The 143,743-nt window shown below is 34.7% G+C and overlaps 9 protein-coding genes across 16 annotated transcripts; 4 read left to right on the forward strand and 5 right to left on the reverse strand.

Moving 5' to 3' along the window:
* The first annotated feature begins 629 nt into the window (after positions 1 to 629).
* On the forward strand, positions 630 to 10,886 carry LOC122720879 (calcium homeostasis endoplasmic reticulum protein). Of its 3 annotated transcripts, none has more exons than XM_043947928.1 (8): positions 630 to 733; positions 5,113 to 5,283; positions 5,889 to 6,552; positions 6,642 to 6,713; positions 6,916 to 7,312; positions 7,405 to 7,808; positions 7,891 to 8,256; positions 8,330 to 10,886. In XM_043947928.1, exons 2-8 carry the CDS (start codon positions 5,184 to 5,186, stop codon positions 8,622 to 8,624), a joined length of 2,298 nt encoding a protein of 765 aa, XP_043803863.1. In that variant the 5' UTR covers positions 630 to 733; positions 5,113 to 5,183; the 3' UTR covers positions 8,625 to 10,886. The 3 variants fall into 3 exon arrangements, with proteins under 3 accessions (XP_043803863.1, XP_043803861.1, XP_043803864.1); XM_043947926.1 differs by lacking the exon at positions 630 to 733 and adding an exon at positions 4,437 to 4,602; XM_043947929.1 differs by lacking the exon at positions 630 to 733 and having other exon boundaries at positions 5,188 to 5,283; positions 5,951 to 6,552.
* On the reverse strand, positions 2,638 to 4,388 carry LOC122720880 (eukaryotic translation initiation factor 3 subunit G). The gene is made up of 3 exons (XM_043947930.1): positions 4,260 to 4,388; positions 3,423 to 3,884; positions 2,638 to 3,333 (listed from the first exon to the last, which is right to left on the reverse strand). Exons 2-3 carry the CDS (start codon positions 3,865 to 3,867, stop codon positions 2,921 to 2,923), a joined length of 858 nt encoding a protein of 285 aa, XP_043803865.1. The 5' UTR covers positions 3,868 to 3,884; positions 4,260 to 4,388; the 3' UTR covers positions 2,638 to 2,920.
* Positions 10,887 to 17,353: 6,467 nt separating the features above from the next.
* Positions 17,354 to 50,922, forward strand: LOC122721095 (transcription factor cwo). 2 transcript variants are annotated; one of them, XM_043948367.1, is made up of 6 exons: positions 17,354 to 17,624; positions 17,868 to 18,505; positions 37,887 to 38,016; positions 48,490 to 48,673; positions 48,742 to 48,981; positions 49,089 to 50,922. In XM_043948367.1, the coding sequence occupies exons 2-6, from the start codon at positions 18,441 to 18,443 to the stop codon at positions 49,667 to 49,669; spliced, it is 1,200 nt and encodes a 399-aa protein (XP_043804302.1). In that variant the 5' UTR covers positions 17,354 to 17,624; positions 17,868 to 18,440; the 3' UTR covers positions 49,670 to 50,922. The 2 variants fall into 2 exon arrangements, with proteins under 2 accessions (XP_043804302.1, XP_043804303.1); XM_043948368.1 differs by lacking the exons at positions 17,354 to 17,624; positions 17,868 to 18,505; positions 37,887 to 38,016 and adding an exon at positions 47,111 to 48,001.
* Positions 50,923 to 51,250: 328 nt separating this feature from the next.
* Positions 51,251 to 58,494, reverse strand: LOC122721094 (elongation factor 1-alpha). 4 transcript variants are annotated; one of them, XM_043948363.1, is made up of 4 exons: positions 58,349 to 58,494; positions 54,206 to 55,045; positions 53,501 to 53,994; positions 51,251 to 52,501 (listed from the first exon to the last, which is right to left on the reverse strand). In XM_043948363.1, the coding sequence occupies exons 2-4, from the start codon at positions 55,026 to 55,028 to the stop codon at positions 52,433 to 52,435; spliced, it is 1,386 nt and encodes a 461-aa protein (XP_043804298.1). In that variant the 5' UTR covers positions 55,029 to 55,045; positions 58,349 to 58,494; the 3' UTR covers positions 51,251 to 52,432. The 4 variants fall into 4 exon arrangements, with proteins under 4 accessions (XP_043804298.1, XP_043804299.1, XP_043804300.1 ...); XM_043948364.1 differs by lacking the exon at positions 58,349 to 58,494 and adding an exon at positions 57,860 to 58,140; XM_043948365.1 differs by lacking the exon at positions 58,349 to 58,494 and adding an exon at positions 57,160 to 57,510.
* A 1,565-nt stretch (positions 58,495 to 60,059) lies between these two features.
* On the forward strand, positions 60,060 to 63,611 carry LOC122720975 (popeye domain-containing protein 3-like). The gene is made up of 7 exons (XM_043948134.1): positions 60,060 to 60,422; positions 60,534 to 60,668; positions 60,770 to 60,951; positions 61,287 to 61,526; positions 61,592 to 61,744; positions 61,858 to 61,996; positions 62,116 to 63,611. The coding sequence occupies exons 1-7, from the start codon at positions 60,368 to 60,370 to the stop codon at positions 62,286 to 62,288; spliced, it is 1,077 nt and encodes a 358-aa protein (XP_043804069.1). The 5' UTR covers positions 60,060 to 60,367; the 3' UTR covers positions 62,289 to 63,611.
* Positions 63,612 to 67,756: 4,145 nt separating this feature from the next.
* LOC122720897 (blood vessel epicardial substance-A-like) lies at positions 67,757 to 107,322 on the forward strand. Its single transcript, XM_043947970.1, has 7 exons — positions 67,757 to 68,074; positions 70,455 to 70,780; positions 100,978 to 101,319; positions 102,127 to 102,524; positions 102,802 to 103,223; positions 103,833 to 104,098; positions 106,147 to 107,322. Exons 3-7 carry the CDS (start codon positions 100,990 to 100,992, stop codon positions 106,168 to 106,170), a joined length of 1,440 nt encoding a protein of 479 aa, XP_043803905.1. The 5' UTR covers positions 67,757 to 68,074; positions 70,455 to 70,780; positions 100,978 to 100,989; the 3' UTR covers positions 106,171 to 107,322.
* Positions 107,323 to 114,626: 7,304 nt separating this feature from the next.
* On the reverse strand, positions 114,627 to 115,683 carry LOC122720934. Its single transcript, XM_043948054.1, has 4 exons — positions 115,666 to 115,683; positions 115,309 to 115,517; positions 114,828 to 115,041; positions 114,627 to 114,737 (listed from the first exon to the last, which is right to left on the reverse strand). The coding sequence occupies exons 1-4, from the start codon at positions 115,681 to 115,683 to the stop codon at positions 114,627 to 114,629; spliced, it is 552 nt and encodes a 183-aa protein (XP_043803989.1).
* Positions 115,684 to 117,939: 2,256 nt separating this feature from the next.
* Positions 117,940 to 123,025, reverse strand: LOC122720853. Its single transcript, XM_043947888.1, has 4 exons — positions 122,675 to 123,025; positions 122,382 to 122,560; positions 121,005 to 121,284; positions 117,940 to 120,385 (listed from the first exon to the last, which is right to left on the reverse strand). Exons 1-4 carry the CDS (start codon positions 122,693 to 122,695, stop codon positions 120,140 to 120,142), a joined length of 726 nt encoding a protein of 241 aa, XP_043803823.1. The 5' UTR covers positions 122,696 to 123,025; the 3' UTR covers positions 117,940 to 120,139.
* Positions 123,026 to 124,932: 1,907 nt separating this feature from the next.
* On the reverse strand, positions 124,933 to 141,272 carry LOC122721085 (neprilysin-2-like). Of its 2 annotated transcripts, none has more exons than XM_043948342.1 (10): positions 140,921 to 141,272; positions 129,885 to 130,033; positions 128,204 to 128,308; positions 127,878 to 128,123; positions 127,551 to 127,759; positions 127,008 to 127,184; positions 126,246 to 126,740; positions 125,834 to 126,125; positions 125,482 to 125,732; positions 124,933 to 125,359 (listed from the first exon to the last, which is right to left on the reverse strand). In XM_043948342.1, exons 1-10 carry the CDS (start codon positions 140,950 to 140,952, stop codon positions 125,021 to 125,023), a joined length of 2,295 nt encoding a protein of 764 aa, XP_043804277.1. In that variant the 5' UTR covers positions 140,953 to 141,272; the 3' UTR covers positions 124,933 to 125,020. The 2 variants fall into 2 exon arrangements, with proteins under 2 accessions (XP_043804277.1, XP_043804276.1); XM_043948341.1 differs by having other exon boundaries at positions 128,204 to 128,341.
* Positions 141,273 to 143,743: the final 2,471 nt, after the last annotated feature.

The following is a 143,743-nucleotide window of genomic DNA, read 5'->3' on the forward strand; positions in this document are numbered from 1 at the left end:
TTCTATTTTCATATATAAATTTTATTTATAATTTTCCTGTTGTTTAAATGAATAATAAATTTCATTACTTTGCTACGAAATGAATATTCGTAACTGACGTACATTTCATAATAATCATTGAAATAATAAATAAATAATTAATAAATATAAATTTTATATTATAATTCATACGAGAAACTTATTTGAAGTTCTTATTTGAAGATGCAAATTTAAAAATATCAAATTATAAATTTTCAATATGGCGTTCTCGATATATTAAAACATGATGCGTTAATCGTTAATAAATAATTAATAAAAATTAATTTTTCATTAAAATTGATACGAGAAATTTGTTTGAAGTTCTAGCTTCAAGATATGAGTTATAATATATAGTTATAAATTGCCTAAATTTTAAATAGAAAATGAATTATTGACGAATTTTTCAATCGATATTCTAGAATTGAATCGATGGAGATAGCTTATCTGTGAATACCTTCTTGCATATTCTGCTATGCTAATAAAAAAGAAGCTTTGATGATCCAAACGCGAGATGGCGCTGATTCCAGACATTTTCCGAATCTTGTATAACTTATAGGCGAAATACATTTTATTAAAAATTTTTCAATCCGAAACGAATAGTATACACGTTAATTATAATCTGGAAATTGTATGTAATGGGAATAGGAATAATGAACAGAACATATCCTCGTAGAAATAGATGTGATTGGAAAATGCTATTGTACATGTTATACGTGTAAGTAAATATATCGATACTATAATGTTTTTTTGATTAGGTTATGAACATACGATTAAAATTAATTTTCGATTATAAATAAATCTCACATAAATTTAGCAATAATTATTCATTTATTATTGAGAATCAATGCAATACAATTATGTCGATCATATGTAATTGTCGAAATCATAAACATAGGTACGCAAAAATTGAAAAATATTCTGTATCCTGAATCCTTACAATATATTTTTGAAGGTACGTCTAATTTTTAATTTATAATAAATTAATTTAAAAATATAAAAAGAAGAAATAATTAATTTATTTGAAAACATTGTATTCTGATAATAAACATTTTTAGGTTTTACTTGTTATAATATGACATAATGCATAAAACTAAGACAATAAGAATTTTTGATATGATGAATCATTGACTTTTTTTAGGTATCAAAAATAGAACTGACAATAAAAATGATTATATTTCATTTCAAAATCATAATGAATATGATAATTTTGTATTACATTTTACCGAATGAAATAACAAAAACAATAAGAAATAACAAGAAACTCATTCTGAGCAGCAGAAAAGATTCTAATATTTCTTTTTTGTATATATCTTAGATATATATATTTGCATTTTAACTGAGAATTTTTAGGTATTTTACTAAAATACTCAATTTAATAAAAAAATAAAAAATTCAAGAAGAAATGACATGTGAAATTTTTTCTGAAATTTAAAATTTTAAAATTTTTTGAAATTTTGGGATTTTGCATCAGGAGAATATGAAGTATAAAAAGATGGAAGAATTTTTCTACAATTTGTGAGAATAAAAATTTTTATTTGTATATTTTTTATTATAATATTAAAAATGATGATAATGATGCAAAATTTTTTTTTATATTTTCAGGCATAATGACGAACTTTATTTGTGTTAGTTTTGATAGATATCCAAATATTTCTATAATGACTTACGAATAATCATGTACTATCTTATAAGGAAATTGACAATTTCTAATCTTGACAATTTTGATTTTGATAAAAGTTTGTATATATAATGAATTATAGGTAAAGTATTCTCTTCTTTGAGAAATATGTTTGAGAGATAAAATCAGTTCTTAATATTTCAGCATTTTTATGTTTTTTTTTTTTAAATTTGCCTAAAAATTTTGTTTATAATAAGATGATGAACTTTTAAAAATTAAATAAATTAAGTAAATAAGTTTTTTTATATTAATAATATCGGGTAAGATACTCACTGTATAAGAAATATATACATATATAAAAAATATATATCAAAAAAAAAAAAAAAAAAGATTAAAAAATAAATTATTTTTTTTAATTATATAGCGCTATCTCTTCGAAAAATATTAAAACATATGGAATATCATTATTGTTGATGAGGTAAATTTTTTTAAAGTCTTTGATTAATACCGCCATCTCTTTGAAAAACGTTGAAACCTCTTTACTTTTAATTTTAATATTCTGAAAAAAGATGTCGCCTCTTATTAAGATCCATTGAAAAAAATTTACTCTACTATCGATAACATTTACGATATGTTTGAGTATTTTATAAAGAGATAGCGCTATTAGATAAGTTCTATATATAAATATATATATATATATATATATATATTATATTCTATATATAAAAATTGGTTTATATCTCTTTATATACATTACATGGGTAATACTTGAGTAATACTACAATATAATTTAAGATCAAATCATCAACTCTATGTATCATATTTTAATAAAATTTCAATTACTTTTGAAACAAAAAGAAAAGATCTAAGATATTTAGAATGGATATTATTATTATCTAATGAATAAATAAAAAATTTTATGATAATTTTATATTATTTATTTTTTATCACAAGAATATTAAAGAATAGAAATTACATTTTTACAGTAACGAATGCAAGAACTTGAATTAATAAAAATGGCAATGAATCGTGACATCAGGAAACAAAAAAATTATTCTAATTCAATGAAATATAATTTGATAAAAATTTTATTAATACTATCAATGGAAATTCTTATGAATATGTTTACTGTACTCATTCTTGATACATAATACATCAAAAATTGAAATAATGTACGCTATAATATACTGTTCCTGATGTAGAGATTAAATAATTGCGTATTTTCTATATTTTTACAGATGAAACCCAGATAACAAGAATTATTGAATTGAATATTTAACATTTTTAATTATTTTGCTGCTGTGGTTTTGACCAATCTACATTCAAAATAAGATGATCATAACCATAACCATTGAGTGTAGCAATAGCTTTTGCAGCTTCCATCCTATATTTGAAATGTACATATGCAAATCCTTTGCAAAGATTAGTTTGTTTGTCTTTAGCAAGATAAAACTTCAGTACAGATCCAAATGGCTTAACCAATTCATCCAAATCTGCATCAGTAGTGCTTTCCGACAAATTAGAAATACGAATAGCGGTAGTATCGTCACGTCTTTGCATTTGCATAGAATCTCCACGTTTGCTTCCTCCATCACGCATACCAGGTGGTATGTATTTACTACCTTGAGGTTTCAATTCTGTCATTGTTCCAGGAGCACCAGTATTAACAAGAGGTTTCTTATCATCTGGTACTTTACCTGCAAATTAATCCACATTTTCCATATATAAAATGGAAAAATTCTAAATAATTTTTTTACAAATAGTAATTCATAATGATAAAAAATACCTCCAGCAAGAACAGTATCTTTATAAGGACATTTGGATGTCCAATGATCTCCATTGCAATTACGACATTTAACTACACCTTTATCTCCCATATTCTTTAACTTTTCAAGAGTATCTTCTTCAACCTTATTTTCTTCTTCTTTACTGGAAATAAATTGCATGAAGACATCTTCACCGCCAACTGTAGTAGCAGGATTAGGTCCAGGTCTATCATCTGCAGAATCTCCAAATTTGGCCCAATTTTTACGAGCAGCTATAGTTTTTGAAACTACACGTCTTTCTATCTTGTATGTACGAACAACTTTGACTTTTTTGTTGTCTTGATTATATTTATATTCAGTAAGAATTTTAAAGCCATTTTCATAAGATTCTGAAGGTGGAGGTAATGCTCCTCCTTCTTCTTCAACCTCATCAGCCCAACTAGATTTTACTTCTGCCACAGGCATTCCAGAAATTTATTCAACTAAAATAAACAAAAATTAATATAAATAATATTTTTATATTCTTGTCTAATAATGAATGAAAAATTATATTGATTAAAAATTATTTTTAATAATGTGACAGACGCGACACAATAGGTTAGATAGTAAATTAGAATTGATAAATAAAACAAGAATATTGATGATATTGATTAAAAAGCTATTTAATCATAGTGTATAAAAAAATAATTAAAATTTAATAACTAAACAATAAATAAAAATAATATAATAAAAGAAATTTATTAATATTGTATGAATATAATAACAAAAAAATATGTTTAAGCTACAAGATCATAAAATTAATGTGCAAACAGAAATTTGGTGATCCATTTTAAATATATTTTACTGTAAATACTTACCGATCAAAATTATTGCACAGAGAATCGACGTGAATATGATATATATAAAAAATTAACAAGAAAGTAAATTCTATAGTGTAAATGAAAATGAGCCGAAATGGAGGAATTTCCGCATGTGATTGAATTGGTTTGTCAGCGGCTCTGGCGGTGATCTTTTGAAGCATGAATACTCCGAAATTAATGGCGACGTCTAGCGTTGTCGTATTCAGTGTAAAAAAATAATGTTTTCCGGATCCGTACAACGATCGTGTACGGAAAAGTATTAACAAAAGTAAATATAAACGTAATTGAATTCAGTGTGAAAGTAAAAGAGTAATCGCGATAATGGACCAGGCACCTGCAGGTAAGGAAAGAATGTTGTGATTTGGTGATTTGGCCAAGCGCGGTCTTGCACATTCCCACTCCGGGCGAGCATAACGTTCCATCTTTTTTATTAACCGTAATATCTATGATCTATCGTTCTAGCATTTTAGTTAGTCAGAATTGAGGATTTGTGAGTTTCCACGCAATGGAAATAATGAGATATGTTTAAAAAAGACAAAATGTAGATTCTAAATAGTAGGTTATGTAAACCTGTGCAACGTATTAGGCTACCATTAAAAAGCTATTCACTCGACGAGTTAAATTCTCCTCAAGCGAATCTTCGTAGATATATTTACAAAGTGATAAGTTACAAAACAGATTCAATATTTCAGGTTACGATGGGCTGATTTAGGACTGCATACTTTAAAAATAAGAGATCCTATTTCAGTACTGTATTTAAATATTGCCTTTTATATCGTAATAATTGTATAAATAACTCATTGTTGTTAGGGTATCATACTAATTCTTTTCATTTTGGTATAATACCCAGATACAGAGTTACGGAACATCATAGACAAACTGGCTCAGTTCGTGGCTCGCAATGGACCAGAGTTCGAGCAGATGACAAAAAACAAGCAGAAGGACAACCCAAAATTTGGTTTCCTGTTCGGTGGAGAGCACTTCAACTACTATCAATACAAAGTGACTACAGAGCAAGCCAGTAAGTGGGATACAGCCCCTTAACAGCTACAACAATTGAGAAGCATAATGGCCATGCTTTATTCGACGAACAAGGAATGACTTTGAAAAAGAGATACGGGTGAAAGGGTCTGAATTCGTCATAGTGAACATACAAAACTATTATTCATCGAATATGAGCACTTGATTTCAAGATTTTGGAATTACTATTTATTAAGCAGAATGCTTTAGCTAAAGACATATTCTATTTCTTGGCAATGGTGATTTTAAGAAGATGTAGTTTTAAGATTCTTACTGGAGCTTATCTAATATGGACTACATTATTGATATATTGCTTCAATCTATGTGGGAAGTATAACCCACTAATACCCTGTAATACCCTAGTACTGTAAAAAAAAAAAGTAAAAAATACATGTATATATATATATAAATATAATACAGGGAAAGATTATAGTGCTCCTAAAAGACTTACCGAATTTTCAATATAATTCTCTCATAAATGCCAAGAATTTTATTATGCACTGGTAGAAGATAAGACTCAACAGAAATTGGACTATTTGTATACTTTTTCAATATCCATTGAAGGAATCAAACATCTTACAATAATTCACCGTCATTCGTTTACAGTTTTAAAGCAAAAAGGAATAAATCCAATGCAAAATGCAGACCCACGTTTAAACGTTTCGCAGCAGCAGCAAACAGCCGTTACCGTCGCGCAGCCACTGAATAACGTCAATCTTGCACCTGGCCTAAATACTCAAAACAATGGATTAAACCCGGTTGTGGGAATTGGACCAGTGGGAAATCAAGGTGGTCCGGTTATACCTGGAGTACCAGGACAAATTGGAGGGCCAGGAAATGCAGGACCGCCAATTGGACCAGTTCCTGGTGCTATGGGAGGTGTGAATCCATCTATTGGTGGTGTGAATCAACCGGTTAACATTGGAGGACCTCCTGGATGGCTTCAAAATGAGTTAGCAAACCTACAGTCACAGCAGACCACGTTACAGGAACAAGTTAGACAATCAGAACAAAATTTGGCTGCGCAACATGCTGCATTGATGGCACAACAACAAGGAAGGGTTGAGGATGCTGTGAGACAAGCTCAAGAAACAGCTTTACAAAATAGTGCACAAAGCACAAATACAGATCTTACTGCATTTGATGCAGTATTACAGCCTATTATTGATAGCTGCACAAAGGATAGTATAAGTGCAGGAAAAGCCTGGATACTCCAAAATTCGGTTACTCCGCAAAGTAATCAAGTCGTTGCGGATCACTTGCTGAAAAAGTAAAAATTATATTCGATTTTAATAATATTAATATTAATATTAAAAAAATATATGTGTGTATATATTAATTTCTATTTATCTTTTTCAGAGTGATTCAGGCAACAAATTTTAGTCATAAACTTCACATCATCTATCTGGTCAACGATGTCTTACATCATTGGTAAGTATAATATTTATTTATAACTGCAAATTTTTTATTTTGCAATATTTGTAGAGATCAAATTTTTTAAATTAAAGTATATTTTACTATTGAATGCAAGATTTAATACTTCAATTTCAGTATAAATAATATTTGTAATTATAAAGTTTGATAATTTTTATGAAATTAGTCGTGCACGATATTTAATTTTAAACTTCTTTAGTGCAAGAAAAAAATCTATGGATCTTCGCAAGGCGATGGAAAGTGTTGTTGTTCCCATGTTCTGTAACACTTCACTAGCTGCATCAGAAGAACAACTTAATAAATTAAATAAACTATTAAGTTTGTGGGAGTCAAAAAATAATTACTTTGATGAAGGAATTATAGATAAATTGAAACAACCAAGTACATCTTGGTCTGAATATCAGGCTAACTTGGTTGCACAACATGCCAGCGCTATTACACCAATCACTACATCAACAAAACAAACTTTTGATAATTATCAAGCACAACATCAAGCATTTGTTACACATGCTTTAAGACAAATTCAAAATATCGAGCAACAAAAAATTGCAATTGATCAACAATTGAAAGCTCCTCCTCCACCACCACCACAATTGGTAAGTTAATTTTATCTCTTAAATATATATAATTTTATCTATTTTACATATATGTATACATAACATATAATATGAAATCTTCTATTTTACAGAATCAACAGAATATGTCTATGCCACCTAGTCATTCCGGTCCTCCAGCTCCAATAAGCACAGATGTAAATTTCAGTCAACCACCACCTGGATGGGGTGTACCACCTGGAAATGAACCTCCACCATTTTCAAATGTTCCATTACCAGACTTTTCAAAACCTCCACCTGGATTTGGTCCACCACCTGTTATACACGAGCCCTCTGTTGAAGATTTAATGCCCAGTATGCCTTATTACGAACTTCCTGCTGGCTTGATGGTGCCCTTAATCAAATTAGAAGATGCTGAATATAAACCTTTGGATCCAGAAGCTATTAGACTACCACCTCCTGCCCCTCCAAGCGAACGACTAGTAGCTGCTGTCGAAGCATTTTATGCACCACCAAATCATGACTCTCCACGGGACAGGTAAGATATAATGCAAATATTGACTTTTAAATTTTATATAGATTTTTAAATTTTATATTATAATATTATATTGTAATTACAGTGACGGTTGGGAAAAATTAGGTTTATACGAGTATTACAAAGCAAAAAATGCTGCACGTAAACGTAAAGAAGAAGATATAATAGCTGGTATAAGACAAAAATCAAAATCGCCATCACCAATTCTAAGGCCAAGATCTAAAAGTCCTAGTCCACCAAAGAAACGATATCGAAGTAAATCGCGAAGTAGATCACGCTCAAGATCTAGAGGTAGAAGCAGATCTAGATCTCCCGCTGCCAATCACAGACGTAACAGTCGTAACAGCAATCATAATAATAGAAGCAGAAGAAGAAGAAATAGCAACAAGGATCGAAGTCCTGATAGGAGAATGGATAGGCAAGATCGAAGTCCAACTCCGCCCAGTTTTCTGTAAGTATTATTAATACTAATAGAAAATAATATGTATGAAAGTTCGATTTCTAAAAGAATTAATTTTTTTTAGCGGATCAACTTACAGTAAAGCTCCTCAAGAAATTAGCCTCGACGAAAGTAACAAAGGTCATCAGTTGCTCAAAAAGATGGGTTGGGGAGGTGCGGGACTTGGTGCCAATGAACAGGGTATTGAAGCTCCAATATCGGGAGGTGAAATTAGAGATAAAAATGATCAGTATAAAGGCGTCGGTATTAATCTAAATGATCCATATGAGAACTTTAGAAAGAGTAAAGGTCAAGCATTTATAACTAGAATGAAAGCGAGAGCGGAAGAACGTGCCGAGGAAAGAGGCGAACGGGACTGAATATAATCGAGATAAACAATTAATTTGTCTATAACCGTTTCGATGAAATATAATTATCGCATGCAGCATGAATTCGCATGCTCCCACAATTATAATCGACACAAGTTTTCAACAATCAATCTTTTTCAATCAATCGTAACACATGTAATGTTTTTATTCGGTGATTTTAATATTTTTTTCAATCGCTATTAGGCTAACGAATAGTTTATATCCATTTCCCCATCGCGTTATATCAATATTATATAATAATTGTTTATTATTGAAATTGCAAAGTTATAACTATATATGTTTTAGAATTTTATATTCTCGTTAAAAGTAACGATCAATTATTTCATATTTTTAAATATTTCAAAAAAAAAACAAAAAATAATCATCTAAATATCGTGTCGATCATTCGTGGGTGCAAACCATTTATCTGTATATTTCCAAATGAGGAAAATACTACGAGTGAATGATGAAAGAAAAGAAGAATTGTTTATAAAAATAATTATGTACTTGTCAATTTATAATTAAGACAAGCGATATATAAGTTTATGATCACATATGCACCAGAAATTACAATTTTATGGTGCATAAACAACAAAAAAATATACGATTTTATGCATCTCTTGTACATTATGTACAAAACTACTACTCGATTTTCGGCAAGATTACCATTAATGATAATACATGATTTATCTATTACTAATTTGAGATATCTTGATAAAAATAACAACAAAAAGATTAATCAAAGTCGACCAATCGCACGGTTTACGTCCATCGCGAATTAAATATGCAACATTATATATTATATTCCACATAACATCTATTAAAATTAATTCTGCTCCAATGTAAAACAGTGATAAACTAATTTGCTAAATGTCTGTATAAGAGAATAAGAGGACCTTCATTGTGCAGTCATCATTCGCACGTGGAAAAAAAAAAATGGAACTAAAAAAAGTACTTGTATTTAGTAAGTTAATATAATAAATGACTATATTGGATACATAAAAATAAATTGATAAATAAATGTATGTTCAAACACAATGATAGAAAAATTATAGAAAAAGAACGAGGAAAAGAAAGGAAGAAATATTGATTAAAATTAACAACTCTTCAATTTAAGAAAATCTCAACATCCGATGGTATTGTTAATTGTCAGAATTGCCTTCTTGAACTCCCCCAGCGGCAGTAGATATTGAAACCGAATAAATCCAACGTCAAACCGGTTTCACAGCGATAAGAGTCAGAAGTTACATGCTTGGTGGCGTAAACAAAGCCACTATGTATTCTTAATAATTATCTTACAAAGTCGTCTTCAATTTTAATATTCCTTTTATAATTATGTTTTTTAAGTATTTTTTTATCCGTATACATTTATATTAAAGTGTAATATGTTTTTAGAGATTTTAACATATTAATGAGATGTTGGGGTTTATTAGATTGGAAAGCGATATTTATAATTTTTAAAACGATTGCGTATTTTAATTTTGATTCAATAATCGCTTTTCTTCTTTCAAATACATCATTATATAGTTGTAATATCGTTTCATAACATTTTTCAAAAATTTTAAAGATAATTAGCTCTCGAGAACCGTAAACATTAAGATCAACGATGATTCTGCAATATCCAGCGCCCTTCTTGAGAAATAATTTCGTTGATGGCAAAGGTCGATGATAAAATGCAATAATAAATAAAAAAGCAAACTGGAATTAATAAATTAAAACACTTGGTTTATAGGAGAATATTTTCTGTTGTACAATCTATGTAGATGGTATTATTGTATCAATATCTTCAGATATAGTTGTGTCAATGCACTTGATAGTTATATGATTCCAAAAAGAAAAAATCAAAATAATTTTGATGATCTTATAACGATGCTATAAACACAATTCAATTCATTTTTTAAAAATTACGACTACATTTATGAAACAGTTATGAAAATCAAGGTAAATGCAATAAGAAAGAATTACCAAAAAAAAACGCATTTTTTTACAAATCGATGCATTGCTTATTTTGAATCGAATGATTCAGCTATATTTAAAAAAACCAAATTCGTATATTTCACATACACATATCCATACATATACAAATTGATATAGCACATTTAAACAAAAAATAATACTGAAATTGAAAAGTATATAAAGATAAAAAATAGATTACGTTAATAATTTTGGCATGCATCCATTGGATACGCATATTTGTTATAAAGTATTATTCTTAAAATATGTTTCAATTTAAGAATATGTTCTTAAGAAGAAATAATTACCAGAATAAGTGAATTAATATATTTAAAAAGTATATATATATATTCATTTCTTTTAAATTAATATTTTATCTATATAAAATTTAAAATCAATTCTTTTAATTTATGCTCGTTCATTCCGTTCTACATATGCTAGTAAAAAAATGAAACACTGGTTGTATTCATGAAATAGGAATCTAATTTTTTGAATTGTAAAATATGAATATTAATAATATTGATAACACTTATAATTGTATATCGTATACAATTTGAACTTCGAAAACAATATTCTGCATAAATGCAATTTATTAAATATTTTACTTCGTATTATCTAGAGATACTAACTTTAACAAAAGATAACAAATTATGAAATTCCACATTGTGCTTTGATTTTTTTTTGCTTAAGATTTTATATATATATATAAAAAAAATCTAATTAACAATAAAATTATAGTTTTCGTCAGATGTCATTTTGATCATCATAATTTTTGTATCATTAAATAAGATAAGTTTCATATTATTTACTAGTAGACGCTGTCATTTTACTTTTGTTTATCAAGATTTTTACGGATGTTGTCAAATTAGAACGATTTACCTTGGACGTATTACATACAGGGATCCATATAAAGACATATCACAATCTTGTTGCAATCAATTGCGACATATTGCAATATTCCATTATGTTATACGATGAACGTAACAGCAGTTTATGAAGTTAGTATATATAATAAAAATTTTCATTGAATAATTGAAAAAATTTCGAAATTACAAAATATACATATACAGAGTAATTTTACAAATACAAATTGAATATGTTATCATTAACCATACGTTATATTTTTATATTTGATCAATGGTTTGATGAATAATGAATATGTAAAGAAAATAAGTTTTTCTTACAATCATTTATTCATCAATTCTTATCATTACGTACATTTTTTGAAAGCTAGTTAGTTACAAATCACGATCTATCGGAGATAACAGATGACCTCAAAGTAATTAGAAACCGGATTTTGCACTCGAGTCGCGTATTTAGACCGGAAGTGCGTGTCTCTGGAGTTCGCTTTAAATAGTCACTCACTGCCGACTTCCTTATATATAGGTATCGATAAAGAGAATTTATTATTAATTTCAAGTGAATATTCTTTGACAATCTATTTTTAATATTATGATAACAATTACAATTAGCTTTGTGTTCTTTTTTGTAATAGTGTCTCTGATATGGAATTTAATACCTAATTTTAAATATCATACCTAAATTTAAATATCACAAATATCCAATGTTTCAATTTTTACATAGAAAAAGGAAAAATATACTACTTCCTGCAGATAATTTATGAATAAAAGTCATTAAGAAAAGTCGCGAATATCAAAAAAAATATTTTGGAAATAAAAATATAATTTTACTTTTACTTATAAAATGTCGATGTCATTGCAAATTCTGCATTTCGATATATTATATTTATAGAAAAAAAACCTTAAAGAACAAAAATATTTTATATTTCTCTTTTTTTTTTTCGATTGCTTGCCGCCTTCTCTTTTTTCTCGCAACCGAAAGGTGCACGCAAAGAGACGCCACAACGAACATACATATCGGCATACCTACGTGTCGGCTGACTCGGACAGAGAAAACAGGTTAGCGTGACTTGTGAATTAGAGAGAAACGTGTGCATTCGCAACAACGGCAGTGGATCGTGGACGAGGATGGATAGTTGGAGACTGGTGAGTAGGACGAGGACAGTAAGAAGGCACCGCGTTGCATTCCACGTGATCGAGAGAAGGGCACGCCTCGGCCGTCGAGTCACGCGCTCAACCACGCGTTTACTCTTACCGACACGTGCACGCAATGTGTCCGACCGGGCATTCGGTTGAATAGAGATCTTGTTATTTTACGTGTATGAAGCGCAATGACATTTCTTAAAGATTGGTCCATTATACATATCGATTTACGAAAGATATAATATTATTTCGTTGCTTCAATTTGATTGATTTTAAAAATTTAGTTTTTTCATAAGTCTTCTGTTTAAATAATTCTTCGAATTCTGTGTAATATTCTGTGTAATATCTCATTTATGCGCTGTCTTTTCAAAATTATTGATTTCGATTAAAATAATAGAAAAATGGATAAATAGCTCATACTAAAAAATTTTTTTTGAACTTTTATATCGTATATGTTAATTTAAAAAATATTATTAAGTAATTGTTGATTTTTAAAAAATTGATTCTATTATGTAGTTACATATATTGATTTTTAATTTGTCATGAGAGTATATAATATATATAGTATAAGAGTATATAGAAAGTATAATTTCAGAATTATTGTTTTTCATTAATTCTTATATTAGTATTCATATAGTTTCTTTATGTATTTTCAAATATGTTGATTCGATTTGCGAAGATTAAATTAAATTAAATTTAAATACAAAATAATAAAACGTACATTGTTTAATAAAATTTATACGATAAAAAGGAGAGAAACATTCATGGGATTCTCAGGTTCAAGTATGAAACCAGTTCGGAGTTTGTTTCTTGGGAACGTGCGGACCTATCAGGATTTCTTCACGGGAATCGAAATCTACTCAGGGTAAGAAGGGAACATGATGTAACGTCTATAATTATGTATCGGCCAGGCGAATGTTCTAATTTGCCAAGGACAAACGAGCGGACATTTCTGCGAGACGTGATTTTCAGGCGATAATCGAGGGGAAGCACCTCGATGCACTCGACGATGCAATCACCGTGACGTAATTGCTTTCACGTGCCCTCACTCGACCCTTGTGTAACGTTCTTTTTCTCTCTTCCTTTTTTCTTTTTTTTTTTTTTTTTTTTTCACCGTTCTAAAACCGTGACCACATCAATTTCACTTTATCACGTCATTATTAATTCAACGTTCTTCGGTTTTATGTAATGTGAATTACGTGTTCTTCGAGCATTACATAAAAATTAATATGAAGGGTCTAAGAAATAAATGGCATATTTCATCGATCGAAATTTCGAAAATAATAAAAATTTTAATAATGAAGTTTATATTTCGTAATTGTAATAGACAATGACCATCGAAAATATGCAAATATCGTTGAATATTCATCGACATGCATCTAGCCACAGTAGCAGTTATATTTCTAAAAATCACGTTGGGATGATAATTATTGTTTGAATAATGCATAATTTAATCTTTGTTAAAAAAAAAAAAATCCGTCAAATGCTTTAGAAAGAACTCAAATTGCTCCGTCTCGTGATAGAATTCACGGAATCAAAAATTAAAGATCTGGTTATGATAACGATACTCTATCAGACCTTTTTTTATATGAGTATGTACAACTATTCGAATGTGTATCGAAATATCGTTGTTTGAACGGTCAATTGACGAACATTAGGTTTAATAATTTCGTTTCAGAATAGGCACGAAGACTAAGCCGATTAATCCACGACACAGGACACGTAATGGTGTACCAGATCAAGAATAGCACGGAGTTGCCACAGATTGAGTTTATTTTCTCCTGAGCCGTGTAGAAAATAAGACATCTATTTTCGAATCGGTCGCGTTATGCGCGTACTCATGCATACGTCAAGTTCGTAGTTGCTTTAAAGGGAGAACGAATCAAAAAGTTTATTTTTTTATTGATACATACATAACACAATATATATTGAATATATAGATTAAAATTTCTTCAATTTGAGCATTGATTGAATACGATCATGATTATAAATAATGATATAATTTTTGTTTCGTGTAAATATAAAATTTCATTGTCTTGATTATTTTTTAAATTATTATATTTAAATAAAAAAAAAAGGAATGTATCATCGCATGATACGCAATATATGATTGAAAAATAAGAATAATCGTTGTATCTTCAATTTCCTAAAATTATAGATGCTCTGTTTACAGATTGGATCGTTCATCTTGAATTTATCCAGTAGTAAGCTAACGTTTACACAAGCATAAATGCTTATACTTTCTACGTCTGTAGACGTTCAATATCATAAAAATGTTTCGTAATGCGTAAATCTCTGCTGGCAAAAACGCATCGTTAGCTACATTCTTTTCACGCATTCACTGTAATTTTTTTTTCAATTTTAATGCAGTCGCGCGATCGCGACTAATAAACGCGTGATCACCTGCACGTGTTCAATTGTGTATGTGCATGTAATGGAAATAAGATCTGGATTCCACAGGTGACCCGCAAAACTAGAAAAGTATGTCGCTTGTAATAAAGCATAATGATCAAGATTAAAACCATTTAATTTTGCAGTCGGTTAGACACTATACTGTTTCTAGTTCTCTCCTTTTTTTTTTTATGTTCCATTGTCCGTAATAGAGTCATATAATATTACAATTTTATTTATAAAGATTGTCACCTTGTTAAATTCTACTATTATATATGTTATTTATAAAAATATGCATGGTTGGAAATTATTGCAATGCGTTTTCAAATCGCTGTGCTAATGATAGGTATATAAAATATCGATTTTAATTGTGTCAAATAAATTTATTATCCATTTTAAAAACTTGATCGTTCTAATCTAATCAAAATCATATAAAGTACATATATAAAATTTTATTCGTTTTCCATAAATGTGCTGCAATAATTCCTATAAATTCGTATTCATACGAAGTAGCATTGATGTTGAATAATTAAAATTTAATTATTCAACTATTCGTTAGATCAAAATGTCCGGAAAGATGCGATATATGTACATATATAACGTGAACGATCTAGAGAGAACGCAAACGCCACAGTATAAACACATCATCGAATCGAGCGCGAACTATCATTACCGCGTCCTCGTGTCACAGCGGAGCCTGAATACCCGTCGAGTTTGCGGCTTGTAAGTACTCTGTTTTAATCCAATCGGAGGAAAGAAGAAAGAAAGAACTCACGACGCATAGATCGTGATCGAGAACAAACAAGGACAAGCGGAATGAAACAAAAGGGTGAGGAGAGAGATAATCGATAGTTTCGAGTTAGGAGAAGGGATGCAGCCGTTGAAGAGAACCAAAGGAGAGTGATGAGGGAAAGAGAGGTAGAGCGAGCGCGTGACAGAACACGTGACCGGGAGCACACGGTGCTCGCGTGACCGGCCCCGTGACGTCACGCGCACGTGTCACATAGCGTGGTAACCGCTTATCCCTCTCTTCGTTCGACTCCGCGTCCCAACGAGCGTTCCACACCTTCCGTGCCCCTCCACACATTCACCACTCCCCGCGTTGGTCAGTAACGTCTCAAGTCCCCACTTTACCCCCTTCATCATAGACTTTCACCGAGAAAGTTATCTTTTTTTCTTACCACCCCCGCAATCTTAATACTTTTGCCTTGTTTGCTGAAATGTTATGAACAAATGTAGATTTGCATCATCGCATGGAGTCGTTACGTGACGTGACACGATCCTCCTTTAGATCAACTAAAAGAATAAAAAAAGTAGTTAGTTTCTCTTCAACGAACATTATCGAATCATATTGGACAAGATTCCAACGAAATGGAAGGGTGAAAGTGTTGCGCGCTTGAGAAATTTATTTGATTTTATCGCATGATATTGGATGATATTAGTTTAAAACACTTTAATATCGTGTTGTATGATGCTTTCGAGAATCATAAAATAATTTTATCAGTGACACGATTATTTATCATTTAAGGTACATATATTATTCGTTTTCTTATTCTCTTCAATGGAAATTTGTGATCCTTAATTTTTTATATAAAAAGAAATAAGTATACCTATTTGATACACTTAATATCAGACAGGGATACAAATTTATTTTATGTTTATACCATGATAAATACAATATACGATTTTTCATTATTATTATCAATTAATTATTATTTTCATTAATTTTCATAATTTTTGCAAGCAAGATTTTAAATCTTTATCAATGCGTTTCATTACTGTGGGTTCTATAACTTATCTTGGAACAATACTTTTATATTAAATTATGAAACAATAATCGATTTTTGAAATAAGATAATTGATAAGAAAAAAAATAAGATCGATTAAAAAAATAATGTTTAGATATAGATTAATCTTTTTTGTTTTTGTTTTTGTACAATATACAGCACTCATATCGTGAAAGTTATTTCGAGATCATCATATCGATCCACGCGTAATATTATCAACACGTGATGTACTAAGAACAAATTGTCTTATCAGAGAATTTCGCAAAGCTTTGCAAACGCATACTGATCGGTATGTTATCGTCGCTGAAAGATATCGTAGATTATGAAAAAAACTACGTAACAATTGCCCAATTACTATCTGTCATAATTTAATAACGAAGAATTACTTCGATAAGGAGATGAAAATGATGATGACAATAGTATCTGTAAACATTCATTTCGAACGAATAACAAAAATTACTGGTTAATTACATTAAAAGTTTGAGTCGCATGGTTCCGAGATCGATAGTTCCATGCCTGAGATTCTGGATCGCTCCCACCAGTGGCTTGCGTGCCACACCGCGGACCATCGCGAGAATCGAACAGGGCCGCGCATTATACGCGTAGTGTAGCCTGCTAAGGAGACGACACGCGTTTATATATATACGTTGTGATACGAACTATTCAAACAAAATCCCTTTTATTTTTGCCAATCTTAAAAATTGCAATTACGAATCTATATATGGTACGACGTATCGCGTCAATAATAAAGAGGACGCATACGATTGATCGAAAATTCAAGCGTGTATGTAACATAATTATTGGTCCAGGAGCACCGTCAAGGCCACACGTGAATCACGTGAAATTCGTATAGTGCATGTATATGCATCTAAAAAAGGGTATCTATAAGTTCTGAATACGGTGATTGCGAATAAATGCGCCATCCGTTCAATTATTAATTCTGTCAGTTAGTATATTGTGAAATTTCGCGGCCGAAAACGAGTCAACGGCCTTATCATAGTTCACGTTTATAGTTAGGTTGTGTTTCTCTGTTTTTTTTTCTAGTAATCGCCTATTTATATGGAAACGGTTTATATACGGACAGGAGATCGAGTTTAATAATTTGATCGTTATGCTTATAGGAGATCGCTGTAACGAGAGATCGATCTACGATCATCGGTTCCAAAAAAAGAAATCGAGAAGTAGGAAGAAAGACGAAGAAGAAAAGAAGAGGGCGCCAGTACAGATATATCGGTGAGTGTGACTGGACGGAAAGACGTGGGCGATTCCCAAGTACCGGCCTCCTGATCCGTCGTGTCGTTTCGAGTGTGTCAGTGAGTTTGTGGAGGCGAACCTAACCTAGTCGTCGAGTGTGCACTATCGATCAAGAAGTTGGTTTAAAGAGAATTTAATTTTTTTTTGAGAAACTGATTATGTATACGTAATTTTAAAATCAGTGCAAATACGTTTGTGCATATCGTTCAATTTCACGTTCGATCAAAGCAACTTGCTTGTTTAATATACGTGTTATAATCATAAATTGAAAAAAAAATTTCGATTCCCGGTGTGAAAACGGAAACGGATTGAGATAACAAGGTGAAGGAAAGTTAATAATAAACGAGAAGAGGAAGCAAGAGGAAGAGAAGCTAACGGTGATAGTAATTCGAAATTGGAAGTGATCGTGTTGTGCATTGGAAACGATTCTATGCGGCAAGATGATGGAGACACAGAATTATTGGGAGGATAACTCCGCTCATTCTATGCAAGTAAAATACGAGAGGTAAGTATTATAAATTAATAGTACTGATATTTTAAACAATAATTCGCAGAAATTTTTTAATTTATTAGAAAGCTTAATATATTTTTTTTTACAAAAGTGATATTAATTTTAAAATAATTACAACTTCTCAAATATTATGAAAAAAGGGTTTATTTTTACGTTATTGTTATCGTTTCGGTCATATATAATATAATAGGGCGTTATAAAGCACTTCGCACGCGACATGAATCACCGCTGCATTCTAGATTCTTTCTCAACGGCAGAGGAACGTTCCACGCTGTCGACCTTGCCGGCATTATTCAGTCTAACACCATCCAAAAATATTTACATGGATCTACCACAAGCTACGTTGAGAACGCTCATTAAGTAGGGTGAACCATTGTTCGCGTGACTCGCGTTCGTACTGGTATATTGGCAATCTTAATTATATACACGTGGAACTGTTTAAAATAAGTGATCATACAAATTTGATATTACATTATATAGATTTTTGAAAATTTATCTTATTTTAATGTATGGTTTGTTGGTTATATAAAACCATAAGCATGGACAAAGTAACACGTATTATTATGATTACACTCCTGATCATATCGCGCGATCTTGTTTAATTAAATTATTTAGATTCATGATAATAATTCTGTTTAGGTCAATTAATTTGTGTAAAATTAATTTGATCATTTTCGCGACGATATTTATATCAGAAAATCTTATAAAAACTGAATAAATAGCATCCCATTGATTTATAAGAAAGATTACTACAATCTATACATTGGATGATAGGATAACTAAACATCTTTCGTTATCATTAATATATAGGTGTCTGATTTTTCTTGCTCTCCTCTCGCTTAATCTTTCTTGCTTAACGTCCTTTTCCTGATTTTATACGATGTTGATAAGACCAATACTGATATAACTTGTCTCGTCTCGAAAGTCCATATATTGTCAAAAATTCATGGTCGCATCAAAGATAAGATAAATTACGAAGAATTGGCTCTATCGTCGGTGATTGATGTCAATTAAACGCATATACATATGAATATGGCGAGTTGTGTATGAGTGTAAGTGATTGATCGATCGTGGATTCAAATTCAAGGAGATTTAACGATCTGTGAACAGTGCGGCACAGTGAATTGAAAATCATTCATCAAACGCGATATAAAAGTAATTATAATTTCATTATACTTTATTATAATTATAATCTATAAATACTTATATATGAATACAGTATTGTACCGAAATGAGTAACAATCTTTTGACTCGAAATAAACAAATCGCTATATCCACTTTTTTTGTTTAAACATAAAATTCGAAAATATTTTAAATTATATAATGGGATGACAAACCACTTTTCTTTCAAAAATAACATCGTAGAAATCACTCGATGATTTGTCGTAATCTCAAACTTTTCGCTCGTTTTTCGTATTTTCTTTCATTCCATTAAAGAACAAAAGCAAATCGAGTAATATATTTGATGGCAAAAAATTGACCGATCCCTGAAACAATATCGTACTCGATTCTTCGCTCAAATGATATCGCAATAAGATCAATCGTTATTAAGTGTTATTTAAGAATCTATCAAGTTTTTATTAATACTTTTCACTTTGCATAAGGAAAAAAGATAGATATCGCTATATTGACAAGAGACGTAATTTGAGAAAAAAAAATATAAATTGATATTCGTAGTTTATTTTCTATTTTCTTTATCAAGGAAAGTGAAGGAAAGTAGCGTTTACGCGTATTCATGTCGCTCGTAACGAGTGACTTTCACGAGTATGTCAGCACGCTTGGTCATAACACTTGCGTGAGATCGAGAATAGACTGGAGACATAGTGTTCGTATACATGTATCGAGACGAGGGGCACGCTGACGACGCTCGCAGTAACCGGACAATTTCTTCGAGCTATAGAATACGGTTTCGCATGTTGGCCGCTTGAACCGTTGCATCGGCCATTGACACTGTAGATCGATCCGTACGGATTTATTTGAGTACCATTTATACAGCGCGTAAACGTATGCGTATTCCGTACTGCATGTGCTCGCGAACGACTTTTTTTCCTTTTGAAGATATTACATCGATTTCATTACATTTCATTACATTTCATTACATTACATCGTTTCTTGAGTTCTAGCAGAGGTGTAGTTACCGATAGTGGTTGAAATAAATCGAAATGATCGATCCAACGTTACTATTCGCAAGGCGAATACGATGAAATCATCGTTTTTTAAAACGACCTGGAATAACGGAATTGTGATATTGGATTTGAATTTGTGAGAATTTATAGATTTTAAATTTTCGCGATGAATGAACGCGAATTCTATAAATACGAACGTATGATATTATATGAAATTTGATTAATCGATTAACCAATTTCGAAAGAGCAACTTCATGCTTTTATCGAGTATACATGCAGATAAAACTATGGTCTCGATTGGCTGTATATAGATACTTTTGATAGTACGAACCATTGTGACAATGACACCTTGGTTTTGTGCCATGGAAGATCACATTAATTGACGTAATCTGAGTAAACGACTGCGTCATGGAAACTAACGCATACATACTCGAGAATGCCGTGTGTGGGCGTATATTACGTATTCGAAGATTTTGGCGATATCATGTGTACATACGCATTGCGGATGATAGAGAGTACGATAATGGTAATTTTCCCAAAGCAGATATTTTTTATAGATGTTTCGGTACTTTTATATATCTTATGTTTTATTGAAGTTATAAAATATTTCGTAGGTAATAGAGAGCGCGATTAATATAAATAATATAGAGAAATGATTAATCATATTTTATTTCATTTATAAAAATAAGACGTCTCATTATAGAATGAATTTCTCATTAGTTTGATCTTATTAAGATCAACTAAGATTTCTGGTTTTTAAATTTCTTCCACGTATTTTCATCGAAACGGCAAAAGAAAATCCTTCGATTCGCTCACTTGTAAGTTGTAACGGCCGCGTTTCTCTGCTTTCCGTCACGTAGGCACGGGTCTCTCCTGCTCGCGAGAATTCGCAAACATAGGCCTGCAATATCGATTGGATCGTTAAGATGTCTGCAAGTGTTCTATATTTATCCTAAGAATGTTATAATAATCGCACACGCGTATGATTTTCCGCAAGCTTTCCAATTTATCTTTTTCCGTTTAAGAAAAGTTGAGCGATTAAATGGATAGGTTCGAAAGGAAGATAAATTTTCGAATTTTTTTGGACTAGCACGAGATACGTATTCATTTCGTAACACGGATTTCTTGGAATGTGATGATGGAAACCGCAAAGCACCTGCATCCTCGAACAATAGCAGCGTGCATATGGAGGTCGATGCAATGGAGAAGGGGATTACATCGATCAGCGATAAATTACGGTCACAGGAGACAACGGCGTCAACCACCCGACAATGACCGTCGTTGCATTCTCGATGCAATTAATGTCTCTCTCCTTCTTACATTTATGCGTGAAACATAGATTCGATCTCATAGTTTCTGTTTCACCAGCATCTTGACACAGATAGTTTTCCCCCTTCGTGATGTCGCATATCGTGGAACAAAGCAAAAGTCCTTTCACGTATTTAAAATGCAACCAGTTGCTTTTCTCTTCACGACAAGATGTTACGATTACGTATCGTTAAAAAATCACTATCGTCATTATTACGTCGATGATAAAAGAGAAAAAATTATATTTGCACATCATAAACAACTTTTCGTCGTGTCCTTCGAATAATCACGAGTATGCACGCGTGCGAACTGGATAATGCCCGAATGGGGACATCGATCGATCGATATTTATCTTTCTCACCTTTCGATCGATCAAGTTATGCTACAAAAATGATTACGTTGATTTTGATTATTGGAACGATCGAAGATTTGTTAAATCGTATCATCAACTAATCGTATTTTCGATTCTTATTTTCTTCACGCTCCTCTGAATGTGATTTTCAACATGATGTAGATAATACGTTTGAACGCTTGTGAAGAACGCTAGGTGGAAAATTTCGACGATAAAGCGGTAAGTGTCTGTGATAAGGTTTGACGAATGGTGCGCGAAGTTCATGGTACAATTCCTTCTCTTCTTTATGAAAATTCCGTTCCGCTAACGACTCGTCCATTAATTCCTTTTTATTGGCAATCGAATTGCTGTGGTCGGCATAATTCCCGAGGGACGTTCAGTGTCGTTGAAGAAAAAGTGAGAGTTACCTTGGCAATTCCATCGTTGATCGACCGTGTGCGTTTTCATAGGTGTGCGCCTCGGGAAGGTCGGAGGGGGGAGGGGGAGGAATGACTCCCCGCCCGATCAATGTGTGTATGCACGTGTATAAGCGAGCGTGGTAAATAAGCCAGCGATTTGATTAGCGGTAGTGAGATGACTCGTTGTGAAAAACTTTGAATTATTGTGTCAGAAACGAAAGATAAACGTTGCTCGTAGAATACTCGTCCAATTTGAACTCGTACCTTCTTAGAACAGAACAAAGTACTTTACTGACCGATCAAATCTTTAATTCGAAAAAATTGCAAATTTTCTACAAAAGGAGAAATCGTTTGGTATGGTGATTGAACGATGTTCAATTTATTTCTTTTTCATCTTTATGTGTGATTCATTCCCATGATTATTTTTCTTTAAAAATAATCGTTTGAACGAACGATTTCGTATCGTAATTCTACATCATTCTTTTTCTCCAGTCCGATATTGGTCGTTTTCGATGTTTCGAATTACGATCCGAACAAGTCAAGGTTCAACTCGAGAAATCGAGGTCGGTACGAACAGATTTAACCACACCGGTGAAACTATTTGTAGGATTATGAAATGTAGTTCGTGGCCGTTTCTCGCGGGATAACGAGTTGTTTTGTATCTGTGGCAACGTGTCATTTCTCATAATCTCTTTGATCGCTTATTAATTTTCGATTCCATCATTCTCGATTCGTGCGATCTCATACGTCTCGATTTCTTTGCGCTCAACAAACTTTATGATACTCGGAACGACGAGTTTGCGCCAGAATTTAATCAGATTTTTAAATTAGAAACTGCTTCATTCCCAAAGAAATTTATAATTTGATTTATTCGGATCGGAAGAAAAGAATGGAAGTATTTTCTTACTTCAAAGAATTTCAAAGAAATTTCATTTAAAAGTTCGAAACAAATTATATCTACGTGAAATTATTTATCTCTATTTGTGTATGTCAACTATTTGTATATGTCAAATTTTAACATTAATCTTCGTTTTCTAGGATTATAGGCGTAATAGAAGCGATGCGCCGCTATTTGAAATATCTAGCAGCTGTGGATTGTGATTGGGAAACAAAATCTCGTAATATTTACGAAAGAATTCGATCTATTTCTGCAACTTATAAGTCCTTCTTTAAATTACGAAGAAAAATTTAACGTCATCTTTATCATTAGAAGAAGGATATAACTTTACGTAATTTCTAGTTTTTTATAAATAGGTAAAATTAATTAAATCAAAAGATATATCATAAATGGATTTGCAAAAATGTTCAATCGCGTTGCATGGATAAATTTTAACGAAGTTTCTTAACTTTTTAACTTAACTTTTATTCTTGTAGAGAAAGAAAGAAATGTTCCAGTTTTCATTTTTACAAGTAAAAAAAGAGCTACCGAGGTTCCCATCGAGTTATTCAAGACAGAAAAACGTAGACGCGATGCATCGTCGTCGCTCGCGAAAGCGTTAAGTAGAAAATTATGTCATCGCATAGACATTTTTCGCGTTCATCCAACTTTCGATCGCGCCACGTCGTCCGTTTCGAATCGCCAAGATACCATTTCTCGCTTTCGTGGACAAAAATCGAAAGAGAAAAGATCAGGGGACGAAGAACTGGAACTGCGAACGATACGATTGCTAGCATTAGAATCGGTTAGACAAGAGTCACGTTGCTTAACACGCGCGCTTCGAGCTCGATCCGATGTAGGTTAGCATTTTTACGCGGTCGTCCCGGTGTATACAAATACGATATACCGTGGCATGCAAAACAATGCCGGTGTATTATTGACCACGTGTCACATACCAGATGCTGTTCTTACTTTAAAACTTTTCCAATCTGGTACGAGGAATTTTGATCAATTTCGATCCAACCGTTTTCCCTATGAAGGGAGTGTCTTTGTTTCTCTAAGAAAGGTGGAGGCAAACCGATGGATTTCAAATTAATCGAATTCTATAAAAATGAATCGAGTCGTTTTTGTATCGCGCATCGACTCTGAAATTCTATTTTCACGTTTCCCCACTCGAACGTTTTAGAATTTTAATTATAACCAGTGTGTTGTGTTATTCCACGTCGTATCCTTGATCTTTCGTCGACCCCGACCACACGTCATCTTCGTGTAACTATGCGATTCGCGAGGGTTTTTGGCATAGTTGTTTACGCAATTTGCTTGAATTACATGCTTGACACGTGTGGGGAGGTTAATCAACGATATTGCCGCGATATCGTGTACATTGGCCAAGCGTACTTCATTTTCAAGAGTTTCTTGGAACTCCTCGATATCCGAAGTAAAGAAAAAAGAGATCGTGTTCTTTCGTAATATTTACTCGACTTTTTACCTTTCTATCGAAGAATTTACGATTAACGGATGTTTTTTTATTTTGTTTCCATCGACATATCCGAAAACCGATCGTTTATACGGATAGCGGAATTAAATCTGACTTTTTATCGTTAAATCGTAAATCGATTTTGCGTTCAAATAGAAATAGACTAGATAGAACGCTTCGTAATTGATAATTAAGATCGGTTTGCGTTCAATGTACGATAATTCGTCAAATGCTCATAGACTGAGAAATCGTGCGAACCGATCATTTCCCTCGGCTCTGGTTTAGTTGCTGGTATATAGTTGTTTCTCTGCATGTTTGAATTAGAATGATTTATGGCGAGAAATTGGAAATTAGATTTTCCTTGTGAAACGTATGCGAAGCATGGATAGTTACGTAGAAAAAATTTCCATTTTATTAGTAACGAATCACGTTTTAATCAGTGATTGATCTTTTCCCTTCTATTCTAAAACTTTCAGAAACTTTCATTATCTCTATGATTTTCGCTTCTATTTTATTCTTATCTATCGACTCTTCTTTATTATTATTTCCAAAAAAAAGATTGTCCTCATTATCTAACGTTCTACGTTAAATAAAATTTTTGAAATTCTCATAATGATTCCTGTGATCCTCTTAATAAATACAACTCTGTAACTACTACCGATGAATCGTTCTTATAAGTTACGAAGTCGAATAAATTTCCTTTTTACCGAGAAGGTTCTGATATATCGAGAAGGCTTGCATCAAAGATAAAGCGTATCGTATTTGTCGTCGGTCAAAGGAAAGTGTTACTCACTCTCATTCCTGTTAGTTACGATGCTTCCGACGCTAGGTTACGCAAACGGTAACGAACCATCTAAGATTAGAGAAAGAAAAAATAGAGGAAGAAAGGATAGAGAATAAGAATATCTACGTGTGTCACGTATAGGAGGTGCGCAACGGGTGCAAATCGCAAGTTAGAAATCGAGTTGGATCGGTATAATTGCATCAGCGGACGGATCGTCACGTAGAATTTTTTTTCTTTTTCGACCACCCGTTACGTACCACGTGTGCGTGCATGCAACACGGCGTACATTTATACATCGTGACTTTCTACTCACGAGTAAACGTTCGTCCAATTACCGTTCACGTAAGGCGCGCAATCGATCGAATTATACGTATGGTTCCTCGCCATGTAACGAGACGATAAGGGAGGGTTGTCCTTCATCCTATCATCGCGTTCGTCATCGCGGTTATAATTGCGCGAACATAAACCCTATTTGCCCTACGATACACACGGAGGCGTAATATCGTCACGATGCGCGTATGCGAAATGCTATTCATTGCTATTCACGTGTCGTTCAGCCGATACTGTCGGCCATCCTCGTCGGTTATCGACACACGTAGCACGATAATACGGACGGTATGATGGAACGTTCTCGGTCTCGTGAAACCGTTCGTTCCTTCTTTCTAATCAATTATTTCCCGTTTTCGATGATTCATCATTCGTTAGGGGAAATTGCCGCAGATATACGGGATGACTCGGTTAAATCGTTCCATCAGACTGGTTTCGAGACTGTTAAAATATAGTATCTATCGATAAATCCTGTTATTGCGAATTTGTTTCAGTATCGTTCAGTATTTTAGATTTAAATTTTTTTTTTTATAATAATGTACAATTATTCGTAGTTTGAAATGAATTTACCGAGATCAATGATCAAGAATGATGACAATTTATTATTTTTCTACGTACATACTATACATATATAATATGTACAATCATTGCGTGATCATTACTAATCTCTCTCTTTCTCTCTCTCAATAAATTTAACCTTCTAAAAATAATTCTCTGCTCTTTTGAAAAAGCTAATATTTTCATATATATACTTAGGAAAAAATTAATCACGTCGAAATTTTATTTTTTTTCCTCAAAATCATTCACTTTTAGATAAAATATTTATCTACCCACTCGATTTATATGAGATTTTTGTACATGGTTAGTGCGTCACTGAACGGTTGAATGATTCATTCGCTGAAAACTAGGTTCACCGTTGATCGTGATTTTTTTTTTTAATCTCGCATCTTGTCGAGAACGTTTAATAATTCGAACAATTTATTTAGTTTATTTTAATTTAGTTTAACTTTGAACAATTTATGTAGTTGCAATGTACATTTTAACGTGATGAAATAATCTGTGTCATGGAACGGGAGAATTACACGAAACCGAGAAGATAATTATCGTTGATAAATCGAGATAAAAGTTTGACGTAAATTCACGAAATCGTTGTGTGAATACGTTTTAGAGGGATTGCACGTTCAAAAACTGGAAATTTCTGCAATTTCTTTAACGAACTTATTTATTCCAAGTATTATCACGTGTCAGTCTGCTTTTTCACTTCACGACACTATACTATGTTTGCAAATTTAAAACTCAACCGATTCATTCTAGATTTATCGTGGGATTTCTTTGCTATTTTTGTATGCGTAAGAGTCGTTAACTAAAACGATAAACTGTCTAAAGAAATAATTACCTGGTGGTGTCGATTGCCCGATAAAAATATCATAGGTTTGTGTGGTTACGAATGCATTATGTACCTACTTTACGCACGTGAGTTATACACGATATGATATAATGCGAAAGCGAATGCCGTTGATGACCATGTTTTAACAAAGAGATCGTGGAAAGATATTGAATAACTTCGAATTACTTTGATCGTTTCGAAAAAATAAAATACGAGCTAAATTAATCATCCTTGTTGACAAATAGTTTAATTTTTAAAATTTTAAACGTTATTATATATATATTATATATATATATTATTATATATTATTATATATTATTATATATATTATATTATATAATTATATAGATTCAGAATGCGTTTAATATTAAAATTATAAAAGATGAATTATTCACGTATAACAAATTTTCTTTTGTTTGATGCAAAATTAAACTTAAATCATATTTTTTATTTTCTTCATTTCGATTTATTTATAATTATTATTATTAACAATATTATTACAACAAAATGTTGCGCGAGAAAATGATAGAAATAAACGTGTGGTTTAAAAGAATTCGATTTGATTTTAGAAATTAGCTATAACTTACGTAGTTATAGCGTTTGAAATGGATTTTATTGTATCATTGAAAAAGGATAATTCGAGATAAGCGATGGATTATTAATCTTGAAACAATGTAGTTAACACGATGCCAAGTATGAATTCATTTGATTCGCGAAGACACAGACAAAAAGATAATATTAAGATAATACTAATTCATCCTTTTCTTTGTTTACGATTCACGTCGTACACAGTTTGTTGGAAAACGTAACTATTTATTCAATCATTGCCAAATTTACGAATTTATTTGCACTGTAACGAGTATTTTGTAATTGAGAATGTTAGAGTTGAGAGAAAAATGTATATACTTGATGATCACTATTTGTAAATGTCGTTTATTTTCTTTGTGGAAGATGAATCGAGATCATTCTCCTAAAATTTCCATCGTGCGACATCGGAAGATGAATAATTCGATACATTTATAAAATGGTCAGGATCGCGAAGAATCGTCGGCATATAAAGAGAGAAAACAGGTCGTCCCCTGACTGGATAGCTGACGCACGTGAACACGAGGCAGCCAATAGTGTGGGTGCAACCATATGTGAAAGTGACAGCACGTACGGGCAGAGCCAACTAAAGTGGTGGGTAGTAAGGTCGATGAAGGACGTTGTGAACTACGAGTATTTAAATTGTTGTCGGATCTTTTGTGACCCGGATTTCGTACCAATTAAAATCCTCGTTGTAATTACGATCGTGAGTAATTTCGATGATCGATTTCTCAACCAGGCCTCCCCGATCGAAATCTTTTTATTACGAGCACGCGAATCGAAACGAAAATGGAAAAATTGACTCGATCGTTGGACGCGTTTAGTAAATAACGAATGTTTATTTTTAATTATTTTGATGAAATATCTTTCGAAATAAATATTGCTCCCTGTATCCTCTTTTTATCCTCGTTCCGATCGATTTTGATTTTGACGACATTATCCAAACACGGAACACGCTCACTGCCAAAGTTTTTACAACGTTCTTATATCCATCAAGGTCCACTTATAGAAACCGCTTACTCCATTTTCTCAAGACAAACAAGGAAGCGTACCGTTCATCGTACGAGGATTCCATCTTATTCGACCTCCATTTTTGGACTTCCTTTTCCTTTGTTAATCGCCTGGTTACCGAGATTAGCAATAAGACAATCAAAATTACTTGGTGCGCGTGAAACGCATTACGTGATAAGTACGATTCGGTTTGTCGAGCGTAGTTCGCGGATATTCTTGTTCCAATGGGCGGATCCGTATAATTGTAGCCGCTATTAATGGAGAGTAACTCGTAAATCTCGGCTTACGAAATCACAGCTTCGTGCATCCCGTGCTATTGCGCGCGCAAGATGAATGCCAGTATAATTCATTGGATGGAAAAAAAGGATAAATATCTCGTCGCACGTGTCTCGTAGCGGCGAATCAAGTTCAGATAGTGGAATTCACGGAGCATTTTGCAGTTATCATCAGTTTTGATATAAAATAATCGTTGCGTAACTTATTTAACGACACGTGAACTGTGTTAATTTGAAGCGAGCACGAGTATAAAAATGCGATGGATTAATAAATTAATTAATACCATAATTAATTAATAAATTAATTTATGGTATAAAAATTTTTCGTTTTATACGTATTGTCTAAAAATTGCAATTAATTTTTTCATCGTAATTGTTTTAATTTTTTTTTCTATTAATTTCCATATTAATTCAAAATTATTGTCGACTTTGGCCCCGAATCAATTTCGTTCAATATTATCGTGGGGGTGCAAAAAATTTAACATTACTAATTATGCTTTCCTGATTCATCCGATTTTTTTATTTACAATTTACAAAGAATATTCAAGATATTTCAGTTTCTTTGATTCATTTTTCGATATTAATATCGACCGTATTATAATTTCGAAATTCAAAAATCTAAAATTGCTCTTTTACGAGTCAATTATTTTTTGTTTAATGTAAAATATCCGATTTCGTCGTAATTATAATTTGGAATAAAATTTTATTCGAAAATTTTGAAATATAAAAAAAAAAACAAAGTTTCCATTTGAAGATTTGGAAAGGAAAGTTTGAAAGTTTAAAAATAAAATTCTAAACTTTCGATTTGGAAATGAATCGACGTCAATGACGCATCGTTACGCGACTACATTATCGTTTATTTACAAGTAGTATAAGTACAGGTGACGAGGAGATGCTTGCTAGTAGATATGGTTACACAGGTGTGCATCGTCGACGATGTGCAAGCGGTGCATGAAATAAAGAAGAAGGAGGGAAATCGAGTCACATGCCGGAAAATGTCAACCACGTGCAGGTACACGAGGTTCTCGCTTATAACACGTTCAACGTGATTATGCTCGTGCAAGAAACGATGCAGAAAATTGTTTCAGATAATTTACTTGCGTGTTACATCATTTACGGTAAAGCGTGTGGAGAAAAATATCGTGTAACATATTATGAACCACTCTGTAACATATTATGAACCGCTTGTCGATTAAGCCAAGGACGTTGTCATTGATTTTTTGGATAAAAAATACATAATGTTATCGAACTGCAAAAAAGTGTTATTCATCGACGTAATTAAGATATGTATAGTTTATTCTTGTACAATTTTTTTATTTTAATGTCATTTGATTCGTTTAATCAATGTTATACATCTCCATAAGGGAATTCAAGTTTATTTAAGAAGAATGAAAAATATTTTCGCTAATTTTTTTTTTTTTTTAACATCCCATCAATTACATAGATTTTCCAATCTTGAAACGAAAAATTGTTAATATCTTTGAAGCAAAATCGAAATTGATCGCTTTACGCAATTATTTTTTTTTCGAAATATTTCGAAAATCCGTATTAACCGATCGTATTAATTAATCATTGATTAGGTATATGATTTTTCTAATTATATAATATATAATATATATAAATTATATAAGTTTTAGAATTCTAAAAAACATTTTCATTGTTCGCATCGACGATAATCCAAGTTTTTGATATCGAGTGGTCAAAATTTTCTATCGCGTTATATCAATATTATCGTCACATTTCGGTACGGGAGATCGCGTAAATAGTTCATAAATTGACGGGAAATGTCAAAGCGAAGTAATATCATTAACGGATAAAGCGTTGCTGGATATTACATCGATAACGATACGTGGTTGTACGATAATCACTCGACAATGACGTTCCTTTCATTAGAGAAATTATTTGTGACGTGATTAACCGTGAAATTTCCTAACGCGAATATCGCTTCGCGTCTAATACAATGGGATTTAAATACGTATTCTTATATAATTATACTTTAACGTATTGTTTCTATAAATGATTTATCAAATTTGAGATAGATGTGGGAAACGAATTTGACTTAAACAAAGAATTTTCGAATATCAAATAATAAGAAAATAAAATGATAATTATCTTTGGCATTTTTGTTACAATGTAAAAAAGTATAGCAAAATGTGGAAAATAAAATATCATCATTTATTATTCATCGAAGCCTGAATATTCTTTGTTATCCGATAATTTTGTCGCGCGATTGTTTCACATGCGTTCTACCGAACATATATTTACATATATGTATATGCGCACTGTTATTTATATTCGCATGTTAAATATATACGATAATTATATATTTTAATATGTTATGTTGTATTTGCAGTTATTGCAAATATTGACAACGAATTTTTTTTTCTCGGTGTACGTGTATCGTGTCCAATTTATCCATTTTATTTACGTGTGAAAAAAATCATTAATATTGTCTTAGAATAAACATAAGAATCGTGGTGTCAAAAACCACAAGCATCTCGTAAACGAATCGTTAAACTTAGAGATAGAAAAATAAAGTGCGATGTAGTTAGTATCGCGTGTTCTTCGTTATTGTCGAGTCTTATCCTTCGTATAAATGGAATTTATCATTAGCAATGATTATGCAATTCCACCATAATTGCGTATACGATACAACGATTGCATGTGTTATTTTTTACTCTATGTAAATCCGATAGAGGAAAACGATAGAGGAATGACATACACGTTCGCGATGCGATCGATTTGCGTAATTCCGAGATGTAATTATATAATGTGAAATCGAATTATATCTCGTAGTCGGAATAATGCTATAAATAAAGCTTTTACACAACAAGTACATTTGTATGACCGAGAGAAATGTGTTTCCGTTTACAATTAGGTAAACGATGGTTTCGGTCCGGGTAATGTCTTTTATAACAGAGAACGTAACTTTTTTTCCGTTACAAGGAAAGCGTGCATTGTTAAATTATCGCGTAGGAAATGGTCGATTTTAAAAATGTGTAAAATTATTCAAAATTCAACGAGACAAATTTACGAACTACTTACTGAAGTTAAAATTTGTTGAATTTTATTTATTTTCAATTTAGATTTAAAGCACATCATATATTCCTGTATATAATTGCATAATTATTGAAATTTTGAAATTGCATTGAAATTGGAATATGAAGAAATATTTCTTTAAAAATAAAACTTGACTAAATTATAATGTTGATTAGATGGACTGAAATTAGTACGATAATTTCGTACTACACTTTGATCCAATGAACCGAATAGCCTCTTGCTATTTTCAGTTACGTTGTTTTGGAACAGTGTCACGATTATTGATGAACATAAAAAGTACTTTGCTCGGAGCATGTTTGTTACAGTTTAATTAAGGAAAGATATTTATAGTAAGATAAATGATTAATTATACATTACATATGTTAATTGTAAGTAGTAAGTTGACATTGTATTTTCAACTATTTAAAACTAATTTAAAGTAAATCTTTAAATTTTAACTAATGATTCAAATTATAAATAAATTTTATATATAATTTTTCGATTGTTTTATTAAAGATTTTCGTGATTTTAAAAAATATATCAAAATTAAAAATCTATATTTCTTACATCCGTGTACACTGGTTAAAAATATATTTTCTATACTATGTTTATCTACATTCAATAGTTTCAATTATAGGATAAACTTTATCAGCTAAAATATCTTGCTTGATTTTGATAATATGATTTTGATTATAAAATTTAAAATTATTAAAAAATTTAAAATTATTAAATTATTTAAAATTTAAAAAAATATTAAATATTGCAAAAAATAGGAGATAAGTATACATGTAGAGATAAATATTCTATATGTATTCTATATGTAAGTATATATATAAAATTTGATTTAAAATTTTTGTTCTTAGAAATATCAAAACAATTTCATGTGCCACATTTTTTTGGATTATATTTTCTTGATACAAAGTCACAAAATTGACTGAGAATTTTAATTGAAACTTTGAAAATTTTCAATTTTAAAAAAAAAAAATTTCATATGTCACTTTTTTGCCATTTTAGTTTCTTTCTTTCGTTCTTTAATTCCTGAAAAAGTGTTATAAATATGTATATATTAATATATATATATTATTTTATCATAGTAAGAAATTTATTTGAAATGTAGAATCTAGAACATTTTTTCGATTGACCTTATGTTACACTGATTTATTCATAGTTTCATCTATGACGTAGAGATTGTGCTGATTTCTTAATTTTTAATCTATTTCTGTCCTTCTTTCATAAATTGCCACGTTATAGCAAATAATACATACAAATGCTTATTATTGTTAAATTGCTATTCGCGTTTTCAAATTCATTATTTTTCTATTATAATTATTATTATAATCTTTATATTTTTATATAAATTAATTTAACAATTTCAATTATTATTGGATTAGGATTTAATCCATATCTTCGAAATTGCATTGAAAAAATCAAGGAACCAGAATGATTTTTTCAGTGATTACTTAGTATGTTTAGTTTATGATTTTAATTTAATATGATATATATATATATATATATATAATGTATCATTCCATTGAATTAATTCTCAATAATAAATGGATAATTACTGTAAAATTGTGATTTATTATTAATCGAAAGTTCATAACCTAACCAAAAAAATAAACTATATATTTACTTACATATAATGAAATATATATTTTCTCTTTTCATTTATTTCTCTAAGAATATCCTCTTTATATTATTTATATTTAAATAATTTTAATTATGTTATATATTTTAATTAAATAAAATTCTAATCGATATATGCACCATGTCCTTCTGTTTGAACAATTTTTAACGTAGTATATAAGTTATAGAAAGTTGGAAAAATTTCTGGAATCAGCGCCATCTCGCGTTTGGATCGCCGAAGCTCCGACTTGTTATTGGCATAGCAGAATGTGCAAGGAGGTATGCGAAGTCGTAGACGAGGAAAGCACCATTGTGCGAGAAAGATAGAGAGCATTTCCCACCATTACGAGAACAATACATGGAAAATTTATTAATTATTCGTTTTCTACACAAAATTTTGGCATTTTTAAGCTCGCATCTTAAAGCTAGAACTTGAAACAACTTTCTTATATAAATTTTAATGTGAAATTCTTTTTAATTAATTAATTATTTACGATTAAAGCGTCATACGGTTTAATACATCGAATACGCCATATTGAAAATTCATTAATTACAAGTTTTCTATTAAAAATTTCGATACTTTTAAATTCGCATTTTAAAGTTAGTATTTCAGACAAATTTCTTGTATTAATTTTAATGTAAACTTTTTCTTAATTCATTGTTTATTAACGATTAATATGTCGTACTTTTTACTATATCGAAGACACTACGTAGAAAATTAATCAATTACTCATTTTTTATTTGGAATTTCGATATTTTTAAGCTTGTATCTTAAAACTAGAACTTGAAGGAAATTTCTCATATCGATTTTAATATAAAATTCATTTCTATTAATCATTTATTAACGATTTATTAATAATATATATACGCGTCATATGTTTTAATACATCGAAAATGTTATATTGAAAATTCATTAATTTTTAGTTTTTTTATTAAAAACTTCTTTATTTTTAAGTTCACACTTTAAAGTTAAAACCTCAGACAAATTTCTCGTATCAATTTTAACGTGAAATTATCTTGCATTTCTTATTAATGCATCGTATCGAATCAACAACATTGAAACGTAATAGATTTCTTATTAATATGAGATTTATTCGTAAATATGATTATATGCATTTGACAACATCGTTTTCTTCTCTAATTTTCGCGTATATATTTTACTTACAATTTTGCTAATTAATAAAAATTATGTTTAAACGAATAAATTATTCATTTATTATTTTGTTACGAAATAAAGATTCGCAACGGATTTTTCACAACAATTGATGATAATTAAATAATTAAAAAGAATTTTACATTAAAATTGATTCGAGAAACTTGTCTGAAGTTTTAAGTACAAAATGTGATCTTAAAAGTGCCGAAATTCTGCGTAGAAAACGAATAATTAGTAAATTTTCTACATGGTGTCTGATGTATAAGAACGTATGACGGATTAAACGCGTCAATAATTAATTATTTAAAAAGAATTTTACATTAAAATTTATATAAGAAAGTTGTTTCAAGTTCTAGCTTCAAGATGCGAGTTTAAAAGTATTGAAATTTTAATTAGGAAACGAGTAATTAATGAATTTTCCATGTATCGTTTCCATAATGGTGGGAAATGTTCTCTATCTTTCTCGCACAATGGTGCTTTCCTCGTCTATGACTTCGCATACCTCCTCGCATATTCTGCTATGCCAATAACAAGTCGAAGCTTCGGTGATCCAAACGCGAGATGGCGTTGATCCAAAAAAAATTTTCAATGTCTAACTTATCGACCAAATATGTTTCCTTTGCAATTTATTATATTTTACAGGACTGGAAGAAAACGCAGCGGTAATTTAAAAACGTTCATAAGTATTTGCTTGAAAAATATCGTAAAAAAAGTCTATAATGCAAATATTTCCATATCGTTGATTATAAATTACGAATTATAACAATCTTTTGCATATGTAATAATTCTATATATATATATATTCATAAATTTTAAAATAACTTAATTAATATACGCCATCAACTCGATATTTTCAATGTTTATTCTTTTTTTAGAATATACAATAAAATTTCCAATTTTAAAATTTTCATGAAATATTTACGTGATTTTATTACGTGTCAACAATAAGTTATTAAAATGTAGAATCCTGCTTCGATGTGAAATTTCTTACATCGAAACACGTAGAAAAAAAAGAATAGGTACGGATATTTTTTTTTTTTTTTTTTTTCCCTTGAACACAGGAATCTTACTTGACACACATATTCGACACAATGTTTAACGTAAGCTGAGAAAAACGCAGCACGTGTCGAGGAAATTTTATGTGCAATGTTGGAACAAGGATGACACTCGTCTTTGTTTGAAATGCGCATCGTGTTCAATGTACTTTGCACAAAGATTTCAAATAACGCGTATCATCAGCAACGAGTATTATTACTCGATTCATTTTCATCTTTCTTGAGAACAGAGATTGAAAATGTAATGATGATGATTTAAATTTCAACGATATTCATACGATAAAACATGAAACGTAGAATAAAGATGAAAATTGATCGTGTTTTGGATGCAACGAATTACTTACTAACCAAATAACTTATTTACTTCACGATGCAAATAAACTTTTATCTCATTTTCAATTTTTACTTTAGAGTAGAGATAAACGTTCTTAGAAATTCATATTCACATAAGAAGAACAAATAAAATCGCACGTTCTTAATATTACACGGTAGTGCACGATTAATCGGTAACGATATTTCTCATTTATTTCTTAGCAAGAATCTTCAGGTGGAACGTATTATAATAAGTTCGCTTATTATGATACTTGTAGATTTAATTATGCGCGCCGTGACACAAAATAGACACGTTTGGTAAACATACACGTTCAAAAGTAGTGGTGTCGTAAGACGAATTGGCACGCGGATCGTTTCTTCGTTTATACGACATTTACGAAATTCGAGGTAAATATCAGTCACGTATCCGGTGTCGATACGAATTTTTCTCGTCGAAGCAAAAATAAATAGCTCGATCGATAAAAAGCGGAGATTCAAATGGGATTCGTGGACATAATCGACGAGAATGTTTGATCGGTCGATCACGTCGATGTTCATGGGAAAATGGGATGGGAAGAATAGAAGCATAGTTAGATCGAAGAAACGAGCGGTCACCTGCAACTTTTACGAGGAACGACATTGCCGTGGCGTCGTTATCAATAATGCGCCGAGACCGCTGCCTTTTCCGTCCACTCTATTTATGGCGGAAAATCTATAACGGAGCAGAGGACGCGGACGCGTCGGGTTATTGACGTTGAAACGTTCTCTCGTACGAACGAAAACGTTACGTAAAGCGGTAGATGTAGCGGTAGAACGTGTGGGCGAGCTTGGTACGGCGACGATCGTTTTCCCGTCTCGAGAACGTCTCATCGTGCTTCGATCGATGAGCACGTGGCCGTCATCCGTCGCGCTCCGCAATTCCAACCTTTTTCTTTACCGTGATACTTTCCACAGACGCTATCTACAGACGTGACACGTCTATATCGCGGGGTAACGTAACGCATTTGCGAATTTTCGCTATCGGAACGAAGTCGCGCGAACGTGAAAGCGACGTTCGAGGGAACGAAACTCGTTCGTCGCGGGAAATTCGTTTTCGCGAAGGAACGGTATGCGTGCGTGACTCGCGACAAGAATTCTCGACACCGTTTACGTCGAAATTACGAAATTATTAGGATCAGGAGGAATTTTGAAATCGTATTTAACGGAACGCGTTGAGAATAGAGAGAGGCAATCGGTATAATATTTTCCGTTTTTATATTTATATAATTTTTTTCTGTTTTCAGTTTGGATGCTAGATCTTGCAAGGACGAGATATACAGGATGGGAATAGGCGGTGGATATTGCGAAGGGAACTTGAACTTTGCTACGGCCTCGGAGGACGACGAGGTTTACACGAAGAAGAAAGTTTCCAGGGTAAGTTTTCGCAACGCTATCGACGCGTTGTTCAATTTGCAATTCCCATTGGGAAATAGAAGGGAAAGGAAAGAAGCGGCGGTAAAATTCGAGGATATCATCGGTATTTGGGGCAACAGCGCGGAGAAAGGTTTTCCGTGTGGTCGAATCGAATCGAATCGAATCGACTCGACTCGATGATGCAACGTCGGTTTACCGTGGATGACAGTCACGTTTCTCGAAAACGAGGATTGCGACACACCGACCGGTCGAAATTGGATTCGATAACGACGAGTCTACAAACGTCTACGAGGATCTCGAATTTTCGATAAATCGAACGCGAAATGTCTTCCTCGTCATTGAGAATCCGTGATAAGAAAAAACATGGCACGAGCAACATGCCTCGAGGAATGCACCTGTTAAAAGTCGTTGACGAATTATTCGGATCGCTGACATCGCGACATATGGTTGACACATGTCGCGAATTTACGAGTCGTTTCCTTCTCGGCAATTTCCATTAATAAATAATCGACACGTAAAAATTTTGACTCGAGCGTGGACGATGCGCGTTCTTTGCGCGGAGAGTTGGCAATTTTATTCGCCGGTCGACGTTCCTAACGATCCCTGCGCTTCTAAGAAAAGCGTCGTACATATATATATATATTTTGCGCGGCTCGTGTAGCGAAGTTTGAAAACGCGACACGACGACAGGCCTCGATCCGTTCTCGTTCAACATTGGTATTTATAGCTCGTTCTCTTTCTCTCTCTCTCTCTTTCTTTTCCGTCCGGGATTCCTTGGCTGCAATTTTTTTTCCCTTTCGACTTTTGTTTAAATAGAGACGCGACGTCGAAGGTTGCATTCCGCATTTTATATCGAGACGCGGTGCGAAAGAATGGAAAGCGACGAAGGGAGCGTTGCTCTTCGGTCGGAGACGATCGGATCGCGCGATATACGGGGAGGGAAAGTGGAAAGGCATATTTGTCCGGATGAAGAATCGGCGGATGAAAGCAAGGTGGGTGGGAGAAGGGGGGGGGGGGTCTCGGACCTCGTTCTGAATTAATATTTTTGTTCACGCGACGAACACGCGACACGGTCGTGAGACGATGCACGTATACGCGTGTGTAGCGTGTAGCGTTCATTCCGTAATTGCATCGGATCACGTGCAACGCGCACGTTCGAATTTGTGGCGTGGTGTCTGGGCGGAACGCCGCTTTTGGCAATGGCTGCCCTCCGGTTATTAGTCGCGTCGAGACGGCGAGATCGTTCAAGCCGGGTTGCACAATTGCTTTTGCCTGCGTCGCGTCGGATGCACTCGCGTCCTTCCAACCAAGCACGAGTGACTCGGATTCACGTGTTGCCGCCGCTTTCCGGAGAAACCGACCGCGCTCCATCGCGTTTTCCATCTTTGTCGCGATCATCGCTTATCGAACTCGCGCGCGAGGATAAGATTTTTAAAGCAACGCGGGGATCCGAGATACAGCGGACGATGGAAAAAGGCCAAGAGGGAAGATTCGTTCTCGCGTATTTTTCGGGAAATTTCCGTCGATTAAAATTGAAACGAGTCGAAAAACGATTTTCGTAACGGGGCGAAAGGAAAAAGAAGAAACGTGCCATCTCTCTCGATCGATCCTATCATTTTTACGTAAATCCACGATGAATCGATCGGTTATGCGCGATAACAACCCGTTATAATCGTTGGAAACGACGCGATTACCGAATCGATTACAACCGTATTAGCCAACCGTAGCAATAATCGAGACCTCGTCTATTTTTACAAATTTTACCGTAACGACGGCGCCGTTTCATCAGGCCGATTCGTTTTACAGTTAACGATTCGAAATTACCTCGCTTATCCTGATTAACTAACTCGAGGAAAGATTCCGTCGAGAAACACGATTCGATTCCGAGTTTAACAAAGATTCTCCGTTCTCTTGTCGGAGAAAGTAAGAAGTAAAAGGGAAAAAATGGACGGATAATATCTATTGCCAAAACGAATTGGAACATTTATATTTATATATTCATATAAACCGCTATTTATAGGAATCTAGTGTCTATTCAAAATCGGGGGGGGAATAAATTTCTCTTTTCCACGATTTCGTAATTTTTTTTTTTTTTTAGAGCGAGACGAGGCATCTTCTCGCGTTAACCGAATTCGACGACGGATCGCGCGGATTCGGCTTGCAAATGAATGGGCGCAGTTTACCGATTCACTAGGGGGAGGGGGAAGAAATGCCCGCTTTCGGTTTTCACGCGCGCTTCGACCAATCGATTCTGAAAAGTTGGGAATTTCAAGTGGGCCGCTTTCATCGGTACGCCCGTTTTATGTTAATGCGCCGGTTACATTAGAATTTCAAGAGCGGCGGAAGGATTCGGTGACCCCTTTGATTTTCACGCGCGATAACTTTCCAATTTCTCGTCCCGTCCACCCGTTCCGTTCGATCCAACCGAGCCGAACTTGCATTGCTTACGTGCCACCGGTCGAATCGATTGCGACGCTGGTAATTAAATTTCCCTGAAAATCGAACGATCGATTGCGAAAGCGGGGATACGATTAACGATAACGTAAGCTCGCGCTTATTTTAGCGGAGAGAACTTAAAAATAATTTATTTCGCGCTCGAGCAAGCGTCGAAGCAACGTCTTTCCTATCCTTGACTCGATTCTATGGATCGACGCAGAATCGTCTCTCTGTATCTTCGAAATCGTCGCGATTGCCAATTCGGGTTGTCGCGTCGAATCTCGGGTAAAAATCTCTCCGACTCTTTATCTTCGGTTACGCAATCAATTTCGTTTTCAGTCTCTGATCGCGTAATCTCGATCAATTTCTCGCCAATTGATCGTTGAAAACATCGATGGAATACCTGGCGAAATCCATCGCCCTTCTCGTTTTGAGAAAAAAACGTATCTTCTCTCTTTACCTTCACTAGTCCCGCGACGAGATATTACGAGAATTGTCCGGATTAAAAAAAAAAAAAAAATTGTGGAACGAAAGTAGAATGCTCGAAAAGTGATTCGAGTTGGCTCGATTGAAATACAACTTGGAGGAAATAATACGATTTTTTCCGAGTCTCGAATCGAATCCGTTAAATAATTTGTAAGAATGTGTTTGCTTTATAAAGTATGGATATTTGTAATTTGCAAGTTCGAATATCCAATGTTATGATAATTTTGAATTTTTTAACTTTCTTTTTATATTATATTCGTTATTATTATATGAAAACATCTATCCAAAATTAGAGAATCTAAAAACGTAAAAAACGTATGAAACATTTTTTTTAAAAATATCTCCTAAAGAATTTAAAAGAAAAAAAAAAAATAGTAACGTAAATAAATGACTTCGAGAAGATTATCCAATAAAACTTATCGTTCTTATCGTCAGGTGCAAAAATATTCTATATGTTTATTTTACGAAATTCCTCGAAATATTATCATTTATATCTTGTGTTTTTTATTCTGATCGAATTGATTAACATCTCGATTAATCGAGATTGTAATAAAAAATATGGTGATTATTACCTTGCCGATATAAAGATACGTAGTTATTTTTATTCGAAAATTCGTGATATATGATTTTCGATATATTTTTATTTTTCAATCATCCATATTAATATTAAATACGAATCGAATAACCATTGATTTGTTTATTGCTTTATTACCTTTATTACACATTTTCGAAGTCATGGACGTATTTACCAAACACAAGATATTCGAGTATGATACGAAAGATAAGGTACTAATGGATAAGTTATTTTTCGATGTTTTTTTTTTTTTTATCGAGAATTGTAATTTTCCATAATAGTTCTTTATCTAGTAATAGATTTTTTTAACGTTGAAAATAATGACAATTATAATTGAAAATTGAAAAAAATTATTAAATAAAAATTAAAAAATCTCTCTCGATTCTTTGTATTTCGTCGATCGAAAGTGTCAATTATTGATCGAATTTGAAATTATCTTATCTCTCGTTGCAATTATCACAATCTAATATGTACGATTGAATTCAAGAAATCAGGAATGTATATAAAATCTTCGTAATGATAATCGTGAGTGAAACTTGAATACGTCGAATATTTCAACGAAATTTCGTTCACGCGCGATTCCCTTCGCTTCTTATTCTCCTACGCACGACGTGTCACGGATGTGCTCGATGGCACGAACGTGATTTTCACACCATCCCAACGATTCATGCGGGGAAATACCTGACTGAATTCTCGGTCATGGCTCCGGCAATGAGTCAGGGTCTCGATACAGCTTCTACGTCATCGGATGTTACTGCAGGCCAATAACGATCTCTAAACGCGTATCGTGCACGCAACGTGCTTCAACTTTAATGCTTTTTTTATAAGAGAAATATATAATATCTCGAACGGTTTGCATGCTATTAACATATTAAATGTTTACCACGAATATTTTTTTTTTTTTTTTCTCCATCGATCTATGTTTTTTCGCTTTATAAGTATTTTCTTTTTTCTATAACGGAAAGAGTCTGAAGTTTACTTCGAGTTTTTATGCCGTCTGGAATGCCAGTATTTTTTTGAGCATAAAAAGACAATATTTGATTGGTATATTAATTTTTATTTTTTTTTTTTTTTTTTACTTTTACTTTGTTTCTCAAATCGCTCGTCATTGATCGATAACGATGAACGATTGAAAACGTAATTGCCAACTTGGAAAGTAAGAGGACGTGATTTTTGGCATAGTTTTGTCGACGGGAAAACGGCTTTTAAAGCTTTCTAAAACTCGTAAAATCGATTAGCTGTTAATAATTTACACGTTCGAAGACTAAAACGTGTAACTCGAGACGTTTCATGAAAGATAAAACGTTTCAGTCTAATTTAAAATCTGTACAATGTCAACTCGACTATTTTTTTTTTTTTTTTTTTTTTTTTTTCTTTATTACTTAAGTTTCTTTTGAGTAGATATTCGTGTCGCTTAAGATTCATAGTTAAATACAGACATAGTTAAATACGTAACACATATATATTTATTTTCAGCGTAGAATAACTTAGAAAGTTAGAAAGGAATAATCAAGGATTAATCGCGATTTGATCGATACACTGATTATAGTTAATGTATCGTTTAATAGCTACATTTTTTTCTCCTATTCTATTTTACACGAGAAACGTTCTTCTTTTAGTAATTTTTCCGTTTTGTCGTTCGATTTACACGCGACAATCGAAATAATTCGAGTCACGCGCCGTTCCTAGCTTTCGAAATTCCGCGGAGTAAATACGTACACGTGTCGCTTGATTCATTATGTTTCGAAGGAAACCGACCTGTATACGAAATACACGAAGCTATATTCGTTTTTCGATCGTATTTTAATATATCGGTGATTTTATAAAAAATCATCGTTCGTAAAATGGAATAACATGAATGAAAAATGGTTGTGTTAGACGCACGGGAAAAACGCTTATGATGATTATCGATGACCCAAATAATAATTGCAATGGCATAGAAACGATGTACACCAAGTTATTCCTGTTCCGTAAGAGCACCGACCTCCCTCGCCGTGTCCAAGTTATAATCGTGACACAGAATTGCCAATAATGTACAATGCTCGTACACCGCGATAAAAAAATCATCATCGATGTTTCCAAGTATTCCAGTTTCGCTTGAAGTTTGAAATATCCTTTCCTTCTGGTTCATATTTGATCGAGGAAAGTATAAATTAAGCGAATTTGACAACGCTTTTGATCTAATAAACTTTTAAATTTACGTTCGAATCGAATTTGCTCGAGTCATGTTAAATATCTAACATCGAACGATAACTTATTTCTTAAAGATAAAATAGCACGATTGAATAAAACGATCGTACGACGCTCGTTGTATAGGGATATATACGTGTATGTATCTGTCTGTATGTATATAATAGTTAATAGAGGCCGAGTTACATTCGACTATAAGCGAGATCACCGCAAAATAACCTTACGTATCGTGTAATTTCATAGCTGTGCTTTAAAAATAGTCAACTTGAATTAAAAAAAAAATCGCGAAATTACGATTATAAATTATTAAATTACAAACGAATTTCCCTTTGAAGTTGAATGGAATAAAATCTTTGTACGATTTAATTTAAATATAGAAAGATACGTATTATCTCTTCTCCTGATTCGTCATTAGCACGTGTTGTACGTTGCATGTTCATTGATTTATCCGGCACGTGATGCCATCTAGTCACCGACTAGTTGAATTTCCTATTATTTTAATCGAATTTATCTATATTCCGAATAGAATAGAATTCCGAAGAGAAACGATGAAAGTAAAATTATAAACACGAGTAATTTTTTTTCGTGTTTATTATCGCTTTTAACATATAAGTCATAAACGTTAAAAAAATTATTACTCTTTATGAAAGATTATTTTTATATTCTATCTTATTCGTTTATTTTAATCGTCAAATAAATAATCACATTTTCGTCATTTCGATCGTACACAAATACATACGTAGAAACACACGCTAACGATTCATTCATGGATTAGTTGTTTATTTTAATAATCGTTATTTTATATATGTATAGTGTATGTATATATATATATATATATATTGTTTAAAATGCGTAACCACAACGTTACATCGCTGATCACGTTACGGAACGTCGTTTCGTATTTTTGCCTCCCTCCCTCTGTTATTCCTTATCGAGATACAAAAGGAGGAATTCGTATTCTCTTGTCACGTGTTTCATTGGAGCAAACCAAGCGTCACGAGGACTCGAAGTAAACGTAACTATTATTATGAGCTTTCTGCGAATGAGATATAAGTGCGTCGTTATGGAATATCGTTTTGGACTTCGCGCGATGCCATTAACGAAGTCGATAACAGAGCTTTCTCGATAACCGATCGGAGGTTAATCGTATTATGGACCGGTACGATGCTGATTCGATTCTGGAAAATAATTAGTTTACACTTTAATACGTCGTAATTCTTTCTTTTCTTTCTTTTAAATTAACGTTTAAATTGAATATGTAAAAGACAATCGTGCTATCGTGATTCGAAAAATGTTATTTCTAAGTATGATACGATTAAGTATGTACTTACACTTATCGTTTTTTTTTTCTTCTTTCTTATTTTTCTTCACGAAACATCATTACGCCTTGATAGAAATAATACGTGATCGGTTGCGTCACGGTTGCTAAAAACAACACGTGTCCATTCACTCAAGGCGTTATTCGTAATCAACGTCGGTCACATGTTTGTTCTTATAAATGTATTTTTCGTAGTCAACGTGATCGTCCACTAGTAAGATATTAGATAGTATTCTAGAATTGGACGACTTATGCGAAAAGGGATACTTGGTAGGTGTCGAAAACGACAAATAAATGAATAAAATTTCTGTGAGAAACGATTTTTTTCTTCTTTTCCGTGTCATTCGTACAAATCTTTTCTTTATCTTTGTTTAAATTTTTACTTTGATATTTTATCATTTTGATACGGAATTTTATATGATTCGTTTCTCCTTATCAAGGAAATTCATGTTTTTTTTACGTGATGCCGTAAGCTTTTTGTGGGAAACGATGTTTCCAGGTAGGAGCGACGTGAAAAACACGTTTCGCAATATCTTACGATCCACGACTCGGCGTATGTTCTTGTTTTTCGTCTGTTTACTCGGACGAGTCGAGTCATTCTCGCTTTTAAAATAAATTTTCTTCTTTTTTTTTTATCCCAATATTCTTACGTTAAAAAAAATTTATCGCAACGAAGGTTTAATTAATTATTATTATACAAGAGAATGGATGAATATCTATCGCAAATTCCAGCTGTACGAGCCGTTTATCCCTCTATTCAGTTTTAAATAAATACACTTTTTTTTATATGATAATCACAAAAAAAAAAAAGAAAAAGAAAAAACGTAAAAGAAAAAAAGACATATCATAAGACATTATCGTTCGTATCATATCATATTGATTATACATAAGTTCTAACCATCATCACGGAAGACTGTCATCGTTACAAAAGAAGTACATCGATATGAAAGAAATTTTCGCTATCGATCCAGTGGCGAATCATCGCTGATTGTTCGTTCAGTGTGCAAATTTTCAAGCTCGTTTCACGTGATCGTGGATCGGGAGATGAAAATTAGCATCGAAGGAATAATTTATAACACGTATTATATACAAGTGCAGAAATGTCGATAGGTTTTGTTTATTGTTACTAACCACTCGTCGAAGTTGGTAGATCCGGTGATTCCCGGTTATCGTTTGAAAAATAGCATGAGGTCAAGCGTTTGTCGATAAACTTTGGTCATAACACGGGCTTCGATGTCAGCCGCAAAGTTCTCCCTGGTCCGGTTGTATCCGGAATGCCGATAACTCGACCCCGTTAGTGCGGTTCCCCACTGATTTTTCGCGATCCGGCTCCTTTCCCGGATCGCTGTTCTCGTCGTGTCTCGTCGCGGACAGCGAGCAGAAACTACAAAGTCGAGGGTCAACGAGCAATTCTCGATTACGGTTCGCTGTACCGAGGCTACCGCCAACACGACGTCGTTCGTTACGAGGTCGGACAATGCTGCGTGCACCGATCTCTCCTGATATCGAATTTATTTTCTACGAAAACGTAGAACGTATTTTATTTTCTCTCTTTTTTAATAATATCGCTAAGATTTTTCATAATTGGGAAAGGGAAAGGAATTGTCAATTGTGAAAAGGAAGAAAAAAAACATAATTAATATCCGAACATATATATATATATATATTTTTATAATAGAAATTACAAATTAATAATAAAAAAAAATTCATTATTTTAAAATTATGATTTCACATTCGATCTCGAAATATTCAATATAAAGAAGTTGAAGTTAGATCGTGCAAAAAGCACGATGTTTAAGCTTTATAATGGATCGAAGACGGTAAAATTTGAAAAATATATCATCTTTGTCTACAAGAAAGAATAAGGAAGAATTTGATGAAATATATCAATCGGAATTAATCTATCGATGTTAGAACTCGGTGAACTACAAGATCGCAATCGCGCGAGTATTTGGCTATACTCCACGATTACAATTTCGCATGGCACCGATGAAAAATAATTTATTCTATCGCGTCACGTGCGTAGCTAGTCGCGGTTGGTGCGAGTATCTGGTTCAAGGCAGTATTCTGCGTGCTCCACGGCTAGAAAAAAGCATGCTCCTCGTGCCTCGAACGTGATTTTTTTCTCGCGCCAATATCGTCTAGAATCATCGTACGAAACGTGTGCAATCCCAATGTTTTACAAGAAGGAAGAAAAATGATATGGAAGAGAATTGGTGGCCAGATTTTCCCGATGAAACGTGTTTCCTCACGTGTTGGGCGTTATACATCGCTTTTACAACACGTGATCATCGAGCGCGTCGTCATCATCGAGCGACATCTCTCTCCTCGTTAAAGGAACGTAAGCGCCGTCGGCCGTACATCGCAGTCGTGGTTGTGCCATATCGCAGCACGCATACCGGGTTATGAACGTCGCATCGTTCGAATCGTATCGTTGTCTCGTACGATCGATCGTCGATTATTCTTCTATTTTGGGAAATATTCGTTTTTTGACAACAGTATGAACGATTCTCTGTTGTTTGTTCGCGCTATATATCGTTAATCGTCATAATAGACCGTGAAGCGACGAACGCTTTTATTTCGAGTGGATAATAAAGTAACAACGTGCGTGAAGATTCGAACGTTAGTGACGAAAAGGGGGCGATATCGAGGCGCGTTTCTAGGAAACGCTTTGAACGTGCCACTTACAGAAATATTCTTGGATAGATATAGGATACAGTCTCTACTGTTTCTAATTAAATTGCTAAGAGGTCTTTTTATATCGAAGAACAATTCGAAGAAGTCGTTAGAGCGTGATACTTGGAAGAGGAATTACAGAAGAATACAACGTATCGTCTTTCGCGCGTTTTTCATTTTGGAACACGATGGTGACGCATAGCATGGACAACATTTTGAATATGCAATATTATCCTACGAACAGTCAAGTCGACGCGGTACCGCAATCATCGCCGTTGAGGAAGAGACGTTGTTTGAACAAAGAGGTGATATTTCTCTTTTTTCAATTGGTGATTTTTCTTTGAAATTGAAATTGAAATCGAGTATGTAGTAATACATATAATGACGTAGTGATGATAGGTGATAAACGAAAATTCTAAGATTTCAAGGGAAGGGAAAATGACGCAAAGTGACGACGTCCCTCTTAGATCTTTTATTATAAGCAAAAAATAACACAACGATAAAACATTATTAACTAATGTGAAAAACTTGTCAAATGCAAATTTAAAAACTTTTAACGATTGTAATATACGTTAAAATATTTTATCATTGAATTGAAACAAATATTAGAAAGTTTGCGATAATGACAACGGTATTATCAATATCGTATATCGATGTAATACTTTTTAATTATTTATACGTACTATATCGATATTGTGACAGTGCGATATTATCGTTTAATTGAGAGCACGATTAACACGTTATCGCGCGAAAATGATTGAAATTTCTAACGTGTTATTATTTTCCGTTACAGCAAGATCCAATGTCTCATAGGATCATCGAGAAACGAAGAAGAGATCGTATGAATAATTGTTTGGCCGATTTGAGCAGACTGATACCGGCCGAATATTTGAAGAAGGGTCGAGGAAGAGTAGAGAAGACAGAAATTATCGAAATGGCTATTCGGCATATGAAGCATCTTCAAGGTCTTCGACAAGGTATCGATCATATATACGATAAGATAGCGCATTAGAAATATTAATAAAAATTTATAAAAAAATTGCAGAATCGAAACATCCTGCCGTGACGTCGGTACACGCGATGCATCCCGAGGACAGCGTGGATAGTGTCTCGCATTCGACTGTCGCCTCTACCGCGGCGGAACACTACAGGCTGGGTTTCCAAGAGTGTTTAAGCGAAACCATGCATTTTCTCGTCGAGGTCGAGGGTTTTTTCGCCAGGGATTCTTTGTGCGTTCAACTGATCAATCATCTGCAACAACATTGCGAAAAAATCTTAGCAACTAGTGAGTTGGAAAATTATTGAAAAATAATAAAAATCGATGCAGTTTTTGAGAAAAGAAAAAAAAGAAAGGAAGGATCAGGCGATATTTACGATAATTGATGATTGCAGGTGACAGGCTCGGGTTTCCTCATCCCGAGATGCCTACGACGAACGGTGTCGCGAATGGTAGCGGTTATCCTCATACCAGCATTCCCACGATATGTCAGCCGAATGGTCATTCGGATCACGGCTCGAGTTCAGGCGTGAGTTCGTTCGGTGATCCGGAGCGTCCTTTGCGACCAACGATCGCGATCCCACCACCGGCGATCGTGAGCGACGATAGCAATCACAGCACGCATTCGCACAGTACGCCACCAAGCACCACCTGCAAACCTTCCAACTACAAGTTTAAGAGCTCTATCAAGCAAAGGTTTTCCGCGGAGAGGATAAAGTCTAGCCCACCACCTACCACCAGCATAGAGAAGCCATCTTCCTCTCACGGTGTGCCGATCTTTGCTCTGCACGATGCTGGATCTTACTACGTCCCGTTAACCGTCGAGGCTTCTCTGTTAAGGCCTCATCTGAATTTCATGTGGGACACCGGCCCAGACACGGTGCTCCATCCGGTCACGATATCGGTCAATTTCAACCATTCGAATCCGCCGGCATGGTCGCATCACCATAGTCCCACGCACCAACAACAGACATAAACCAGACAATGGCCAGGACCCGATGTTATGTCTCTCTCGTTCGTTCGTTCCAACCGTCGATATGTGTCGCTCATGTTCAAGATTCGCGTTTTCGAAGAGAACGATGTCGCTCTCGGTGGTGAGAACGAGCGACGACGCGCAAATCTGTCGTTATTTTCGTCGATCCGGGTAATGATCGATAACAATCATCGAATCGTCGAACGAATCGTATCAAAGTTTGTTGCGTTCGATCGATTCTTCGTAAACGAGGAAACGATCGTCGCATCGTCATCCCGATCATCATCTTTTTCTTTCCGGTTCTTTAGCTATTAAATAATATCCGAGGAACGTTGGTATAGCGTGTTTTACGAAAAAAAAAAAAAAAAAAAAAAAAACGAAGTTCGACGAGGATCATTTTTCCTTTCTTTCGTATATATATATATATATTTACCGAGGCTGTGGGTTGTCTTAGCATTTACGAGATATCGAGAGAAAGTGCGATGTAGAAGTATCGTTGGTAGAGATAGAGTATTAGGGCTTGATCGAAGCCCCGGGTTGCTTTAGCTTCGGTATGTTTTTTTTCTCTCCCCTCTTTCGTCGATGTCGTCGCAATCGAAACCCGTTTCTCTCTCTCTCTCTCTCTCTCTCTCATTTCCTTTTCCCTCTTCTCTCCTTTTCTCATCAACGCCAATCTCTGTTTCGTTTTATCTTCTTTTTTTTTTATCCTCTGTTTCGTTCTTTCCTTCGCTTTATTACTTTTTATTTTTCGGCTGGGCAAATGTGTCGCGCGATGAATTAAAAATCTCAAGTTTGGACCGTGTGATTAACATTGGACGACAAAAGTTCCATCGATGGAAACGCGTATCGTGTAAAAAAAATATCAAATTTCCGCACGAGTGTCGAAAGCGTGGATCGTCCGCAACACGTTCGATCGGCCGACGAAATTCCGAAATATTTTGAAGCTAGCCGACGAAAAGTGCCTACAATATTATTGAGTTACAAATTCCATTTACGTGATCGTTCCACGTGTGTGGAAGAAGAAAGTGATTTTCCTTTTCCGCGGATAATTTTGTGTCACGTTGTGATCGCGAAAGAAGATCGAGTTTGTTCGGCGTCCTGAAAAATGGGCCTCGACAATTAAAGACTGATCAAGACCTGCATTACACTAAATTCTTATAAGATCATTGCATTAAATATATATATATATTTATACATACTACGTCTAGTTGTAACGTTAACGAAGAATTTATGCGGAATAAATTATATTTACCATATATCATCTATCCCTTTTATCTTATCTGTTATAAATTATTCTCCTCCTCTTACGAATTTATCGATTGCTCGGATAAATGGATCGAATTTATTAATTGTTTCGATCCTATCTAAGAATTATAGAAAGAAATCAGAGGCGATGATGCTTTTCCATTTCTTATTATCATTATCGGAAAAACGTAGAAAATAAGAAATTTTCAATTTTACGAGATACAGACTATCGAACATTTAGCCAAAGCAATTTTCGATCAAGATTGAAATACGGGATATAAGATCGATCTTTGTATAAGGATGATTTCAGGAATTGGAGGAAATAAAGAAACAATGCGATTAAAATTTTTTTTTTATTACATCAACATAATACTGGCTAAGGGTCAAAACAATAGTAGAACGCGTCTATTAGGGGTACCGAGATTAACACAGGCAACTCGGAATGGAAACTCGCTCTCGAGACCAAGGAATCGAAATCGATCGAACCGATCTCCTCGATCGGGAGTAAGTTTCCCTCGAACCGCTAAAGGGATTGGGAGCACAGTCTAATGTTCCCTAACTAGAGATAAATACATTTCTTATACAAGTAATAAAATTATTCGCAGCGAGGCAACCAAGTCTTGGAACAAATCAGCCTTTAATGAATCCTTCGAAAAGAAATCGATTAAAAAGTCAGGGATGCGAGGCAGCAGCGGGAGCAACCAATTGCATGTGTCCAATTCTGAATCGCATCAGGTTCTTTGTGCCGGGTTTCTGATTGGTTAGGTATATGAGAGTGTATATATGTATGCATATATGTATATGCGCGCGCGCGCGCATGTATGTGTATGTGTATGTGTACAACATATGGGATGCATATACGCGTATTACGCATTCTCTTCGCGTTTCCCTCGTAAAAAGTGAGAAGAAAGCGTGGACAAGAGCGTTATCGAGTCGTGGTGCGAGAGCGGAATTTCTGCTGATCTCATGACCGGCCGCTGCCTCGTGTTTCGTTTCGCGCAATAAGCCGTGATAATCACACGATATCATCCCGTCTGTAGTCAACTGTTGGTAGTATATAATGTTGTTGTTGTTGTTGTTGTTGTTGTTGATACATTTAATTGAAAAACCTAACTACACAGAGTTCAAGGGAACTGAGTATTACGTTTTTTTTTTTTTTTCTTTTTTACTTTATATACGTTTATCATCTTTAAATGGTTGTTTACCTGTAATTGGACACATATTCGTCAATGTAAAGAATTAAGTAAAAACGTAAGAATCCACCTAGCATATGTGGGGTGTGCGCGGGGCATGGGTGAACTGAATGTGCAAATTCGGATAGATGCGCGGATTCAATACTACCGGATAATGTAACGGGGGTAAGCACAACATCTTTTCATTTTTTGTATTATTATTATTAGTCGAGTATGAGTTGAATGGAGCAGCCGCGGCACACTGCATCCTATCCAAGGACCTCCTCGCGGAGGAGACACTCGTCGGGCACCAGCCGGCGGACTGCGAGCTTCCGAGGAAGCTTGATGGTTACTTTTTCTTCTGGGCTTTCTCCGCGGCCTTTGTGACCTTGCCCTGGGTATCTTTAAAGGTGACACTCTATGAAACATAAGAAATTTTAACGTTAATATTTTTTTCCAAAATTTTTACAATTCGTGCATTTTATATCGACGATATCGATGGAAATTCTTTTCCATTGATATATTACGATATATTTCAAATGTTTATTTCATATCCAAATGCTCAAATTATCGGTGGCATCGTTAAATGCAGCGTATTCGTTCCTTCCAATTGATAAATTGCATGCTCCATCTATTTTTTATCACAATTGATGTTGCGTTATCATTTATTTACCAAATATTTCACATTATCGGACCAGGGTTGAACGTCGTTCTTTTTTTTATATCCTGATGGAGTATTTTCTATAAAGTTACGCAATATTTGGAAAAATAATTCATCTTTTAAATTTTAATCGTGCTAAAATTTCTTTGCTACAACTTCCTTCGAAATTCAAAAATATATTTACGAAATTTAAAAATATATTGGCGAAATATCAAAATTATTTTGAAAATTTATTTTTTATTTTTTTTTTTTGTATAGAAATAATTATTAAAATTGGAAATGTATTATTATAGATTGTAATTTTTCTTTCGTTTACGACAAATTGAAAAAATATTTTTGTATCGCGGAAATAAAGTTCTGATGGTTTACTATATCCGAAATTAGATTGCATAACAAGAGCGAAGAGATGTCAGAGGCCTGGAATAAAACGAGAAAAGTCATTATACTTTTGTCATATTGCCATGACATTTGAGTCATTGAAAATTACCAAATATCAAAGGTGAATACCGCATTATGACCTGTATCGATTAATCTTTCCAATTTTTTTCAAATTAATTATCACGAATCGATGAATTTCCAAAATTTTAAAAGTGTTTAGCGAATATTTTAAACGCGATTGAAAGCGCGAAAGATCTTTTATAAAGAAATGGAAAAATATTGTATTTACATCGATTTTAATTCATCGATGCGTGATACGTTGAAGTTAAAGAAAAGAAGTTAATGAAAAAAAGATGATGAACGCGGAGAAAACCGTACCTTAATGACGCCCACAGCGACAGTCTGACGCATGTCGCGAACCGCGAAGCGACCAAGCGGAGGGAATTCTTGGAAAGCTTCGACGCACATCGGTTTAGTAGGTTGCAACATTACGATCGCGGCATCTCCGCTCTTGATGCTCTTCGGATTCTCCTCGGTGGTCTTTCCGGTACGACGGTCGCATTTCTCCTTGATCTCCGCAAATTTGCAAGCGATATGAGCGGTGTGACAATCGAGCACCGGTGTATAACCGTTGCTGATCTGTCCAGGATGATTGAGGACGATCACCTGCGCTGTGAAATCGGCTGCCCCCCGTGGCGGTTGATTTTTCGAATCTCCCGCCACGTAACCACGCCTCAACTCTTTCACAGAAATGTTCTTCACGTTGAACCCAACGTTGTCCCCGGGTAACGCCTCCGTCAATGCCTCGTGATGCATCTCGACCGATTTTACTTCGGTGGTGAGCGCTGCTGGAGCGAATGTTACCAGCATACCTGTGTCCAAGATTCAAGATTAATGCGTGATTCGAACAAGCAAACTTTAATTAAAAATTAAGAAATTTCTTCGAATACTTTAAAGCGAAAAAATACGTGCGACGAATAATTAAAATTTCATAAATTTTCACAAATAAGGATCCAAGAAACGAAAGATTCCTCGATTCTCTGAGCTCACACGCTTAACATCGTTCTCAATATCGATCCATACCTGGTTTCAAAATACCGGTCTCCACCCGACCAACCGGTACAGTACCGATACCACCGATCTTATAAACGTCCTGAAGCGGTAAACGGAGAGCCTTATCGGTAGGTCTGGACGGCGGTAATATAGCGTCAAGGGCTTCGATCAGGGTCTTTCCATCAGCGTTACCATCTTTGCGCTCCACTTTCCATCCCTTGTACCACGGTGTCTTTGGCGAGGGTTCCAACATGTTATCGCCGTGCCATCCGGAGATCGGCACAAACGCAACCGAGGCTGTATTATAACCGATCTTTTTGATGTACGATGACACCTCTTTCTTAATTTCTTCGAAACGAGCCTCCGAATATGGGGGATCGGTCATGTCCATCTTGTTCACTCCAACGATCAACTGCTTAACCCCAAGCGTGAACGCTAGCAAAGCGTGTTCGCGCGTCTGTCCGTTCTTCGAGATACCAGCTTCGAATTCACCTATACCAGCCGCGACTATTAACACGGCACAATCGGCTTGACTCGTTCCGGTGATCATATTTTTGATGAAATCGCGATGCCCAGGCGCGTCGATGATCGTCACGTAATATTTCGCAGTCTCGAACTTCCACAGGGCGATATCGATCGTGATACCACGCTCGCGTTCAGCCTTTAGCTTGTCCAATACCCAGGCGTACTTGAACGAGCCCTTGCCCATTTCTTGAGCCTCCTTCTCGAACTTTTCGATGGTACGCTTGTCGATGCCACCGCATTTGTAAATCAGATGACCGGTAGTCGTCGACTTGCCCGAATCAACGTGACCGATCACCACGATGTTTATATGAATCTTCTCCTTACCCATGTCGACGCTCTAGCTACCTGCAAAATTTACCACCTACGTGAATACACGGTTTTCGCTATCGATTTCTGCCTCCCTTCGCATCGTGGAAACGAGATTAGGTGTCGCGCGCGATATTCTTTTCACCATGTTAATACTTTTGATTATGAGAGAGAGAGAGAGAGAGAGAGAGAGAGAGAGAGAGAGAGAGAGAGAGAGAGAGAGAGAGAGAGAGAGAAGAAACTTTAACGATATTTTATCCGTATAAAAATAATTATTTTTTTTTTTTTTTTTTTTTTAATACACCTTTACTTTAAACTTTTAAGATTTTTACTCTCGATTACAACTTTCTTTTGACACGATATAAATAAAGCTTGACCACCGTCGACCAAAGATAGACCCCAGATGCACGTATATGTTTTAATCGATAGTTCATTTTAAATTAATTTTATACCGATTCCTTCGAAATTTGAAATTCTAACGTAACCATTATTTTTACACTAATTTCACATACTAAATATCATTTTTTAAATACGTATCATTGATTCATTTTATTATGTAGCCCAATTTTTATGACTGAACGCGGAGCAAAAGAGAGAAATCACTCTCTGGATTCACCGAATTAATCCATCTCGTGTACATCTCTGTTCATTTACGTATAATTGACGGTGTATGTCATTAATGATTGATTGGAATTCGATATCACGGAAATTATTCGTTATTCGCATGGGAATACGTCGAAACATTGATTCGCGACCAACCAACCAGCCGTACGGATCACGGCTGATCGTACGCTTGCTTATACTACTAGCATACCAAATATTCCAGATGGTCGGCAACAGTTTTTCGTTAACTTGCGTGATCGTAATTGTCTCAATTCTGTGTTTCATTTTGTCACACGATAGAAATATTATATCTTAAAATTAAATCGCTATAACATTTATGAAAATAATATTAAACAATTGAACGTGATAAACAATTAATACGTATCTCTATTGAGAATTTAATTCAATAATAAGAATATATAAAGTGTTGCATAAATTTATCATTTAATAAAATCTATTAAAGGATTTTTTTTCTATGATAATTTATCTTCTTTTTATAAATGCAATAGTATGTACAATACGATAAACTCGAAATTACAGTCTTCTTTTTTTCAGCTCATGATTTTAAGTCACAAGAAATATTATTTGTATTCATTGAAAAAAGTACTCAAATATCAGTTACGTAACAAACGTTTCTTGCGTTGACACGTTTATGTGTACGCTTCACACAGTGACAAGGAGCTGTATCGATTGCTCGAATTCAACGAATCATGTAGCTATTTAGAATAATAATTTGCGTTCAATGAATGTATGAAATTAAGCTTGTAAAACATTCATTATGATTTGAAATTTATCAAATTGAAAATTTATCTAAATGATATCTGAGAAGGTTGGATAAATTAAATATATCTAATAATAATTTAGATGAAATACATAAGAAAAAAAATATCGAAAAGATATTATATGAAACAAATTCTAAAATTGAAAAAATTTCGATTCGATCGTTAAATTTTTAAATTACACGAAAATTTGAAGTTAGATACAATTTTTTTTAAAACTTATACGAGATACTTCGTTTCGTATTATAAACATTCTAAAAAAAATTGCTTCGTTGACTTTATCCTATCTTCGCTTCGTTGCGTAAAAGATTGTTGATAAAGACTTATAAATTGAATAGCAACCCTTCAAGAACACACTTCCTATGCTGTAACTATCTTTCTCCAATGAGCAAAATCGAAATTATTAATTTTTTCCATTAAATTTCAAATATTCACTTTACGATCCATTACATTTCGTTAATATTAACACTTTCTATAAAATAATTTAACAAAACGATCGAATCTTAATAATTTTTGTTAAAAATATATTATTAGATACAAATATTTGATTATTAAAAAAAAAAACGAGTGAAGTTTCGTTGAGTATGATCGATAGACTGCGTAACACTTTTTTCTTCAAGATAAATACTCGATCGCGATGGGCAGTCACGATTACTCGATCGGATTATAATCTGATTCCTCCCGGATTATTGCTTACATCACTTCGTAATTGCTCGTTCGAATAGAGTTCGTTGCACGTTATCGACTATCGAAGGAACAATTAATATTTACGTGTCAACGGAGGCTAGCTGGCGAACCGCGAAGGGTATTGATTCGACGAAAGGGCCCCATGCGGGCCACATCGAAAATACCATCGGTACGAGTATGCGCGCTTATTCACTCGAGTCCTAACTGAAAAAAAAAAAAAAAGATCAGATTCTCTTTCTGTTTTAATTTTCACTCGACGAAAAATAGATTCTCGCGATCCAATCCTCACTTTCGATCGATATTATTTCAAATTCTATTATTTATCGTTATCACTTTTTTCTTTTAAATTATTATATTATATTATTTTTTCTTCTTTCACATTTTCACTTTTCCCACAAATTTTAGATAGAATAAAACTCGAACGACTCAACGATCCCGCAGAATCACGCTAATGAAGCGCACACGTTCGATAGCGTGCAACGATTCGCATACGCCGGCCTCTTCTAATAATAGTCGGAGCGACCGAGCGAAGCAGCCATTTCGCGACCAACAATTTCAAGCTCGCGATTCTTGCATCGCCTATCGAACTACTTCAAACATTCGAGAATTTCTCGAAAGAATTACACGATTCATCGATCCCAATTTCTTCATCGTAGAATCGTATACATTTCGCGACATTTCGACACGCAACTCGTATGATGCAACTGCTGTTGTTCGGGGGTAAAGAGGTTAAGGCGAGATGAAATAGCCGGTCCACTGTTAAAACGAATTCTTATACGCTTACCTATTTCCCAACAGAATTTTGGAAAATTGAACACAAAGTAAAAAGATTAGTGATGATTCGATCTAGTCTTGTAAACACGAATCAAACTAGTGCAATATCGTCGCGCAACGATCGCCTTCGACCGCTCGCGTAATGGCCGCGGTAACCAACTAGTGGCGCACTTCTCGCCAAGTCCCCGGTCCTCGCCTACTGCTACTCTACCCAACCGACTATTTCTTTCTACCAATATCCTTGATTATAAAATCATGTACACGGAACGAATCAACTGGAAAAATATCGAATTGATTGATTACTGGTGAAATAACGCGAAATATATGCACAGGGCGGATTTGCACCGAATCAATATGTCGGCAAGCGGCCGGCTCTGATCAACTTCCGCGTTGCTCTCTTATAGGATATTCTATTCCAGGTTCAAGATGAATCTCTAGTGCGTCGCGTTATCTCGTAAAATCGTTTCGACCAAAGTTGAATTGGTATGACTTTACTCACCGGTATCGACGGGATGGAGAGGCTGGAAAATCCGCGTGGTATCGCACGTATTTCCGTGGTCGCTTCTAGCCACTAGGACGGGACACGGTGACAGAGAGAGTTGCAGAAGGAGAGAAGGAGAAAGGGCGAGAGGAGAGCGAGAGGAGGAAGCTGGGGTGAAATCGCAGTGTCATCTGCTGGCGTAGCCTCTGGCCAAGGGTGAAAAGCGCATGTGCTATCGGGATAGACGATGGTGGTCCGCAAACCCGATTGGACGGGCCAGTCTCGACCGTCTATTTTTCCCCAAACCTACCGTAGCGTTGCACGGTCTTGACCGATGATGCATCCGTGAGAATGTAGATTTCTGAACAGTCGGATGAAACCTCGGTCGGTGTATTACAACCGAGCGGCCGAGCGTATGCTTGCGACCTCTCGCGACGGATGCAATCTTCTTCTAGATTGACGAACGCGTATATTTGCTCGAACGATTGTTCAAGACGTTGACCCTCTTTCTACAACTTTTTCTCGATGGTGTCAGATTAGTTTTAATAAGCATGGTGAATCTTACTTCGAATTTTTATTTCGTTTATTATTCTCGTATATTTTAATATTTTCTTATTTTTATTTGTTTTTTTTCTTAATATAACATATTTGTTACTTTGCATTATTAATTTTTCATTTTCTATTTAATATATATATATATATATATACATTTTTTCATTTTAACCTAATTTTCATCAAATATATCATTAATTTTTTATTTAACAATTTTCTGTAGATTTTGAAGAATGTTTTATCGATCATCCTTTAGATTAATTCCTGATCTAACGAATAATTATTCGAAGATTATATAATGATTCATGTTGTGTATATTATGTCGAATAATAAATTATATTGTACAATTTGTGCGGTTTCAATCTTGTTGATGTTCATTTGATAATGCAAGATGTGAATTGGATCAAGTGAAATGAAGAAAGTATGATTTTTTATTCTTACTATTTAATGATTGATCATTATGATTATGATTCTTGCATTTATAAAAAATTAACTTAACAAATATTTATTATAATTATAAAGAAGAGAAAAGATTATTAAATGATTATAATATAATATCTAATATGAAAAAAATGACAAAGATATAATATTATATAGTTCGATCACTTACAAAGTTCAATTTCAAAATTTCTATCTATTAAAAAATCGTATCCTTAGCAATTTTTGATATTCCTGGCTATGTGATTTCATTAGCCATTATTTGACACTTTTACTAATTTCAGATTTTAGTTTGATGTAATCCTAAAAATAATTTAAAAACTAAAAAATAACTATCTTCGGACTTAAAAATACTATATTATCATAATATTCTAAATAAGAAGAATAGAATATAGCTTAGAATATAGAATATACGCTGGAGAATATAAAATTAGGAAATTTAGACGATGAGGAACAGATGTTTTTAAGTATTCACATTAAGAGATTTTCAAGAAAGAATCGTAAGATTTGTAAAATCTCGATCTGTGAATTCTTGGAATACCGATATTAATAGTGAAGAAATAAGAAATAGAGAAATTGGACGGATTTAATTTTTAAGAATTATGATATATTTAATAAGTATTGATATTAATTTTAAAAATTGGAATTTTAATTTTATTATTTTCAAATAATGTTATTTTCTTTTGCAAATATTCAATTTTCAAAATATAAACACATGGAGTTAATTCTTAAATTTATCTATGAAAAATCGTCTATCCTATCGCGATAAAAATATTCCGTACAATCAACTTTATCAACGAATTTCTAACTTGCCTACGATGGATATAACTTGTTAAAAATCATTTGCATCATCAACACGGAATCGAATCGATCTTAAGAGTTGACGCAAGCGCCAAAGGGGGTGGCATACGCCGCGCCCCTGCTTCGAGACTGGTAAATTTCACCAAAACAAATCAGTGAGCATGGATGCTAGGAACGAGTAGCTGTTAGAGATTCATCGTTCTTCTCTTTCCCTTTACATCATTCATCGATAGCGATTTAGTCAACATGAGTCCTGGACTTGGACACGACCCTCTTCCCTCGTATAATATCACCGCATTAGGTAAAATTTAACGCTATATTCGTTTTCCTTAATTTTTGTAATCTGTGATTATTAAAGTGTACAAGTTTTTTAAAACACAATTTTGTTTTTTTTTTTTTGCACTATTTTCAGGTAACACGGCATTATGTTTATGGCAGCAACCGCAGCATATATTATTTCAATTGGCGAATTTTTGCTTTGTGTTGTCATATTCGGCGCCCTCCTCTAGAAAAGGGATATTATTCATGCATTCTGTTTTAATAATAGGTAAGTTGATTTATTATTCTTTCAACGACTAGTGAAAGTTTTTACAGGTATTTAGAATTTAAATTAAATAACATTTCATTTTTCGAATTCATTTGTTTTAGGTTTTATGTTATTATCTGGTTGGGCATGGCACGTGATTTGCGCACCGGATATTTTCTCTTGGAATTTTAGTTTCTTGGTGCTAAACATCGGTCAATTGGTTTATATCGTTTATCAAATGAGACCGGTCCGTTTCGATCCTGAATTAGAGGAAGCGTATCATACGCTTTTCTATCCCTTTAAAGTGAGTACTTTAAAAAGTGAATATACTAAAAAACAATGATTACACACGCGATTCAACTCCAACTTCAACTTAATCTTTCGCGTGTCTGTAGATTATTATCGAACGTTTTTTTAACGTAAAATTGTTGTTTTCCTGTTGTTAATTCAAATGCGACAAAAGTTTTTAAATATTATTCTCGTAACAAAATAATATTTATGATGTACATTTGTAATGGGAGAACATCGTAAACATTGGCTGTATAAAATGAAATTTCAAAGGAAAGAAAGTTTATAAGGAATCATTGCATCATTCAATGATTATAAATAAAAGTTGGTTGACGTTTCTTTTAAAAATAGGTATCTCGGCTGCAATTTAAAAGATTGGTATCTCCAGAATTTGCATCGATAATGTCTTTGCACGCTGGTGAAGCGTACGCAATGCAAAATTTAACGCGTACCGACAGATTGGGATTATTGTTGAGCGGCAAAGTGAATGTTCTTAGTGATTCGAATTTCTTACATCCTATTCTGCCTTGCGAATTTTTAGATTCACCGGAATTCGAAAGTTCTCGAGCATCTGTCGATGACAAATTTAAGGTAAATAAAAAATTGAAAAAAAGTAGGATATTATTTGAAATAGTTGTAATTTAATTGTTCTTTAGGTGACGATTGTTGCCGCAAGCTCGTGTAGATATTTATATTGGCAAAGATCTGCATTAGAATATCTTTTAGTAAAAGAAGCATATCTCGCGACAGTTTTAACAACGCTGGTTGCCAGAGACATCGCAACAAAATTGTACGCTATGAACAATAAGGTAACAGTAGTTACTAATTATCGAAATTGTTAATATTTTTTTCATCTACAATCGAATCGAATCAAAGATTATCGCCTCGAGAACATCTCGTTCTCAGCCTAATTTTTGGTTAGATTGTTACAGATAAAGGATCACATTTGGATATAAGACTTCCAACGATCAGTGCAGGATTAACGATAAGCGGCGAATATAGAAGTCCAAAAGCATCCAGTCAAACATTGATTCGTAGAAAAGAATCATCTTCCGATAATGGTAATTCTTTTATATTGAAGAAAGAATTTTTAATTGAAGAAAGGAAAAATAATAATTTGTAAATATGTTCCTTTTTATTAATAATCTATAATTATCTAAATAATTAATAATTTTCGCAGGTATTTCTAATTTAAAAGATCATCCAGCAAATAATCTGTCGAAGAAAGGAGTACCAAACATGGAACCTCTTCCTGAAATGCCATCCTGTGACGATTTGGCATCAAGTGGTGTGGAAAGTTGGTTAGATTCATCGAGCAAGTATCACAGTTGCGAGATTGTGGACGAAGAATAGCAGGAAGCTTCCTTAACGCCGGACACATTTTACGAAGAAGACAGCGATTAGTGTCCGCGTTAAGGTATTGCATATTAAAATGAACACTTTAATATTTTTAACAAAAATTATACAGAAACAACAATTCGATCTATATAAAAAAAAAACTCTTTTTTAAATTATTCAAAAATTATTCAAAAGTGCTGTTTATTACTTCTTTGGATCTGTGAACGATACGAATGAACAAATTAATCAATTTGACAAACGAAACATTTTTCACTTATAAAATCTGGAAATCTTTTCATAACATTTTCAAAGAAATGCCGTTTCATTTGCACAAATATAGCTTGAAACAAATAAATTATATTTTACTTCATATAACAATATATAATTATATTAAGTAGATAAAACTATTTAAAGTTGTAGTATGAAAGAAAAAAAAATCATAGATAGCCTAAGTGAATGAACACCAAGTGGAATAAAGATATAATCTCTAATTCGTAAAACGAACGGATCCTATAATGTTTACTCGAACAATAAAAGTGGGTCTACATTTACTGTATATCAAATCATGTGGATGGAAAGTGTTGCCTATTAAAATATAATATGTTAAGATACACCCACCTTAAGACGCATCGAAATCTCAGGTGTAGTGTTCAAAATGCATTTTTATGAAATTTATGAAATTTAATAAATTGACGTACGTGTTATAATTTCATTTATTTTTAAAATGAATTTTCAAGAAGCGTTTTCACGTAAATTTTTTAAATTTCAAATATATGTAAGTTACAATTTTGCGAAATAATATTAAGATACCGCGAATATGGATGTAACTATCGTGATATTAATTAACAACCTTGTTAATCCATAATCCATTGTGGCTACACAATTAACATAACGATCAAGCAACTACAGTTAATTGCGTTTAAGTGCTTATTATATAATAAGATATATAAAGATAAATTATTATCATTTAATTATATCGCGCGATAAAGATTGAGAGTTTATAACTGTTCCTTAGATAAATGCACGAATTATTTTATAAACAAAATTTTCTACTAATTAGGAGCTTTCGTAGATCACTGTACAAATCGTTTGTTTTTGTCTATCATTAATGTATGTTGTATAATATGGTGAATATTTTTTATAGGAGATATTTGTTTGCGAAATTCATATACACATATAGTTAGAATTTTATAGCGATTTTAAAGTGTAATTGTACGTATTGCACATATATATATATATATAAAACAAGTGGAAAAATGTTAATACAAATTGTTGCAATTAAGATTAAGCGATTATACATATGTACAAGGATAAATGCACGAAGGGCTTTGTATTTTATAATGCACAAATTTATATAGAATGCATAAGTGCATATTGTATACAATCCTATATAAGAAAGATATTTTATTTATCTTTAATGTTTTTTTTTTAAATATTTTTTTTTTATTGCATTTTATCGTTCGACAAAAAATTTATTTTTAGGATTTTGTTAAGATTTTTATGTTTTCTTTCAAATTCTACGAGATATAGATTACTATTGAAGGTACTATTTATTGTGAATTTTTTATTAAAAATGTTTACTCGATTTTATAATATCTGCGTGTTTGTAATTTATATGCTAAACTATATAAATAATTAATAAGAGCAGGGTCTGATGTATATATATATATTGTTAATTTTGCACACAATGTAGCATCACACTGATGGCAATATGGAGGAACGATCGATATGATCGAGATAGTTTGTAGTATTTAAATACGTGTTTTGTACAAATTTTAATTACTGTTTTCTTGTTGTCAATGAATACAATGAATGAGAACGAAAATTTGTAATGATTATTTATCGTCATTAATCATTCATCCGTTTCAATCTTTGTTTCTAATTAAAAAAAAATGTACGTGATCAATCTGAAAAAAAAATAATTGCATCGAAATTAATTTTTTAACTAACACGATTAGTAAAAGTTATCTATTTCACTTTTATAATGTTTTTTTAATGTTTCTATAAGAAATAGAATTTCTAAATCATCGTCACGTTCATCAATTACAAAATAATATAACAATGAGAAATATTTATTATTTTATTGGATATATATAACTACGTTATATATATTCATTTTTTTCTATTTCCAAATGCAATTGTCAATAAATTGCAACATATATTTTCTTCGATCGAATCGAATAAAAACAAGTGAAAGTAATAAATTATTATCATTTGTTTACAAAAATTTATTCACTTGGAAAAGATTAAATAGATTAACAAAAATGATGATAGGTAATTAATATTTAGTTTCGTTATCTTTTCTCTTTATTTTGTCCGATAATGTACTATTATTTAATTTAAGTTTTTAATTTAATTATTTTTTTAATTTAACTATTGTCAAAATATCTTGAAATAGCAGGAATAGTTGAATAGGACCTCGAGCGGAAGAAGATTTATCTTAATGGCGAAATATATTGGTTGAGCCATCCGTAAATGTACTAGCAATGGAATTTATTGAAATAGCTCAATTATAGCATCTTCGATTTTACGAATATCGGGAGAAAATTTACGATTCATTGCACATTTTATTATCCATCTATTGAAACATAATTTAGAACATCAGATATGCAATTTATTTTTCTATTTCTCGAATATATTTCTTCTATAATCCTACCAATTTATAATTATGAATATAACAATTACGAATTATAACAATATTTGAGATAAATATATTAATTGTGATATATAAAGTAATTGATATATCGTGATATTGATTATAATTTTTTATTAAGTTAAAGATACATTTTATTTGGTACGTTTTCGGGTGGGACGGTTATCTAACTAAGAAAAGGAATAGAATTTTAAAAGGATTTTTGTAACAGATCGATTTTATGAAATGAAACAATAAAACTGACAGCAATAATAATTTATTGCTTACAGAATTGATAGTTAAAACTTTGCGTGACAATATTCAATAGATCAGACCGTAACATTTGGAATGTAAAAAACTTCATTATGCATTGAATCTAATAATAGCATTACGAAGTAATCTTTATTTGTTAAATCGAGCAAATGCCATACTTGATATATTTATTTGTATTTTATATAATGAAGGATTCAATAGAAATTTTTTTATAAAATTTTACATCTATTTTCTATATTACAATTTTAAATAAATTTATAAATTTTTTTTACATATCTACATTGAATTTTTAAAATCACTGCAATTGTAAATATATATACATACAATGAAAATATCGATTATGTTATTTAAAAGTGAAACATAATTTTTATAGAATTTCCAACGTTTCCAAATATTTGCCTCTGTTTTCCGATTCGCCTCATTTCCGATTCGTTGCAAAGTGTAACGATTATGGAAACGCTTCTACAAATGTGTTCTCTACTGTAATATCGAGCAATCGAAACTTGATCGTTCGTGGTACGATCGAAAACGCCGATTTACGTCTTTGCTTATGCAATCGAAAGAACAGACAGAAACGCATAGCATTCTTGCTATCTTGACAACATCGATAAACGATTGATTTCTATTCGGTTTTCTATGCAAAATCCTTGTACATTATTTCTATCTCAAAAATAGTTTTAATTTCTATTACTGTTTCTATTATTTCAAGAATTATTAAAATATTTTGAAATTTTTGACGAGAACGATAACGATATATCAGAAAGGATGGCATAACAAGAGATATAAAAAATGATGGAAATAATAAGAGATATGGAAGAGAAACTATGGAATCGAAACATGAATTAATATAAGAGATAGAACGATGTTGGAAGCGCACAAGTAAACAATAGGGAAGAAATAGACATGAAATATGCGTGGAGATAATAGAGAAAGCGTGCAACGAAACGATAAATTCATCTCTAACATAATGTCAAATTTTTTGTTCTTTGAACAAAGAGATTGATTAAAAATAATTGAAATATTGAATCGTAAAATTGCCTAAACAAGCAAAAAGTTTGAAATTTCATTTACAATTAGATTTAAATTATCATCGATAAAATTTTAATTCGAATCGATAAATTGTAAAAAAAGATTTATTATTATTAGTATTAAGAAAATGCGATAATATAATGATATATAATATGATAAAAAATTAAAAGAAGAAAGAAAAAGTACTAAGAAGAATGAAGAGGAAGGCAATGTTGAAAAATAAGTGCGAAGAAAATAAGTTGAAAGATCGAAAGGATAAGAAGGATAAGATCGAATGTATAAGAATGTACGTAAGTAAATATATATAAAGAAAGAAATACAAGAAGAAGAAGGAACAAGGGACAAGAAACATAGCATGGAAAAGAGTAAGAATAAATCAGTTAGAAGCTCTATCAAGGACGATAAGAAGAATATAAGGAGGGATCGTTGTGAAATAGAAACGGTTGGTTGAGAAATGTGGGGTAAAAAACGAAATTTGTAGAAAGTTGGCGAGATGATGACGGTGGGTGCTGCCACCTGCGTGGAGGGCGTGGCGCTAGTTCTATCGGAGTTTAGTTTAACGAGAGCTTTGGCACGCGTCGCACAACTCTGGAGCAGCACTCGTGTCGCTTCGGCCAGCCGCGTGAGAGTGAGAGAGAGAGGGTGGGAGGAGCGCGAGAGGTGAACGATGGTGAAGGAAGAGAGAGGTGGGAAACGGTGAACGCGAGTAAGATAGAGAGAAAGGATAACGACGAGAAATCCAAAGGAAATACGAGACGGAAAAGGACAGATTTATAGAGTGGATTGAATATATATGGTAACAAGCAGTATATGAGTGTAGAGGAGAAGAGCGGATTGACGACGACGATGACGAAAGAAAAATAATGAACACGAAGATGAATGAAGAACCATTCGGATGCAGTTGATGTTGCGGCGATGAGGAAGGTTCCCGAGTGGAGGACGCGATACGCGTTGGCGCCGCCAGAACGAAGGATAGTAGATTTGAAATCACAGTGCTGATCGTACAGACGAGAAAAGCACAGAAGCGGCAGTGACCATGGCGCCCCTGCTCGCATGTAAACAGTGCTTCATGCTCGATGCACGTTTCGAGAGTAATGTAACTAGTGCCAGCATTCTTATGGAGAGTAAACATAGTTACAGTGGTTGTCACCGTCATCGTTATCGTTACTTCTCACGTTCCAGTCGATTTCCCCGAATCCGATGAACAATCGTCGAAATCGCAATCGAGAAGTTGCCGAAAATATCGCAGACGTCCTGAGGCAAGACGGTATGGACGGTAGAGACGAGTCATGATCCTCGTCCTGCCGTGTCACCGTTATCCTCATCCTCGTCCTCGCCGTCGTCGTGGTGGTTGTCGTCGCCGCCGCCGCCGCGCGAAACCGTGTTCCGGTCGTTTGTGTTTGTTGATTCGTCGTCGATGCGTCGAACGTGTGTGCGCGTGCAAGACGCTGAACCGAACTTACGAACGACGGTCAAACGTGATTGATGCGTGACGCATTCAACTGCTACCTAACAAGTGGTAACGAGTCCGAGAAACAAGTACATTTTTTTGCTCGATACTTTTTTCTTTTCCTTTCTGTGTATCTTTTACGAGATTTTCATTCGTGTTTGCTTATTTTCTTCGCATTCAGTGATAATCGAATAGTGATCGGAGTACAAAAAAAAAGCATATAACCTAAACGAACATGTACCGTGAGAATAGCGCAAGAATAGCGGTGTTATAATCTCATCAAATTTCACACGTGTGCAAATTCATCTTCAACCTTGAACCGTTATTCGTGCAAAGAAATTGTCTTAACCTTTTTCTTTTTTGAAAGAATTGGAATTGATCCGACACGCAAGAGCGAAATAGTCTGTTGCATCAATCGTAAGTGATTCTTATATTTTTTATCGACGTTTTATGTTTTATCGTACTTTCCTCGAATCTCATACTAAGAAGGTTATTTGCTGTTAATAATCCTGTGTCGCATTGATTTTTGAGAGAGATGTTTCTATGGACGATTTTGAATTCATTCATGTAAGATATTTTTGTGTCGAGAAAGATAAAATATCGTTACTAATGCTGAAACATTTTAACGATTTTATTAGTGAATTGAGGTTATTTTGGTCAAACTAACTAACTTATTTCCTAACATGTAACTCTTAAAATTCAACGACATAATTTCGTTCTAATTTTATAAATATTTTTTGATATACATTTTTTTTGTTTTTTATTTAATAATAATAATAAGATTTTTCGATGAACTTTAATCGAAAAGTATAAATGAGTAAAAATATAGTGTTTTTAATCATTTCATTTAAAAGAAACGTAAAACAAATTTTACTCGTTTAACATTTTTTTCTCGTATATTGCAACTTTTTTGTGCTAATTTCAGAAATCTCTCTTGAAATTGCTGATTATTTTCAAATGAGTTCATAGCGTATCGAGAATTGCGAAGTTCGATACTCGAATCGAATAGACAGGTGGCTCTGTGCAAATCCTTCGTTGACTTTCTTCAGTGTGATTTCGATCTTCTTATTTCATTCGATGTTTTATAAGTTTGTGATTAAACGAGGAAATTTGATGTGTCACTTTTTCGTTAAAATTGATATATGGTATATTGGTATTGATATATGATGTGTTTTTTTCATATGCATTTATATAAAATTTATTAGTTTGCAAAAAATTGACATTTATTTATGAATAGTTTGAAAAAAAATTAGGAAGAATATATAAATCTTTTTAAGAATATTGTGATGATATTACATAGTTGAACACGAACTTAGAATCATTGTATTGCAACATTAAAAAATTATGATAAATCAATTTTGCCATAACAATTTTTTTTTATACAAATGATTCACATTTTTTTTTATATGATTCAAAATGATTCAAATGATTGATTTTGTCGTTTTTGATAGAATTGATTTTAATCTAAATTTTATAAGTTGCACGAATTCGAAACAAATTCGAATTTTTCATTTTGCGATAATTTTATATTCTTGTATGTATTTCATAATAAATCGTGGTTTTTTATTCATTAATATCGATAAGTTATTCAAGTTACAAGCTTCAGATTAAAAATGAATTTTTCCTTCGATAAGCAAATCAATTTTTTTATCTTTTTTCTCCAATTGAAAATTATAAATAACGAGAATTATAAAAGTTAATTGCAACACATAATTTGGTATATTTAATGGTATTAATATATAAATCTTCTCTCCGATCAAGTTAAAATACTTAAATTGATTACACGAAACAAAATGCGAGACATTTGAAAATCGCTTATTGAAATTTCGTTTTTTAAAATTTATGATAAAAGAATATATAGGATCGTGGCATATTTACGAAGATTTATTTTCGCTGAATTAGACGGTTAGACTTCCGATTGGGAGGCATAAATTCTAAAAGCTGACCGATCGATCGCGCCTGATAAAAGTCCCAGTCGCAAGACTTGGCGAGCTTCGGTGGTCCGAGTTGAGAGTTTCAGTTAAAATTATTAGCTTTCGACTTTCTCTACCGTGTCGATCTTCGGAAACTTTCCGGATGCTAGTTGCTTTCGACTCTATCCGTCGACTTCTTTTTCGTTGTAAAGAGAATCGATACGCTCGACGTCTCGACGCATCTTTCCAACTGTTCAGAGACTAGAGATATTCTATGAAACTTGGAGAAAATTGTTGAAACTTTGTAAATGGATGTTTTGTCCTTAGATGAGAGAGATTAGGACGTGTCTGCCTGAAAAGTTTGATATTTCGGAGTTATAGTTGATAGATACCGAGGATCTCTTTCGGAAAATTGAGTTAAGAGTTCCAATAAATTGTGTAATACGTATCGGTTTTGTTTACCGAAAGTTCTTACGAATTGAAAATTTTTTAAATCAATTTTTTCTCAATCGAAACGTATTTTACTTTACCTTTCTTTTCTTTTTATTTTATCGAGAAATATGTCGATTAAATTGTTCAATCTCTGTCAAATATCAATGAATGTAATCATTGATATAAATCTATAATGTAAAAAAGTTGAGCAAATACAGATAGATAAAATGTCGATAAAATATATTATTAATATTTACCAATTATAATTAAGATATCTCGTATCATTTCAAATTGTACGTATAATATATAAATTTATACGATTAAAATCAAATATGAAGATTTGAATAAACGAATGTTGAATTAAGAGAACGTGTAAAATCACGTTTTTTTTTTTTTTTTTAAATCGATGAACAATTTAACCAACTCTCTGATTGTTCTGTGTGATGTTTCAGACGAATCTGGGGCCCGTTCGTGTCGCGAAACGAGCCGCGAAATTCAGTGACTCGCACGCTTACGATAGAAAGAACGTGGTTCGTGCGAGTGTTAACACGCGAACGATCGATAACGAGAATCGATCGCGCATCGTGACTCGATCCGATCGTTCGGTAGTGAGGCAAGTCGATTGCAATGGTGTTGCACGAAGTGATGATCTTCTGCGTGATCGAATTCGGAAGAAGTTCAACACCTCTGTGTTGCCCCCTGCTATTCACTCATACGTACAGAAGACTGAGGTGTATTATTCCGCACTCCAAACAACATATCGCTTATCCACCATAAGGTGAGTCATTTGTATTCATATACTTATTACACATATATTTTTACGATATAACGAAAATTATCTCGACAATCGATACTCTAATTTTCTTTCACAATTGAAATGCGAATAAAATTTAATTGTAATAATCGAATTATCGTTATTACAATTAAATTATTATTATTTCGAGATTGTATATAATTCTGTCGTCTAATTTCTGTCAATACAAAAAATTCGATTTTCGTTTCAACAAACCAAAAGCTTCACCGGGATTAAATTTCGATGGGTTATCGATTTTGTAAATTATATTTTCCATAGCGAAATCTTAGCGAAAGCAAAAGCTCATCGTAATAAAATTTCACGATTTATTCGAGAACACGAGACGCGCAGTCGCGTTATTTTCGCCAAAGGACGAATTCCTGTTTCCTTTGTCTCTTTGATTCGTATCGTTAACTCGCAGAAATGCGTTGCGCGGTTACTTCCATCGATTTTTAAAACAAAGCGTATCTCATGGAGCTCTAGAAAAGTCGAGGTCACGGGTTAGCCATTAAAAAATTAATTGCAGCATGCGATCTTAGCGTATTACCATTTACCTGTTGCGTGTTCGTGTCGACGTGTAAAAAGACGCGTTGCGAATTGACTCGCGTTATCAAGTGGAAACAAAATTATATATCAGAATCGATCGAAGAAAAATTTTTCAAAGTATGATTCGTTTCTCGATTAAACACACATTTAAGAAAGAATTGAAATTCAACTCGGCATTATTTTTTTATTTTAGTATTGGTTTTAGTATTGATATTTTATGGTAATAATTTTGAACAATTGGTGCACCGATAAAAAGATGGAATAGACAATAATAATCAAGATGAAAGAATTATAATCGACGAGTGATCAAAGTTCGAATTAACGCATCATTAAATCCTTAATATAATGGTTCGAGATATAGCAAAGTATATATCCGCATTTGTAATATTTCGCTTTTTGTCAGTGCACGATTTTCTTTTCTCGAACAAGGGGAGAATTCCCGTGGATCGAATCCAGTATCGTGTCCCACGGACAACGAAGCTCGGAGGTAGACGTGTCTAAAAGAAGTTCCGTGGGTCGACCAATCGAACGATATTTGTTAATCGTTGCAACGCCATTATGGGACAAACAACGCAGTTTACTCGGTTAACATCGTTTGCGCGGAAGTAATGTTTGCTTTCGTCAGCGACCCTTGCTTTAAACGAGATTATAGGCCGCAAAGGCGAGCTTTTATTTTTACCCTTATTCGTTCCGCAGATCGTGATCCGGCTAATAAACGTTTTCCGGATGCTATTCCAACCCTTTCTCGCGTGTACACTAAAAACCTGTGACATTTTTCCCCTAGGCGCGAAGCCTCCTATTTGTGTACACACGTGTCCGTGTCATAAGTTTACCTTGTCTTTTCGTTGCATGAATTTTACAAGAGTTTTCCTATTTTTATCCTCCGAAGAGAATTCAAAATGGATATTTTTCCAAAAAAACAAACGAACGATACTTTATACAATAAAATATAGAATGTTTCTTGTTTATAATAACAGAAATGTCGACTCTTCTTCTTTCCAAAAGATCGCTAACGCGATCTTTGCAACTTATCTCCAAAGTCATCAGATTTCATTATATACGTATACGTTCTTCCAGTATGAATCTTTGTGGAAATTCTGTTTTCTCGAATAAAGTCGGTTTGTTCAAACGACTAGGACTTTTGAAGGAACGACACAATTCGCGATCGAGCCTTTACAGAAACAGAGATATGAAATAAAGTCAATTTAATCTAAAGTCGACTTATTCAAAGTCGAATATAATACATATGTGAATTCATTTATTTTCGTGTACAGATACAAAAGTTTATACATTTTGTTTTATTCCTCTTATCATTTTTCTCTACTAATATTTTTAATTATTAGGAGAGAAGAATTATAAATTTTAAAAATTATTTAAACAAAGATTGATTGAAAAATCGTAAAAATATAAATATAGAGAATTGTAACTTTGAGATGATAGATGTCTTATGGATGAAAATTTAAGAAAAATTCAAAGCCAACTTTTCTCTCTTCGTTTGATTAAATTTTCAATCCGTTGAAACTTTTTCATACGTTGAAATAATTTATATATTTTATAGTTTATATATTTAACGATTTGATTCTTTTTGCGCCATATCTTTAACTTTTCGTTGAATAAATACGAAATGAATAACGAATATAAAACATCGAGTTTGAAATTGAAAACTCAATATTTTTATACGCGTTGTTTCATCACATATTTGCAAAATTTTGAAATTATGTTGCTTTTTTTATATTTACACTTCTTTCCACAACACCATAACCGTTTTTTCCCTCTTTTCTATTCTAGTTGCGAGGTTTCGCGTAATATTTCCAGTTATATAATGATATTGATGATCTAAGGCCGTTAACGATGTCTCACATGCATACAGGCGACATATTGCACAACGGAATTACCACCGAATAATTATTGCACGTGACATTTGCATATACGCGCCGCCACTCGGATCGCAGTTATTTTCGTTATTGTTCACCAGAATGTTGTAATGTTGTTTCTAAACAATTGGTTTCCATTAGAATTGCACGTCTCCACCAGCTTATACATCGCGCTCGACGGAGCACAGCGTGATTAGCACTTTCTATCGAGCGTTTTAATCCTCATCAATGTTCATTGTATTCTATCAACCGTGTGTAATTATTCTTTTTCGACGCGTCATATTTATCCGTGTATTCGATGTTTTTTTGAAAGTCTTTCGAAAAGAATCGATTGGAACAAGGATAAGAAGTATCGTTTTAACGAGACAGATGAAAAATTGATATCGTCCTCGAACGGAATGAACATTTTATTGGATTTCCCGTTTCACGATTATTTTTCATGAAATACTTTTTCATGAAATATTTCTTTTCACACCGAAAATTGTTACCCTTCTTTCAAATGTAAATATTCGAATAAACAATGATTCATTTATTCGTTTCAATTTGTTCGGTTTTAATTGTTACGGATGTCGAGAAAAAGGAATCGCCGAAGGGGAATTGTATTTTTGTACCGAAACACTAGTTTCGTTTAATTACTTTTACTTTTCTCCCTCAAAGAGTTGGCAAAATGTCAAAAATTTTTTGCCCTTTTAGTCCATGCATCGTTCCATCATTTAGTTATATTTTTCTTGCAATTTTTTTCTCGCATGGGTTAAACATATTGTACGCGTACTCGAAATTTTTATATGCACAGAGAAAAATATAAGATTTTTCTTCTTCTTTTTTTTTATTCGAAATTTTTTCCAAGACAATATAATTTAACGATAACGTCTTTACAAAATTTCCTGTATTTTAATTCATCTCGACATTGTCCATGTCGACGTCGTATACGTATTGTTAAAATATTCATCTACTTGAATGTAAAATGTAAATACCCGATGAAGAGATTAGGTTGGTACGGTTTTTGATGAAAATCGAATCGTGTATTAACGAACAATCGTGTTCGCGACACGTTGATCGTTCGAGTTTAAATAATTGCGAGACATTAGAGTGAGATTACGTAGAAAATACATCATTATCGAGAATACGCGTCGATGAAATCTAATTAAACGGAACGGAATAGTATGAAACGGAGAAAGGGACAGGATTTTCCGTGAATCCATTCGAATTTAGCGCGCGAATTTTCAGAAACTTAAAACGCTCTGATGAATTTCTTCGTTTTTTGTAAATCGATACGAGTTCATTCAATATCTCGATAATTATACGAATCGCAATTATTCGATACATTTTTTTTTTCTTATTTATTTGTTCTTTTGAAATAATTCAAAAAATCGTAATATTTCTCTGTTTAATTTCTTTTTTTTTTTTACGATATAAAATATGTCGAGGTTTTTATTTTATTTTACCAACGATACTCATCAATGTTATAACGATCTATCCAATTTTCATATATCCGAATATATCTTGCTTAACTTCGAAGTTTCATTCGTCGAATGAAATTTTTTTCTCTACCAAAAGTGGGCAATGTTTGTCGCGTTAAAGAGGGTGCGTTTGCACGATATTTTCCCTATGTCTTAGAAGATGTTATCACAATGCACGACAGAAGCCTTTGTTTCACTTTTCACCCCTTCCATCTTGGTTGCTACTACTGGACGGTTTTGGAATTTTTATAGCTTAAAGGAGAACATTCCGACGCTATGCATGTTTCCCGTCTTATCTTTCAGAATTTTTTAATAAAACTTGACGTACAATAAATAGAATAAAGTAATCTGTTCCTTTCTTCAATGCGATAAAAACATCTAATTAATTACAGTTTACTTTTACTTTTCACATTCGTTTAAACATTCGTTTCTCGTATAAAATCTTTCTACGATTTTTGATCGTGTGTATGATCTTGACTCGAGTCGGAGAAAATGTTTAATTATTAAACGATTAAATCGTCGTGGTTTGTTTGTTGACCGATTCTATACCCGTTTTGGACGAAAGAATATAAATTCTCGATGCGATGAATCGGCATCGACATTCAAATATTTGTTTATAAGAAAAGAGATGGAATTTTAATCCATGAGTTAGTTTATTCCCGCATATTTATGCGATTGATTCGAGGGGAAAAAAACATTGAATAGCGGAATTTTCACTTTCATTTTTCCAAGACACGCATGCTTGCATTCTAGATATTGGAATTGCAATTTTTACGGTTTTTCTTTTTCTTATCGTTTCCTTTCTTCCATATCATTGTTCTACAAGGAAAACTCTTTGCTGATGCGAACATATGTCCTTACGTAATTCCGTTTCTGACAAAATTATATTATATTTAAAAGTTACATTATTATAAAAATATTTAAAAGTTTGGATCGCAGAAGATCGATCCACGAGCTGTTAATCTTCCACCACTTTCATACATCATTGATGCGTTATCGCGTACTTTGTGTATAACTCATAGAGTTACAATACGAGTTGACAAAAAATTCTTACATATTTAACGATAATGCTTTTTGTTAACACTTTTATCGATGAATCATTCAATGAGCATTAAGAAATAAAATTCATCCGACATTTGTAAAATCGTAGATGGAATATCGTTTCGATGTCCGATTCGCGATATATCAGGGATAACCAGACTTTATTTTCGTTGTTGTGGGTTTGATAAATCACTGGCGTGTGTGCGGGCTCGTTAACATAATAGGGGTTAATTTCGAGACAATGGATGCGTATTTGCGTCGAATTCGCGTATAAACTCGAATTTTTGGCATCGGGAAAATTGGGAAAAATGACAATTAGACAGATTTAACGAGTTAATTTTTATCTTCTCGACGTTCGGAGTATTAGAGGGACGAATCGGAACGTTCAAGGCGTTAAATTATCCGAGAAAGGAGTACGATGATATGCTACTTGTCACGGTAACCTAATTTTAAGATCCCGAAATTTATAATACGGTCCACATGTTCCGCGCTCCGCTATGATTTATCCACGTCTAATGTTCTAAAAACCAACGGTATTTCCATCTTTCCTTTTTTATCCTTATTCCTCTCCATAAATTCGTTTTTCTAAAAAAAAAAAAAAAAAAAAAGAAAATCCTTTTCGCGAACGAAGCGCTTCGTCGTTGGAGAGGAAAGGAAAGGAGTCTCGTAGAAAATTTTTCAAATTTTCCAATTTTCTGGCATAAATATCGTTTAAATTGCTTAAACGTGTTTACGAATGCGTATGTTCGTAATAAGATAAAAACGATTTATGTTGGTTTTTAATTAGAAAGTGTTTGTTGATAGTCACCGATGTTCTTTTTTCTCGATCAATTGTTACGCTTTCTACAACTTTTAATTAGATGTCACTGTTGCTTACGAACTTTGCGGTATCCACTATTCTCTATCCAGTGGAATTATTTTCTTTGTTGCGATACTTTTGAGTAATTGCCAATAATACGTGCAATATCAGGAATATTAAGAAACAAATAATTTTTTATAAACGTGTTCGCTTTCGTTCACAAAGATATTCAACGAAATAATATCGAATAGTACTTAATAATTTATCGCGATAATTCTATTATCTTTCGTTTAAAAGGGATAAATAATAATTACATATTTCACATTTACCGACTTGTTTTAGTCCTCTCCAATCTCGAATACCATACGATTCGAGTTATTTCGAAGACCGAATTTAAGATGGCCTCTTGGTTCATCTACTCGTTAAAAGATAATTAGTGATTAAAAGTTAGTCGACGGGGGTTGAAGGCTTTTGCGACTTTTTTTGCTCGAATTAATCTCGGGAGAGGGTTTGATCACCGGTTCATTAACGAAAGGAATCGCTTAACAAGTTTTTAGAAATTAGGAATTTTTTCTCTCGAAATACGATAACTCGGAGGATTTTATATCGTTCGCTTTTCAAATAATTACAACAGTTCACGCGATCAATGTTGAATCCACAAGTGGGTAACGAGCGTAAATATTTGTATATCACATGCGATATCACAGTGACGGGAATAACTTTCCCGTCTTTCCGTTTCTTCCTCGCATCGAAGTTTGCTGCCACGATTTGTAATTGGATTCAGAAATTCTATTTCCCTTCCATCATTTTTATTTTGCGTGTATAACGGCAGGTGTGCGTTACGTATTTATAAAAAAGTAAAATTCGAGGTCGATTGAATTTTTCTTCATTTTCAACGAGCGTGCGAATTCACATTATCCTTTCAATTTTATTTCATTTTTATTATTTTTCCCCTGCAGTGCAGTTAATAGGTTGGATTACTTTTAAAAAAGTATTCGATTCGTAGACGCGGTAAATAATTTTCATTTTATACGTTGAAATTTAATATTTTATTACGATACGAAAGTAAATAGTTATTTCAATAGTTTTTCAATCGTACGATTCAATCATAATTGTTTGATATAAATCTAATATCAAGGATATTTAGATCAGGTTACATAGGTGTACATTTTAAATACGAAAAAAACGGAATAGGTTTTGAGATAGCAAGGTTGAAAATTTCTAAGCAAAAGAAACCGCATAGTAGGATGCAAAATGATACGACGAAACTATTAGGAATACCGAGCGTAGACGATAACCTAAAAATCAATTCTTTTTACGAATTTACGCGGCATAAGATACACATGAACACGCAAACATTTCGATCTCAGATTGCTGATCTCAGATTTCGACGGCAATGTCCAATTTCCTTCTTTTCCTTTCGTAATCCTTTCCTTACAAAAAAAATGTTGAATAAAACTCAAATTTTCGTGTAACCAACGTCACGTACGATTCATATTTATCCAAGTTAAATTTTCCACGTCAAAGTAGCTCAACTACGGTAAAATGATTTCGCGAATGTGGCGGAAACGAACTCTCTAGATCAAATGTCCCCTTTTAGGGGAGCAAAGTTAACGGCATTGTACCATTCGAGATTCGTCGAGATCACCGCGAAACGAAACGAATTTTTCAATTTTTTTTCCATGGAACGCAGAGCAGCCGGTGCTCGATGGTGTTGGCTTCGTTACAAAAACGCGAGATGTCCTAAAAACGATCGTATACTTTTCCGCTTACTTATTTCGATACGACTCGGGAAAATAGATAAATGAAATGGGGATTTTGGTGGAACGGGTTACGCAATAGCGGTGGAGCATCTGGTGCGTACTCGTGGATAGGCGAGTTGGCCTATAGCGAAGTAGACCGCGTGGCTTCTGGCTGGAAGTAGAAAGGGTCGATAGCCCTGCTCGTACGGCGCTCGCGCCATCCGCATACCGTGCACAGTTACGAGAGACGTAGACGCGCGAGCGCACGGCTCGCAGTGTACACAGTAGCCATAGCTTTTCAATCGGTCATCCTCGTGCCCATGTCTACTACTTCATTCGCATTGTTATGCGACCTGGGTATCTCGAAATCGTGTACCGATTTCGTTGCTTCGAGCGGCCTTGTATTTTTCGCCTGATTTTATCGCTGGAGCGATAAGTTTAGGAATTTTGTGGGAAGGTGAAACGCGCGAAGGAGGGAAACGAATATTCGATAGGAAAATAAAAGTTGGATCGGTTTACTTTCGGAAGACGTGTTTCGGCAACTAGTAAATTTGCACGAGCGATTTATTGGCAATTTTTCAAATCAAATTGAATCGAAAGTTAGCGATATCGAATGTATACCGGATGACGAATCGAGAAAATTGAGACAAAATAGTCAAATCGTTCAAATCGTCGTTCACATCGAGTCAAATATCAACTCGCGGATAAAAAGTGAAAAATCAGTGATTCGCGAATTGAACGAAGCGTATATATATATATATTTTTCATCATTACCAGTGTCTGGATTTATCGGTAATGCGGTTTCGGGATATTGCGTAGAGCTAGGAGAAATTCCCCTAGAGGGAAACGTGACGAGACTAGACGAGGTTAAGGGACTTACGATAAGGCAAACTGGTTGCTCCAACTTGATCCTTCCAACGAAATATAAACGATTGGAAGTGGAAAGTGACGTTTTTGAATAGTCGATCGGTCAATATAAAGCGGAAAGCTTTCGACACGAGTAAATAATGAATAAAATTGTAAATGTTAGTTAAACTCGATATATCGATATTAAAGATAACTTTTATGGATTTTTCTCTTATCGCTTTTTTCCAATAAATTGCTCGTAAATTCGCGCGATTATAACAAATCGAGCACGACGAATGTTCTTTTTTTACTCGAGAAAAAGCTCAAGTTTTTCCCACCTTTTTTTATCTGTCTCTATCGGCTTTTTCTCGCGTGTTCATTAAGCGAGTTCTTTTTTTCTCATATCACGTAAAAGATAAAGTCGATAAATCGAATTATCTTTACCAATTAATTTTACTTGAAAAATTCTAATTCTAAAAGTAGAATGTATGTACAAAATATATCGTAAAATGTGTTTTGTTGTTAGAAAGCAAAAATATAGAATGTTTATTCTCTAATTTCACGTTGTTTTTGCCATATTTCTGTTTCTGAAGATTGCGTTCAATATATATATTCTTGAAAGTTCTATGACGCATTTTTAAAATTTAACGACAAATATGGCGTATAAAGAAAAATAATATATGTTAGTTTCAAACAACTCCTCCCTCCAATATTTGGTACGCCGCCATTATCCGATTTGTCACTCGATCGTGTGTTTAGTTTAGGACTTTGGTTGAGAAAATAAATGGATTACGTAGCCTATCGAGTTAACCGCGACAATTTGGTTACACGCGTTACATAATTTCAACATGGGATAACATACTTAACGCGACGTCGTTATTCGTTTTTTAATTGCGCGAAACAAAAATAATTAAAAAAATTACTTACTTTAAGAATAACGAGATGAATAAATACGTTGATAAAAAGATTGTCATTTATTTTCCATATTATATATTTACTCATTTGTTGAATTTCATTTCACTTTTTTTCTTTTTCATCAAAATGAAAAGCGAATCAATAAAATGAAAGAGAAGAAAAAAAAATTTATTATCATTGTGGAAACATTTTCCAAGTTTAAACTAACACGGAGGAAGTCTCTCGATAAAGGGCAGTGATTCGGTTGACAACCGGGACTTGTTGAATATCGCGTTTAATATCGCGAGAATCCCGCGTGCGTTGGCCAGACAATAGAACGAGTAGTACACGGTCGACAAAACATTTTTATGAAGGAACATAAAACCATGAGTCGCGTCAATCGTTCTCGGGGTGAGCACGATCGATCGGTAAAGAAGCGACCGAGACAGAGAGTGAGAGAGAGCCTGGAAAAGGTGAAATCTTCGCTCATGCAAGGTACGCCTTTACAAAGCGAGGAACACTTGTTGCCCGGCTGGGCTCGTCAAGCTCGTCGAGTGTCTCGTGCGTGAGACAACACCAGCTAAATAATTTCACGCCACTTTTCACAACCCGTGCTTAGAATTCGTATCCTATCGCTTCTGTACAACGGATGCTATCGCTTTGCCCTATTTTAACGCGATTTCAAAATTTTGGTCGGTTCGAAAGAATATTGGATGCGAGATTATATCGGATGCGAATCGATGTATCAAATGTGGCGCGTTCGATCTATCGCTCGCGGATGGATACAACGCGATGTACGAACCCTGTTATCGTCAATTGATATTTGACTCGTGAAAAATGAGAAAAAAAAAAAAAAATATGACGAAGTGAACGATAGGATGGAACGGGTTAGAGAAAAGTTGACAAATTGGGAATATGATTGGGAACGGCATATCAGAAATTGGATTATTAGCCAGTTCGATTTAAAGGATCTTGTTTTATCCGTATCCATCTCTGTTTTTTTACCGATGAAATTCCGCCATAGCTCTCGTTCGGAGGGGGGAATGCTACCTTGACCTAAAACAATATCGCTTCGTTTTCCGTTAGACTACTACCATCACGAATTGTGATAGTAGTGCAAAAATTGTGAAAATTTAATAATCCGGTTGAAACGAAAAAAAAAGAAAAAGAAAAGAAAACAATTAGAATTAAAAAAAATTTGAATTCGTCAAATTTGCATGCTTTTCTATTTGATCGAAAAAAAATGTGAGAAAACGGAATCTATTGGTTGGTCGAATAGGACGAGACAACGAGGTGATATTGTCGCAATCGTAAATTGCGTATGCGAGCAATTTCATTACCACGAACATTGTACAACCACAGCTAGCCACTGTTACTGCTCTAACCGGTTATCGGCGTAATGTAAGTCCTATTGCGTTTAATTATTCACTCGACTCCCTCGTAAATTAAAGGGAAGGGTGTGTCAACGAAACGTTAATGTCTCGTTGAAACGCGAATTCTTTCTTTATTATTACTCGTTATTTACTCCATGTATCCTTCGATTTTTCCAAAGCCAAACGTTCCAATCCAAATGGATAAATTAGAAAAATTACTACGAGTTTTTTCTTTTTTCGAAAGTAAAAGAAATATAAATATGCGGATCGATGCACGCGCGGTCAAAGCTTGACATCATCGCCTAAGAAAAAATATCTCAACGCCGTAAATTCTGAAAAACTAGAACGAAGAATCGAACGAATTGGAAAAATGACGCGAACAAGTTAAGCTTGGGCGAATAAATTTGATCTAGTGGTGTAAATCCCAGTTTTTACCAACGTGTTCACTTCGATCGATTCGCTGTCTCGTAGGTGTATGTAAAATTCCGATCCGTGAAAGTAATATTTGTGTAGCAACTGTAACGTAGATTCGCGTGACGACAAGGTTTTTCGTAATTTCGTCTCTGTTCTCCACAATATTTCGGCCTCGAATACGTTCACCAAATGTGCGCGAATTACAGTTAAGTGTAATCCAATAACGTTAAGTGTAACTGATTTCAATTACTCTCGGCCCCGTTAAATTCTCACAGACAGGGACAGGGGAATTTCTGCATGTTTCTACTAATTTGACGCGCGCAACTTTAACCAGTTTATGTTTTCTTTTCGGTATAAGACTTTTTATTAAACGATAAAAATATATAACGAATATATTGAATTATTAATTCTTTTCACAGTATTGTCATAATTTTTCATATATTTACATACGTATTTTTTTTCCTACAGTTTACAGATTAAATAAAAAATCTAAATTACTTCAAGCGAAGATAACTTACGTATATTTGAGATAATTTTTAAATACGTAATATATTTTATTCGATATTCTCTGTTACCTGAATATTTAAATATTTCGTTTTTGCTGTATCCTCGGTTTAATTTTCGTTTATCAACGAGATGTACGTTTGTCAAGATATTTTCGTAATGGTTCGTTATCAAGATTCAGTTTCTCGACACGGTAAATAAAACAAATGCATCGAATTAAAAGAACGTGACGCAAAGAGGGGAAAGAAGAATGTGGAATAACAGAATGTGAGGAGCGCGATGTTTATCGATGTATTTAAACGAGGATTAATGCCAATCGCGGAGAGTGACGGACACAGTTCTCTAATTGTAAGTGTATCTCGGCAAATTGAACGTCAATTAAAAGTCGGCCTACTATGAAATCGTAATACGACTTTCATTCACTACGCGAGAATGGAATCGAACATCCTAAATAAACTACGGTGGCGTTGATTAATGCAGTTCTTGTTTCCATCCACCTTGGTTAGATAGCGATAACCATTGCGTGCACGTGACGATGTTCCGCATATCAAATATTGATGCGGATCTATCGCTCGATTATCTTCTTTCACGATAAATCGGGAATTAAGGTGTAAAGCGGAAAAGACATGATATAGAAAAAAAAAAAAAAATAAAAGGGAAGAGAAAAAAGTTTCTTCGAATGGAAATATTTATTCTATTTACTTCTTTTTTCTTTTCCTTTCTTGCAACGTAAACACGATGCATAAAGATTCAACATTCAGTTTAGTTAAAAAATTCTCGGTCGACTCCTGTGTACGAAGATGAATCGAGCTCTAAGATTTACCGGATCGAATCCCCTTAAGACTGGCATTTCCCTGGACACGAACTACCGTTCTCTATTCGTTTACAGTAGATACGGGGAGATGGTTGGACAGCTTTCGGATTGGATTAACCAGCGAAGTACGCGATGGCTCTGCCGACGTTCCACCCTTCGATCCCTTCGATCCCTTCGATCCCTCGGCCTCGACGACAATGCTTACCGACAATCCGCACCAGACCAACTCGGCCTCTCTTCGATACGGCCATTCTCCTTCTTCGTCTCCCTTTATTTCTTCCATTAACATCGACTCATTTTTTGCGCTCCATATCTTTCCAAGATTTTCAACGCGGCTTTCAGTGTCCTATATGCTAATCGAGCGGTGCCGCCGTTGTTTCGTGACTCGACGAATCGTCCGTTCCTTCGTTACCTTCCCGTACAGGCTCGGCTTACGCTCCACGGGTCAGGGTAAACCATGTGACGTCATAACAGGGTGTGGTGATTTACATCCGTGTGACGTCTCGCAATTGGGCCATCGTGCGAGTGCTTCGCTCGGAATTGGAGCGCTCCAAGTTTTCCTTCGGTCTTTAGCTCGTAGTTTCGCTTTTCTTTTCGTCCTTTCCCTTCCATCCCGTGGAGACTTTCCTTTCGCTTCCTCGATTCATTCTCCCCTTTTCCTTTCGTCACGCTTTCGTCCATCTTTCTAACATCTAAGTTTTCATCAATTTTTCCCTCTCTTTGTGCTCACGTTTTTCTAACGTGTCGCTTCCCTCCGAAAACGAAAAATTCCTGTTTAATACACCGTCGCTTAGGTTGGAAAGCTGGAATTGATAAAAGTATGCGTGTTATAAACGTAGGAATTTAATTCGGCACTCGATATCGAGTTAATTTCGAAAGTTGTTTAGAACTTTGTTTCGATTAAATTCTCGCGCTTAAATATCTTAATTAGAAGCTTAAATTAATCGAATTTAAGGTGCACAAGATTCTTTGCTTTCTGGTCAGATCGCAAGTTTCACGAGTAAACAGGACTGCACATTTAATTAATCAATCATTTTTTTACGTATAGAACGTAATATTACGTAAAGAATGTAAAGAAGCAGAATTTGGACAAATTATTCGAAAAAAAGATTGCTTCGAACGTAAGAAACTCCCAAACGGAATGTCAAATCGGAAGAAATAGCGAATCCTACTTAATTAAAATATGGAACAAAGTTTCTTCTAAATCCCACCAAAGCCGCCCTAAAAAGCATACGCCCTAAAGCATTATATTATGTTTGCAATTATCCGGACGATACACGATTCTGTCCAGCTCGGAGAATGGAATTTTTGGAAAGAATCTTCTTCTTTGATTTCTCCTTGTTCCATTGCGGGTCGAACGTAAACGGCCATAAAGCGTTAAAGCGGTGGTGGGCGGACGAGTAATGGGGAAGGGAGTCTCTATATTTGTACGTGTGCTGGGCTTGTCTAACATGCGCATACCAACCGCAGACTTAATTGTCTGCCCGTTTGTGCGCGTCCAATTCGCACACAGCGTGTCTTATCGTATGCATTTAGGCCGGCGTCCCAACCTTCGTTAACGATCGCTGGAAATGCAGATTTTTCTTTTTTTTTTTTTGCTCGAGATGAAAAACAAGGACGTGCTTTCACGCCAAGAATTTGCAACCTTCCTTCCTTCCTTCCTTTCTTACGTTTCGTCGGGGAAAGGCTAAGTTGATAAAAAGTTTCGAGCAGCGGATAAACGGCGTCAACGTTTTCCTTCAACGACTTCTCTTATCGCGAGAACGAAGATTTTCGCTTATCTTAACGATCTATTTTGAATTCTATTTTGAATAATCAAGGATAAAACAATGATGGAATATCGTTGACGAAAAGTGAAGCAGCGAGGAAGTGGGGGTTAAAGGAAAGCGAAAGAAATCGGAAATCGTGCGATGAAAGGAAAGGCAAATTCTTTCGAAAGCCTAGGAAAATGAGATCCTTCCGCTTATTTCGCATCTCCGGCATAGAGAATCGCGTTTATTCTTCGTTCCTCGTTCTTTCCTTCCATCGATATCTCTCGATTCTTCACTGCTCCCTTTGTTTAATTTCCGTGAAAATCCTCCCTCGCGATCGAATTCTTTTTAATATTAAAAAGCTAAAAGGCCTCGATAATCCCTTCGCGTCGATGAACTTGAAAAAAGTTTTTTCGATCGAGAGTTGAATTATCTTATCGTAGGGCAAACAATTTTTCGAACGAGAGAACGATCGGAAAGAAAATTAAACGTTATTTGGGAGAAATGTGTACGAATTTTTTTAGATATATTTTTTTAGATTTCGAAAATTTATTCTCATTACTCTATTCGCGCGAAAGAAACTGGCCATCATTTTTTAACCAACGATAACGAACGATATTATTACACGCGCTACTTTTCCTTCTAATAATGGTATTTTTCACGACAAGTTTTATAAAAACTAACTTCGTTATCCCTCGATAAAGCGAATCTTGGTCTGAAATCTCTCTTGGAATACTCAAGGCCTCCTCGAGTATGTATTTTTAGATTATTTGATAGATGCAATCTCGATCGAAGTTATACCCGAACGTGTACGCCGGATTAAAATTAATGGTATACGAAGGAACAAACCTTGGGAATGGGTCCGTTCAACAACTATTTATCTACAAATTTTACACGCTGCACTTTGTTTGTACGTAATTTAAATAATTCTCGAAATAAATAATCTGCACCACTTTTATAAAGAATGATAATTCGTGCGTGACGCGAACCTATTAATGCCCGTTGTACCAATTAATTCCTATTTCTGTTACAAGAAAATCTAAACTCGAATCTATTTGAAATTAGCGTAACTTGTTAAAGTTGACTATAATAATCGAATAATCGAATCAAAAGCTACCTTTCGTTCTCGATTACGTTTCGGTAGGCCTTACTTTCGAGTAGATGTGGAAAAATGAAGGAGAAGAGAAGAATGGGAGGGAAGAAAAAAGAAAAGATTCCGAATTACAAGTTAAAATTCGGACGGAGAATCGTTTCGAGCGAGTAGCAAGTTCTCCAGGGTCTCATTTATTCTTCCGCGCTGTTGGTAAGAATCAACGCTAAACATTCTTGCAAAAATTCGTCCTTTATCGCGAGCTGTTCACCGCCGTTCGGGGATTAATTATAATGGCCCTGAACGGACAAAAAACCACGCGTTCCGTGGTTGTTGCCGCAAAGCCTTTTCGAGCTACGTTTCCTTCATTCCCTCCTTTCGTCCCCACTCTTTATAAACGCTCGGTGAAAATCCATTCGCGTTTTAAAAACTCGGCGAAATTCCTTTCTAAATCTTTTCCACCCTTGCCTTCCGTCCGAAGCACCGTTCGATTCTGGAACGATTATAAAAATTTCACCGATATCGATTTCGATGAATACAACGGCAAAAGGAAAAAGCGTTGGAGCGCGTTTTTCCGCGTCGATTAGCCATCCGATGAGATTAACGCGCGTTCACTTTTATCCCTGGAGCGTTTAGCTCGATGTTTTCGCGCATACGAGCCCCGCTGTAATCTCTTGGCACCGACCAACCTTGGATCGTCTGCGTTCGTTGCGACGTAACGGTATAATTCGGATATGACCCGTTGGCGCAACCCCGTTGACAGTCGTTATACCATTGGTCACGTGCCAAACGTATGGGGCAAAAGGTTCCTCGAAACTCGTTCATTTTCCACGCCTTGCTTAACTTTGCCCAATGTCTAAACGTAACGGTCAACTTTTTTCCATCCTGCGTTTATTTCCTTTTCTTCCTCTTCTTCTTCTTCTTCTTCTTTTCTCCCACCAGCCTGCTCTCCCATCTCGTTCGTGATCGTACGACCAGACCAACGACGGTTTATATATATACGAGCGGGGTCTCGTATGGAAAAGGTGAGCGTAAATTACAGCTTGTTACTCCATTGGGAGGTTTCGAGAACGAGATAACTCGAGCGAGACGTATATAGTTGCGGGTCAACCTGTCGCTTATTAGCTTGGCACGTGTTGGTAATTGTGCCAGTAGTTTGGATTTAAAAATTCGTACCTTGGCAAGGATAATCGGATATTAAAACACTTTTGGTAAAAAAAGGAAAAAAAAATTGTAACGCTCGAAAGAGTATCGTTGTATTTAATTTTCGCAATATCGTTGGTGTTATTAAACGTCGACTAATTTTATCGGAAATTCTTGAAACTTTGATGAAAGGTCGATTGATGAATCGAAATTTGTTCAAAGTGGGACAAGCATGTTTCTTTCTATTCGTGCTCGATGATTCGTATGCTTGTTTTTGATTAATCTCGAGTCATTCAATAGTGAAAAGTTCGAAACGAGAGAAGCGTTTATACGAAAGAGAAAGATCGAACGTAGCGACCGATAATGCGGTGAATAAATTCGATGAACTTAAATTCGACTTAAATACTCGAAGCCAAGAAAATACGTATCCCTCTGGCGAAGAAAATTTATGGATTTAAATGGAAAGTGGCGAGTCGTTATCGCGTCGGAACGATTGGTATCTCTCTAAATAAAATTGGCTGCAGAACAGCCTATTGAATTCGTTACGAAAGCGCCAGGTATTCGTTCGAAATTTAACGTTGGCCGATCGATCTTATCGGATCTTAAACACGCGGTGAAAAATCTCGGCGTAGAAGTTTCTCTTCCATTCGACTACATTCCACTATCCGTGGCAAGTATTTTTCGTGGAAAAATTTGTTGGACAAAGATAGGAAGGGAAATGGCGCGGGATAATAAAATGGAAATCGGAATCGTAGCTGTTCCTCAACGTCGTGTTGCAAGTTTCTTCGTGCCGTTGTTATTAAAAAATTCACGTGCCGATGGTTGGGCGAGGCTTAAAGGTTGAGGCGGCGATAAATTGTCCCAATTTTGGATTTATTTGTTCGAAAGAGAAGACCTTGCCGGATCGAGGTCGACTCCGGAAAAGCTCGTTGGAAAAAATAGGAGAAGTTTTCGAAGGGAACGGGATAAAGAATCGTAGCCCGATGCGATCGTCCCTCGTTCATATTTTATCTGCATATCCCGGTTGTTGGCTCGGCCGGAAAGAATGGTTACCTAATGACGGGGAAAATGCGCAGCGAAACGAGGCAGAAGTTTCGGTCCAACCCTCTTTTTAAATCAACCGTAAAATTTCTCCCTATACGAGTGTCGTAACGAGTTCTAATTATCAAGGAACGAGTTATCGCGTACATACGCGAGGGGAGGGGGGAGGAAGGGAGGGGAGGGAAGAAAGGAGGCAAGCAATGATAGGATCATCGCGAAGGACGAAATTTTCGGATTTAACGTTAAATTCGAGGATGGGAAGGAATAAGAATTTCGAGAAAGAGTAGTATCGCGTTTCTTTTTATTAGCTAATAAAAACTCATTATAGCTAGGGCTATACCGGGCTGTGTTTCTAACAAGGCCAACTTTGCCAAAATATTCGCTTTCTATCGAAATTGGCGATCTATTCGCGTCGTAGGCGCCACAGGATGAATATTTCTTTCGAGCTTATCTCTCGTGTACGCTGTCGTTTTTTTTTTTTCCTTTCCTTCCCTATGTGTTCTTTTAGAGCTACGTGTCATCGTAAAAATTGATAAGAAAGAGAAATGGAAAATTTGTTGTGCTTCGGATAAGCTACATCTCGATGCCTTTCGATACGAGTCAGCGCGTTAAATAGCGCGATATTTTTCTCCAGTATTCTCCAGTTAGACGAGAACGCGAAGAAGAGAAATTGAAAGATATCCTAACCTTTACAAGGGAACGCGAGGAATCTCAAAGTTAACTTTCTAATTTTCATTCTCTATTTTAAGATCGAATCGAGATTTCAAGAATCAAAAGTTTCGCGGAGAAACTTTATTTTAACGTGTAACGCGGAAATGAGAAATTCGAACTTGAACAATTTTACGGTTAAAAAGTTTGGATCGCTATCGAATCTGAAACTTTTCGATCGAAGGGAAGATTACAAAACTCTGGATGTTCGAACGCTTCGCACGGAATATTTCCTATAGTCTTTTTGTTTTTTTTCTTTCTTTCTGTTCTTTTTCAATCGTTATTGATCGCCCACGTTCTATATCGCTTCTCGAGTAAAAGATGTAAAAAAAAAAAAGAAAAAAGAAAAAAGGGAGCATAAAAAACACGTACGTTAAAACGTACAAATTATTATTCATTCGCGTTTGCACGAAAAACGGATCGAAGAATATTTGTACTCCCATTAGGGAGGAAGAAAAGAAGAAAAAGTACGTCCAACACGATCGATTTAGCAATCTTTGCAAGTTTATACTATAGTATTTTCTTTACCTATATTATATATTATTTATTATATTTATTGAATAAATAATAGATTAAATTTTATATTGATAGAAATATTAAATTTTAATTTAAATTTTATATTATTTATATATTTATTAATATCATTTTTAGTTAAAATTCCTATTTATATATTTCATGGATGATTATTAAAAGCTCATGTTGAAGCTCCATATTATGGATCAATAATTTTAGCATCAATTATATTAAAATTGGGCGGGTATGGAATATTACGGATAATAATAATAATAAAAGTTGAATTTATTTATTTTAGAAAAATTTTAATTGTTGTAAATTTATTTGGAGTATTAATTTTAAGATTAATATGTTTAATACAATATGATATAAAATCTATTATTGCAATTTCTTCAATTGTTCATATAGGATTAATAAAGGCCGCGCGATATCGGCGTGAAAATGAAAAAGTCTGGAAGGTAGCCGGAAAGCGTACATTAGCACGCGTATCGCTTAATTGCGTAAAGTATAAAATAAGAGAGAAAACGAGGGAGATCCACGGCGATGATAATTAGAGTTTGTGCGACGAACCGAGTTGAAATTTCACCCCCCCTCCGCGCACCAACCGAACCGAAAGAAATATCTCGCCTTGGAATCGAGTCGACCGCGTAATTAATAGACCAACTATTACTAACGCGTTGAAAACGAACGAGTCGAGATACGCGCGACCAAGGATAAAATGAATCGACGCGTATTTCGTATTTCGATCGATCGGATGAAAGAAAGACGCGAGATACTCCTATTCTATCTATTTTTAAATTACGTCCATTCACGGTTTTCGTTTATCGAAAAGGAAGATTATCGTCGCAAGAAATCTTAGGGAGTGTATATATCGATTCGAACATTCAACAGATACGCGACAAATTTCAGTAGATAGGTAACGAAAGGTAACGGAAGCAAGGGGAACGAGTGGGTAACTTACGATTGACATTAGCTGCTGCGACGTGCATTTAATCTATCGTCGCGCGACGCTGGCTTGTAATTAATGGGAAAATATGAAAGCACGAGCGACATCGATACCCTCTTTCTCTCTCTCTCTCTCTCTCTCTCTTCATTGTCGTCACGCGCGATTGCCCGCTCTCACGATATACAATATTTATCGCGCGTACGTTACGATTTACGAACGGGTCGCAATGATATCTCGCGTCGTTGGATATTCGGACAAAAAACGTCGAACGTCGAATTTTTTTTCCCCCTCCGCGATTTCTTTTTATCGTGCCAGAGGCTCGTCCGTTACGTTTATGGTCACGACCGAAAAAACGATGGACCGATCAATCTGCCACAATTTATGTTAAAAGCATTGAATTGAATGGAGCTTATAACGCGACTTTTTTTTCTTTTCTTTTTTCTTTTTTTTTTTTTTTTTTTCCATAGTAGACGTAGAATTTATTGGGTTCGAACGAGACCACTTTTCTCCTCTTCTTTTCGATTCAAAAGTTGGAGGAGGGGGGGAAAAAAAAATGGTACTTCGTTTCGCGGATCCATATCAAAAGATTTTCTTCAGCACTCGGTTCGTTACCAAACGAAACCTATCTTTTCCTTTTTTTTTCTTTTCCTGTAAAATCGCAAAATACACTCGCGCCTTATAATTTCGTTTATACCGAACTATTCGAAACGTAAACAAAACCCAGAGAGAACACGAAATATATTGGAATATAACTCGTAAACAATTTTATCCTTTATTTCCATTATTTAACGCTTAATTATTAAAGTCACTTTTACACAAAGACGCGCACAAGGTGACTCGATATTTTCGTTTCGAATACTCGGTGCGTTTTATTCGACTTTTATACACGGGACGACGTGCCGCTTATATATATTATCTTTTCACCGAGATCGTGGCCGCGGCTAAGTGCATGATAAAAGGCGGCCTCGCGGCGAAAGGCAATAAGTGAGCGGCTACGTATATCTTGTCACGATACACAGGAACGCTTTGCCGCCGGCCAATAAATGCGGCCCCCGTCGTACGACCAACAACACGACACGGCTCTTAATCCTAGAAATTCCCAGCTGACTTTCTCCTCGGTTACCCCCGTCTATATCGCCACGATCCCGTTGTTACTGTTATTTCTCTTACTACAGGTATCGAGATTCTCCCCGAGGATTTCAAATTGTGCCGCGACACCTGCCGAATTCAATTTTCTTTTTCCATTAATGTTCTCCGCTTCCTTCCGTGCATTTTTGGAATTGTTTGATTCGCGCGGTCGGTCAACATCGATCTCCCTCCTTTCTTCCGATTATTGATTCGATCGCGCGCGTACAGGGATTGCTTATTATGAAATAAGACAAAAGTAATCTCGATTCTGATTTATTTGGGAAGGATATGAGAAATGTAAATATATATATATATGCGAGGATTTTGAATATGAATCGATTATTATATTTCGCCTATTTATTAAAAGTTATTTCTGACTAATTCGAAACAGATTATGCGTTTTGGAAATAATGTTTTTACTATTAAAAGATGCGTTTGAGCTCCGCGACACGATAGCATTAAATTTAAATTAACTCAAAAGATAAAAAATTAGCTCGAACGATATTTTATAACAATTTTAGTTTAGTTGGAATTTTATAAAGGCAGATATAAAATTGATACTCGTGCGTTACTACCAAGTGATAGTACTTTTCAACTTGTTTTTATCGACAAAATTTTAATCGTGTAATTAATTCATTTCATATTCTGTGTACGAAACGGTATACGTTTAACGAAATATCGCAGCGTTTATTCTACGTTAAATATTAATATTCATGGGGGTAGTGTCGTTTTAAAATTAAGGTATTTGTAGAATTAAATCGTATTTTACGATTCGATTGAAAAATATTTTATAACGTTATATATATTTTATTCCGATGTGTTCTCGCGATATTAAAATTTTTTTTAAAGAAAGCGATGAATTTCGTTTACCAATGAATTCCTAATCGGACGAAATACATATTCGCTTCCAAGAGATTTTATAATCTTACTTAACTTTATTGAGCGACATTATATGGCGTCTCGTGTACTTTATTAGTATGCGTGATATATTTACGACGTAATTAAACAGGTAATCGAGGCGATATGAAACAAGTTTAATCACTACGTATTGTATATCTACTCACGCTCCAACTGCTCAATGACTAATTATTTTACCTTGATAAAATCGTTTTAAGAGGTATTCGTTTAATTAACACTTTTTATAGTGATACTCGATTCAAAACTGAATAAATTTTTCGTCGATTTCGATATAAATAATATTTTTTACTCGACGAATAATTCACGACGAATTATTTAATCATTCGCAGAAGAATTTTCACCGATTCTTGAGAAAATAGTACAAAATACATTTTTAAAATCGTTGCTGACGAGATGCATACATCGGAGATATTCCTATTCCCAGATTCCAATGTATTTGGATTTTCGAGGCTCGAAAATCTTGGAGGATCTTGAGACGTCGATGATCTCGTTTCTATCCATTACCGCGGAGGATCCGACCGCGTTCCATTTTTATTTTCCTTCGATCCTTATTTCGCGATATTATGAGTCTTTTCATCCCACTCGCGAGAACCGCAAAGAGAAAAGAAAAAGAAGAAAGGACGGAAAGTGATGAAATGAAATTATCGGCGGAGGGATGAAGCGGCGATTACGGATCTTAACGCGAATTCAGCGCGAGGCAGACACCTCTCCGGATAATTCGATATTACCGTTCGATTCTCAGTATTTCCGTACAAGCCCGGAGTTAATCCGATTTTGCATCGACGAGATTGCGTCGTCTAGCCGGAAATTCGTCAGGGCACTCTTCCGCTCGAGTCTCACAGATCGGGACAATCCAGCGTAAACATTGTCGCCAACGCCATTAATTGTTTCCCATCCCTATTCGCGCTATTTTATAATTAGATTTCCCATGCTCCAAAGGATCGTGTTCTCGTTTAATCCAATTTGTTTTAATTACGCGTCGCTTCATTTTACGAAAGGATACATCAAATTACCACGCGATTCAAATGTATATTATTTTCCTATCATTTCGTTTTCGGTTATTATAGTTTATCGTTAAATTTTCATATTAAACTAATTTTCTTATGTATCTCGTTGATATTTGTTTTTCGATGACGAGATCGCAATTGGAATGATTTTTTTTTCTTATATATATATATATATATATATGTTAAAGCAATATAAAAAATATTTGAAATTTATGTTTCTCGAAAAGGGTCAAAGATACGTAAAGTGAACGAAATATACGATTGACGTGCGTCCGCAAATCTAGTTTGGCGAAGAGATATAGGCAGATTATTTTATTTTCAAAGTTTTTGGTAAACCGTGTCACGATGCATCGTGTACGATGATTCCCGATGGAGAAATTTGTGAAAATTTATGGGATTTCGGTCAATCTTCGATTAGAATATCTCTCGTCGAAACGCGTATTGAAAGTTCGATTTGAAATAAATATCGACGTATTAATAAATACATCAAACTCTGTCATTTTCGTACTACGTTTCCGACTTTTTAAACCGTGAAAACAACTGCGATTAAGCGAATATTTATAAAATATAAATACAGAGATGGATATCTCGTTGAAGATCAGATCGACGAGTTCGATTTTTTTATTAATTTCAACGAATTTCTCGCATTTTGATAGCATAAATTCGACTTATGAACGATTCGTTATTGGTTAAAAATTGAGAAGCGCGTAGAAAAATAGAAATACGAAAGCGCGTGAAAAATTAGGATGAATAGGACTATCGATCGTCGGACCTCGATTTTGTTTCTTAGTAACCTACTTTTCGGAACTGTTCCTGTTATTCGTTTAAAAAATGGCGCGTAAAATTTCTCGTCTCGTTACAAACCTCTCCCCCTCTTCCTCTTTTTCTTTTTTTCTTTTCGAAACAACGTGGATGCTTGGTAAGGTGAAAAAACCGGTCGTGTTACGAGAAGTGATTCCGCGCAATTTCGAAAATTGACGAAAAAACCCATTGCTCTCGCTAAGTCGAGAGACGTGGATAAAATTAGACAGCGAAAAGAAACGCCGTTTTAACGAGGTGTTCGTTGACCCGGAACACCGAATGCCACGGAAGGTTGGGTGATCCTTTTTTACCCGCCGTTTCTTCCACGATGCGGATTATCGGCGGGAAAAGACGCAGAAAATCACGAGTTTACGTTTTCGACGATTAACAACGATTCGAGCAACAAGCGCGCGATCTCGATTCTCGCCGAAAACGAATTTTCGACGCGTGCGGAAACGCGCGTTTGCTTAAAATCTGTGTCGCTTAAAATCGATAATTTTAAGCGCGCGAAAGCAATTTGCCAAACGACCATTAGTCGGTAGACGATAGATCGCGGTTTCAACGTTTGTTGGAAGCGTCCAAACGTGACCGCTCCAAAAATCTCCCCGTTTCTCCGTTCTTCGACGAATCGGCGACGAAACCGGGGAAGGTTTTTAATTTTTTGTATCACGCATCCGACGCTCGGTTTCTCGAAAGTGGAAGAAGGCAAGGTAAGAAGGTTGAAAAGAACGAGTCGCTGGTCGATCGGCGGGGGATTACGTAATGGAAATTGGTCCGTGACCCAACGTGGTAGATTTAGAAACGACCGGCCGGTATCTCGCGTTCTCGATCAGCGCATTCTACGGCGCGCACGGCCCGTTCTCTCGGTTTTTCATTCGACCAAGAATGGACGAATCGGTGTACGAAGGAGACGCGAAAGGTCGGAGAGAGGAAAGCTCTCTGGTGGGAAGCGGCGCGTAGACGGGGCGATTTCGATCGTCTCGTCGACGAGACGATAAGATCTCCTCCTGTCGGTAGGTGGTCCGATGACGTGGCCGATCGCAAAGGCCACGAGCTCGCGCTATTTCGAGGAGGGAGTAGATTTTCGCCAGCCAGAAAATATCCCGACCGACCCGTAAAACGAAAGTTGGAGTCACGCAGACTTTGCGCGACCTCGAAGATAATACGGTTCTAGCTATTGCATCCGAGGCGATGAATCACGGATAGACGGAATCAAGGCTGTTTCGAAAGATCGATACCACTCGGCCGGGATTTCTCGTATTTTTAGACAGCCTTTTGGACCATTTGCATTCCCTCGATAGAGCGGTTCGTTGGTTCGTGGTGGCTCGTGGTGGTGGTTCGAGGTTACGCGCTCCTTTCCGATCAAAGTTCTTTTTTTTTTTTTGCCATGGCAGCTACACACCCGTTTTACGTCCCATCGAACGAACGAGCGAAGAGAAACCGATTATCGTTTTCCTCGATCAAATTTCAAATCTCTCGATATTCGTTCAACGCCTCGACTCTGCTCTTTTCGGTCAGTTTCTCGCTTCGGATTTTACAGCTTGTGAAATATGCAAATCCCGTATCGCACCAACCGGATTTCTCTTCGGCAAAGCTAGGAAAGCTACGCGGCATCCCGAGTAGACTGGCTTAAACGAATTCGTTCTCCGTATACCTACCTGCTGCTGGAACCGCAAAGATTTAGCCCGCTCTTACGATGCTTTCACCCTTGGATCGATAGCGGCCGCCTCTCTCAGCCTGGATTCGGCTGCAACGCGAAATTCCCACCTTCCCTCCGTCGATGTCGCGTTCGTTCCATCCGTCGTTGCCACCATTTCTCCTTTTTAATCGAAATATACGGATACGGATTCGCCGATTTCGTAAAATCTTTGTTAAATTGTAAAGGAATTTTACTTACTTTAACTTTTGATCTTCTCGAGTTTCCCTTCGAGCCAATTATTCTTCGCCGAAAATAAACGAGCCAATCGCGAAAGCTGAAATTTCGCATGGTACGCCGCCTCTCCTGGCTGATCTTCCTTTTAATCGAAATAAAAAATAAATAATCGCGCGCGAAATTGTTGTAAACGCGCAAAGGTGAGCGAGAGACTATGTTAAAAGAGACGCGTGTTGCGATGCATGATCGTGATGAGAACTAATGATTGGAGAGGTTGGTCGAACAAAGTTAGCCGTACATAACAAGTATAGGCGGTATAGATTTCAATATCTATTAAGCACATTCGGGTCACGAAGATGTTGCTTGCAACAAGTGTCAGCAACGCTTTCCCAAAATTGGCTTGGGTGTAACATCCTGTTCTTTCCACTTAGCTTGCTTATTAAAGCGATCCAACTTTTCACCGCTTTTGTGAGATAAAATCGAACGGAAATCGCGATGAAATTTCGATCGAGTTCGATATTGAAGTTTTTGTTTACGCGTCGAAACTCGACTCGACTCGAGACGAGACGATTGCATACGAAAATAATTGCACTGTCCGAATCGATTCCTCAACGTTCTTCCTCCGTGATCCTTAAAGCTGAAAATGAAATTAATCGAGGCGTTGCGTGGAACGCGTGCTCGTTCCGTTCGTTCTATCGCGTCAACTAATTACTTGTCGCACATCCGTGCGGAAAATATAGGGAAAAGAGGGGAAAGAAAGGGCAGATATAACGAACGAAATAATAATTATTGGCGACGCTTATTTCCACACAAATGCAAATCGGTCGCGAAGCAGCGACGAGTGGCTCGTTAAATGTTCAATTTGATACACGAGTATATGCAAATCGACCTATATCTTCCCTGTGAAACGAAGAATCGAGATTCTTGTTAAACTCGAGATCGTTTTCACCCGATTAACTCGAACGTGTCTACTCTCTCGAGTAGAATTGCTTCTACTTACTGCGTTTCATTCGTAATTAGATATTTCGACGTTTGAATTAATCCGAGACGAAGGAGAAGATAGATTTAAGATAGATTCGAAGAAGAAGATATATGGAAAAAAAAAAAAGGAAAAAGACGTGTCATAGGGCGACATTTTATAAATTTGGCGTCGATATACGCGATCGGTTTTTCACAGCGACGACGAGTCGAGTGGAGTGAAATCGCCATCAATTTTCCCCTGTGCCAAACGCGAGAAATCGTGCCCGGCTGGCAGCCGGATCTAGAACGCGAGCGTGTAATCAACGAGCAGGAGGAGGAGGAGGAGGAGAATAGGAGCAGTCACCGTGATTTATTCGCGGCGAATTAATATTTACGCGAAGGGTTCCTTTTCTTAGCAGCGTCGATATTTTCGCGCTGGCGTAAATTGAGATTTAATTCCGCTGCATTTCGCGGATTTGCGACTCTTTTTCGTCCCGTCCGAAATAAATTCGAAACGGTGTTGGAGAAAGAAAATCATAACCGCGATTAAAAAATTATCTAGGAGGAATCGGAGTGGAGGTGGTCGAGTAACTCGAGCAGACGAGAGACGAATTTGGGAGGAGGAAACGAGGAAGGAAAGAGAAGGAAAGAGGCTCGAAAGAGGAGTTGGCCAGTTCTAAAGTTGAAAGTTGCAGGTGACCACGCAAAGTTGCTATCATCGGTTCGATCCGGATCGAACAATGGTCGCCCCGAGCTCGGCTCTCGGTTCACCCGCTCGTCGAGTAAGTAGCGGAAAATGAAGCGGTGTAACCGACAGTTTTAAGTGGAATTCAAACAAAATTCCCGTTTTCTCGGCGATTGTGCGAGTTGTTGTTTAACTTGCCGCAAATCACGCTACATTTCGTCCGATGGAAGAGGCGCTTCGGATCGCAGGATCACTTCTCGACCGAGAGTTTTCGCTCCGCTCTCCTTCCTACGTGTAATATCGTAGAAATTATCTCAATCGCGTGCGTTTTCCACTGTTTTCTTCCGGATTTCGATATTCAAGGTTCGTCGCGAATAATTAAGAGATACGAGGGATGTTTTTGAATATGTTCGATAAACATCTCTGATAAAGCGGGGGAACGAGAGATCGTAAAAGGGAATACGTTAAGAGATCGTTGTAAAGTTTTTCCCAGAGCTGAAGTACGTGTATACGTTCCCTCGCGTAAACCGGTTGAAACAGTTGTAAAAAAGGATATCGCGAGGATAAGGACGCATAAACTTGTTACGGACACGGTTCCAGCCAATACGAAACACCGAGCATAAAAAGTTTGCGAGCCACGCGGTGTCATAAATCGATTGACCTCGACCCTTGCCAGCTGCGGATGGATGAAAAAGATCTTTCAGCTCGAAACGTTTAACGCAATTTTAATCTCTCTTCTCGACCAATTTTCTCGCTTTTCTTTCCTTTTCTATGATTTTCTTAAAACGTACGCACAATTTTGCGCGTCACTCCTACGTAAAAGGAAATTCATCCGTAACGAAAGAAATCGTATCAACTTGGAAATAACGATCTAAGCTTCCGTAACCTTCTAATCTAAGTTTCTCGGGGGGAGACGCGCTCGTTGAAATTTGCGAAAGGATTGCGAAAGCGCGTCTCTCTTCCCGAGAGCCGCGTATATATATATATATATATATATATATATATATAAAAGTATAAAAGAGCCGTGTCTCTTTTCTCTAAAAACTCGAAGACCTCGGTTGAAAATCCGTGGAAATCCATTCAGCCGGGATCTTTTCGAATGCGAACCGCACTCGTGGCTCGCGATGTCCATGCTTTGATTCCTATCCTGAATTTTATTCAGGGATATGGATGGAACAACGAAAATGGTAATTATCTCGTTATCTCCGTCGCTACATTCGACGCTTTAATACAAATATCGCGAAGGTGAAAGGGGAGAAATATTTTATTTCTGTCGATGTTAATTCGTTCTTTTCTTTTTTTTTTTTTTTTTTTTTTTTTACCTATTTAAGTTTGAATTGTTTTGCGTAAATACCTAAAGAAAAATACACGGGGATGCCGTGCTCTATAAATTCCGATAGCACTTTATTCCTCGAAACTTTTCGATGGAAGAGTTCCAAGTTTCACATTCGTCACTCGAACCTGCTTCCAAACAACTTGGACGTTAAAGATTCGAAAACAGATGCGAGGATCCTATATTTTTATCAGTATGGAAATCGAAGCAAACTATACTCGTCGCTTCTTCTTGCTACTCTCGTTGTCTGTCAAAGAGGCGGTCAAGAGAAATTACAAATCACGGAAAAGCGTAATAATAATAAGGTAATCCGATTTTACAATTTAATTCCAAATTTATTTACGCTGCCTTTCCAATTTTTTTTTTTTTTTTTATCCAAAATAGTTGCAGTTTATAAAGCAATATTCTCTTATCTTTCGCAACGAGTATCGATTACTTTTTCTCGAAGAGAATACCTCTTTCATCGATCACTGTCCGAAGGGAGAAAGGAATGAAATATCAAAGTTCACATTCGAATTCCGTTTCGTTTTAACGAATGGAAATCGTAATTTCGTAAACCAATTAAAAATCAAAAATTTTCGTTTCGAAGAGATAATTTCTAGAGAAATTTCTTTTTTTTTAAATAATCGATATTCCGCGACTCGCACGAACGAATCCTGTTCGAAGAAGAGAGATCCAACAAGACGGAAAATGGAAGGATGAAGAAGATGATCCATCGATTCGTTCGACGAGGTATAAAAATCTTTGCAGCGGAAGAGATCTCGAACCCGATCCTCGAACGAAAATGTCGCGAGTTCGCAAACTCTCGATCGTTCTCAAGTTGAATCAATCGTTGCAAGATTCTATCGATTCTTGCAAAAGATAAAAGAGTACTTTTCTTATCTCGAACAAGATCGGATGCTGGACTCGGATGTAAATGGGAAGACGTTTCGTCGTCGTTGTTTGGAAGGATCGAGTCGAGATTTCAAACCTCGTCTTACTTCTCTATTCGAAATGGAAATTGAAAAGATTGAAATGTTGAAACGGCTATCCCCGATAGAAAAATTCCATACGAGAAAAATATGAAAGTCGCGCTTCCTTTAATACGTCGATATGTGGCGAATCAACCGATCGTTTCGTACGATCGTTGCTCCTTCGAGATCCCTATTCTCTCTCGAAACCGTGATCATTTTATTTTTATTTCGAGCTTTTCGCTATCTTTCGTCGGTCATCTTGACTTTTTGCATAAGAAAAATGATACGTTTTCGATTTCTATCGAAATATATTTTATAAAGCGATAATTCGTAAGTAAATGAAGCGGGAGATTAATTTGACAAACGGATTTAAATCGAACGAACTTTGCGACTAATGCCGTTAAATTGATCGGAGTGGATTCGACTAAATCGAACGATGCTTTGGAATAAATGCAATTTAATGCGATTTAAACAAACTTTTATCTCGCGTTTTAAAGTTTAATCTTTTACAAATAGATATCAAATATTATCTACGTATATATATATATATATATATTTTTTTTTCAAATTCTTTCTACTTTTGAAAAGTTGGTATATTAAATAATATCTTCCGTTAAACGAAAACAAAAGATTTTGTGATTTTTAATCTCAACTCGAGTAAAAAAAAAAAAAATAGAAAGTCTTCTTCTTTCCTGAAATAAATATATATAAGAGAGAAACTGTCCGACCTACATAAAAGTGCGATCTATTATTAACGCTGTAAGAAGGTCTAAAACAATTAGATGTTCACCTTTCGTGACTCGCACGCGTGTTTCGTGCTTTTTATCTTTGATCCGTTTAAAGTAATTAGGACAATAGAGGGGATATCGTGGATAAAACTAATTCGTAGAAAAATATAAACGAAGCGAGGGACGCGACAAGTGTGCAAGTGGAAAAGACTTAATCTCTCGGAAATTAGAGGGTTCTCGTCTCTCCGACACTTTCGCTTCTCGAGAGTTACTCCACTCTATCTCGGATCGTTTCAGTGGAAGAAGGTGATGGCCCGTACCACGCGCTCGCGACGAAAAATGGCGAACACGACTGATGCTCCCTCGCCCGCGAGCAGCCTTTTGTCGTCCACCACGACAACCCCGTTCACCGGCCCGACATCGACAACCTACTCCACCGAGGGCTACACCTTCAATTACACCGGCTTGCCCGGCCTAGGTGGCTACTCGTTCGAGGACTTGAATTACACGGAACTGTGGGTGGACGCGTGGAACAGTACGGAGGCCAGTAACGCGACCGAGAGGTTAAATACCACTGTATTGTCATCGGGAGGAGGCTACTGCGACGAATGGGAGGCGGCGCAGCACAAACTCTTCCAGGTAAGCTCTAGAGCGAAGGTCCGTTCAACCTTGCTTCTAAGATTAGAAAATTGGAAGCATTTGTTCTTCAACGTTAACGAAGATAGTTTTTAATTGAAATGGAATTGGGAATCGTGCGGATAATAATTTAATAATAATAATAGTAATAATAATAATAATAATAATAATAATTATAATAATAATAATTATAATTAATAATAATAATAATTTAATAATTAGAAATATTTGTACGCATAGAGAGATGTTAGGAAACTTTGTAGCAAGGAAAATGATAGATTCGCGAAATCTGTTTAATGAAATCTCGAACGACGAAATTATTCGATAATCGAACGGTTGCGCGAGATGAGCCATCCTCTCGATCGGATATCGACCGAGTCTCGAAGCGCGAAGCGAGAGGCGAAGATTTCTTACGCTCGCTACTACTCGAAATAATTTAAACGATCGCGCGCATCGAATCTTAAAAACGAGTGCCGTTGTGTGGGAACGAATCTTTTTTCTTGTTTTTATCGCGTAAAGGTAACAAGATTCGTTTGAAAACAGATTTGTTCAACGCGACGCGATTTCGATTACATTTCGTCGAGTACACGTCTTTCTTTTCGATTATTATTCGTTGGAATAAATTCGTTTTCGAATAAATGCTTGAATCGATTGCGAAAGAGGGGGGAGGGGAAGAAGAAGAGGAATCTCGAGCACGTTCGAGAACGAGTTAGGGGATCGAGTTATCTCCCCTACGGAGACGGTCGCTCGAATTTACTCGGCCGATGGATTTTCTCACGAGGAAATCTGTTTCGATTTGCCTTTTACCAGGCGGCGAATCTGTTCTTCGCAGCGGCGTTCCTGGTGCCGCGCTCGTTCAAGGCTTCGGTACTGGCGCTTCGCACCTTTCTCACGGCCGGCTTCATGTTGGCCGCCCTCTGGGCCGGGATCACGATATGCGCGTTGGACGCGATGCTCTGGTGCCTCGCCCTCGGCCTCCTCAACGGCATCCACTCGCTCATACTAGCCTGCCGATTTCTACCGCCCGCGCTCAGCCCGGAGCTCGCCGAGCTCTATCTCAAACTGTTCAAACCGTACAAGGTCAGCAAGAAACACTTCCAGGAGCTGGCCAAGGAGGCGAGGATATTGAAGCTGGACTCTGGTCAAACGTACGCGACGGAAGGCGTCACGCCTGCCGACGAACGGCTGTCGATACTGTTGCGTGGCAAGTGAGTATATCTCCGTAAGGAGGAATATCGATACGCTACATTTCCTTGTTCCCTTCCCGATACGAACCGATTAGCGTTGTTCAACCGATCTTCAACCCATTTTCAATTTTTACAATTCTTCCGATTGAAAAGAAATTTAACGCGTTGCTGATTACATTGGATTTCGTTGGTCGCAACGATCGATCTTTGGAAAAAGTTGGGGGGAGGGGGAAAGTTGGTTTGGCGTAGAAAGACAAGAAAGGTGGCGCTATCTAACGAACGGTTGCGCGGAGTGCAGGCTGAAGGTGACCTGCGACGGGACGCACTTGCACTACATCAAAGCTTATCAGTTCGTGGACTCGCCGGAATGGGAGGCCACGCACGTGAACATCAACGACGTGTTCCAAGTGACGATACGAGCCGAGGAATCGAGCATCTACATCTGTTGGACCAGGATCAAGTTGCTCAGGGTACTCAGGCATAGGCCCCTGCTCAAGGTCGTCCTCAACACCCTCATCGGTAAGGACATTACGTCCAAGTTGTACGCCCTTAACGAGCAGCTCGCTGGTGTCGCCGCGACCAGTGAGACAACCACGTCGAATCCTTACAGGGGTGTCGCGAGAAGTCTTAGCGTCGACGCTGTAAACACCGAAACTGCCGGAAGAGTACGATCGACGACGTGGAAGGCACAGAGGAGGCACAGCAATCCGCGTAGCGACAGTAAGTCTCTCTTTCTTCCACTTTTCTCCACTTCTGTCCAACGCAATTCTTTCTTTCCTTCTCCCATTCCTTTCGAGAACGACGCGTGCTAAATTTTTCACCTCGAAAATCGAGGTGCAAAATATAGAGAATATCCTAGCATCGTGTTGCGCGTAGTCTTGGAAACGAAGGATACCGCTTGAATCGAATCGAATTCTTCCTCTCCTATTCCCGAGAAACTAAAAATCGATCGTCAGATTTCCGTTTCCAATTTAACTTGGCCAACTTGGATAAAAATCTTGGAAACGGCGACTAGTTGGTTATTATCCGAGTATATAACGAGTACGATTCCCGATTTATATCGGGAGGGATTGGCAACCTCCATTTCCATGCGATAACGCAAAAGCTAGCGAAAACCCATATCTCGGAAACTCGATCGAACGAAAACATCAAATTCTTCCCTCCTCCTCTCTCCGCAAAATTTCCAATCACTCCTCAGAGTCTTAATTCGAGCTTCATTTCCTAAAGTGAAAAAGCACGAAAGTAAAACGAGCCTCCCCTCTCCCACTCCGATCGATATCGCGAAAGTCGATCGAAATGTCGGACGGATCAAATTGTCGTGATCCACAGGGAGCTCCCCGTCGCGGTACTCGCACCAGTACTGGGCGCCCGTCGTGGCCAATCACTTCCCGCCGACTTCGCCGTTCACCCAGGGCCAGAACCTCGGCTACACGTTACTGCCGCAAGGTGTACAGTTCTCGCCACCGCCGCGGGCACCCTTGTTCTCGCACCAGCCGTTGACGAGGCAGCGCAGCGGAGGGGCGAGCGGCGACTACACCCTGCTACCTCAGACGCCCAAGCTCGAGAGGAAGCGGTCGAGAAAGGGGACGAGAGAGGTGAGTGAGCCGCGCCACGCTTCTTCGATTCCTCTTGTCGCGCGCGGCCAAATGTAAATAGGGCAGCCGGGCGAGGCAGAGGAGCAACTCGATTACCGCGCGTACTCGAGGCAGAAAAATGAACCGATATCGAGTTAGCATGGTCGCCTGGCTGCCACCGTGTCCCCCGAGGCGAAACGACTTTATTCTCGCAAAAAGATGGTAAACGAAGGGATGTCGCGAACGAAGCAGCGAAAGAAGAGAGGAGAGACACTCGAGGCGACGAGAAAACTAGCTTCCTTCCTTTCTACGAGATGACGCGAGAATGCTTCTCCCCAATTAACTTCCTTCCCTAACGTTTCAGCAAATTAAAAAAGACATTCGAATATCGTTCGCGTTCTCGTCCTCTCCGATAGGATTGCAACCGAAACGAAGCGAACTTTGAATAACGTGAAATAACAATGTAAACGTAATAATGTACGGAGTTAAATTTGAATAAGATCTGATAGATTGTCGGAAAAATTGTAGAAAAACAATTGCATGTCATCGATCGTTAGAAACGAATTTGAATCTTAATGTTTATTACGAAGTAGATTACATTTTCAGAGAGATTAGGATTAAGTTCGTTCTAAAGGTCAAAAATGGTTAAATTACCCTCCCTGCGAGTCCAATTTTTGCGATAAGAATGACAAATTTCCCAATGACCTATCGCAAAGCAAATTACGCCAACTTTGTTTCTTTCTTTCTTCTGGGCAATGTACATTATCTCGAATGATCGAATCTTTTTTCCTTCTTTTTTCTTTTTTTTTTTCCTATTTCAAGAATCTCACGTTTGATTATCTTTTAACGAAATCGACGAGCGAGAAAGTTTGTCCCGTGAAAAGAAGAAGGATGAAAAGAAACTTAATAGAGAGGTAAAGATCGTGGCGCGTTAGTAAGAGTATCAAGAACGACGAAATCGCATGCGACGCGTGAATATTTCAATAGCACCGTCGTGCCACGTGTTTTCAGCGTATAGGCCGATACAATTTTTAAAAAAGCCTCGCGGCTAATTTACGTCGTTGTCACGAATCGAAGAAAGAACTGGCAACACGGGCTTTTTAATTCATTCGGCTAATTCGTTTAACAAGTGTTAAAAAGTCGTTGCGCACGAGCACGAGCGACTCTCGATCCACGAGATTGATAGGGGAAATGCGACGATAATTCGCAATTTCTATTTTCGCGCGTGACAATGCTCGAATTAATCGGGTTACAAAGCACGGATCGTGTATTTTTAATTACGATAAATTACGGTGAAACCTCGGATTTCCTCCGTCTCGTTATTTACATTTTTCACATTTCACTTTAATTTACTCCTTTTTATCGTAATTGAATATCGTAATACGATTTACGTCGTAGTTAAAATCGATCTCTCTTTGATACAATTAAATACACAATTAAATACAATTGTATACACGATTCGAAGTACGTTATCGTTGACATCGAGTAATTTCGCGTTCGGAAGAAGGAGGCATCGCGCGAAACGACAAATTTCCCTATTATTCTAAGAATACGATCTCGATAATGCCCCGATAATAACCCACCCTCTTTTAGCTTTGACCTTCTCCCACGACTCCTTAGCAACGTGCCTTTTAGCGTTACGAGCCACGTGTCGAGTAAGTATGTACTTGGCGAGTCTTTAATGCCTTTCATCGAAAAATATTTTTAAGCTCTTACGATGCTAAACGCGAGAAACGTATCATTTTTTTTTTTCTTTTAATTATTTTTACGCTTGTCGCGAGGAAGAGAAGAAAAACATCGTGTACGACTCGATAATGGAAAAATATCAAAGTGTTTCCTTACAACGGTAATTAATCCATCCGTAGCACGCTAACGATCCAACCGTGGCTACAATTAAATTCGCATAACGCAGCTAAGCGTTTCTGAACGAGTAGTGGAGTGTAGAATGAAGAAGTAGGTAAAGCAATTAGAGATTGGGTTAAATTAACGCTTTAAATTACCATTAAATTCGCGGGGTGGAAATTGGATGGAACCCAATAATAATTTGGTATTTTTTGGAAATGTTGCAGGTAACGTTCGAGACGCCCGTATGACGGTCGCTCGACGGGGAGGGCCCTGCGAGCGTACCTCTTCTTTCGCTATCGCCGCAGCGTTCCGCCTAGCCCCGTCGAGATCTCTCGCCACGGTTGTTGTTCGTCCTCGAAGGTACGTCGCCGCGTCGACCGGATCGTAGCGAGTCTAACGGCCTATCGCAAGCTTCGGTGTCGCTCGCGCGATCGTGTCGCATCCACGGACGGACACGGACGGACTACGAGCGCAGTTTCTCCAACTGTGCGCCTGTGTGCGTGTGTGCGCGCGTGTGTGTCCACGTGTCTTGCATAACGCGTGCGTCTGTTTACCTGTGCGTGTATGCGTGTGTGCGTGTGTGTGTGCGCGCGCGCGTCGATGCTCTGCGAACTCCGTGATTAATAATAAGCCGAGCAGCGGAATATTTCGTAGCTCGAAATGGACGAAGAAAAAGATCAGACCATGTTCATATCCCGCAAGTGCTACTACGCCTTACACGTAATAACTGATAATGTTACACGCAGAGAGCCACGTGCACCTACATAACTAAACCGAAATCTTGAACCGTGTGTTCGCGATCGATGTGAAAGGAGCGCGCGTGTATGGTGTTCGCCCCTGTCATACCGGTCATCTGTCCTTCTTCCTTTTCTTCTTCTTCTTCTTCTTCTTCTCCTTCTTTTTTTCCTTCTTCTTCTTCCTCCTCGTCGAAATCTGGGAGAGGAAAGTGAGACGAGACTTTGGAAAGAGTTTGGAAGAACGAAAAGTCTCGGTTCCACTAGGAGGAAACTGGGACGAAGAGGAAAGTTAGGCGAGCAGGTGATGACGAAGGAGAGGGGAGGGAAGAGGGAAGAGAGAAGTCTGTCGGTAATTGGAATCACGCGCTCGATCGTTGGAACATTGGATCCTTCGAGTTTGAAGAGGATGGATGAGAAAGTGGAGGTTCGTGTTTTATATTCGAAGAGAAAGCCGACGAAACGGTTGTCCTCCAACCCCTATTAGAGAGATGCTTTGTCTCTCCCTCGTTTTCCGTTTCGCGTTCGTTTACACACGAGTGATCTCCGATCGGTTCCCGATCCATCGTCGTAATAAAAAAGAAAAAAAAGAGAAGGAAGAGGGGGAGAAGGAGGAGGATAGCCCGAGGGAAATTTGCTAATTATCGGTGGAATAGGAACGCGAGAACGGCGAACACGTCGGTGAACGATTCTAGAGGACGATTTAAACGAAAATTTAAAGGAAGATTAAAAAAAAAAAAAATTAGATTATATTGTATACTTCTGACGAGCGTTGACGCTCGCGTACACATTTACATCGACTGTGATTATAACGGATATAATTATTAAGTCTTTCAGAAAGAATACCGAGTATCTAAACACGGAAAACTGGGTATGGGAGAAACCGAGTTGGAGAGATTTAGGGGGTCCTCGAGATCGGTAAGTTCAAAGGCGTGACCATTGCCGTTAATTTCCGACTATACGAATTTCGCTTTCGATATTTTTTTTTTTTTTTTTTTTTAATGAAAATCTAATTAATTCGTAAAATTTACGTGTATAAGAAAAAAGAAATTCCAATAACGAAGCGTAAATTTTCGAGCTCATACATCTCAATCTTAAGGAAACAAATTTCGATCGAATGATTCGTTTCTTTAACGAGCCACGTTTTTTTTTTCCCGAGAAAAATGAATTTTACAGAATTAAGCAGGGAACGGAATCGAAAGGGGAACGATCGAAATTTCAAATCGAGTTCATTTAGTTTGGCCGATGAAAAAAGGAAGCGATTAATTTCGATGGGGGACGAGCGATCGGCTCGGCGACTCGTTCTATCAGAAATTCATCGGCTCGCGTGTCCACGTCTGAACTGGGATATCGATCTCTCGAGGACGGAGTAATCGAGGAGTAGGCGAGGTCGAATAAGATAAACGAGTGGAAGAAAAAGGGAAGAGAAAGGGGAGGAAAAAAATGCGAGAAAAATGCAACGCAGAATTTCGAACGACGGAGATAAACGACACGGGGATCGTTGCATCCATACCTGAAACGATAAGAAAAAAAAAAAAAAAAATCGAATGCGAGTAAAAAGGAAAAATAGAACGAAGAAACAACAGGTAATATCGTTTAGGGGTAACGATAACGGGAGAAAGAAAGAAAAAACGAATTATTAAAAGAAGAAGAGGAGAAAACGACGAAGATAAGAGAACGAACGTAATCTCCAGATGTAACGCAATAAGTGCTTCGTTAAAATGAAAAAAAAAAAAAAACCTGCAATAAAGTGCTTCGAAAATAAAATAAACCAAATAAAAAAATAAATAAATAAGTAAATAAATAAAATAAATGAATAAATAAATTTAATAAAATATAAAACTCGTAGTTGATTATCGAGAGGATTAACGGAGCAGAGGTGTCGTTTAAAACGCGAACCTTAGGGTTAAATTAATTAATTACGTACGCGTCGCGCGAGAATAGAAGAGAAAATAAAAGGAAAATAAACAGAGATAAATAGAGCACGTGTAGTAGAAGAAGAAAAAAAAAAAAGAGACGAATATTAAAAGAAAAAGAAAAAAGAAAAAAAAAGAAGAAAATAAAACAATGTGTGTTTGTATGTTTCTATGTTTATATAATCCCCGCGTGTGAGAGCGAGGCCGTAGAAGATCTATCGAGACGCACAAACGATTAAAACGAAAAAAAAAAAAAAAACGATTTAAAAAAAATAAACAAAAGGAAAGGGAAAGACAAAGGGGAGGGGGAGGGGAAGGGGTAAGGGAAAGGGAAAGGAAGTGAAGAGAGTGCGCGCGCGATTCGAAAATTAAAGTCGTTATGATGGGACAGAGAATAGGAAACAGGTGCGTGTTTGATGCAACAAGAACGATGCAAGCGAGCGATGTTACGTTTTGTTGTAAAACGTGTTCCGTTGCGTCGATCAGCCTTGTAACTCGTGTACTCTGCGTTGTTCTTGGGCTACGTTCGTCGGAAAATATATCCTCGCGATCGATAGAACGATCGTTGTAAAACGGACGATATGTTTGAACGTGGAACATATGTTGCAGTTGATAGCCACTGCCGTAGAAATTGTGAATATAAATATGGGTAACGTAAATTTAGAGAGATATTGGGTTGAAGTGAGTTTGGGATCGGAACATCGTTTCGGTTCTCCGACGAGTTATTGGGAAAGCGAATAATTAATTTTTACGTTTCTTTCCTTATTCGCTGATAAAAATCGCGTATTATTAATTTTTATTTATATTTCTATCGCGAGAGAAAGAGAAAGACAGAGAGAGAGAGAGAGAGAGAGAGAGAGAGAGAGAGAGAGAAAGCGATAATTATATCATTATATTTGACCGCGTTTATAAATATTTTTACGAACAAATTTCCTTTAAAAAAAATATTCTTTGAATGTAAAGTAATTCGCATTACAATACAACGAAATTCAAGGTAATAATAATAATCCCAAACTTACGAATACGATAGTATAAGGATCGGAGATGAGAAATGTTTCGTTTTGTTATTGATTATTCGTCGAAATGATACGAATGATATTTTTTTAATAATTGTACATAAACGTAAAAAAGAAAAAAATAAATAAATAAATAAATCGTGTTTACCCATTATCGAACGAAAATGTACCTGTTTTTTAATTAATCTCGAGACGACATTTATCTCTCTAGATTTACTACCAGCTTAAAAAACAACGTTAAAAATATCAATGTTTCGTCTATTTTCAATCGTGTCAATATTTTTGACAAAAATCAGCAATTTAGTCATGTTATACGAACAATATAATTTGCAATTAATATCTTGTTAGCGAAATTAAATATTATTTACAGTGCGACGCAGAATTTTATTAAAGTTATTGGAACAACTCGCTTCGCGCCAATCACGTACAGAGAGAATCAATTATTCGTATATGCATTAATTATTATTTACCAACGATTTTCAGAAAGGATCGGGTTCGATCAGGTAAGTTATCCATTAATTACAATCGAAAAAAAAAAAATACGTTTGGAAAGAAAGTCGAACAAATTTTTGTTATCTGATAATTCCATAGAGAATGATTTAACGAACTTGTACGATACGCTATTACTATGGTACGCTATTATTATGGATATCGTCCAATTAATGAAAATGAAACGCACACGCCGCGTCTAACGCGCGAAAATCACGATCGCGTTGGAGAAGAGAAAAAAATTACCTCTTCCAGCTTGGAATAGTAATCTATGCTTTTCTAGCAGATGTTACGCTATCGTATACCTTTGATATTTAATCCGCGTAGGAAGTAAAGGAGTTCTCGATCGATTTCGATCGACCTAGTGTAAAATACACGCATAATATCGTAATCTATAGTCTTCTATGACAATACGTAAGAGTAGTAGAGATCTCGGAAATCTAATTTCTCTGTGGTCGTGTCGAATACAGCGAACACACGGGGACGCACATATTTACATAACGACGCGCTTATATTTTTATATATGTACGATAAGAGAATTGTAAAATAATATCGTTATATATTATTGTACATAGGAGACAGTAGTATTATACAGTACGATGATCAATCGCGCGTTTCGAAATTTTTTAACACGTTTCCGTGCAATCGTATTCTTCGAATAGGTCGCCGTGCATCTCTCTTTTTATTTCCAGTCGCACCTTTTCTATTATTTTGTCGATCGATGTGCGTTCTTTCTTCAACGAGCATCGTATATTTCGTTTGAAAATCATCGTTGAAAAAAACTCTTTTTTTTTCTTTCTTCTTCGGACAAATTCGATTTATTCGATTTTGCGCGTAATATTATTATCTCGTACAACGAGATTTTTTGCAATCGTGTTAAATCTATGCAAGTTATACGAATGATACGTTGATTACATTTTTTTTTAAAAAATATCCTAAGAAATACTGTAAAATTTGATCGATACGTATTAAAGAGAAATTAATAACGTTTTCATTTTTCCGTAGCAAGAAATTTCAATACAATTTTATGAAATATAATGAATGAAAATGGATTCACAATTGATAAAACTTTGTTTAGCAATTTTAATTAAATTTTCACGATACTCGTACTTTTCGATTTCTTAGGGCCATTATATATGAAAGAAAGAACTGGCAATCTTCGTCCCCTAGTAGCCCATTCAACAAGTTACATTATTTCGATTAAAATTTGCAAGGCTGACACTTGTCGCTAGTTCCAGATGTAAAGCATCTGGCGATTGATTCGTTGAATACATCGGATATTGCCAGTCAAAGAGATAAATATTGACTATAGAAAGCAAGACGGCCGATGTCGATGTAGTGATGGTATCAGTAGTAGCGAATCGTACAAATCAGACACTGCTCCGAGCCATCGGATCCTCGAACACTCTTATTATATCTCGTACACTTTTTCTTTTTTTATCGAATTTCGAAAGAAATAAAAATAGGAATAAAAATCATTGAAACGATATAAAAATAGATATCCTTTATTTCTGGACAAAATTCAACGTCAACGTTTCGTACGTTGAATTGGAAATATAGAAAGTGAATATTAATATGTAAGAATTCATAGTAGATAAAATATATCGATAATGGAAAAATGTTACAATCGTTACAAATATCATAAACGTTATATTTACTTTATAATTTTATACTTATTTTGCGTTATAAAATATATAATAAAAATTAATCGATAACGTTTTAAAATTCGACAAACACGAGGTTTAATATTTAACAGCGTGAAATTTATTTATTTATTTTTTTTTTTTTTATTCCAAAGAAATAAAGAAACATCCCATTTCTCGAATATTTCTATTCTATTTTTGATAACGTTAGATAGAAATATGATAATTGGAAGAAGCATTGCCACGATGTTTTTATTCCTTATCGTCGAAACGGAAATATTTTAATTGAACTCGATGCGTAGAATTCCTTCCACGTCAACTGCGTTATAGGTCATATTTTTCCCCCATTAACATCCATCGCAAATTCACGTGGAAACGTACGATAAAAGAGGAAATTAATTATCGTTCCATTTGTTTCGGTAAATTCAAGAGTATCTTGAACGAACGTATCTGTCTCTACACCGGTATCGTTATATCCAATTATATATCGCGTGTTTCTCTAAAGCAACGATCGTTTCTTAATTCCCGACCGACCAATTTCCAACAATTCTTCCTCTTTGATCCGTTCGTAAAGGATAATCCGTTCCGTTTCGATTTCATTTGATGAGAAAAAGATGAATTTTGTTTTGGGAAGATGAGGGGAGAAACGAAAAAAAAAAAAAAAAAAGAAAAAGAAAAGAAAAATGAAAGAACGTAAACAGCAATTATGACGTCGCGTAATGAGAAAGATGGAACACACGTTTCTACGTGTCCCGGTTCCTCGAATCCGTCGATATTGGCATGAAACCAGCTGAGCGACGAACGTCTGGCTTGATTTTAGGCCGAGTTATTTACATACGAATGGAGACCGAACCGAATGCATTTGCCAAACATTTTTTTTCTTCTCAACCCCCGCTCCATACGCTCGATATTTTCGACGTCCGCAGGCCGGTCGCACGGTACGTCTCGTATAATAATGCGAACAGCAATGAGTTTGGATAGAGGACAGTTGGTGATTCGTCGGATGTGCGCGTTCAATCGTTAATTGTTTAACCGATAATGTCGTTTCCGGCCTCCACGTTCCGAGCGTAATTAGCACCTGAAATAGCTTTTTCGCACGTCCTCTCTCTACCTCCTCTATTTTCGCGATCGCTTTTCTTTCAACTTTAATTTCACCACCTTTAAAACCCCGCAAATAATTCCGCGCGTCTGCGTAGATTTACATACGCGGTATAAATTTCTCGCCAGATACTCGTGTTTCCTAATTTTGCAAATTTTTTGCCGATTATAAAATTTCTAGCAATTTAAAAGAAAGATCGTCCGTTCGTGCAAATTCGTATTTTCCGACGAAACGTAGCGTTTCCGTGCACCGCGGTAAAACGAACAATCCTTTTTTAAACGTTGTTTCCGGTAGAGCAGCGAACGGAAAGGCGTGTAAGGGTAATTGGCATCGAGACGAGAATCGGCGAAAAGAGATGAGAAGAGGAGGGAAAATTCGCGCATGAACGAAAGAACGAAACGAAGAATGGAATGACAAGAAAGAAAGGAAAGGGGGAGGGGGAAAAAAGAAAAGAGAAAAAGAAAACGAGACGATGGTGAATCAACAACAACAGCACTGTATATTATATTACTATTATTTATTATTATTACGACATGTTCGTTGACTATTATGTTAGAAATAAAAAGTACATTGAGAAACTGGCCGAGTAAAGTAAATCTCCGACAAAACGTACCACTTTCCTCTCGAGATCTCCCTTGTTCATCCCATTGTAACGCTTCTTCTACCCCTATCGTCTCGACTCCCGCCCCTTTTCGCTCTTTATAGTCGTGGAAACAACGAAGTAGAAGCGCGAGGGTACTCGAGCCGGAAGAAAAGCGGAACAAGAGACGACTGGTGATGGCAGGGGGCCCGCTTCGGAACACAATATTTGCCATTTCTTCCTCGTCCATCCAAACTCGAGGATTGATTCCATGAGGAGTTTCCGCTACTCGATCCTTCGTTATTAGATTCTGCTACTAGTTTCGAAAATAAGCTGTTTTCTTTTCCTTTTCTCTCTCTCCTCGAACGAATAAATATTCTTTCCCAACAATTTCGCTCTCCTCCTTTCCGTGTTTATTTTCCGATTTTATTTTGCAAAGATTTAAATTTTTCCGAACGAATTGCGAGTTGTCGCTTCTTTTGTTACGTTGTATTTTTTCCTATCTTCCTTCGATCCTTTTTTCCACCAAAACTTTATTTTCCGTAAATTGAATTTAAAATCAATTGTCGAATTCGCATTCCATTAACCAATTGGAAAGATGGTGCATTTTCCGAAACAATGCTGCCGTGGAAAAAGCGGTACGGGCAAAAATCAATATGTTGTATTGTTTAAAGGCTTCCGCCCCAGACTCGCACTATTCAGATCGCATATTTATTTTCTCGACTATCGTTAATTCATAAATGAACGAAGATAAAAGAATTTAACGCGTTCCAATTCCGAATCCAATAATTTTATCCTTAAAATTAAAATCGTTTATATTAATAACAATAATAATTTTTTATTTTATTACCTCCAAAAAATATTCACGATTTTATTATTTTATTCCAGAAATGATTAATACAACAATAAAATTCATTACATTAATAATCATTTTTATATTTTAAATACGGAATATATATTATCATTTATAATTAAGTAAAGTAATGATTGATTTTGTAATAATTATAATACGACATAATAAATACAGGAATTTTTAAAAATATTGTTTTCAATCCTTATAATTCTTGAGATTTGATCAAGAGAGAAATTTCTCGAAAGAATATTATTTTCTAAACAATTGTTAATTCAATCGCTAGAATATTCATTTTCGTTAAAAATTTTTTTTCAAATAAGATATAACTCGATGTTATTCCATCGTTGAGCAAATATTAAATTTGTATATATTTGTCAATGATGGTCTCGTACATTGATATTCAATTTATCCATAATTTTAATATCTTTTTCGTTATCCGATCTTGATATCTTGATATGCAATTTTGGATTTTCACTTTTGACCATCTAAAATCGTGGAAAAAAAAAATATATTGCTCCAAAGATTGTAGAAACAGATTAAGCAAATTACTATCATTACTAGTTTTTCATTTTTACCTGTATTTGCACGTTTCTGTTATTAACGTCGAATATCTTTGATTCGTCGTTATCCTCGACGTAATCATTTTCACTGGTGTATGTAGGAATTCTTTCGTATTTCCTGTTTCTTTCATCGTCTTCGTATTCGTTTCTCCCTTTAGACAATTGTATCACGATGATACAGGGATAATTTTCGGTACGTCCATCAAAATCGTCTCTCGCCAAACCATATCTGAAACGTCAATTTATCGAAATATATTTTTAACTAAGATTTATTTTTTATTATTAGTTATTAAAAGGTTTGATATCGACGATTCTATTATAACAATGAATCTATCTAAATATAAGAAGAAAAAATTCTTTTATATTTATATAATATTTAATAAACGTTTAACAAATCGAAGGAAAAGCAGCTAATGAAATCGTGTAAAAATTGGTTTGATTCTTGTTTCACAAATCACATATATAACTTGTATAAACTTTACTATTCATTCCATACCTATTATAGATCGGTCTGCGGGAGTAATAGTCTTCCGGCGATATCCTCTTAGAACGGTAGAACTTGGATGATTTGTGATCCGCGTGCCACCATCCAGACCACCGCAATGGTCTACGTTGATAGTACTTGTACGGTCTGATCAGTTTGTAACCATTTCCCATTTCGATAATCTCGAGCGGTAAAACGAAAAGTGCAACTAGAAACCAGTTCTAGCGACGGGAACGATTAATTATTGTCCATTCGCGTTGATCATTTGAAATGATCGATATTAATTGATTATTCATTCGTGATATTGTTCTAAAACTGCGTGCGATGAAAAATATTCTATCAGTAGAATCATAATCGTTGCATACTCACTCGTATAAATATATTCATGGTTATTCGAGGCTCTAAAGGTGCATCCGGTTTATCCAATTAATTATCGGACAAAATGGACGAATTTAAAATATCATAATACGATGGCCGGCAAAAATACAAATATATCGCGTGTTTCGATCGACTTGAATCATTCACTATAAGTTGAAAAGAACAAATTGAAAACGTATTTCGCGCGTTTCCGTAATTTTTAATTTTCGCGATAACGAATCATCGATGATCTCGTTCCCGACGCGTGCGTTCACGCGTATCTTCACACGACTCGAAACTTTTTATCCGCTAAACTTTCTTTTATATTTTTCCCCACTCTATCGTATACACGCGTGTTCCCACTATTCGAGAGAAAATTTTGACACTTGTTTCTCTCTCTCTCGCCCGACTCAATTTTTTTTATCTGTACTAAATCTCGGCCAACGGGGATAAAGTTTCAACTTCTGTTAACGAAACGATGCTTGATAATCTTTTTTCATCGGCCCGTCGTGTTCATCTCGTTCGTTCGCGTGGAACTTTTATCGATGAAAAAGTATATCTTTTTAGAATACGTCAAATAATTTCTATTTCAACACGCGTGTTTTATCGAATATTTCTATTGTTTAGATTTATTCCAAGATAGATTTTTACTCGGATGGTGGTTAAGTTCTCTTCACGGGGATAGATGAATAGAAGCTTTTCGGAAAACGCATTTCGTTAATTTCTTTATGCCTACGTAACTGAATCATTATATAACATTTTCTATTATCATTGACCATCTATTGTCCCTTCCATTCTATCGCTATGAATTCGCTATTCTATTCTACGCTCTATTGTCACGAGGATCCTATTCAACAATTTTCCATTGTCTCGATGCTTTTCACTCTTTATTAAATATTTTCCTCTGTGAACAAATATTGCCCTTCGTTCGTATTATCATCTGTTTAAATCATTATTGAGCGATTGATATATTTTCCTAATTTCAACGATGCGTCTACGATTCGAATTCCATAATGCGATCTAAATTGGTATCTTGATCGAACATAAATCAAATCACCAATACGCGTGGCCGAGTAGATGAGATTCTTATTCTTTTACTCTCCCGTAATATTTTTAACTAAAGTCCTTTTCTTTATTTTTGTCTCGTTCGCCTTGATTGAGATTACAGATTGGATCGATAATTGAAAATATTGTAAAAATCTTTTCCTATTGAAAAAAAAAAAAGAAATTCATTCGTTATTTTTAATAAACAGTAACATGAAAATATCAATACGTATCATTCCATAATTTCGATAGACATTAACACCGATTCGAAATTTTTCTTACGATTGAAAGTTAAGTTAGGTATCTATAAAAATTCGCATCTATACTCTTTCATCGATAATACTCGCTATACTTATCAACACGCATGTACATTGATGTCCAGACACCTCATTTCCGGTGTCTAGTCCCGCCTTCGCGATTTTACGAACACCAACTTTAATAATCCAGGAAACTGTACGGATAATAAAAGGATCAGCGAAAACTGGAACGACGCCGGTGCCAAAAAGTTTGATGGGTTTGAGAGAATTAAAGATATTCTATTGTCGGTAAATCCGAAAACATCGAATGAAAGGAATTAATAATCCTGAGAGGCAAAATTTTACGATTCGTGAAATACATCTATCTGTTGTGTTAATGAAATCACGCATATTGATGTGAAAAAAGTAATTATCCGTATTAATTATATTTTATTTAATTCGAGTATGAATTGTATCATTGATCGAGAAAGAAAAAATAGAAGATAAATGATAAAATGAAAGAAAGAGAAAGATTATGAAAACAAGATTGATGGATGCAATGAAAAATTATCGAGTGACGATATTTTTGGTGAACGGTGCGCTTCTAATATATCATTCACTATGTTGAAGTAAAAAGAAAATGGAAATGGTTTATCCTAAAGATTCTACGGTTTTATCCTAATTTGAATGTTAAAGGCACAACTTTAAGACCATGTGGAAAGTAAGTGGATGGAGAGACTGCTTTCTTTTGAAGAGGAGAGCAAATGAGGACAGCCATAAAAATATGTTTGTGCAACTGAACCATTATGTGCAGACGCAGACAAATTTGAATTGTGCATTGTGTACAGGTGATTTGTAGGATTAAAATGTTTAAAAAACTGAGATACCATTGTAAATTAAACGACAATTATTTCAATGTCTATCAAAATCAAAAGTACTTATTGTCTCTTTTAAAAATCTTAAAAACATTATATAAAATTAAAAAAGTTAATAAATTACATTGTTCTTTTTTTACATGTTTTATTTAACGACGTGTATGGTTTCAAGAGGCAACTACAATAAATTTAGATCATTTGTTAGATCACAAAGTACATCATACATAAATATGTATATCTATATAAAATATGAGAAATGGTATGTGCATTTCATTTAAAACGAAATAATCCATACAAAAATGTAACGCTAATCAATTATTTGGAAGCATAGTATAGGTATGGTGATGACAAATATTATTTTGTTGTATAATTATCCTCATAATCATTTTTACCAATTTAAATCTTTTTCATTTTTAGTTACCTGACGTTATAACAAAATCATTGAAACTACTGCTTAACGTTTACAACAAAACGATACGAATTATTGTCAGAAATGTTTTATGATTACAATAAATGAGAATTCGAGAATTAAAGCATGATTATTCGATAAAACTACAATGACAAAATTACTTTTACCATTTATAGAAACGTGGAAATATTAGAAAACATTCGTTCTCGTTTACATCGTGTATAAAAAGCGATATAAATATTCATATAAATAATTGTACTATTAAAGCTTTGAAAGAAGCACGTCAATGGTATACGTATAATTGTATAGTTTGATGCTTCGAATCAAAGTAAGTTGCTAGAAATAGAAATGTTTAAGTTTAAATATAATAGTAGATGTAATTTATAAATACCATTTACAGTCTATATACACAGAATCGCAATAAGACGAATGTTTGTTTTAGAAAAAATAAAAAGACAAAAATTATTTAAAAATTTTAAGTATCATTACAGAGAAAAAATTTACTTATTTATAAATTATATAATAAACTTATATATAAATTAATTTTTACATTATAAACAAATATTTACACGAGTATACAATTAAAACTATCACAAAAAATATAAATAATAGAATATGCACGAAATATATCTTCTTGTTGCGGTTCTGTTTGTGTATAATTTGTGATAAATTTAATCCTTTGCACTTTTCATCTATCATACATGGCAATAAATCACGATATTAAATTCGCATATAACATTTTTCTTTTGCGAAGATTCAAATATAAATATTTAAAATTTCTTAGAAACATTTTATAAATTTATAACTCGAAAAAGTCATGATATAAATATTATCAAACATGATTATAATAAATAATTATTAAAACGCTCGATACAGTGCAAAGGATTCACACTTATTAATGATAAATTTAACCCTAAAATTTATTATTGCCTAGGTAAATGGAGTCATACGTATAAAGGTTGAAGATTCTCACGAATATCAAGCTCCTTATAGGAACAATTTTCACTTAATTTTTGTCTAACTTTCATGAGTTACAATTTCCATGGAAAATTCATTTTCCTAATTTTTGTATCGCTTAAGGACACTCTCTTTCATGTACACTCTCTCTCTCTTTCTCTCTCTCTCTCTCTCTCTCTCTCTCTCTCTCTCTCTCTCTCTCTCTCTCTCTTTCTGCCTGATTTCACATATTTAATCCCGACTTTTCTAATCATTTGCAAATCCCAGAAAAAATCCAGTGCGAAATTTTATTCGTATAATAGTACAATTTTTTTCATTCCTTTATGATAAAATATTAGTATTCATATAGCACGTATTTGATCACCGAACTTTTCACATAGCTCAGCTGATGATAGTTTCTTAGCAAAGCGACTTTTACTTGACTAGAAGATCTCGAAATCTATCCATGTATTAATAACATTAACCATCTTATAATAATAGAATGAAAGAACAAAGATTTCTGAAAGTTTTTAAAAAAAGGAATTTTCAAACTTTCACTGTGATTAATCATTCACCGTGTGAATCATTGATGATTCTTAAATCATTTTGAATCAATTTTAAATTCGACAAATTCTTTATATCTTCAAAATAAAATTTTTCTATGCGTTAAATTTAAAAATTCAAAAAAACACATTGCAAATATACATTATTTCTTATCTTAAATGAAAAAATTGTATATATAATTCACATTTTCGAATGCAAATCATAATTTCGATTCGAAAACTTGAATTATACATTAGCAATTGTATATCTTTACGAAATAAAATTATTTCTATGAAAAATAAAAAAGATTTCGTAATAAAACTAAACAAAGATATACATTATTTTGTTTTTTCTTTAGCAATTCTGGAGCATATTTTCTACTGACTGTTCGAAATCGATTTGTTGCTACATTGCGAATACATTGTGTCTAGAAAATTGTAGTACTACGCAATCGTTTCTTGGGGTTCGGTACAATCGGTTGGTTTCACCTCGAGCCACCAATCGTTGGGATAGTGATATTTTTGCAATTCGATGCCTTCTCTAGGGACAGGAATTAATCGACCACCAAATTGCTTAGCCGGTAAAGGAGGAATTACAAGTTGAGGTGGAAAACATTGTAGACTAGGAGAAAATTCGCAATCTGGAGGTAACACTCTTCTTGTCCAACCAACTCTTCTTAACATTTGTGTCTGTAAAAAGGAAAAGATTTCGTTATTTCAATTATTGAATATATAAAGCCAACTTTCAAATAAATTAAATATTTAATTTTTTAATATATATCTATATGTTTCTTGTTTTTTAAATATTAATTTTTGTTTCATATCGAAAATTCTTATATTCAAATGGCAAATGTTCGATTTTAGCGTTCCAAATTCTTATCCTTTGCAAGATGACCTTTTAAAATGTAATGTCGTACTAAAGCTGAACAATATTAATAAAAGAAAAGTTCATCGCTTGAGCATTATCAAAAATGATGCCAAACAATGACTTTCATTTGTCCTAGTTGTATAATATGTAAAATACATCTCATAAATTATAGAAGATCTTCACGCCATTTCAACTTTATAACTCATAATGGAATGTCGTAACTAACATACGAATTTCTGATAAGTATATATGAATCATTTTTCTCATCATCATCTCAAGGTTTATGCGAAATAAGACTATTTACGAGTAATAAAACTAGTTATAAACATTATTATAGTTTTCAAAGTACAAAGTTCAAGTAGTAGGACTACTTTTTCTAAATATTCTATCTCTATTTCGATAATAAAATCTTTGAAGTAAAATTACGATGATTAAACTTACCACGGCATCTTCTTCAAAAACTACGATCTCTATCTTGGGCGCATCTTCTCCAACCTCGTGCTCTTGAATACGATATACTCCAGCCGCGTGTAAGTACGTAGCGCTTAAACCAACTTCGCGGAATGCTTTCGTGATTAAAACATCGTCTCTGAGCGTGTCAACCATGCAAAGCTCGACCTTACGTGCCCATGGCAAGGCACGACCGATCCGAACTTGACCCCATAGTCCTCCAAGGCATAGAAAGTGTACAATGTCCAATTTCGCTAGCACCAAATGAACCCTAATCAAATCACACACTAAATAGAACAGTTAATTGTTAGAACAGTTAAACTGTTCATGACAGAAAACTGTGCCCAGTGAAATTCATTTCATTTCACGAGAATGAATTTAATGATTCATTACTTCGTTATTTTAACTTTTTCTGATTTGATCGTATGTTATAAATAGACTACGGATTTTTATGCAAATGCATATTTATCATATTATCATGTTTTATATGTACATGATGAACGATATAAATATAGAACGTTCGATTACGGATATTTAGAAATTTAAGAGCTGATTGTTCAAATTAAAATAAGTTTTGCAGTTTGTTTTTTTTTTAATGACCGATAATTGAAAATCGACTATATTCTTGAGCAATTATTACTTATCTTACGAATATATTCGATGAAATCGCATTAAGATATAGTTTTAGACCGCTATAACTTCGAAGATAATTTTCGATCAATGAATAAAAGATCATTAGAAACGAAGAATCTTTAAAAAATTTCCTGATCTCGATATGTTTTTTGCTTCTCGAGATATCGTCGTATAAAGATAAGAATAATTTTTAATTGTTTACTATTTCCATTTATCATTTATTATTATTATTCTTTCGCTCGCATCTCATCTCACTGACCTATCTCAAATTCGAGACAAATAGCAGATGCGATTCCTGCAAGTCATACGCACTTCCAAGAAAAAATGTAGGTCACTAGGTTGTCGATTTATTCATAATCTTTGTACTAAAATGCAATATTATGAAGCCTTATATCTCGGCAATTGATTAAGATAATAAAACAAAAAAACAATTTCAATGGCATGCTTTCTTTTATTTTCTCTTGGTCTTATATGTGTATATGTATCATGAATATTTAAACAAATTTTAATTGCATAAAAATCCACAATCTAATTATATAAGACACATAGATAATTCATATAATTGTGGAAAAATACTTTATAAAGTAATTTCGTGAACAATGCACAATACGGATAAAAAATCTGATTCTTTAGAATTTTACTATCGTATCATAATGCACCTACATACTAAAGAAAGAAATCAACACGCTTAAATAACTTATCTATGGACAGTATCTAGTACCCAAATATATGGACCTGTAGGCAAGTTCGTGTAGTTTTTCCGTAAATTCCTCAGGTACGCTACATGGTTGCCTGGGTGTTTCTTGCCGACTGAGACTATACCAGAACAGCATGATCATCAGAAATAATGCCGCCAACGCTCGTAGCGGAGTGATGCGAAATCGTCTGCGAGACCAAAAGCTCATGCTGGTAACCTTGAACACAAAGAAGCGTCGTCGTCAAATCGAGCGTTCCTATTAGAAATCCCAATTTGAGGGAAATTTCGGCATTAAGATATCAAGTGTTCTCGATCAGTTAAATAAACGCACAATTTGTTCACGATTAATCATCGAGAAATAAAATTGTCGAATGGAGTCACGCGCGGTCCTTATACGAAATATTTCACATCATGAAGACTGGTTATTGCGTAATTGGCAAGAATGCCGCAAATAAAGACATCAAGATGCTAAGATGCCACCTTGGAATCACGACGTCAGACAGACACATAGTTCACGCGTCGTGTAGTAAGACGATCCAAATTTGCATTCTCCCGATTTTACTTTTTTTTTCTCACTTTCGTCCCGCACCAAAACGTCACCGAATATTTGTAATTCCACTACTAACCCCTACTATCCACTACTAGGAGTTCTCGATAGAAATGGCAACGTTGCAGCCAATCGATTAGTCTACTTTATCAACGCATAATTCTTGATCGGTGGCGCCATACCTCAGTGGATTAATCTATTTCGTTTGTGCTTATTAAGTCATGCGGCACCAATTGTTAGATAAATAAAACATTTTATAAGACTTTATATCCCATTTTCTAAAATACCGGCTATAAAAAAAAAACAGAGTCATCCTCTGCGATTTGTCCAAATTGTATAATCCAAAATTTAACAATAGAAATTTTAGAAATTTAAAATATATCCTAAAATCGTGAATACCTAGAATATCCTAAAAACGTGACATCAGTTAATTAAGATTTTTTTTCGTGACGCGAACCTCCACGTCATCTGCCATATAATAGGACTTTTCTCGTTGCATATTCGTTCATTTCATCATTTCATCGTAGAATTTGTTTTACAAACAAATGTCTTTAGCGCTCAATAGATGGTTCTGAGGATCAATTCTTATTTTATCTTTATCTTTCTTTTATCATTTGCTGTCCTTTCTATACATTTCATTTGCGACACTCTGAAGATGGCGTTGATTTCAATATTTTTATCCCGTCTCTGTTTTTATTCCATTATTTATTTATTTTTTTTTTATTTATATTTGATCGTGATTATAAACGGAATATATTAATTGAATATACTTTTATAATTTCTTTTTCGAAATTACAATATATCTTAATTTTTAATACAAGAAATATTATATTTTCAATATAATATTTCACTTATTTATCTTTATTATATAATGTATAAAAAATTTTTATCTAATTCGATTGTTTAATTTAAGACGCAATATTCTTTCTATGTTTTTATATTAAAATTTTATATTAAACAAATATACTGAGTACATTTATCTGTTTAAACTTAAAATGATATGATATATCAATAAATATAATTATTTATATTATATAAATATATATAATATATTTATTCTGATTGTTAAATTCTTACGCAACTGGTGATTGCAATCGAGAAACAAAGAAATTACGATACAAATTAACGCTTAAGTGATACATAGATGCAAAAAGACAAAATAAAACAGTACAAAAGTAATCACACAGGTGTTTTTTCTTTTACCACCTGTATATTAAAAATTATTATGATTAATACTATATTATCTAAGTACTTGGAAATGGTAACTCTATTCAACAACCTTACATTGCTCAACGGAGCCTAAAGAATATTATACAGATAGCAAAAAACATGTATTAATTTTCTTGTCTAATATATGTTTATCAATAAAACAATATGTTACTTGAAAATATAATTAACAATGTAATTCTATATATTTTTTGTTTGCGCGTCATCATACAACTTAAAACAAAAAATCTTTTTCATTATTTTATTGTCGACTTCTATAAAATCATCACAGTTTAAATATATCCATCTTCATCCTTTTTTTTTTTCAATGATTCAGAGAATCTTTAATATAGGAGTGTACTAGATTTTCTAAAATATAATTATAGAAAATTTTAAATCGTCGTGACGCGCTATCTCGTTTCCCGGTCTTTCTTTATTTACAATACTTATCGAAACTCGGACGTCTATCTTATAAAAAAGGACTTATATATTAACGAACAATATTAATAATATGCACCGTATAATTCAAGTCAATTTATGAACGTGAATCTCTTTGGATGTCTTAGTGAGATCTTTCTCGAACACGATCATGTCTTCAAATTAGATTTCATCATTTTCACTACTATCGAAGCATCGTCACTTCTATCGTTGTTCCTTCTACGAATTTCACCAAGATCTTCGACAATCAAGATATGCAGAAATTTTATTTGTAATTTTCCTTGATCGAATCAGATCGTCGGTTTCAATGGAACGTGCAGAGAAAAAGTGTTTCAGCCTCAAATGTTCTTCTTCTTTTTCTTTGAGATTCTTTGAGATTTTTTTTTTCTCTGTTGAGATTTTAAAGAGATTCTAAATTTCATTGTTATCATTCTGCTACAACTTTTGTTACAAGTTTTTTTCATTATTCTTCCATTACATTCATTTTTACCAAACGGCGCATTTTTTTTCGGGATTCATCTTCGAGCCTAAAGGACAATTAAAATCCTTGGAGAATTCTTCCATGTTCGAAAGAGGTCCCAATACGCGGAATTTACCAGGACTGTGAAAGCCTGTTGTAATACGGAGTTTCATCGCTTCTGGTCTATATTTACTGCACCAAGTATTTGCTGCGCTAATCCAGAACAATTGTTGAGGATTATAAGGAAGTCCTGGCAATTTTGGTTCTATGTGATTGCGCTTTACCCATTCTTGATACGCTAGATAAGCTTCTTTTATTCCACCATTGTCTGCAATATTCTCACCTTGGGTATTGATACCATTTAACTGTAATAGGAAATAAAAAATGATTCTTTATATAACTATTTATTTTATATGATTAATTTGATTAAAAGAGAGAGAAAGAGAGAAATAGAGAGAATGTGTGTATAATAAAAGCCGATCATTACATTCAAGTTAACATCTTCCACGGTATAGTTGCCGTATTGATGAATAATACATTCCGCTTTTTCTAGATACTTTTCCTTTGTTTGCGGTGCCCACCAATCGACTAGATTTCCGTTTTTATCGAATTGTCTGCCCTGATCGTCAAAGCCGTGTGTTATTTCGTGGCCAATAACGAAACCAATGGCGCCATAATTCATATATCTTGGTCGATCGTTATTAAAGAAAGCACCTTGCAAGATACCAGCAGGGAATTCTGAAAAAACATTATCGTTATCGCACTATTTTATTATCAACGATTTATAACAAAATTATTGTTCTATCAAATCATTTATTATGAAATCATAGTATACTCACGTATACTATTTTCAAGAGACGAATAAAAAGCATTAACGATAGCTGGCCTTCCGTGAGTCACCCAGTCACTTTTGTTCACAGGTTGTCTCAATTTATTAAAAGAATATTCAACCCCGAACAAAGTCAAATTTAAAATATCTTCCAAATAATTATCAGTCGTTAATTCCAATTTCTCGTAGAATTGTTCGAGTTTACTATCATCTAACAATTCATCGGGATAAGCAATGTGACTAGACATGTTAGCTGCTTTGTCCAGAGCACTCCTTTTTGTATCTTTGTCCATCCAATCAACCTAAAAAAAATTGATTATAATAATATTCCTTAATTTAAATCACATTATTAAAAGTTAAAAAGAAGAAGGAAGAAAATCTTTCGAGTAAGTTTTCACATATTTAAATTATCAATATTATACCTTTCTTAATATCTTGGTGAATTCTTTTCTAATATCAGCTACCATTTCTACGGCATTATTTTTTGCATCCTGTTTGAAGTATTTCCTGACATACATAGCGCCAACACTTATAGCTAAACTACCGGAAACCGTATCAATGCATTCCTTCCATCTAGGTTCTCTCTCAGTTTTCCCACTTAATGCCGTGGAATATTGCAATTGTCTTTTACGAATTTCATCCGTGAGATAGCTTACAGAAGAGGCGGCTGCTCTCCACATCACGTAGTTAGCTTGCACTCTTTTTGGAGTAGTGATTAATAATTTCTCCAAACTCGCAATATAATTAGGAACGCTGACGATCACTATTTCTTCTTCGTCAACTTGAATCTTAGGCGCCAGAAGGGTGTTGAAGTATTCCTTCCATGGTATACTGGGATACGTGTTCGATAATTCTCGTACCGTCATAGGATTATAAAGAAGAGTAGCGTTTCGACGTTTTTCATTTGGTAAAGAAATCTGGATATTTTAAATTTTACATATATTAATTATTCCGAGCTTATTTAAGTAACATTATTAGATATTATAAATTTTTATTTTTTTGTTAATGCGTGAATAAATATATTTTAAAATATTAAAATAAATAAATTTAATATAATATAATTTATATAAATATTTTTATTAAATTTATGGAAAATTGAATATTTACCATAAACTGATATTTATTAGATAAATAAAAATATAAAATTCAAAAAAAATCCAAGTTTGATTTAATAATTGACTCACATTGGCAAGATTCATTTCAAATTCCAACGATTCTCTCAATTCGACTTCTGCATCAGTTTTATTAGCTCCAAGAATTACTGCAATATCAACCATATAGCTATAATAAGCTTGTACAATTTTATCAGTGAAGCCTTTGGACAAATATTCGCGTGATAATCCAAGAGCAGCTTGATCCAACTGTAAAAATGAAACATTTAAATTATTATTTTTCTCTATTGAATTATATTGACATTAACATTATTATAATCATTATCCTAGCAAAGATAATTTAAATCATCGATTAAATAAATATTAAACTATATAATCATAAATATAATCATAAATATAAACATTATTGTTTCACAGTTCCGCCAAATAGCATATTCTCTGGGAAAAGCTAAATTTACATTAGCAATTCACGCGTTTAACTTTACTACCGATTTCTTCTTCATTACGCTAATGTAATTTTATTTGCAAATGACTTCGAGCCGGTTTGAGAGATTACAATTTTTACGTCTGCGTGTAAATTTCACCGAACATGAACTTCTTTCCGTGTATACGCACATCGATTATCCGTTTCGTGCTGTTCTTCAAATCAACACCGATGCTAAAATCGATAAAGTAATCGACTGAGTATCCCATCTTACGGAACTTGTACACCGATTTTTTCCAATTGAATTCAGTTTCATTCCATTGGTTTTCCAATATAGGCCAACCACCAAGTTTTCGTAAAATATTCAACAAAGGGTCTAAGCCTTGCTGCTCGATCACCGCTGAAATTATTTTTTTAAATTATATCTCGATATTACGTTAATATAGAACGATATAGATTTTATTCGTTTCATTAGGAGAAAAATGGATGCGATATATACATATATATCGCATACTCACTCTTATTCATACAAGCTTTGTACAAATTCTTGACGAGTCTGAACGGTTTCGGCTCGTTCGGGGGACTCTTCTCCTCGATGCTGGTTCGTAATTGATTCTGCAGCTCGTCGCTGATACCGGTAAACGTGTTTACAGTGGTCTTGTCGTCCGGGATGATGGTAGACTTTAGGAAACCACCGCAAGCAAAATCGTAAAAGTCATCGCACGGTTCTACATCACGGTCCATGTTTTTTAACAATCTGGAAGCTAAAAATTTCTCCATGTAATACGACTCGTCAAATCGCACTTTTACATTCCGATTTTATCGATTGAAAATTTTTACTAACCCGTATGTATGCATTCTTGCGTATAGCATACATCTTCGTCACAGGGGAATCCTCTATCGATGACATGAATATCTTTATTCTGCCGATATCCGTTCAAAGCGTTGGCTGTGGATGGTAATCCTTCTGAGTTAACAGGATCTACTCTTGCGTAGGCGCAGATGCGGATACGATTGCAACATAAAAATAATGCGAGACAATTGTTAATAATTGTTAGTGATGGATATTTAAGCTGTGCAATAAGCAATTTGTCCAATGTATATGAAATAAAATATAAATAATTTCTCGTCTGTCTCTCGTCCATTCATCCATCGTCAAAAATAATCTCAAGAAATAAAAATCTTTTGTGCAAATTTATCCATCTCGGTAACAAAATAAAATAAATCTTAAACGAACAATTCATTCAAATATTTATGAGGTGTATTCAATTTTCTCTCTTGAACAAATATCGAATTTATTCAAAGTCACACAATCACGTTTACATAGTTACTTTCTCATTGTTGTCTATTCGTTAGACGAAATAAAAAAAGTAGAAAAAAATATTTCCATAACACGTGGATGTTTACGTGCATTTTAAAAGATTCTAAGATTCTAATATAACGTAAAATCCAACATGAATCCTGCTCGATCGAATCGTTGGCATTTATTCGCGGAAAAAAAAAATAAAGATCGTCGACGTTCACTGATCGACGATTACTTCTTAAAAACGATTATTTATCGACGTATATTTTTATAAAAATATTCCGATGATTCAGTAATTTTATGATATTACCATAAAAAATATACATACAAAGTTAGAAATACAGATTCTTGTTCATTTGCGAATTTGGATGATCGAAACCACGACCTGGTGACTAATTCTCAAAATAATAATCGCTTGTTCCAATGCATCGACACGTTCTTATTTACGCCACGAATTTTTTATTTCAAATTAAATCAAACAGATCGGGGGAAAAGAAAGAGGAAAGTAATTGTTACGATATCGAATTAAAATAGAAGAATGCTATTTTTTCCCTTATTTTACGTTTGAAAATATTATTTATAAATATACTTTTTCATCAATTTCGATGCTTCATCACGTACACAATACGATATTTCGAGAATTAAAAAGAAGCGCGTTGATTTCATAAGAGAAATATATCGCTTCTATTCAATTTTTATTCTATTGTTTTCAATATAGAAGCAAGATAAGAAGGAAAGTTGTAAAAGAGTTTGTTCGTTTCGAGATTTAGAGATACAACGATTATTGTGAGGTCGTAATTTTGAAAAAAAATTAACAACAATGCGATCACAAGACTTGCTTAGATGTTTTAACAAAACGATTAATAATGCTATTAAATTAGACATCGTTTTAAGTTGTTCAAGTGCAAAAGTTTAACACTCATTTGCAATACGTTCATATCATTTAATATCAGTCATAAACTCGTTAAAGTATGTGCTTGGGTTATTACTACGAGTATATAATTAACCAAGAGAAAGCATCGCGGACGTGAATTCGATATCGATGGTGTGATGACGATATTCATTCCGATATAAATGTTCCGGTAATATGGACCATATTAATAACGATTAACATAATTTCAAGACGAGATGGTTTAAAGATTAAAAGAAACGTTTAACGAACAAAAGAAGTAAAATAAATTGTGATCTAAATTTTGATGATACTTTTTTTTTCTTCTTTTACCGTTTCTAGATGATACGTTGCAAGATGCTATATTCGCAGCTAGAACACCGAACGCGATAGCAAATCCGATAGCTAAAAGCACCGCGCAAACTGCTATCACGGTTAATCCACGTTCCAGCGTCGATCGTCTCTTCCACCATGTTGGATTTCTGAAACGAAATAAAAATTAAATATTAGTAGAGTATATAATATGTGATATATAATAATATACTATATTACATACGTATGTAATTATCATAGAAAATCGGTATCGCAAAATATTTAAATAAAATAACGATATGATAAAATGTTTAAATTTGTTCGATCATTGAAAACCGAAGCAAATATATACTTGGTATGTAGTACTTATTTAGCAGTTTACGATTCCATTCATAACTGACTTATGGGCTAGTAATTCTTATTCCGTATTTCCGAATTGCGCGTCGAGCGCTTAGAATTTAAATGCGACATTGGCTCGCATGATCGCAGATAAGATTTATATGGTTATCCGTGTCGAGAGAGATCTTTTAAGGTTTTTCCATTTTCTTCAGTCTGTTAAATAGCAGCAGTAAATGTCGGTTGTTAACAAAAGTATCCACGTCACAATTGTTGTTTCGTGTTAATAATTTAGAGATTGTTGAAGTCGATGCTGAATTAACCGCAAAATATAATTCGCAAAAGAAGCTCGGCAAGACGAGAGATTCTACGATCGTTTGCAATTATTATTTTCACAGTTTCGAATCGAAGAGAAAGAATTCTTTTTTTTTCTCTCTCTCTCTTCGTAAACAAAATACATTAGAAGTAGAAAATATTTTAAAGTGGATTTAATTTTTTCTTCGAGGAATAAAAAGATTTTTGACGAGATGAATGATCGTACGTAGACCGATGTTTTCTTTTCGTTAACGATAATACGGAGGAAAGAATCATTAGTTTTACTATTATATCTATCTTTTACGTAAGTTTGGAGAAGAAGCGGATGAAAAATTGTATTCTCTCGAATCCTCTCATGAATAAGTATGAATAAATCGGCAATTTATTTCTCGACGATCATTCGATCTTGTTCGCATAATTGTTCCAAGCGAAATACAATAGTTGTCTCGTTATTTTATATAAAAATATTTTAATCATATTCGTACACGTGCTCTTTTGTATACTCGCAACAAAAGGGAAACAAAGATTCGAAAGTTATTAATTAATTTAATAATAAAAAAAAAGGAAAAAAAAAGAAAGAAAGAAAGAAAGAAAGAAAGAAAAGAAACGAAATTGTGAGTTAAAATTAGCGATATAAAAAAAAAAGTTACGATACAAAAGTTTCAAAAACAATTAGGGAAATATAATAGACTCGTCCTCTAAAAAAACAATAATCATTATTGATTCCTATTGTTCCTCCTACCCGCATTGTCACCACGAATAATAAATAAAATAGAGAGAGAGAAAGATCGTCCATCGTGTCACAACATCGTAATACACTATTATTCTTTACACACTATGTAACAATCGATCGCGACTATTCTTTCTATTTCTTTCCGTCTTTTGCAAAAAACGAACCGTATCTCTTGTTTATTAATTTTTCGTCGAATGTTTTATTATCTGTTCGCCGTAACACCCCGTAACAATTCATTCCTCCATCGTTCGTTCGCAAGAAGAAAGCGAGTGAATTTTGAATTCTGATATATAAAATTGCGATAAAGCGCAATCTTTTTGTCGAGCGAACGTGTAGGAACGCGATCGAATTATACATCCATTCTTTCTCTTTAACAAATAATTGCCACGGTGCATAGAATATCGAAATCGATTAATACAGTTTCGGATCGTAATGGAGAACTCGATTATCTTTCAATAATAAAAAATAATTCAAAATTGGCGATTGAGCGAGGCTTAACATTATTACATCATTTATCGTGCATTGTTTTTCTATTAAACATTTAAATATAGAAAAAAAAATTGCTTAATAATATATATCGCGATATAAGTATTTTAAATTTTTAAAAACGAAACGTCACAAATTCGAGTGATATCGTCGATATAAAACGACGATTTTGTGATACGCGGCTTTAAAATATATTTTCCATCGATTATAAACATCGAGTTGTAGTAACATTCATCGGTAAAGTTAGCCCAAGGATAACTACTTATTTGCTAGATTCAACTTATTGCTCGACGAGTAAGGAAACCGAACGGTTTACCATCAAGCGCATAATCGTGTGAAAAATACCCAATTACTCGTATAATTTCAGACGTTGGATTTTCTATTGTAGGATGCAATAAGAAAGATGTAAGAAGATCTCGAAGCGTGCAATACAGGTACAAAGAAATGTCTTGAATATTGTATTTCTCGGGGACAAGTAATACCGCGCTTTGTTAAACTTTGACCTCACTTCGTTCATGAGAAGTTGAATATATCATTTCGTCGCGAATACGCATTATATACAAAATATTTTATAAAAAGCAACGCAACGTTGTCGATAAAAATACATAAACACGTTCCCATATAATATGGATATCTCGTATCATTGCTTATTATTTGAACGACTCGTGTAAAATTTATAGAAGATAATCCGACAATTATGTAATTTTTCTGTTCGTGTTTCACGATAATCATATCGGTAGTAAAAAAAAAAAAAAAAAAAATTTAATACGTAATTCATCCACTTTTTACGTTTAACTTATCGAACAAAGTTGATCGTATTATCTGTGTTTTGACTTTCAAATCATCAATGAGTTTATCTCGATATTTATTTTCCGGAAAATCCAATAATCTTAACGGTGGGAATATCGCATTATTCTCATTCTTCCTTTTACCGTGTTATTTAATCTAAATCACGCGACAAGATGATTTTTTTTTTATCGATATAACCGGAATAATTACACTATACAACTTAACTGTATCGCGCGCGCATTATAGTCGGAATGTTTATCCGAATTATCGAACAGTTTCTCTATCGTTTCTCGATCCTTATTCTTTCCAGAGCCCTTTTTTCGCCCGAAACGTGTTTCGAAAATTGTGAAAGAAAGAAATTTGAAATGTGGACGATCATCACGTGGCGACGGACGTAAGTAGAAGGAATTAAAAGTTAATATCGAGGCAAAGTTTTGATAGGAAACGAGCGGGCGTATATATCATTCTCCCACGCGTGACGCGATGCCATTTGACGGGAACAAAGCCGAGAGTAGCGAATAAATCGGCTCGTTGCGGTAAATATATAAACCGTTCCAACATCTGGAACGACGAGCGTCGGCCAATAAGGTTCGCGACGCGTTGCAACTCGAGTGTATTGACCTCGCCCAGGGACGTGTTTGCCAGTCAATGACCAACTTAGACCTTAACCAGTTGGCTGAAACCGGGGGAAAATCGTCCCCTAGACGATCGAATTTCCATCCCATTAACGAGCGCGACGCTCATTGTGCCGATCACCCTGACACACTTCCTAACCGAACGAAATAAAGATCGAGCAAACGGTAAACTGTATCTTCTTCCCATTATTCTCGATCGAGCGAGTTTTCCATCAAGAATTTTCCACGATATTCGATATCGCCAACTTCAATTTATCCCGAGGTCCCAATTTTTACTTTGGAAGGGAATCTTTTCTCAAAATGTACTGTAGGTATGAATAATGGATCAAACGTACGAATGTGTAGACGTGTAATTTTGAATAATTGAATAAATTATTTTCCGTTCTATAAATGGAAACAATTCGTATCGTACGAGAACCTTAGCTTGAACCAGAAATTTTTAAAAATCGAGATATCGAATCGTAGATTTTTAACCGGTGGTAGAAGAAGGACGAGCAAGTGTATACGTAAAGCCTTGATTTCCTGCCCTCGGGAGGACGGAATTAGGGGTCTGGTCGATTCCGAATTTGTCGCATCAGTGATCAAGCAATCACGCTTGATCGCAAAACACGTCCAATAGATTACTCGAACCATGTAAACAGGTTCGATGTAAATGAGCACTTGGTAATTTTATGCGAAATTTCAGGTAAACGTGGTTCAATTCGTGGAGCAACGATCAGTTTATTGGAAACAGTGATAGAAGCGAACGACTTTTTGATGATAATGATTTCGAAATATGATTTTTACTATAATATAAATAATGTTATAACGATATAATAATTTCCAATTTCTTCGAGGTATAGAATACTCGTAAGTTGAACGATATCGAAATAAACGTTTCGTCGTCTTTTTCTCGAGTTGAAATTGTGCGACGAGGCGCAGGCAAAGCTTTCCAGTAAGAGAGATACTAGCGCGAAACTGTGTCGAATCGAAATCGTACGAAGAGAGCGTGGATCGAATGCTAATAATCGAGTCATATCCCTTACACGTGTCCTCCAATAAAGCCGACCTTCTTTAAGTCTTTCTTAGCAGTCACTTTTCCGTTCAGATTCAATTAAATATCCATTGAAATTTGTTCGATCTGTAGATAGAAGCAAGAAGACGAAGGAGAAGACAATCGAATCGTCAAATCTAATCTAAATATTCCAACAGATTTTTATCTTATTCGAGATTTCTTCATTCCCTCGACCACTCTCGACGACTTCTTCGTTCGATTCTTTCCAACCTTTTGATCATTATCTTCTTCTCGAGCGGCATAAATGAATTGTAATTATCAATTATTCGAAATTACGGGATCGCCTCATATCCGCAAATTATACAACTTGCGCGTGTAAAAATCGTGCTCGATTCGGTAAATTCGCGCGGCGAATCGTATTATAAAACGCGCTTCCTCAATTTTCCACTTTTCGTTCCTAATATTACAATCGTTCGAGATCCTCGAAAAGTCCAGTTACGTCGCAGTTTCTTTAATCTTCCTATTGAAAAGATAACGTGGGCGTAATAATAACGTTGTTTTCTTCGAGAACGAAAACTCTCTGCCTGTGCAGGTTATTCGCCTTTTTTTTTTTTCAATTATTTTCAATTATTTTCAATTATTTATTCAATTCGCCTCGAATCGTATTTGTGGAGCGACCTCTTGGCCGGGAATTCAGTAAACCGGGGGACCTTGTTCGCCCGTTCTAGAAGGATGAACGGGATAAGGAAACGAGAGAGCGTTAAGGCGAGGAATACAAATTCGTTCGACCACCTTCGATACACCTAGATAATGGTAGTTCCGTCAGACGATAATTCCTTGCGATTTCAAGGTGACTACAAATTCTTGTCGCGGAAGTGAAAAGTATACATAGAAAGAGTTGAGGTATCGGAGAAGGTGAGAAGAATTGTAAAGTATCCTCTAATAGAATTATATCGTCTTTTTTCATACGTCGATAAAAACAATCGTTGTGACAAATAGGTATTTAATTGTACAGCTCGTCGCTTGAGACAATCGTATGAAATGAAATATCTCTCTCGTTTTCCTTCTTTTTCTTTTTTTTTTTTTTTTTAAGAAATGTAATTGCGAATAATAATTTTTCCGTTCAAATCCTCAAAACTTTGTGAAGCGATTGAATATTTTCAAACTTTTCGACTATAACGTACGTTATATTTTACGTTTATAATTATAATATCGGTCGTGGTCGTACGTGGTCGAACTCGAACCAGTACTACACGGGGCAATCACTTCCTGTAGAAAGTAACCGGCTTTTATGCAAAAGCGTGGTTGATAAGACAATGATCTACCGGTGAACATAACCGGTTATACGGCAAGCATGTAAACGAGGAATGTCGCGATTCTGTCATAATCACGTACCAAAGCAAAAAGTAATAATTCTTATTTTTTCTTTGCTTCTTTGCACCGATTAAAACTTATATCGATGCTTCTTTTCTTCTAAAGAAAAAAAAAAAAAAAAAAAAATCAAATTATAGCGGGGTATATTTGAGCACTTCCTGCTCTCTTTTATAAAATAAGAAAATAAATAAAGGCTGTGTCTTAGAACGATATCTTAGGCGATCGTACAGGAAACTTATAGCGTTACATTTATTTGATTTCAAAGATTCAACGCGCGCATCGTGGTTATTTGCAAACATTTATATGATGCATCAGCATACGTACCATTGTTTTATTATTCTTCGATTGGCGAAGAATCGCGGCGAAACGCTTGCAACACCGTCAACACCAACTTTCATAATTCGTGGCCGCAAATACGGCATGCATCTTTGGTTAACTTTTATTCTAAGTAAGATTGACAGGTTTCTCCGAGTTGGTCGCTCGGAAGAATTCGACCACTTTCACTTCCTTCGTTGCGAAGCGTGCGCAAAAATTTTGACAAAAAGGTACAAAGAACGTGTCTTTCTATCTTAAATTATTTCTATATAAATCCTGGTTAAACGAACAGTGTATAATAAAATTATTTTATATACATCGAGCCATTTATGAATTATTCGAAGTTGTCACGTATGATTCATATTGCATATCGTTTTTCCTACAAATGAATTTCAATTAATCGTAACCTTCTTTTCATTCTAGTCCTCTTCTTCTTCTTCTTCTTCTTCTTCTTCTTCTTCTTCTTCTTCTTCTTCTTTTTCAATTTTTTTATTAGCTCGATAGAGTAAAGAGAAATTTGTTACTACGATATATTAATTCACCAAACGAACACAGGGGGCATCGTGATAAAAGATGTTAACGTTAATGGAGGAAAAGTTTGGTTCGTGTCGCGTTTATTAAATAGCAACGAATTTAATTAAACCATCAACTACGAAATTGTCGACGAACTGTACGACGCCATCCTGGCTTATGCTCGCACAATTCTAACAGGTATTGTTATAACTGTATAACGTTGTCGGATCTAGGTACGCCATGAAAGTGGTAATTTAAAAATAATTAGCATCGTGGCAAATGAGGATCATTTCGACGCTCATCTATCATCATTGATACTTGAAACTTTTTAAATCGTTAAAAAAATATTTTACGTCATCGATACGAACTGTGGATATTTATGTAAAGATTAAAGAGAGAAAAAAAAAAAAAGCATTTCGAAATTATTTACAAATTTGCGAGATACATATATAACACGCAAAAGTGTATCAAATATTTTGTAACGGACAAACAAATCTTTATTCGAATCTCATTTGTATAATTATATCTATAAAAATGTGATTCGACACACAAGCAGCACTATGATATAATCGTAGTCTAGTTTGTTCGTGATTTTATCTTGGATATTAAAAAATTCAAACTTTTGTACGTACGTATTTATTAAAAGTTTTTATTAAAAGTTTTGATAATCTTTCTTACGTTCATTCTCGATCTTTATTTTCGTAATTTTTTCAGATCTTCTTCAAACAATTAAACTTTATCGAATGGCGCCAGACTCGATTTCTTTATTTATTTCTTCCCTCCCGATCATTTATTTATCAAACATTTCTCAATTTTTTTACGATTGAGATCATGGTTTACGCGATTGTTGTATATCATTTCCATGACCTTTTCAAAGTTTATTTAATATTTTAATTGCGTTTCGAAACGTTAATTTTATAAACATTTTATATCGTTACGATTATTCTTAAACGTGTTATAAAAACTGTTTAATTTTCACTAGTTAATAAGATTATATCTAATAATATTTTTGGCTCGACGTCTAGTAGATTTCCGCTTTGTTTCTTACCAAGATATATGGCTACCTTGAACAAAGGCTGACAATAATATTGTTACAAGACAACTGTTCTTTCCATCTATCGTTGAAAACGTATGTATATATTTTTTATTTAAATTCTTTTTCTATTTTTAAACGTGTCGGGAATGCTATAATTTATGAATACAAATAGATATCCTTTTAGAAAAAAAAAAAACCCATACGTTTGAACTATAAAAATTTATATAAGAGAATATACATTACAACTTACAATTATTCAATTTATTCGATATTTCGATAATTTTCTGCTTACGACACGATTTCGACCTTAATTCACCTTAATCGTAAATTCTATCGGCAATTTCTTCGTTCCAATCGATATAAATAATTAAGAAGAAAAAGTTCATCAACATACAATGTATGTATAGATAATTATTTAAAAACAAACCTTCTTTGTACTTTCTTTTTTGCTTTCTCTCTATTTGCATTTATGAATTCCCTTTTACATACTTCATTTCACAGCTTGAGAAAATCGCATGCAACAAGAATGATTAAACGAAACAATGAGATTCTTTCTTATAGACGAATGATTAATTAATGAACATCGCGAGTTCACTTTTTTCTTTTTCCAAATGGAAAGTCACTCGAGTTGATTTCGCGCTTCTTTCGCTCTTTTAAGAATAACACTTAAGCGTATCGTACTTCCATCGTGCGCTTCCATTTCGTTTCGCTCGATTCGATGGATAATACTATTATCCTATCAATCTCTCATCTATTAGCTGCCAAATGTGAAATAGAGAGGCGAGAAGTGATACAAGGTTGTCAAGATTGTTTGCAAAAATAATTTAGAAGGCCATTTTACGAAGAACTTGGTAGAACACATCGTATAGAGGAAGCGATAAAGTGTGCCGCGTGAAATTTAAAATTTGAAACGATGCTGCTACATAGAAAAACGCAAATTGTTTTCCACTAAGTTTATTCGTGAATTTCACGTTCAGAGGAGAAAAAAATTTGTGATCGAAGTATATATAAAAGAAAACATCGAGGTGATTTTTGAAACCGAATTTTGAATGATGAACAATTTCGATCATTTTATTATTATATTTACATTTAAAATTTAATATTTAAGAATTAAACTTGATTTTTTTTTTTTTTTTTGATTGCACGAGAAGAAAATATTCTTGAAATACGAATAGTTAAATTTCATATAAAATATATTTTATACACTAGAATATTTATAACGAGACGAGGATAACCTTAGTTATTAGTTAATTTTTTTGCATATTTAGAGTTATCACTTTATTAGATAACTAGTAGAAATAAATTATCGTAAATTAAATATTATTTTCAAGCGATAAAAAGCTTATTTTTTTTTCCAACAATTTTGTAATATTTCTAATACATAGAAATAAAAAAAGGAATTATTTTTATTTAAGAAATTATATATATATATATATATATGTCCTTTAGATGATAGATACATAAAATCGATTCGCGCGCAGTTGTTCGCAATACACGATATGCCCTTGCGTGAAATTGTTTTTAAACGGAGAACTTTCACCGTGATTCGAGTTTAAGCCTCGATCAAAGTATCTTTAGAATTGTGTACGTTCACCGCATGTTTCCTCTCCTCAAATTCATGTCGCGTTTACAAAATCTCGAATGTAAAACATTTTTGACGCAATCGATTACCACAATGGCTAATCGCAACCGTGCATAACGAACGACATTCGTGTCGCAAAAAAAAAAAAAAAGATGTCGAGAGATATAAAATTACAAAAAAAGAGGAAAAAAAAACAAAATGGACGCCTCGAGAAAAATTTCTAACTTTCTAAATTTTTGGATTGCAGATGGTGGCAGATGATCGCAATATTTTGAATAAGATTTCGACGTTTTTTTTTTTCATATGCAAAAAATTATTTTTATAATGTTTTACTTATTATTCAGTGTCACAAGAAATCATTTAATTTAGATTGTATTAACGCCACGATAAAATCGTTAGTAACGTTCCACTAATTGATTTCGTCGGCTAGGAAGTGAATTAGAGTTAGCAACGAGACGATTTCTGAAATGGATGAAATAAATGTACATATATATATATATATGTGATTTTTTTTTTACAATTAGATTAATATATCGAAATTCGAAAAAAAAAACCGATAAACCACCACGATAAATGTAAACGTTGTATAATCTGCATTCGAAATTTTTTGAACGAAACCGAACTCTACCGAGAATTTGTAGATGCATTTTAAGAGACTTTTTAAAAGTTGCGGTTAAAATAATGGCAACTGCGTAACATCAACGCCTGGATGCCGTGTTTTATCACCGGGAATCTCGGCCTGCATTGAAATCACGAAATTTCTCTCTCCTTTCTCCGAAACATAATTCAATTCATTTGCGTGAAGCAGTTAAATATGCAATTATATACGCTGATCGATCGAGATATCAACTATGGAGATTCATTGGAAGGAATAAGATGGGGGACATTATTATATTAACATTATTGTACGATTTATTCGCTTTTAGAGTTTTCGTCGCTTGTTAGCGCGTTATTATCGTTATCTTGTTCCGTCGCGATTGTTAACATTTACTCAGGCTAATGTAAAGATTGTAAGAGAGATAAAAATGAATTTTTTTTTCTTTTGAAGAAACAAATTAAGAGAATTGAATCGATACACGCGCGTGGAACGAAACGAATAAGGATAAATATACGCGTACGTATATTTTGTTTACGGTACGGAGATAATACATTTGACAGTTTTCAGAACTTTCTTTGATAAACGATTCGAAGCGTTATTTTGGTAACTCGATCGTTTCGATTCGGTAATCTCGAATTGTAAATGAACGTCGCGATAAATTTCTATCTCGGCGCCAAATTCCTTGCCAAATAAACGGAATAATGGTCTTCTCGCTGTTCGATGAAAACGAAACGTATCTATTATATCCGGGATACACGTGTACTCAACGTATCGATATGCAATTAAAATATTACGCGACTTTATAATGGCTTTTAAATAAATAATAAAAAATAAAATGGCTTTTACGGTGATAATATAATTATTACTTCGATAACTTTTTATCAAAGATAACTACTTTCGCACAGTATAATTTTTTTCGTTATAATATAATCTCGCATCGCAAGGTTTCGCTTAACGTGACTGGTTTTTAACGAACTTTATGTAACTTCGTCAAATCATCGACAGCGGAAAAAAAAGCGAAGAAAACCGAAGATCCTATAAACGTACGATGTTTCTTAATTTAGACAAAGTTGTAAATAAGAAGGTAAAAAGATATACGATATACGTTCAAAGATTCTAACGACAAATCGAAAAGAAAGAATATCCATCAAATTTATCGTTACATTATCCCATTAGAAAATTGTACCGATCAAATCGAAATTTTCGAAAAAATTGTTAAAAATTTTACCGCCAAAATCAATGTTTTGAGAAATCAAGGAGAGATCGCAAGGAGTTGACGAGAAGTTGGTTATCTCTGTCATAATTTTTCGTTAACAAAATTTTATGCAACGATAAACAAATGTTAACTCACTTAATAACGGTTTGCTTCATACTGTTAGTCATACTGTATTTTCTTCCTTCGCGATTTTTTTCCTTCTCGATTCGTTTCTTCTCTTGCAACTTTTCACTGACACATTGCTACACGCACTCTTTTTAATCCTTTCAAACAGCTCTCACTCTTACTTTCTTCTATTTTTTCTTTTCTTTTCTTTTCTTTTTTTTTTTTTCCCCTCTTTTCGTTTCTTCTCAAAATAACACGATTCACGTGAATTTCGAAAAACGAAGCTTCTTCTTCGTTTTTTGTTTACAGTTTCTGTGATATTTCGGTGATTCTCGCGATACTTGTTTTCTTCCCTCTGGGTCCGGATATGGATCTGTTTGGACTGTTGGTACCGGACTGAAGAAGCACGCGGCTCTCTCCGTATTTAAACGCCCTCCCTACTTCTCTCGCTCTCTCTTTCTCTCGTTCCCGGCTCTCCTCTTCCTTTTTGCACTCTCGCATTCTCGCCGATTTGCCAAATCCCGCGTCTACGTATAGCGGCGATTGTGGGTCGTTTCGAAAAGAAAAGAATCCTGAATCGATGAATTTGATCGTTCATCCACCACAAAAATCAATCGCACGTTCGAATTTATTGGAAAGGAAATTTTAATTTATCCGATCAATCGAATCTTATCGATCGAGTTCCTTTAATCGATAGTGAATTTATTTCAATATATAGAGGGAAAAAATCACGTTCGTGACGACAATTGAGCAGCATTTTATTTTTCTTTCGCATGCATTACGCAGCTTCTTTCAGCCGTTTAAGCGTACGTTTACAATGTCTTTTTTTTTTTTTTTTTTTTTTTCACTTTTGATCCTTCGTTTGTCCTCTCCATGACGAAACGATGACACCGTATACATCGCTGATTTTTAAAAAAATTGTTCTCTTCCTCTGCATGACCGACATTGAGATTACTATGCATCACGGAAATATTTATTTCGTGCCGATGAACGTCCATGAGCAACGTTCGCATGGTCGCACGGTTAAACCTCGATGCATAATACGAGGATGGGGAATTTCAATTGGAATCGTATCGTTCTTTCGTATCGTGAAACGTAAAAGATATAATTTCAATTAAAATTTAAATTCAAAGATAAAATATAAAAAAAAGAAAAAGATAATTCATTAACGACACACAATTTCTATCTTATCGCGTATATATGAGTAACGATCGTCTGGTTCGAAATAAGCACGCAGCCATTCCCATTTTTTGTTCCGAGTCAAGTGATGGGAATCGCTTGAGGGTGAGACGACGCGTCATTCTATTCTTTTCTAAATATTGTTGCTCTACGGTCGGCCACTTTACGATTCTCTATCCTCGTATTTTCTCTCGTCTCGTTCGAGGACAAATCCGATTCGTAATAATGTGTCTGGTCAGTCTCGAGCTTATTTCGAAATAATTCGAAATGTTGTATAATCCATTAGCTTCAATTGTCTTCCAAACACGTCGTTCGTCGAAGATAAACGGATATATAAGCCGAGACCAACCAGACGTTACGAATCTTTTACTCCACTTTACGCCATACGTAACTCGACTTCATAATCGAAAGATAATACCACAAGAATCATATACTACAAGAATATAAAGTATCTTGAAGGAAGAAGCGGTCAAATTTTGTATACACAATGAACGCTCTTGTCCATAACTCGAAGAGAAATGATTTGAACTGGCTTGATATCCGATTCGCGGGAGTAGTACGACAGATTTAAAAAATAAACGAAGCGAAACTGTTTAAAATACACCCACGCGAGAGATCCTCTCGATCCGTTCGATTACTCTTGAGCGAGTAATTTATTTCAACAGGGAATCGATTTCTTTCGGTTAGAGTTAGAGTTTATAGAGAATCCCCGACGAGATTCATTTGTTAACGTCTACCGTCTGGCTGGGAGGAAAGCGCGGGTGCGTAAGTTTGGCCGAGTTTCCGAAAGTTAGAGAGACCACCAATGGTGGTCTCTTGCAGCTTCGTGCTTCAAAACTATTGCGCGCAAACTTTAAAGAGACTGTCCCAGAAACGGGTCCGGAACGTTGTAGGGCTTCAACCTACATAGGGTGAACATACATTCACTGCTCGTTTCGCGTTACACGCTCGCCTATACGTGTGTAGGTGTTTCGCTCGACGATCGAAACCATCTGAATTTCTCTTCGAAACAATAACGTATCGATTCGTTTGTGCGGGCTTTATTTCGATCGAACGAAATAACCACCGGTTGGAAGATTAGATTTAATTTGGATTTACGATTACATGGATTTTTCTTTGTTCATCGCGCTCGTCCAATAAATTCTTTCCCCTCTTTCTCGTAATTGTACAGAATTAAGTAATAAATAAGATTTCGTTTGATATATTCCATTGTTTAAAAATTTTCTTTTCTCTCTCTCTCTCTCTCTCTCTCTCTCTCTCTCTCTCTCTCTCTCTTTCTCTGCTTTTTTGGTATTTTTTTTTAACGAGAAATGGAAGATTAGTTGCATTTATTTAGAGAAGAACAAATAGAATAAGATTGTAGGCTGAAAAGAATTTAGATTACGATTATCATACGGTCGCGCAAGTCGAATACTTTCTTTTGTGGAATTGTTCTCCGTGAACGGAAAGACTAAATAGTTTCTTGGAATGGTTTCTTCCGTCTTGCTAATATAGAAAATCTTGTGAATCCAAGATCTTTAAAATAGATATTTTCCACGGATATTTTTTGTTTTCTTCAGTTTCATTCAACTTTCGCGACGATTAACTTTTCCTATAATATTTTTATTCGATAATTTAATTATGTATTCTTATTAGGATTTCGAATAATTTTTTGCAATATAAACAATTAAAGAT

The sequence above is a fragment of the Apis laboriosa genome, unplaced genomic scaffold (assembly GCF_014066325.1).
Source record: "Apis laboriosa isolate Shangri-la unplaced genomic scaffold, ASM1406632v1 scaffold13_cov153, whole genome shotgun sequence".
NCBI lineage: Eukaryota > Metazoa > Arthropoda > Insecta > Hymenoptera > Apidae > Apis > Apis laboriosa.

Coding starts and splice junctions, on each gene's coding strand:
- LOC122720880 (XM_043947930.1), bottom strand. CDS start 3,867: ATGCCTGTGGCAGAAGTAAAATCTAGTTGGGCTGATGAGGTTGAAGAA. Junction 3,334..3,422: donor AGATACTGTTCTTGCTGGAG/GTATTTTTTATC, acceptor ATTAATTTGCAG/GTAAAGTACCAGATGATAAG.
- LOC122720879 (XM_043947926.1), top strand. Junction 5,284..5,888: donor AGTGACTACAGAGCAAGCCA/GTAAGTGGGATA, acceptor ATTCGTTTACAG/TTTTAAAGCAAAAAGGAATA. Junction 6,714..6,915: donor AACGATGTCTTACATCATTG/GTAAGTATAATA, acceptor AAACTTCTTTAG/TGCAAGAAAAAAATCTATGG.
- LOC122721095 (XM_043948367.1), top strand. CDS start 18,441: ATGATGGAGACACAGAATTATTGGGAGGATAACTCCGCTCATTCTATG. Junction 38,017..48,489: donor CGAAGAAGAAAGTTTCCAGG/GTAAGTTTTCGC, acceptor TTTCCGTTACAG/CAAGATCCAATGTCTCATAG. Junction 48,674..48,741: donor TCTTCAAGGTCTTCGACAAG/GTATCGATCATA, acceptor AAAAAATTGCAG/AATCGAAACATCCTGCCGTG.
- LOC122721094 (XM_043948363.1), bottom strand. CDS start 55,028: ATGGGTAAGGAGAAGATTCATATAAACATCGTGGTGATCGGTCACGTT. Junction 53,995..54,205: donor GACCGGTATTTTGAAACCAG/GTATGGATCGAT, acceptor TCTTGGACACAG/GTATGCTGGTAACATTCGCT. Junction 52,502..53,500: donor TCGCTGTGGGCGTCATTAAG/GTACGGTTTTCT, acceptor TATGTTTCATAG/AGTGTCACCTTTAAAGATAC.
- LOC122720975 (XM_043948134.1), top strand. CDS start 60,368: ATGAGTCCTGGACTTGGACACGACCCTCTTCCCTCGTATAATATCACC. Junction 60,669..60,769: donor GCATTCTGTTTTAATAATAG/GTAAGTTGATTT, acceptor CATTTGTTTTAG/GTTTTATGTTATTATCTGGT. Junction 61,527..61,591: donor CTGTCGATGACAAATTTAAG/GTAAATAAAAAA, acceptor ATTGTTCTTTAG/GTGACGATTGTTGCCGCAAG.
- LOC122720897 (XM_043947970.1), top strand. CDS start 100,990: ATGGCCCGTACCACGCGCTCGCGACGAAAAATGGCGAACACGACTGAT. Junction 102,525..102,801: donor TCGATACTGTTGCGTGGCAA/GTGAGTATATCT, acceptor CGCGGAGTGCAG/GCTGAAGGTGACCTGCGACG. Junction 104,099..106,146: donor CGAGAAAGGGGACGAGAGAG/GTGAGTGAGCCG, acceptor GAAATGTTGCAG/GTAACGTTCGAGACGCCCGT.
- LOC122720934 (XM_043948054.1), bottom strand. Junction 115,042..115,308: donor CGCAGACCGATCTATAATAG/GTATGGAATGAA, acceptor TTGACGTTTCAG/ATATGGTTTGGCGAGAGACG. Junction 114,738..114,827: donor ACAGAAACGTGCAAATACAG/GTAAAAATGAAA, acceptor CCACGATTTTAG/ATGGTCAAAAGTGAAAATCC.
- LOC122720853 (XM_043947888.1), bottom strand. CDS start 122,695: ATGATTAATCGTGAACAAATT. Junction 121,285..122,381: donor CTACACGAACTTGCCTACAG/GTCCATATATTT, acceptor TGATTTGATTAG/GGTTCATTTGGTGCTAGCGA. Junction 120,386..121,004: donor TTTTTGAAGAAGATGCCGTG/GTAAGTTTAATC, acceptor TCCTTTTTACAG/ACACAAATGTTAAGAAGAGT.
- LOC122721085 (XM_043948341.1), bottom strand. CDS start 140,952: ATGACTAACAGTATGAAGCAAACCGTTATTAA. Junction 128,124..128,203: donor GCAAGAATGCATACATACGG/GTTAGTAAAAAT, acceptor AGAAATTTTTAG/CTTCCAGATTGTTAAAAAAC. Junction 125,733..125,833: donor GTCTCTTGAAAATAGTATAC/GTGAGTATACTA, acceptor ATGTTTTTTCAG/AATTCCCTGCTGGTATCTTG.